The sequence below is a fragment of the Durio zibethinus genome, chromosome 1 (assembly GCF_047325235.1).
Source record: "Durio zibethinus cultivar Kanyao isolate XHJ-2024 chromosome 1, ASM4732523v1, whole genome shotgun sequence".
Lineage (NCBI taxonomy): Eukaryota > Viridiplantae > Streptophyta > Magnoliopsida > Malvales > Malvaceae > Durio > Durio zibethinus.
This window is the reverse complement of record NC_143162.1, coordinates 24,030,383-24,174,561: the sequence shown is the minus strand read 5'-3', so window position 1 is coordinate 24,174,561 and position 144,179 is coordinate 24,030,383.

Sequence of the window (144,179 nt, the reverse complement as noted above, 5' to 3'; positions counted from 1 at the left end):
ACCATTTGAAAAAAGTGTCCTCATTTCAGACACTTTAATAGCTACTGGCAGCAAACCTATAAAATCTCAAATGCTCTTGAAGGGCGTGTGAGTTCTCGAGGTTTGATGAGGGATACATGGCCGATATAAGGCCAAGTACCAGCACCCATCGTACATCATGTGCGCACACCCCCCGGCCCCCCGATCATCGGAACCCCAATGCCACCGATTAGGTTCTCCGGTGATGCCACGATGATGGTACCCCGACGAAGAAAAATGCGGCACCAGCACATGCCCGAGCCCAACATGTGCTGGCGTAACCCTTAGTCCGGTCCGATCTTCGATTGGGAATGAACTCCGTATGCTTAGACTGGGAATGAATTCTGTATGCCTAATTCAACCAACGAAACGAGCGTGCGGGTGCTCAGTTGGCCAGAGGGGTGGGATGCGCAAGCCGGGGATAGGTCGGGTCCCCCTCTGCATACTGCTGATCTTGCTACTGTAACCCTCGGTCTGGTCTGATCTTCGACTGGGAATGAACTCCATATGCCTAAGCCAACTGATGAAACGGGTGAGCAGGCGGGTGGACGGGATGCGCAAGCCGTGGATCGATAGGGTGGTAGGTGGGTTTAGGCACATCTTCATATTTTTGCATGCCAATGCCATTTTTATGGCTTTTAAATTCATACAATGGTCCCTTAAGCCTTCACGTGAAGTTTCATGGCAAGACGACTCGTTTTCTATTTTTCACTATTTTTTAAACTTTTTGCGGTTCGAGATTTTTTAAAATTTTTTCGGAAGGCGTTTTGGCCCCAAACTTGGTAGACATGATCCTTGTATTTTTGTTGGTATGCACAAAAAAATTCAGCTAAAAACTTGAAGTGTACAAGATTTTGTGACCATTTGAAAAGTGTCTACATTTCAGACACTTTAATGGCTACTGGCAGCAAACCTATAAAATCTCAAATGCTCTTTAAGGGGGTGTGAGTTCTCGAGGTTGGATGAGGGATAGGGGGCCAATATAAGGGCCAAGTACCAGCACCCATCCCAAATCATGTGAGCATACCCCCTGGCCCCCCCGATTGTCTAAACCCCAATGCCGTCGATCAGGTTCTCTGGCGATGCTCCGAAGATGGTGCCCCGACGAAGAAAAATGCGACACCAGCACATGCCCGAGCCCAGCATGTGCTGCCGCAACCCTTGATCCGGTGCAATCTTAGTCTGGGAATGAACTCCGTATGCTTAGACTGAGAATGAACTCCATATGACTAAGTCAACCCATAAAATGAGCGTGCGGGCGTTTAGCCGGCCAAAGGGGCGGGATGTGCAAGTCGGGGATCGGTCGAGTCCGCCTCTACGTGCTACTGATCCTGCTGCTGCAACACTCAGTCCAGTCCGATCTTCGACTAGGAATGAACTCTGTATTTCAAAGCCAACCGACGAAACGACCGGGCGGACGGGCGGGCGGGCACTACGTCGGCCAGAGAGACGGGATGCGCAAGCCGTGGATCGATAGGGTGGTAGGTGGGTTTGGGCACATCTTCATATTTCTGCATGTCAATGCCATTTTTATGGCTTGTAAATTCATACAATGGTCCCTTAAGCCTTCACATGAAGTTTCATGGCAAGACGACTCGTTTTCTATTTTTCAAGATTTTCAAAACTTTTTGCGGTTCAGGATTTTTTAAAATTTTTTTGGAAGTAGTTTTGGCCCCAAACTTGTTAGACATGATCCTTGTATTTTTGTTGGCATGCACAAAAAAATTCAGGTAAAAACTCGAAGGGTTCAAGATTTTTTGACCATTTGAAAAAACTGTCCCAATTTCAAACACTTTAATGGCTACTGGCAGCAAACCTGTAAAATCTTAAATGCTCTTTAAGGGGGTGTGAGTTCTCGAGGTTTGATGAGGGATAGGGGGCCAATATAAGGGCCAAGTACCAGCACCCATCACACATCATGTGCGCACACCCCCCTCAGCCCCCTTGATCGTCGGAACCCCAATGCCGTCGGTCAGGTTCTCTGGTGATGCTCTGACGATGGTGCCCTAGCGAAGAAAAATACGGCACCAGCACATACCTGAGCCCAGCATGTGCTACCGCAACCCTCGGTCTGGTCTGATCTTAGATTGGGAATGAACTCCGTATGCCTAAGCCAACCGATGAAACGAGCAGGCGGGCCCGCCGGCCAGAGAGACGGGATGCGCAAGCCGTGGATCGATAGGGTGGTAGGTGGGTTTGGGTACATCTTAATATTTCTGTGTGCCAATGCCATTTTTATGGCTTGTAAATTCATACAATGGCCCCTTAAGCCTTCACGTGAAGTTTCATGGCAAGACGACTCGTTTTCTATTTTTCATGATTTTCAAAACTTTTTATGATTCAGGATTTTTTAAAATTTTTTCGGAAGGATTTTTGCCTCCAAACTGGGTAGACGTGATCCATTTCTTTTTGTTGGCATGCACAAAAAAAATCAGCTAAAAACTCAAAGTGTACAAGATTTTGTGTCCATTTGAAAAGAGTGTCCCCATTTCAGACACTTTAATGGATACTGGCAGCAAACCTGTAAAATCTCATATACTATTTAAGGGGGTGTGAGTTCTCGAGGTTTGATGAGCGATAGGGGGCCAATATAACAGCCAAGTATCAGCACCCATCGCACATCATGTCCGCACACCCCCCCAGCCCCGCCGATCGCCAGAACCCTAATGCCATCGGTCAGGTTCTCCGGTGATGCTCCGGTGATGGTGCCTCGATGAAAAAAAATACGGTACCAGCACATGCCCGACCGTAGCATGTGCTGCTGCAACCCTCGGTCTGGTCCGATCTTAGACTGGGAATGAACTCCGTATGCCTAAGTCAACCCACGAATCGAGCGTACGTGTGCTCAACTAGCAAGAGGGGCGGGATGCGCAAGTCGGGGCTCGACCGGGTCCCCCTCTGCGTGCTACCGATCCTGCTGCCGTAACCCTCAGTCTGATTTGATCTTAGACTAGGAATGCATTCCGTATGCCTAAGCCAACCGACAAAACGAGCGGGCGAGCGGGCGGGCACTACGCCGGCCAGAGAGACGGGATGCGCGAGCCGTGGATCGATAGGATGGTACTTGGGTTTAGGCACATCGTCATATTTCTGTGTGCCAATGCCACTTTTATGGCTTGTAAATTCATACACTGGTCCCTTAAGCCTTCACGTGATGTTTCATGGCCAGACAACTCGTTTTTTATTTTTTACGATTTTTGAAACTTTTTACGGTTCGGGATTTTTGAAAATTTTTTCGGAAGGAGTTTTGGCCCCAAACTTGGTAGACATGATCCTTGTATTTTTTTTGGCATGCACAAAAATATTCAGCTAAAAACTCGAAGTGTACAAGATTTTGTGACCATTTGAAAAAAGTGTCCCCATTTCAGACACTTTAATGGCTACTGGCCGCAAACCTGAAAATCTCAAATGCTCTTTAAGGAGGTGTGAGTTCTTGAGGTTTGATGAGGGAAAGAGGGCCAATATAAGGGCCAAGTATTGGCAACCACTGCACAAACCATCGCACATCATGTGCGCACACCCCCCAGCTCCCCCGATCGTCGAAACCCTAATGCCGTCGGTCAGGTTCTCCGACGATGCTCCGGTGATGGTGGCCCGATGAAGAAAAATATGGCACCAGCACATGCCCGAGCCTAGCATGTGCTACTGTAACCCTCGATCTGGTTCGATCTTAAACTGGAAATGAACTCCGTAGGCTTAGATAGGGAATGAACTCCGTATGCCTAAGTCAACCCATGAAATGAGCGTGCGGGCGCTAAATCGGCTAGAAGGGCGGGATGCGCAAGCCAGGGATCGATCGGGTCCCCCTCTGTGTGTTGTCGATCCTGCTACCGCAGCCCTCGGTCCGGCCCGAGCTTAGACTGGGAATGAACTCCGTATGCCTAAGCCAACCAACGAAACGAGCGGGCGGACGGGCGACACTGCGCCGACCAGAGAGACGGGATGCGTAAGCCGCAGATTGATAGGGTGGTAGGTGGGTTTAGGCACATCTTCATATTTCTACAAGCCAATGCCATTATCATATGCGTGTACCCCCTCGGCCCCCTCGATCGAAGAACCCCAATGCCGTCGGTCAGGTTCTCTGACGATACTCCGGCGATGGTGCCCCGATGAAGAAAAATGTGACACCAGCACATGCCCGAGCCCAGTATGTGCTGCCACAACCCTCGGTTCGATCTGATCTTAGACTGGGAATGAACTCTGTATGCCTAAGTCAACCCACGAAACGAGCGTGCAGGCGCTCAGCTGGCCAGAGGGGTGGGATGCGTAAGTCGGGGATCTGTCGGGTCCCCCTCTGTGTGCTGTCGATCCTGTTGCCGTAACCCTCGGTCCGGTCTGATCTTAGACTGGGAATGAACTCCGTATGCCTAAGCCAACCGACGAAACGAATGGGCGGGCAGGCAGGCGAGCACTACGCCGGCCAGAGACACGGGGTGTGCAAGCCGTGGATCGATAGGGTGGTAGGTGGGTTTAGGCACATCTTCATATTATTGTGTGCCAATGCCATTTTTATGGCTTGTAAATTCATACAATGGTCCCTTAAGCCTTCACGTGAAGTTTCATGGCAAGACGACTCGTTTTCTATTTTTTACGATTTTCAAAACTTTTTGTGGTTCAAGATTTTTTAAAATTTTTTCAGAAGGAGTTTTGCCCCAAACTTGGTAGACATGATCCTTGTATTTTTCTTGGCATGCACAAAAAACTTTAGCTAAAAACTCAAAGTGTACAAGATTTTGGGAGCATTTGAAAAAGTGTCCCCATTTCAGACACTTTAATTGCTACTGGCAGCAAACCTGTAAAATCTCAAATGCTCTTTAAGGGGGTGTGAGTTCTCGAGTTTAATGAGGGATAGGGGGCCAATATAAGGGCCAAGTACTAGCACCCATCGCACATCATGTATGCACACCCCCCCAGCCCCCCGATCTCCAGAACCCCATTACCGTCGATCAGGTTCTCCTGCGATGCTCCGACGATGGTGCCCAGGCGAAGAAAAATGCTGCACCAGCACATGCCCGTGCCCAGCATGTGCTGTCGTAACCTTCGTCCGATCCGATCTTAGACTGGGAACGAACTCCGTATGCTTAGACTAGGAATGAACTCCGTATGCCTAAGTCAACCCACGAAATGAGCGTGCGGGCGCTCAGTCAGCCAAACGGGTGGGTTACGCAAGCCGGGGATCAGTCAGGTCCCCCTCTACATGCTGCCGATCCTACTGCCACAACCCTCAATTCGGTCCAATCTTACATTGGGAATGAACTTCGTATTCCTAAGCCAACCGACGAAACGACCGGGCGGGCGGGCACTACGTCGGCCAGAGAGACGGGATGCGCAAGCCGTGGGTCGATAGGGTGAAAGGTGGGTTTAGGCACATCTTCATATTTTTGCTTGCCAATGCCATTTTTATGGCTTGTAAATTCATACAATGGTCCCTTAAGCCTTCACATGAAGTTTGATGGCAAGATGACCCGTTTTCTATTTTTCAAGATTTTAAATACTTTTTGAGGTTCGGGATTTTTTAAAATTTTTTTGGAAGGAGTTTTGGCCCCAAACGTAGTAGACATGATCCTTGTTTTTTTGTTGGCATGCAAAAAAAAATTCAGCTAAAAAATTGAAGTGTACAAGATTTTGTGACTATTTGAAAAAAGTGTCCGCATTTCAGACACTTTAATGGCTACTGGCAACAAACCTGTAAAATGTCAAATGCTCTTTAAGGGGGTGTGAGTTGTCAAGGTTTGATGAGGGATAGGGGGCCAATATAAGGGCCAAGTACTAGCACCCAACGCACATCATGCGCACACAACCCCCCCGGCCCCCCGATCGCCGGAACCCCAATACCAACGGTCAGGTTCTCCGACGATGCTCCGACGATGGTACCTCGACGAAGAAAAATGTGAGACCAGCACATGCCCGAGCCCAGCATGTGCTGCCACAACCCTCGGTCTGGTTTGTTCTTAGACTGGGAATGAACTCCGTATGATTAGACTGGGAATGATCTCCGTATGCCTAAGTCAACCCAGGAAATGAGCGTGCGGGCGCTCTGTCGGCCAGAGGGGCGAGATGTGCAAGCCGAGGATCGGTCGGGTCCCCCTCTGCGTGCTGTCGATCCTGCTGCTGCAACCCTCGGTCCGATCCAATGTTATACTGGGAATCAACTCTGTACGCCTAAGCCAACCGACAAAACGAGCGGGTGGGCAGACGGGCGGGCACTACGCCGGCCAGAGAGACGGGATGAGCAAGCCGTGGATCGATAGGGTGGTAGGTGGGTTTAGGGACATCTTCATATTTTTGCATGCCAATGCCATTTTTATGACTTGTAAATTCATATAATGGTCCCTTAAGCCTTCACGTGAAGTTTCATGGCATGACGACTTATTTTCTATTATTCACGATCTTCGAAACTTTTTACGGTTCTAGATTTTTTAAAATTTTTTTGGAAGGAGTTTTGGCCCCAAACTTGGTAGATGTGATCCTTGTATTTTTTTTGGCATGCACAAAAAAATTTAGCTAAAAACTCGATGTGTACAAGATTTTGTGGCCATTTGAAAAAAGTGTCTCCATTTCAGACATTTTAATGGCTACTGGCAGCAAACCTGTAAAATCTCAAATGCTCTTTAAGGGGGTGTGAGTTCTCGAGGTTTGATGAGGGATAGGGGCCAATATGAGGGCCAAGTACTAGTACCCATCACACATCATGTCCGCACAACCCCTCGGCCCCCCCGATCATCGGAACCTCAATGCCGTCAGTTAGGTTCTCTGGCGATGCTCCGGCGATGGTGCCCCGACGAAGAAAATGCGGTACCAGCACATGCTCGAGCCCAGCATGTGCTGTTGCATCCTGCGGTTTGGTCTGATCTTAGACTGGGAATGAACTCCATATGCTTAGACTGGGAATGAACGCCGTATGCCTAAGTCAACCCACGAAATGAGCATGCGGGCACTCGACCGGCCAGAGGGGCGGAATGCGATAGCCGGGAATTGGCCAGGTCCCCCTCCGCATGCTGTCGATCCTATTGTCACAACCCTCAGTTCGATCTGATCATAGACTAGGAATGAACTCCGTAAGCCTAAGCCAACCGACGAAACAGCGGGCGGGCAGGCACTACGCCGGCCAGAGAGACGAGATGCGCAAGCCATGGATCGATAGGGTGGTAGGTGGGTTTAGGCACATCTTCATATTTCTGCATGCCAATGCCATTTTTATGGCTTGTAAATTCATATAATGGTCCCTTAAGCCTTCACGTGAAGTTTCAAGGCAAGACGACTCGTTTTCTATTTTTCACGATTTTCCAAACTTTTTACGGTTCAGGATTTTTTAAAATTTTTTTGGAAGGAGTTTTGATCCCAACCCTGGTAGACGTGATCCTTTTATTTTTTTTGGCATGCACAAAAAAATTCAGCTAAAAACTCGAAGTGTACAAGATTTTGTGACCTTTTGAAAAAAGTGTCCCCATTTTAGACACTTTAATGGCTACTGGCAGCAAACATGTAAAATCTCAAATGCTCTTTAAGGGGGTGTGAGTTCTCGAGGTTTGATGAGGGATAGGGGGCCAATATAAGGGCCAAGTATCAGCACCCATCGCACATCATGTGCACACACCCCCCCCGCAGCCCCCCCGATCGCCAGAACCCTAATGCTGTCGGTCAGGTTCTCCGACGATGCTCCGGCGATGGTGCCCCGACAAAGAAAAATCCGACACCAGCACAAGCCCGAGCCCAGCATGTGCTGTCGCAACCCTCGGTCCGGTCCGATCTTAGACTGGGAATGAACTCTGTATGCTTAGATTGGGAATGAACTCCATATGCCTAAGTTAACCCACGAAACGAGTGTGCAGGCGCTCAGTCGGCCAGAGGGGCGGGATGCGCAAGCTGGGGATCAGTCGGGTCTGCCTCTACGTGCTACCGATCCTACTACCACAACCCTCGGTCCTATCTGATCTTAGACTGGGAATGTACTTCGTATGCCTAAGCCAACCGATGAAACGAGCGGGCGGGCGGGCACTACTCCGGCCAGAGAGACGAGATGCGCAAGCCGTGGATCGATAGGGTGGTAGGTGGGTTTAGGCACATCTTCATATTTCTGTGTGCCAATGCCATTTTTATGGCTTGTAAATTCATACAATGGTCCCTTAAGCCTTCACGTGAAGTTTCTTGGTAAGACGACTCGTTTTCTATTTTCCACGATTTTTGAAAATTTTTGTGTTTCAGAATTTTTTTTAAATTTTTTCAGAAGGATTTTTGGCCCCAAACTGGTAGAGGTGATCGTTATATTTTTGTTGGCACGCACAAAAAAATTCAGCTAAAAACTCGAAGTGTACAAGATTTTGTGACCATTTGAAAAAAGTGTCCCCATTTTAGACACTTTAATGGCTATTGGCAGCAAACATGTAAAATCTCAAATGCTCTTTAAGGGGGTGTGAGTTCTCAAGGTTTGATGAGGGATAGGGGGCCAATATAAGGGCCAAGTACCAGTACCCATCGCACATCATGTGCGCACACCCCCCTCCCGGCCCCCCCGATCGCTGGAACCCCAATGCCGTCGGTCAGGTTCTCCGGCAATGCTCCGACGATGGTGCCCCGGTGAAGAAAAATGTGGCACCAGCAGATGCCCGAGCCCAGCATGTGCTGCCCTAACCCTCGGTCTGGTTTGATGTTAGACTGGGAATGAACTCTGTAGGTTTAGACTGGGAATGTACTCCGTATGCCTAAGTCAACCCACGAAACGAGCGTGCAGGCGCTCAGTCGACCAGAGGGCTGGGATGCGCAAGCCGGGGATTGGCTGGGTCCCCCTCTGCATGCTACCGATCCTGCTACTGCAACCCTCGGTCTGATCCAATCTTAGACTGGGAATGAACTCCGTATGCCTAAGCCAACTGATGAAACGAGCGTGCGGGCGGGCACTACGCCGACCAGAGAGACGGGATGCGTAAGCCATTGATCGATAGGGTGGTAGGTGGGTTTAGGTACATCTTCATATTTCTGCATGCCAATGCCATTTTTATGGCTTGTAAATTCATACAATTGTCCCTTAAGCCTTCACGTGAAGTTTCATGGCAAGATGACTCGTTTTCTATTTTTCACGATTTTCAAAACTTTTTACGGTTCGGGATTTTTTAAAATTTTTTCGAAAGGAGTTTTGGCCGCAAACTTGGTAGACGTGATACTTGTATTTTTGTTAGCATGCACAAAAAAATTCAGCTAAAAACTCGAAGTGTAAGATTTTGTGACCATTCAAAAAAAGTGCCCCGACGATGGTGCCCCGACGATGAAAAATACGGCACCAGCACATGCCCCAAACCAGCATGTGCTATCGCAACCCTTGGTCTAGTCTGATCTTAGACTGGGAATGAACTCCGTATGCTTAGACTGGGAATGAACTCCGTATGCCTAAGCGAACCCACGAAACGAGCGTGCGGGCGCTCAACCGACTAGAGGGGCGGGATGCGCAAGCCGGGGATTGATCGGGTCCCCCTCTGCGTGCTATTTTTCACAAATTTCGAAACTTTTTAAGGTTCGAGATTTTTAAAAATTTTTTTGGAAGGAGTTTTGGCCCCAAACTTTGTAGACATGATCCTTGTATTTTTGTTGGCATGTACAAAAAAATCAACTGAAAACTCGAAGTGTACAATATTTTGTGACCATTTGAAAAAAGGGTCCCCATTTCAGACACTTTAATGGCTACTGGCAGCAAACCTGTAAAATCTCAAATGCTCTTTAAAGGGGTGTCAGTTCTGGAGGTTTGATGAGAAATAGGGGGCCAATATAAGGGCCAAGTACCAGCACCCATCACACATTATGTGCGTACACCCCTCGGCCGCCCCGATCGTCGAAACCCCAATGCCGTCGGTCAGGTTCTCTGTCGACGCTCCGACGATGGTGCCCCGGTGAAGAAAAATGTGGCACCAGCACATGCCCGAGCCCAGCATGTGCTGCCGTAACCCTCGTCTGGCTTGATCTTAGACTGAGAATGAACTCCGTATGCTTAGACTGGGAATGAACTCTGTATGCCTAAGTCAACCCACGAAACGAGCGTGCGGGTGCTCAGCCGGCCAGAGAGCCAAGATGCACAAGCCGGGGATCGATCGAGTCCCCCTTTGCGTGCTGCTGATCTTGCTGTCGCAACCCTTGGTCCGATCTGATCTTAGACTGGGAATGAACTCCATATGCTTAGACTGGGAATGAACTCCGTATGCCTAAGTGAACCCACAAAACGAGCGTGCGGGCGCTCAGCCATCCAGAGGGGCGAGATACGCAAACCGGAGATTGGTCGGGTCCCCCTCTGCGTGCTACGGATCCTGCTGCCGCAACCCTTGGTCCGGTCTGATCTTAGACTGGGAATGAACTCCGTATGCCTAAGCCAATCGACGAAATGAGCGGGTGGGCAGGCAAGCGGGCACTACGCCGGCCAGAGAGACGGGATGCGCAAGCCGTGGATCGATAGGGTGGTAGGTGGGTTTAGGCACATCTTCATATTTTTGCATGCCAATGCCATTTTTATGGCTTATAAATTCATACAATGGTCCCTTAAGCCTTCACGTGAAGTTTCATGGCAAGATAATTCGTTTTCTATTTTTCACGCTTTTTGAAACTTTTTGCTGTTTGGGATTTTTTAAAATTTTTTCGAAAAGCATTTTGGCCCCAAACTTGGTGACGTGATCCTTGTATTTTTTTTTGGCATGCAAAAAAAAATTCAGCTAAAAATTCGAAGTGTACAAGATTTTGTGACCATTTGAAAAAAGTGTCCCCATTTTAGGCACTTTAATGGGTACTGGTAGCAAACCTGTAAAATCTCAAATGATCTTTGAGGGGGTGTGAGCTCTCGGGTTTGATGAGGGATAGGGGGCTAATATAAGGGCCAAGTACCAGCACCCATCGCACATCATGTGCGCACAATCCCCCCGGCACCCCCGATCGTCGGAACCCTAATGCCGTCGGTCAGGTTCTCCGGTGATGCTCCGACAATGGTGCCCCAGCAAAGAAAAATGCTGCAGCAGCACATGCCCGAGCCCAGCATGTGCTCCTGCAACCCTCGGTCTGGTCCGATCTTAGACTTGGAATGAACTCCGTATGCCTAAGTTAACCCACGAAACGACTGTGCGTGCGTTCAACCGACCAGAGGGGCGGGATGCGCAAGTCGGGGATCAGCAGGGTCCCCCTCTGCGTGCTGTCGATCCTGCTGCTGCAACCCTTAGGCCGGTCCGATCTTAGACTGGGAATGAACTCCGTATGCCTAAGCCAATCGATGAAACGAGCGGGGCGGGCGGGCGGGCACTGCGTCGGCCATAGAGACGGGATGCGCAAGCCGTGGATCGATAGGGTGGTAGGTGGGTTTAGGCACATTTTCATATTTCTGCATGCCAATGCCATTTATATGGCTTGTAAATTCATACAATGGTCCCTTAAGCCTTCACGTGAAGTTTCATGGCAAGACGACTCATTTTCTATTTTTCATGATTTTTGAAACTTTTTGCGGTTTGGGAATTTTTAAATTTTTTCGGAAGGAGTTTTGACCCCAAACTTGGTAGACATGATCCTTGTATGTTTTTTGGCATGCACAAAAAAATTCAGCTAAAAACTCGAAGTGTACAAGATTTTGTGACCATTTCAAAAAGTGTCCCCATTTCAGGCACTTTAATGGCTACTGGCAACAAACCTGTAAAATCTCAAATGATCTTTGAGGGGGTGTGAGTTCTCGAGGTTTGATGAGGGATAGGGGGCCAATATAAGGGCCAAGTACCAGCACCCATCATACATCATGTGCGCACACCCCCCGGCTCCCCCGATCGTCGAAACCCCAATGCTGTCGGTCAGGTTCTCCGATGATGCTCCGGCGATGGTGCCCCGGCAAAGAGAAATGCTGCAGCAGCACATGCCCGAGCCCAGCATGTGCTGCCGTAACCCTTGGTCCGGTCTGATCTTAGACTAGGAATGAACTCTGAATGCCTAAGCCAACCGACGAAACGAGCGGGCGGGCACTACGCCGGCCAAAAAGATGGGATGCACAAGCCGTGGATCGATAAGGTGGTAGGTGGGTTTAGGCACATCTTCATATTTCTGTGTGCCAATGCCTTTTTTTTGGCTTCTAAATTCATACAATGGTCCCTTAAGCCTTCACGTGAAGTTTCATGGCAAGACGACTCGTTTTCTATTTTTCACGATTTTTGAAACATTTTGCAGTTCAGGATTTTTTAAAATTTTTTCGAAAGGAGTTTTGGCCCCAAACATGGTAGATGTGATCCTTGTATTTTTGTTGGCATGCACAAAAAAAGTCAGCTAAAAACTCGAAGTGTACAAGATTTTGTCACCATTTGAAAAAAGTGTCCCCATTTCAGACACTTTAATGGCTACTGGCAGCAAACCTGTAAAATCTCAAATGCTCTTTAAGGGGGTGTGAGTTCTCGAGGTTTGATGAGGGATAGGGGGCCAATATAAGGGCCAAGTGGCAGCACCCATCGCACATCATGTCCGCACACCCCCCCCAGCCCCGCCGATCGCCGGAACCCTAATGCCATCGGTCAGGTTCTCCGGTGATGCTTCGGTGATGCTCCGGTCAGGTTCTTCGACGATGGTCCAACGATGGTGCCCTTATGAAGAAAAATGCAGCATCAGCACAAGCCCGAGCTCAGCATGTGCTGCTGCAACCCTCGGTCCTATCCGATCTTAGACTGGGAATGAACTCCGTATGCCTATGTCAACCCACGAAACGAACGTGCGGGCGCTCAACCGGCTAAAGGGGCGGGATGCGCAAGCCGAGGAGTGGCCGGGTCCCCCTTTGCGTGTTACCGATCCTGCTGCTGCAACCCTCGGTCCAGTCCAATCTTACACTGGGAATGAACTCCGTATGCCTAAGCCAACCCACGAAACGTGCGGGCGGGCGGGCGAGCGGGCATTACGCCGGCCAGAGAGACGGGATACGAAGCCATGGATCGACAGGGTGGTAGGTGGGTTTAGGCACATCTTCATATTTTTGTGTGCCAATGCCATTTTTATGGCTTGTAAATTCATACAATGGTCCCTTAAGCCTTCATGTGAAGTTTCATGGCAAGATGACTCGTTTTCTATTTTTCAGGATTTTCGTAACCTTTTATGGTTGGGATTTTTTAAAAGTTTTTCGGAAGGAGTTTTGGCCCAAAACTTGGTAGACGTGATCCTTGTATTTTTGTTGGCATGCAAAAAAAAATTCAGCAAAAAACTCGAAGTGTACAAGATTTTGTGACCATTTGAAAAAAGTATCTCCATTTCAGACACTTTAATGGCTACTGGCAGCAAACCTGTAAAATCTCAAATGGTCTTTAAGGGGGTGTGAGTTCTCGAGGTGTGACGATGGATAGGGGGCCAATATAAGGGCCAAGTACCAGCACCCATCGCACATCATGTGCGCACACCCCCCCCGATATTCGAAACCCCAATGCCGCCGGTCAGGTTCTCCGACAATGCTCCGACGATGGTGCCCCGACAATTAAAAATGCGGCACCAGCACATGCCCCAAACCAGCATGTGCTGCCGTAACCCTCTGTCCGGTCTGATCTTAGACTGGGAATGAACTCCGTATGCTTAGACTAGGAATGAACTCCGTATGCCTAAGTGAACCTACGAAACAAATGTGCGGGCGCTCAGCTGGCCAGAGGGGCACGATGCGAAAGCCGAGGATCGACCGGGTCCCCCTCTGTATGCTGTCGATCCTGCTGTCACAACCCTTGGTCCGGTCTGATCTTAGACTGGGAATGAACTCCGTATGCCTAAGCCAACCGACGAAACGAGCGGGCGGTTGGGCGGGCGGGCACTACGCCGGGCCAGAGAGACGGGATGCGAAAGCCGTGGATCGATAGGGTGGTAGGTGGGTTTAGGAACATTTTCATATTTCTGTGTGCCAATACCATTTTTATGGCTTGTAAATTCATACAATGGTCCCTTAAGCCTTCACGTGAAGTTTCATGGCAAGATGACTCGTTTTCTATTTTTCACGATTTTCAAAACTTTTTGCAGTTTGAGATTTTTTAAAATATTTTTGGAAGGAGTTTTGGCCACAAACTTTGTAGATGTGATCCTTGTATTTTTGTTGGCATGTACAAAAAAATTCAGCTAAAAACTCGAAGTGTACAAGATTTTGTGACCATTTGAATAAAGTGTCCCCATTTCAGACACTTTAATTGCTACTGGCAGCAAACTTGTTAAATCTCAAAGCTCTTTAAAGGGGTCTGAGTTCTCGAGGTTTGATGAGGGATAGGGCGCCAATATAAGGGCCAAGTTCCAGCACCCATCACACATCATGTGCGCACACCCCCCGCCCCCCCGATCGTCAGAACCCTAATTCCGTCGGTTAGGTTCTCTGGCAACGGTGCTCCAGCGAAGAAAAATACGGCACCAGCACATGCCCGAGCCCAGAATGTGCTGCTACAACCCTTGGTCCAGTCCGACCTTAGATTGGGAATGAACTCCGTATGCTTAGACTAGGATCGAACTCCGTATGCCTAAGTCGACCCACGAAACGAGCGTGAGGGCGCTCAATCGGCCAGAGGGGCGAGAAGCGCAAGCCAGGGATCGGTCGGGTCCCCCTCTGCGTGCTGCTGATCCTGCTATCGCAACCCTCGATCTGGTCGGATCTTAGACTGGGAATGAACTCCGTATGCCTAAGCCAACCGACGAAATGAGCGGGCGGGCGGGCAAGCGGGCACTACGCCGGCCAGAGAGACGGGATACGCAAGCCGTGGATCGATAGGGTGGTAGGTGGGTTTAGGCACATCTTTATATTTCTGCGTGCCAATGCCATTTTTATGACTTGTAAATTCATACAATGGTCCCTTAAGCCTTCACATGAAGTTTCATGGCAAGACGACTTCTTTTCTATTTTTCATGATTTTTGTAAATTTTTGCTGTTCGGGATTTCTTAAAATTTTTTTGAAAGGAGTTTTGGCCCCAAACTTGGTGATCGTGATCCTTTTATTTTTGTTGGCAGGCAAAAAAAAATTCAGCTAAAAACTCAAAGTGTACAAGATTTTGTGACCATTTGAAAAAAGTGTCCCCATTTCAGACACTTTAATTGCTACTAGCTGCAAACCTGTAAAATCTCAAATGCTCTTTAAGGGGGTGTGCGTTCTCGAGGTTTGATGAGGGATAGGGTGCCAATATAAGGGCCAAGTGCCAGCACCCATCGCACATCATGTGCGCACACCCCCCCGGCCCCCCCCGATCGTCGGAACCCCAATGCCGCCGGTCAGATTCTCCGGTGATGCTCCGACGATGGTGCTCCAACGAAAAAAAATGTGGCACCAGCACATGCCCGAGCCCAACATGTGCTGCTGCAACCCTTGGTCCGGTCTAGTATTAGATTGGGAATGGACTCTGTATGCCTAAGCCATCCGACGAAACGAGCGGGCGGGCGGGCGGGCACTACGCCGGGTAGAGAGACGGGATGCGCAAGCCGTGGATCGATAGGGTGGTAGCTGGGTTTAGGCACATCTTCATATTTCTGCATGCAAATGCCATTTTTATGGCTTCAAAATTCATACAATGGTCCCTTAAGCCTTCACGTGAATTTTCATGGCAAGACGACTTGTTTTCTATTTTTCATGATTTTCGAAACTTTTTGCGGTTCGGGATTTTTTAAAATTTTTTCGGAAGGAGTTTTGGCCACAAACTTGGTAGACGTGATACTTGTATTTTTGTTAGCATGCACAAAAAATTTCAGCTAAAAACTCGAAGTGTAAGATTTTGTGACCATTCAAAAAAAGTGCCCCGACGATGGTGCCTCGACGATGAAAAATGCGGCACCAGCACATGCCCCAAACCAGCATGTGCTATCGCAACCCTCGGTCTGGTCTGATCTTAGACTGGGAATGAACTCCGTATGCTTAGACTGGAAATGAACTCCGTATGCCTAAGCGAACCCACAAAACGAGCGTGCGGGCGCGCAACCGACCAGAGGGGCGGGATGCGCAAGCCGAGGATTGATCGAGTCCCCCTCTGCGTGCTACGGATCCTGCTACCGAAACCTATGGTCCGGTCTGATCTTAGACTGGGAATAAACTTCGTATGCCTAAGCCAATCGATGAAATGAGCAGGCGGGCGGGCAAGCGGGCACTACGCCGGCCAGAGAGATGGGACGCGCAAGCCGTGTATCGATAGGGTGGTAGGTGGGTTTAGGCACATCTTCATATTTCTGTGTGCCAATGCCATTTTCATGGCTTGTAAATTCATACAATAGTCCTTTAAGCCTTCACGTGAAGTTTCATGGCAAGACGACTCCTTTTTTATTTTTCATGATTTTCAAAACTTTTTGCAGTTCGGGATTTTTTATAATATTTTCGGAAGGAGTTTTGGCCACAAACTTTGTAGGCGTGATCCTTGTATTTTTGTTGGCATGCACAAAAAAATTCAGCTAAAAACTCGAAGTGTACAAGATTTTGTGACCATTTGAAAAAAGTGTCCCCATTTCAGACACTTTAATGGCTACTGGCAGCAAACCTGTTAAATCTCAAAGCTCTTTAAGGGGGTGTGAGTTCTTGAGGTTTGATGAGGGATAGGGGGCCAATATAAGGGCCAAGTACCAGCACCCATCGCACATCATGTGCGTACACCCCCCCGGCCCCCCGATCGTCAGAACCCCAATACCGTCGGTTAGGTTTTCCGGCGATGGTGCCCTGGTGAAGAAAAATGCGGCACCAGCACATGCTCGAGCCCAGCATGTGCTGTCGAAACCCTCGGTCCGGTTCAATCTTAGACTGGGAATGAACTCCATATGCTTAGACTGGGAATGAACTCCGTATGCCTAAGTTAACCCATGAAACGAGCGTGCGGGCGTTTAGCCGGCCAGAGGGGCAAGATGCGCAAGTCGGGGATCGGTCGGGTCCCCCTCTGTGTGCTACGGATCCTGCTGCTGCAACCCTCGGTCTGGTCTGATCTTAGACTGGGAATGAACTCCGTATGCCTAAACCAACCGATGAAATGAGCGGGCGGGCGGGCAGGCACTACGCCGGCCAAAGAGACGGAATGCGTAAGCCATGGATCGATAGGGTGGTAGGTGGGTTTAGGCATATCTTCATATTTCTGTTAGCCAATGCCATTTATATGGCTTGTAAATTCATACAATGGTCCCTTAAGCGTTCACGTGAAGTTTCATGGCAAGACGACTTGTTTTTTATTTTTCACGATTTTCAAAACTTTTTACGGTCTGAGATTTTTTAAAATTTTTTCGGAAGGAGTTTTGGCCTTAAGCTCGGTAGAGGTGATCCTTGAATTTTTGTTGGTATGCACAAAACAAATTGGCTAAAAACTGGAAGTGTACAACTTTTTGTGACCATTCGAAAATAGTGTCCCCATTTCAGACACTTTAATGGCTACTGGCAGCAAACCTGTAAAATCTCAAATGCTCTTTAAGGGGGTGTGACTTCTCGAGGTTTGATGAGGGATAGGGGGCCAATATAAGGGCCAAGTACAAGCACCCATCGCCCATCATGCGGGCACACCCCCGGCCCCTTCGATCGCCGGAACCCCAATGCCACCGGTCAGGTTCTCCGATGATGCTCCGACGATGGTGCCCCGACGAAGAAAAATGCGAAACCAGCACTGTCCCGAGCCCAGCATGTGCTGCTGCAACCCTTGGTCCGGGGTGATCTTAGACTGGGAATGAACTCCGTATGCTTAGAATGGGAATGAACTTCGTATGCCTAAGTCAATCAACAAAACGAGCGTGCGGGCTCTCAGCTGGCCAGAAAGACGGGATGCTCAAGCCGAGGATCGACCGGGTCCCCCTCTACGTGCTACCGATCCTGCTGCTACAACTCTCGGTCTGGTTTGTTCTTAGACTGGGAATGAACTCTCTATGCCTAAGTCAACCGACAAAACGAGCGGGCGTACGGGCGGGCACTACGCCGGCCAGAGAGACGGGATACGCAAGCCGTGGATCGATAGGGTGGTAGGTGGGTTTAGGAAAATCTTCATATTCTTATGCGCCAATGCCATTTTTATGGCTTGTAAATTCATTCAATGGTCCCTTAAGCCTTCACGTGAAGTTTCATGGCAAGACGACTCGTCTTCTATTTTTCACGATTTTCAAAACTTTTTGTGGTTCCAGATTTTTTAAAATTTTTTCGGAAAGAGTTTTCACCCCAAACTTGGTAGACGTGATCCTTTTATTTTTGTTGGCATTTACAAAAAAATTCAGCGAAAAAATCGAAGTGTACAAGATTTTGTGACCATTTGAAAAAAGTGTCCCCATTTCAGACATTTTAATTGCTACTGGGAGCAAACCTGGAAAATCTCAAATTCTCTTTAAGGGGGAGTGAGTTGTCGAGGTTTGATGAGGGATAGGGGGCCAATATAAGGGCCAAGTACCAGCACCCATCACACATCATGTGCGCACACCCCCCGCCCCCCGATCATTGAAACCTCAATGCTGTCGATCAGGTTCTCCGACGATGCTTCGACGATGGTGCCCCGACAAAGAAAAATGTGGCACCAGCACATGCCTGAGCCCAGCATGTGCTGCCGCAACCCTCGGTCCAGTCCGATCTTACACTAGGAATGAACTCCTTATGCTTAGACTAGGAATGAACTCTTTATGCTTAGACTAGGAATGAACTCCGTATGCCTAAGTCAACTCACGAAACGAGAGTGCGGGCAGTCAGGTTCTCTGGTGATGGTGCCCCGATGAAGAAAAGTAAGGCACCAGGACATGCCCGAGCCTAGCATGTGCTGCCACAACCCTCGGTCCGGTCTGATCTTAGACTGGGAATGAACTCCGTATGCCTAACCCAACCGATGAATCGAGAGGGCGGACGGGTGGGTGGGTACTACGTCGGCCAAAGAGACGGGATAAGCAAGCCACGGATCGATAGGGTGGTAGGTGGGTTTAAGCATATCTTCATATTTCTGCATGCCAATGCCATTTTTATGGCTTGTAAATTCATGCAATGGTCCCTTAAGCCTTCACCTGAAGTTTCATGGCAAGACGACTTGTTTTCTATTTTTCATGATTTTTGAAACTTTTTGCCATTCGGGATTTTTTAAAATTTTTCGAAAGCATTTTGGCCCCAAACTTGGTAGGCGTGATCCTTGTATTTTTTTTGTCATGCACAAAAAAATTCAGCTAAAAACTCGAAGTGTACAAGATTTTGTGACCATTTGAAAAAAATGTCCCCATTTCAGAGACTTTAATGGCTACTGGCAGCAAACCTGTAAAATCTTAAATGCTTTTTAAGGGGGTGTGAATTCTTGAGATTTGATGAGGGATAGGGGGCCAATATAAGGGCCAAGCACCAGCACCCATCGCACATCATGTGTGCATACCCCTCGGCCCCCCGATCGTCGGAACCTCAATGCCGCTGATCAGGTTCTCCGACGACGCTCCGGTGATGGTGCCCCGGCGAAAAAAAATACAGCACCAGCCCATGCCGGAGTTCAAGATTTACTGTCGTAACCCTCGGTCCAGTCCGATCTTAGACTGAGAATGAACTCCGTATGCCTAAGTCAACCCACGAAACGAGCATACAGGCGTTCAGCTGGCTAGAGGGGCAGGATGCACAAGCCAGGGATCGGTCGGGTCCCCATCTGCGTGCTGCCGATCCTACTACCGCAACCCTCGGTCTGGTCCGATCTTAGACTGAGAATGAACTCCGTATACCTAAGCCAACAGACAAAACGAGCGCGCAGGCGGGCGGGCACTACGTCGGCTAGAGAGACGGGATGCACAAGCTGTGGATCGATAGGATGGTAGGCAGGTTTAGGCACATCTTCACATTTCTACGTGCCAATGCCATTTTTATGGCTTGTAAATTCATACAATGGTCCCTTAAGCCTTCACGTGAAATTTCATGGCAAGACGACTCGTTTTCTATTTTTCATGATTTTCAAAAATTTTTACGGTTTGAGATATTTTAAAATTTTTTTGGAAGGAGTTTTGGCCCCAAACGTGGTAGACGTGATCCTTATATTTTTGTTGCCATGCACAAAAATATTCAGCTAAAAACTCGAAGTGTACAAGATTTTGTGACCATTTGAAAAAAGTGTCCCCATTTCAGACACTTTAATTGCTACTGGCAGCAAACCTGTAAAATCTCAAATGCTCTTTAAAGGGGTGTGAGTTCTCAAGGTTTGATGAGGGATAGGGGGCCAATATAAGGGCCAAGTACCAGCACCCATCACACATCATGTGCGCACACCCCCCGGCCCCCCCGATCGTTGGAACCCCAATGTCGCCGGTCAGGTTCTCCGGTGATGCTCCGACGATGGTGCCCCGGCGAAGAAAAATGCGGCACCAGCACATGCCTGAGCCTAGCATGTGTTGCCGTAACCCTCGGTCCGGTCCGATCTTACACTGGGAATGAACTCCGTATGCTTAGACTGGGAATGAACTCCGTACGCCTAAGTCAACCGACGAAACGAGCGGGCGGGGGCTCAGCCGGCCAGAGGGGTGGGATGCGCAAGTCGATGATCGATCGGGTCCCCCTCTGCGTGCTGTCGATCCTGCTACCATAACCCTTGACCCGATCCAATCTTGGACTGGGAATGAACTCTGTATGCCTAAGCCAACCGACGAAACGAGCTAGCGGACGGGCGGGCGGGCACTACGCCGGCCAGAGAGATGGGATGCGCAAGCCGTGGATCGATAGGGTGGTAGGTGGGTTTAGGCACATCTTCATATTTTTGCATCCCAATGCCATTTTTATGGCTTGTAAATTCATATAATGGTCCCTCAAGCCTTGACGTGAAGTTCATGGCAAGACGACTCGTTTTCTATTTTTCATGATTTTCGAAACTTTTTGCGGTTCGAGATTTTTTAAAATTTTTTTGGAAAGATTTTTGGTCCCAAACTTGGTAGGTGTGATCCTTGTATTTTTTTTGGCATGCACAAAAAAATTCAGCTACAAACTGAAAGTGTACAAGATTTTGTGACCATTTGAAAAAAGTGTCCCCATTTCAGACACTTTAATGGCTACAGGCAGCAAACCTGTAAAATCTCAAATGTTCTTTAAGGGGGTGTGAGTTCTTGAGGTTTGATGAGGGATAGGGGCCAATATAAGGGCCAAGTACTAGCAAGTACCAGAGGGGCGGGATGAGCAAGCCGGGGATCGATCGGGTCCCCCTCTGCGTGCTGTCGATCCTGCTACCGCAACCCTCAATCTGGTCCAATCTTAGACTGGGAATGAACTCCATATGCCTAAGCCAACCGACGAAACGAGCGGGCGGGCGGGCGGGCACTATGCCAGCCAGAGAGATAGGATGTAGGTGGGTTTAGGCACATCTTCATATTTCTACGTGCCAATGCCATTTTTATGGCTTGTAAATTCATACAATGGTCCCTTAAGCCTTCACGTGAAGTTTCATGGCAAGACGGCTCATTTTCTATTTTTCACGATTTTTAAAACTTTTTACAGTTCGAGATTTTTTAAAATGTTTTGGAAGAAGTTTTGGCCCCAAACTTCGTAGACGTGATCCTTGTATTTTTGTTGGCATGCACAAAAAAATTCTGCTAAAAACTCGAAGTGTACAAGATTTTGTGACCATTCGAAAAAAGTGTCCCTATTTCAGACACTTTAATGGCTACTGGCAGCAAACCTGCAAAATATCAAATGCTCTTTAAGGGGGTGTAAGTTCTCGAGGTTTGATGAGGGATAGGCGACCAATATAAGGGCCAAGTACCAGTACCCATCGCACATCATGTGCGCACACCCCCCCAGCCCCCCCGATCGTCGGAACCCCAATGCCGCCGGTCAGGTTCTCCGACGATGCTCCAGCGATGGTGCCTCGACGAAGAAAAATGCATCACCAGCACATGCCCGAGGCCAGCAATTGCTATCGCAACCCTCGGTCTGGTCCGATCTTAGACTGGGAATGAACTCTCTATGCCTAAGTCAACCCAAGAAATAAGCGTGCGAGCGCTCAGCCGGCCAAAGGGGCGGGATGCGTAAGCTGAGGATCGGTCGGGTCCCCCTCTACATGTTGTCGGTCCTACTGTCGTAACCCTCGGTCCGGTCCAATCTTAGACTGGGAATAAACTCCGTATGCCTAAGCCAACCGACGAAACGAGCGGGCGGGCGGGTGGGTACTATGCCGGCCAGAGACACAGGATGCGCAAGCCGTGGATCGATAGGGTGGTAGGTGGGTTCAAGCACATCTTCATATTTCTGCGTGCCAATGCCATTTTTACGGCTTGTAAATTCATGCAATGGTCCCCTAAACCTTGACGTGAAGTTTCATGGCAAGACGACTCGTTTTCAATTTTTCATGATTTTTGAAACTTTTTACGGTTCGAGATTTTTTTAAAATTTTTTCAGTAGGAGTTTTGGCCCCAAACTTGGTAGACATGATCCTTGTATTTTTGTTGGCATGCAAAAAAAAAATTCAGCTAAAAACTCGAAGTGTACAAGATTTTGTTACCATTTAAAAAAAGTGTCCCCATTTCAGACACTTTAATGGCTACTGGCAGCAAACCTGTAAAACCTCACATGCTCATTAAGGGGGTGTGAGTTCTCGAGGTTTCATAAGGGATAGGGGGCCAATATAAGGGCCAAGTACCAGCACCAATCGCACATCATGTGCGCACACCCCCCGGCCCCCTGATCGTCGGAACCCCAATAACGTCGGTCCGGTTCTCCGGCGTTGGTGCCTCGGCGAAGAAAAATGCGGCACCAGCACATGCCCGAGCCAAGCATGTGCTGCCGAAACCCTCGGTTTGATCTGATCTTAGACTGGGAATGAACTCCGTATGCTTAGATTGAGAATGAATTTCGTATGCCTAGGTCAACCCAAAAAACGCGCGTGCGGGCGCTCAGCCAACCAGAGGGGTGGGATGCGCAAGTCGGGGATCGGTCGGGTCCCCCTCTGCGTGCTGCCTATCCTGCTGCCACAACCCTCAGTCTAGTCCAATCTTAGACTGGGAATGAACTCGTATGCCTAAGCCAACCAACGAAACGAGCGGGCGGGCGGGCTGGCACTACCCAACCAGAGGGACGAGATGCGCAAGCCGTGGATCGATAGGGTGGCAGGCGGGTTTAGGCACATCTTTGTATTTCTATGTGCCAATGCCATTTTTATGGCTTGTAAATTCATACAATGGTCCCTTAAGCCTTCACGTGAAGTTTCATGGCAAGACGACTCCTTTTCTATTTTTCACGATTTTTGAAACTTTTACTGTTCGAGATTTTTTAAAACTTTTTCGGAAGGAGTTTTGACGCTGAACTTGGTAGACGTGATCCTTGTATTTTTGTTGGCATGCACAAAAATATTCAGCTAAAAACTTGAAGTGTACAAGATTTTGTGACCATTTGAAAAAAGTGTCCCCATTTCAGACACTTTAATGGCTACTGGCAACAAACCTGTAAAATCTCAAATGCTCTTTAAGGGGGTGTGAGTTCTTGAGGTTTGATGAGGGATAGGGGTCCAATATAAGGGCCAAGTACCAGCACCCATCGCACATCATGTACGCACACCCCCCGGCCCCCCCAATTGTCGGAACCCTAATGCCGCCGGTCAGGTTCTCCATCGATGGTGCCTCGGTGAAGAAAAATGTGGCACCAGCACACGCCTGAGCCTAGCACGTGCTGCCATAACCCTCGATCCGATCCGATCTTAGACTGGGAATGAACTCCCTATGCTTAGACTGGGAATGAACTCCGTATGCTTAAGTCAACCCAAGAAATGAGCGTGCGCGTGCTTAACCGGCTAGAGGGGCGGGATGCGCAAGCCGGGGATTGGTTGGGTCCCCCTCTACGTGCTGTCGATCCTGCTGCCGCAACCCTCAGTCTGGTTTGATCTTAGACTGGGAATGAACTCCATATGCCTAAGCCAACCGACGAAACGAACGGGCGGGCGGACGGGTGGGCACTACGCCGGCCAGAAAGGCGGGATGCGCAAGCCGTGGAACGATAGGGTGGTAGGTGGGTTTAGGCACATCTTCATATTGCTGCATGTCAATGCCATTTTTATGGCTTGTAAATTCATACAATGGTCCCTTAAGCCTTCACGTGAAGTTTCATGGCAAGACGACTCGTTTTTTATTTTTTATGACTTTCGAAACTTTTTGCGGTTTGAGATTTTTTAAAATTTTTTTTAAAGGAGTTTTAGCCCCAAACTTGGTAGACGTGATCCTTTTATTTTTGTTGGCATGCACAAAAAAATTCAGCTAAAAACTTGAAGTGTACAAGATTTTGTGACCATTTGAAAAAAGTCTCCCCATTTCAGACACTTTAATGGCTGCTGGCAGCAAACCCATAAAATCTCAAATGCTCTTTAAGGGGGTGTGAGTTCTCGAGGTTTGATGAGGGATTGGGGGCCAGTATAAGGGCCTAGTACTAGCACCCACCGCACATCAAGTGCGCACACCCCCCGGCCCCCCCGATCGCTGAAACCCCAATGCCGTCGGTCAGGTTCTCCAATGATCCTCCAGGGATGGTGCCCCGACGAAGAAAAATACGGCACCAGCACATGCCCAAGCCCAGCATGTGCTGTCGCAACCCTCGGTCTGGTCCGATCTTAGACTGGGAATGAACTCTGTATGCTTAGACTGGGAATGAACTCCATATGTGGGCCAAGTACTAGCACCCATCGCACATCATGTGCGTACACCCTCCCCGACCCCCCCGATCGTTGAAACCCCAATGCCGCTGATCAGGTTCTCCTGCGATGCTCCGATGATGGTGCCCCGACGAAGAAAAATATGGCACCAGCACATGCGCAAGCCCAGCATGTGCTGTCAAAACCCTCAGTCCGGGTCGATCTTAGACTGGGAATGAACTCCGTATGCTTAGACTGGCAATGAACTTCGTATGCCTAAGTCAACCCATGAAACGAGCGGACAGGTGCTCAATCGACCAGAGGGGCGGAATGCACAAGCAGGGGATCGATCGGGTTCTCCTCTGTGTGCTGTTGATCCTGCTACAGCAACCCTCAGTCCGATCCGATCTTAGACTGGAAATGAACTCCGTATGCCTAAGCCAACCGATGAAACGAGCGGGCGGGCATTCGTGCGGGCGCTACGCCGGCCAGAGAGACGGGTTGCGCAAGCCGTGGATCGATATGGTGGTAGGTGGGTTTAGGCACATCTTCATATTTTTGTGTGCCAATGCCATGCTTATGGCTTGTACATTCATACAATGGTCCCTTAAGCCTTCACGTGAAGTTTCGTGGTAAGATGACTCGTTTTCTATTTTTCATGATTTTTAAAACTTTTTACGGGTAGGGATTTTTTAAAATATTTTTAGAAGTAGTTTTAGCGCCAAACTTGGTAGACGTGATCCTTTTATTTTTGTTGGCATGCACAAAAAAATTCACCTAAAAACTCGAAGTGTACAAGATTTTGTGACCATTTGAAAAAAGTGTCCCCATTTCAGACACTTTAATGGCTACTGGCAGCAAACCTGTAAAATCTCAAATGCTCTTTAAGGGGGTGTGAGTTCTCAAGGTTTGATGAGGGATAGGGGGCCAATATAAGGGCCAAGTACTAGCACCCATCGCACATTAAGTGAGCACACCCCCCCGGCCCCCTCGATCGCCGGAACCCCAATGCCACCGGTCAGGTTCTCCTGCGATGCTACGACGATGGCACCCCGACGAAGAAAAATGCGGGACCAGCACATGCCCCTGCCTAGCATGTGCTGCCGCAACCCTCGATCTGGTCCGATCTTCGACTGGGAATGAACTCCGTATGCTTAGACTGGGAATGAACTCCGTACGCCTTAGTCAACCCACGAAATGAGCGTACGGGTGCTCAGCCAGCCAGAGGGGCGGGATGTGCAAGCTGGGGATCGATCGGGTCCCCTTCTGCGTGCTGCTGATCCTGCTACCATAACCCTCAACCTAGTCCAATCTTACATAGGGAATGAACTCTGTATGCCTAAGCCAACTTATCAAACGGGCTGGCGGGCGGGCACTACGTCGGCCAGTGAGACGAGATTCGCAAGCCGTGGATCGATAGGGTGGTAGGTGGGTTTAGGCACATCTTCATATTTCTGCGTGCCAATGCTATTTTTGTGGCTTGTAAATTCATAGAATGGTCCCTTAAGCCTTCACGTGAAGTTTCATGGCAAGACGACTCGTTTTCTATTTTTCACGATTTTTAAAACTTTTTACGGTTCAGGATTTTTTTGAAATTTTTTTGGAAGGATTTTTGGCCCCGAACTTGGTAGATGTAATCCTTGCATTTTTCTTGGCATGCACAAAAAAAATCAGCTAAAAACTCAAAGTGTACAAGATTTTGTGACCATTCGAAAAAAGTGTCCCTATTTCAGACACTTGGCTACTATAGCAAACCTGTAAAATCTCATATGCTCTTTAAGAGGGTGTGAGTTCTCGAGGTTTGATGAGGGATAGGGGGCCAATATAAGGGCCAAGTATGAGCACCCATCGCATATCATGTGCGCACACCCCCCAGCCCCCCGGATCGTCGGAACCCCAATACTGCTGCTCAGGTTCTCCGACGATGCTCCGACGATGGAGCCCCAACGAAGAAAAATGCGACGCCAACACATGCCCAAGCCCTGCATGTGCTGCCGCAACCCTTGGTTCGGTCCGATCTTAGATTGGGAATGAACTCCGTATGCTTAGACTGGGAATGAACTCCGTATGCCCAAGTCAACTCATGAAACGAGCGTGCGGACGGTCAGGTTCTCCGGCGATGGTGCCCCAGTGAGGAAAAATGCGGCACCAGCACATGCCCGAGCCAAACATGTGCTGCCACAACCCTTGGTCTGATCTAATCTTAGACTAGGAATGAACTCCGTATGCCTAAGCCAACAGACGAACTGAGCGGGTGGGCAGGTACTACACCGGCCAGAGAGACGGGATAGGCAAGCCGTGGATCGATAGGGTGGTTGGTGGGTTTAGGCACATCTTCATATTTTTGGATGCCAATGCCATTTTTAAGTCTTGTAAATTCATACAATGGTCCCTTAAGCCCTCACGTGAAGTTTCATGGCAAGACGACTCGTTTTCTATTTTTCACAATTTTCAAAACTTTTTGCTGTTCGGGATTTTTTAAAATTTCTTCGAAAGGAGTTTTGACCCTAAACTTGGTAGATATGATCCTTGTATTTTTCTTGGCATGCACAAAAAAAATCAGCTAAAAACTCGAAGTGTACAAGATTTTGTGACCATTCGAAAAAAATGCGCCCCTTTTCAGACACTTTAAGGAATACTAGTAGCAAACCTGTAAAATCTCAAATGCTTTTTAAGGGGGGGGTGAGTTCTCAAGGTTTGATGAGGGATAGGGGGCCAATATAAGGGCCAAGTACCAGCACCCATTGCACATCATGTGCGCACACACCCCGACCCCCCGATCGTCGAAACCTTAATGCCGTCGGTCAGGTTCTCCGATGATGCTCCGACGATGGTGCCCCGATGAAGAAAAATGCGGCACCAGCACATGCCCGAGCCCAGCATGTGCTATCGTAACCCTCAGTCCGGTCCGATCTTAGACTGGGAATGAACTCCGTATGCTTAGACTGGGAATGAACTTCGTACGCCTTAGTCATCCCACGAAACGAGCGTACGGGCGCTCAGCCCGCTAGAGGGGCGGGATGCGCAAGCTGGGGATCGATCGGGTCCCCCTCTGCGTGCTGCTGATCCTGTTACCACAACCCTCAGCCTAGTCCAATCTTAGACTGGGAATGAACTCCGTATCCTAAGCCAACCGACGAAACGGGCTGGCAAGCGGGCACTACGCCGGCCAGTTAGATGGGATGCGCAAGCCGTGCATCGATAGGGTGGTAGGTGGGTTTAGGCACATCTTCATATTTCTGCATGCCAATGCCATTTTTATGGCTTATTAATTCATAGAATGGTCCCTTAAGCCTTCACGTGAAGTTTCATGGCAAGACGACTCGTCTTCTATTTTTCATGATTTTTAAAACTTTTTACGGTTCGGGATTTTTTTGAAATTTTTTCGGAAGGATTTTTGGCCCTGAACTTGGTACACGTGATCCTTGTCTTTTTCTTCGCATGCACAAAAAAAAATCAGCTAAAAATTCGAAGTGTACAAGATTTTGTGACCATTCGAAAAAAGTGTCCCCATTTCAGACACTTTAATGGCTACTGGCAATAAACCTATAAAATCTCAAATGCTCTTTAAGGGGGTGTGAGTTCTTGAGGCTTGATGAGGGATAGGGGGCCAATATAAGGGCCATGTACCAGCACGCATCGCACATCATGTGCGCACACCCCCCGGTCCCCCTGATCGTCAGAACCCCAATGCCATCGGTCAGGTTCTCTGACGACGCTCCGGTGATGGTGCCCTGACGAAGAAAAATGTGACACCAGCACATGCCGGAGCCCAGCATGTGCTGTTGTAACCCTCGGTCTAGTCCAATCTTAGACTGGGAATGAACTCCGTATGCTTAGACTAGGAATGAACTCCGTATGCCTAAGTCAACCCATGAAACGAGCGTGCGGGCGTTCAACCGGCCAGAGGATCGGTCGGGTCCCCCTCTGCGTGCTGCGGATCCTACTACCACAACCCTCGGTCCAATCTGATCTTAGACTGAGAATGAACTCCGTATGCCTAAGCCAACCGATGAAACAAGCGGGCGAGCGGGCGGGCACTACGCTGGCTAGAGAGACGGGATGCGCAAGCCGTGGATCGATAGGGTGGTAGGCAGGTTTAGGCACATCTTCATATTTCTGCATGCCAATGCCATTTTTGTGGCTTGTAAATTCATACAATGGTCCCTTAAGCCTTCACGTGAAGTTTCATGGCAAGACGACTCATTTTATATTTTTCACGATTTTTGAAACTTTTTACGGTTCGGGATTTTTTAAAATTTTTTTAGAAGGAGTTTTGGCCCCAAACGTGGTAGATGTGATCCTTGTGTTTTTTTTGGCATGCACAAAAAAATTCAGCTAGGAACTCGAAGTGTACAAGATTTTGTGACAATTTGAAAAAATTGTCCCCATTTCAGAGACTTTAATTGCTACTGGCAGCAAAACTGTAAAATCTCAAATGCTCTTTAAGGGGGTGTGAGTTCTTGAGGTTTGATGAGGGATAGGGGGCCAATATAAGGGCCAAGTACCAGCACCCATCGCACATCATGTGCGCACACCCCCCGGCCCCCCCGATCGTCGGAACCCCAATGCCGCTGGTCAGGTTCTCCGGTGATGCTCCGACGATGCTGCCCCAGATAAGAAAAATACGTCACCAGCACATGCTCGAGCCCAGCATGTGCTGCCACAACCCTCGGTTTGGCCCGATCTTAGACTGGAAATGAACTCCATATGCTTAGACCGGGAATGAACTCCGTACGCCTAAGTCAACACACGAAACGACTGTGCGGGCGCTCAGCCAACCAGAGGGGCGGGATGCGCAAACTGGGGACCGGTCGGGTCCCCCTCTGCGTGCTGCCGATCCTGCTACCACAACCCTCAGCCCAGTCCAATCTTGGACTGGGAATGAACTCCGTATGCCTAAGCCAACCGACGAAACGAGCTGGCGGGCGGGCACTACGCCGGCCAGAGAGACGGGATGCGCAAGCCGTGGATCGATAGGGTTGTAGGTGGGTTTAGGCACATCTTCATATTTCTATGTGGCAATGCCATTTTTATGGCTTGTAAATTCATACAATGGTCCCTTAAGCCTTCACGTGAAGTTTTATGGCAAGACGACTCATTTTCTATTTTTCATGATTTTTGAAACTTTTTGCGGTTTGAGATTTTTTAAAATTTTTTCGGTAGGATTTTTGGCCCAAACTTGGTAGGTGTGATCCTTGTTTTTTTTTTGGCATGCACAAAAACATTCAGCTAAAAACTCGAAGTGTACAAGATTTTGGGACCATTTGAAAAAAGTGTCCCCATTTCAAACACTTTAATGGCTACTGACAGCAAACCTGTAAAATCTCAAACGCTCTTTAAGGGGGGTGTGAGTTCTCGAGGTTTGATGAGAGATAGGGGGCCAATATAAGGGCCAAGTACCAGCACCCATCGCACATCATGTACGCAAACCCCCCCAGTCCCCCCGATCGCCGGAACCCCAATGCCGTCGGTCAGGCTCTCCGAGAACGCTCCGACGATGGTGCCTCGGCGAAGAAAAAAGCGGCACCAGCACATGTCGGAGCCCAGTATGTGCTGCCGTAACCCTCGGTCCAGTCCGATCTTAGACTGGGAATGAACTCCGTATGCTTAGACTGGGAATGAACTGCGTATGCCTAAGTCAACCCACGAAACGAGTGTGCGGGCACTCAGCCGGCCAGAGAGGCAGGATGCGCAAGCCGGAGATCGGTCGGGTCCTCCTCTGCGTGTTGTCGATCTTGCTGTCACAACCCTCGGTCCGGTCCGATCTTAGACTGGGAATGAACTCCGTATGCCTAAGCCAACCAACGGAACGAGTGGACACGCGGGCGGGCGGGCACTATGCCGGCCAGAGAAACAGGATGCGCAAGCCGTGGATGGATAGGGTAGTAGGTGGATTTAGGCACATCATATTTCTGCATGCCAATGCCATTTTTATGGCTTGTAAATTCATACAATGGTCCCTTAAGCCTTCACGTGAAGTTTCATGGCAAGATGACTCGTTTTCTATTTTTCACGATTTTCAAAATTTTTATGGTTTGGGATTTTTTTAAATTTTTTCAGAAAGAGTTTTGGCCCCTAACTTAGTAGACATGATCCATGTATTTTTTCTGGCATGCACAAAAAAATTCAGCTAAAAACTCGAAGTGTACAAGATTTTGTGACCATTTGAAAAAAGTGTCCCCATTTCAGACTCTTTAATGGCTACTGGCAGCAAACCTGTAAAATCTCAAATGCTCTTTAAGGGGGTGTGAGTTCTCGAGGTTTGATGAGGGATAGGGGGCCAATATAAGGGCTAAGTACCAGCACCCATGGCACATCATGTACGCAAACCCCCCCGGTCCCCCTGATCGCCGGAACCCTAATGCCGTCGGTCAGGTTCTCCGAGGACGCTCTGGCGATGGTGCCTCGATGAAGAAAAAAGCGGCACCTGCACATGCCGGAGCCCAGTATGTGCTGCCGTAACCCTCGGTCCAGTCCGATCTTAGACTGGGAATGAACTCCATATGCTTAGACTGGGAATGAACTCCGTATGCCTAAGTCAACCCACGAAACGAGCGTGCGGGCGTTCAGTCGGCCAGAGGGGCAGGATGCGCAAGCCGGGGATCGGTCGGGACCCCCTCTACGTGCTGCCAATCCTGCTGCCACAACCCTCAGTCTGGTCCAATCTTAGACTGGGAATGAACTCCGTATGCCTATGCCAACCGACGAAACGAGCGGGCGGGCGGGCACTATGTCAGCCAGAGAGACGGGATGCGCAAGTCGTGGATCGAAAGGCTGGTAGGTGGGTTTAGGCACATCTTCACATTTTGGCATGCCAATGCCATTTTTATGGCTTGTAAATTCATACAATGGTCCCTTAAGCCTTCACATGAAGTTTCATGGCAAGACGACACGTTTTCTATTTTCCATGATTTTTGAAACTTTTTATGGTTCAGGATTTTTTTTAAATTTTTTCAGAAGGAGTTTTGGCCCCAAACTTGGTAGAAGTGATCCTTGCATTTTTGTTGGCATGCACAAAAAAATTCAGCTAGAAACTCAAAGTGTACAAGATTTTGTGACCATTTGAAAAAAGTGTCCCCATTTCAGACACTTTAATGGCTACTGGCAGCAAACCTATAAAATCTCAAAAGCTCTTTAAGGGGGTGTCAGTTCTCGAGGTTTGATGAGGGATAGGGGGCTAATATAAGGGCCAAGTTCCAGCACCCATCGCACACCATGTGCGCACACCCCCCGGCCCCCACGATCGTCAGAACCCCAATGCCGCCGATCAGGTTCTCCGACGATGCTCTAATGATGGTACCCTGGCGAAGAAAAATGTGGCACCACCACATGCCCAAGCCCAGCATGTGCTCCCGTAACCCTCGATCCGGTCTGATCTTAGATTGGGAATGAACTCGATATGCTTAGACTGGGAATGAACTCCGTATGCCTAAGTCAACCCACGAAACGAGCGTACGGGCGCTCAGCCGGCCAAAAGGGCGTGATGCGCAAGCCGGGGATCGGTCGCGTCCCCCTCTATGTGCTGCTGATCCAGCTACCGCAACCCTTGGTCTGGTCTAATCTTAGACTGGGAATGAACTTCGTATGCCTAAGCCAACCGATGAAACGAGCGGGCGGGCGGGCACTATGTCGGCCAGAGAGATGGGATGTGCAAGCCGTGGATCGATAGGGTGGTAGGTGGGTTTGGGCACATCTTCACATTTTTGCATGCCAATGCCATTTTTATGGCTTGTAAATTCATACAATGGTCCCTTAAGCCTTCACGTGAAGTTTCATGGCAAGACGACTCGTTTTCTATTTTCCATGATTTTTGAAACTTTTTACGGTTCGGGATTTTTTAAAATTTTTTCAGAAGGAGTTTTGGCCCCAAACTTGGTAGACGTGATCCTTGCATTTTTTTTGGCATGCACAAAAACATTCAGCTAAAAACTCGAAGTGTACAAGATTTTGTGACCACTTGAAAAAAGTGTCCCCATTTCAGACACTTTAATGGCTACTGGCAGCAAACCTATAAAATCTCAAATGCTCTTTAAGGGGGTGTGAGTTCTCGAGGTTTGATGAGGGATAGGGGGCCAATATAAGGGCCAAGTACCAGCACCCATTGCACATCATGTGTGCACACCCCCCGGCCCCCCCGATCGTCGGAACCCCAATACCGTCGATTAGGTTCTCCGATGATGGTGCCCCGGTGAAAAAAAATGCGGCACCAGCACATGCCCGAGCCCAGCATGTGCTGCCACAACCCTCGGTCCAATCTGATCTTAGACTGGGAATGAACTTCGTATGCTTAGACTAGAAATGAACTCCGTATACCTAAGTCAACCCACGAAATGAGCATGGGGGCGCTCAACCAGCCAGAGGGGCGGGATGCACAAGTCGGGGATCGATCGGGTCACCCTCTACATGCTGCTGATCTTGCTACCGTAAACCTTGGTCCGATCTGATCCAAGACTGGGAATGAACTCCGTATGCCTAAGCCAACCAACGAAACGAGTGGACGCGCGGGCGTGCGGGCACTACGCCGGCCAGAGAAACGGGATGCTCAAGCCATGGATCGATGGGGTGGTAGGTGGGTTTAGGCACATCTTCATATTTCTGTGTGCCAATGCCATTTTTATGGCTTGTAAATTCATACAATGGTCCCTTAAGCCTTCACGTGAAGTTTCATGGCAACACGACTCGTTTTCTATTTTTCACGATTTTTGAAACTTTTTACGGTTTGGGATTTTTTAAAATTTTTTCGAAAGGAGTTTTGGCCCGAAACTTGGTAGGCATGATCCATGTGTTTTTTTTTGGCATGCGTAAAAAAATTCAGCTAAACACTCGAAGTGTACAAGATTTTGTGACCATTCGAAAAAAGTGTCTCCATTTCAGACACTTTAATGGCTACTGGCAGCAAACCTGTAAAATCTCAAATGCACTTTAAAGGGGTGTGACTTCTTGAGGTTTGATAAGGGATAGGGGGCCAATATAAGGGCCAAGTACGAGCACCCATCGCACATCATGTGCGCAAGCCCCCTGGCCCCCCCAATCGCCGGAACCCCAATGCCGCCGGTAAGGTTCTCTGGTAATGCTCCGGTGATGGTACCCTGGCGAAGAAAAATGTGGCACCAGCACATGCCCAAGCCCAGCATGTGCTCCCGCAACCCTCGATCCGGTCTGATCTTAGATTGGGAATGAACTCCATATGCTTAGACTGGGAATGAACTCCGTATGCCTAAGTCAACCCACGAAACGAGCATACGGGCGCTCAGCCGGCCAGAGGGGCGAGATGCGCAAGTTGGGCATCGGTCGCATCCCCCTCTACGTGCTATCGATCCAGCTGCCGCAACCCTTGGTCTGGTCTAATCTTAGACTGGGAATGAACTCCGTATGGCTAAGCCAACCGACGAAACGAGCGGGCGGGCGGGCACTACGTCGGCTAGAGAGACGGGATGCGCAAGCCGTGGATCGATAGGGTGGTAGGTGGGTTTAGGCACATCTTCACATTTTTACGTGCCAATGCCATTTTTATGGCTTATAAATTCATACAATGGTCCTTTAAGCCTTCACGAGAAGTTTCATGGCAAGACGACTCGTTTTCTATTTTTCATGATTTTCAAAACTTTTTACGGTTCGGGATTTTTTAAAATTTTTTTGAAAGGTGTTTTGGCCCTAAACTTGGTAGACGTGATCCTTGTATTTTTGTTGGCATGCACAAAAATATTCAGCTAAAAACTCAAAGTGTACAAGATGTTGTGACCATTTGAAAAAAGTGTCCCCATTTCAGACACTTTAATGGCTACTGGCAGCAAACCTATAAAATCTCAAACTCTCTTTAAGGGGGTGTGAGTTGACAAGGTTTGATGAGGGATAGGGGGCCAATATAAGGGCCAAGTACAAGCACCCATCGCACATCATGTGTGCACACCCCCTGGCCCCCCCGATCGTTGGAACCACAATGCTGTCGGTCAGGTTCTTCGATGATGCTCCAGCGATGGTGCCCCGACGAAGAAAAATGCAGCACCAGCACATGCTCAAGCCCAGCATGTGCTGCCGCAACCCTCGGTCTGGTCCGATCTTAGACTAGGAATGAACTCTGTATGCTTAGACTGGGAATGAACTCCGTATGCCTAAGTTAACCCACGAAACGAGCGTACGGGCGCTCAGTCGACCACAGGGGCGAGATGAGCAAGCCGGGGATTGGTCGGGTCCCCCTCTCCGTGCTACCGATCCTGCTGCACAACCCTCAATTTGGTCCGATCTTAGATTGCGAATGAACTTCATATGCCTAATCCAACCGATGAAACGAGCGGACCGGTGAGCGGGTGGTCACTACGTCGGCCAGAGAGACGGGATGCGCAAGCCGTGGATCGATAGGATGGCAGGTGGGTTTAGGTACATCTTCATATTTCTGCATGCCAATGCCATTTTTATGGCTTGTAAAGTCATACATTGGTCCCTTAAGCCTTCACGTGAAGTTTCATGGCAAGACGACTCGTTTTTTATTTTTCACGATTTTTGAAACTTTTTACGGTTCGGGATTTTTTAAAATTTTTTCGGAAGGAGTTTTGGCCCCAAACTTGGTAGACACGATCCTTGTATTTTTTTGGCATGCACAAAAACATTCAGCTAAAAACTCGAAGTGTACAAGGTTTTGTGACCATTTGAAAAAAGTGTCCCCATTTTAGACACTTTAATGGCTACTGGCAGCAAACCTGTAAAATCTCAAATGCTCTTTAAGGGGGTGTGAGTTCTCAAGGTTTGATGAGGGATAGGGGGCCAATATAAGGGCCAAGTACCAGCACCCATCGCACACCATGTGCGCACACCCCCCCGGCCCCCACGATCGCCAGAACCCCAATGCCGCCGGTCAGGTTCTCCGGCGATGCTCCAATGATGGTACCCCGGTGAAGAAAAATGCGGCACGAGCACATGCCTGAGCCCAGCATGTTCTATCACAACCTTCGGTCCGATCCGATCTTAGACTGGGAATGAACTCCGTATGCCTAGACTGGGAATGAACTCCGTATGCCTAAGTCAACCCACAGAACGAGCATACGGGCGCTTAGTCGGCCAGAGGGGAGGGATGCGCAAGCCGGAGATTGGTCGGGTCCCCCTCTGCGTGCTACCGATCCTACTACTATAACCCTCAGTCTGGTCTGATCTTAGACTGGGAATGAACTCCGTATGCCTAAGCCAACCGATGAAACGACCGGACGGGTGGGCACTACGCCGACCAGAGAGAAGGGATGCGCAAGTCGTGGATCGATAGGGTGGTAGGTGGGTTTAGGTACATCTTCATAATTCTGCTTGCCAATGCCAGTTTTATGACTTGTAAATTCATACAATGGCCCTTTAAGCCTTCAAGTGAAGTTTCATGGCAAGACGACTCGTTTTCTATTTTTCACTATTTTCAAAACTTTTTACGGTTCAGGATTTTTTAAACTTTTTTCGGAAGGAGTTTTGGCCCCAAACTTGGTAGACGTGATCCTTGTATTTTTGTTGGCATGCACAAAAAAATTCAGCTAAAAACTCGAAGTGTACAAGATTTTGTGACCATTTGAAAAAAGTGTCCCTATTTCAGACACTTTAATGGCTACTGGCAGCAAACCTGTAAAATCTCAAATGCTCTTTAAGGGGGTGTGAGTTCTCGAGGTTTGATGAGGGATAGGGGGCCAATATAAGGGCCAAGTACCAGCACCCATCGCACATCATGTGCGCACACCCCCCGGCCCACCCAATCGCCAGATCGCCAATGCCGCTGGTCAGGTTCTCCGGCGATGGTGCCCTAACGAAGAAAAATGCGGCACCAGCACATGCCCAAGCCCAGCATGTGTTGCCGCAACCCTTGGTCTGGTTCGATCTTAGACTGCGAATGAACTCCATATGCTTAGACTGGGAATGAACTCTTGATGCCTAAGTCAACCCACGAAACGAGTGTGCGGGTGCTCAGCCAGCCAGAAGGGTGGGATACGCAAGCCGGGGATCAGCTGGGTTCCCTTCTGCATGCTGCTGATTTTGCTACCACAACCCTCGGTCCGATCCAATCTTAGATTGGGAATGAACTCCGTATGCCTAAGCCAACCGACGAAACGAGCGGGCGGGTGGGCGGGCACTACTCCGGCTAGAGAGACTCGTTTTCTATTTTTCAAGATTTTTGAAACTTTTTGCGGTTCGAGATTTTTTACAATTTTTTCAGAAGGCATTTCGGCCCCAAACGTCGTAGACGTGATCCTTGTATTTTTGTTGGTATGCACAAAAAAATTAAGCTAAGAACTTGAGGTGTACAAGATTTTGAGACCATTTGAAAAAAGTGTCCCCATTTCAGACACTTTAATGGCTACTGAGAGCAAACCTATAAAATCTCAAATGCTCTTTAAGGGGGTGTGAGTTCTTGAGGTTTGATGAGGGATAGGGGCCAATATAAGGGCCAAGTACCAGCACCCATTGCACATCATGTTCGCACACACCCCCGGCCCCCTGATCGTCGGAACCCCAACGCCACCGGTCAGGTTCTCCGGCGATGCTCCAGCAATGGTGCCCCGACGAAGAAAAATACGGCACCAGCCCATGCCCGAGGCCAACACGTGCTGCCGTAACACTTGGTCTGATCCGATCTTAGACTGGGAATGAACTCCGTATGCTTAGACTGAGAATGAACTCCGTATGCCTAACTCAACCCACAAAACGAGCATGCGGGCGGTCAGGTGGCCAGAGGGGCAGGATGCGCAAGCCAGGGATCGATCGTGCCCCCATCTATGTGCTACCGATGCTGCTGCTACAACCCTCAGTCCGATCCAATCTTAGACTGGGAAGGAACTCCGTATGCCTAAGCCAACCGACGAAACAGTGGGTGGACGGGCAGGCGGGCACTACACCGGCTAGAGAGAAGGGATGCGTAAGCCGTGGATCGATAGGGTGGTAGGTGAGTTTAGGCACATCTTTATATTTCTACATGCCAATGCCATTTTTATCACTTGTAAATTCATACAATGGTCCCTTAAGATTTCACATGAAGTTTCATGGCAAGACGACTCGTTTTCTATTTTTCATGATTTTTAAAACATTTTGCGGTTCGGGATTTTTTAAAATTTTTTTCGAAGGATTTTTGGCCCCAAACTTGGTAGATGCGATCCTTGTATTTTTTTTGGCATGCACAAAAAAATTCAGCTAAAAACTCGAAGTGTACAGGATTTTGTGACCATTTGAAAAAATGTCCCCATTTCAGACACTTTAATGGCTACTGGCAGCAAACCTATAAAATCTCAAATGCTCTTTAAGGGGGTGTGAGTTCTCGAGGCTTGAAGAGAGATAGGGGGCCAATATAAGGGCCAAGTACCAGCACCCATCGCACATCATGTGCGCACACCCCCCGACCCCTCCGATCGCCCGAACCCCAATGCCATCGGCCAGGTTCTCCAGCGATGCTTTGGGGATCTTAGACTGGGAATGAACTCTGTATGCCTAAGCCAATCGATGAAATGAGTGGGTGGGTGGGCGGGCGGGCACTGTGTCAACCAGAGAGACGGGATGCGCAAGCCATGGATCGATAGGCTGGTAGGTGGGTTTAGGCACATCTTCATATTTCTACGTGTCAATGCCATTTTTATGGCTTGTAAATTCATACAATGGTCCCTTAAGCCTTCATGTAAAGTTTCATGGCAGGACAATTCGTTTTCTATTTTTCATAATTTTTGAAACTTTTTACGGTTCGAGATTTTTTAAAATTTTTTCGGAAGGAGTTTTGGACCCAAACTTGGTAGACGCGATCCTTGTATTTTTGTTGGCATCCAAAAAAAAATTCAGCAAAAAACTCGAAGTGTACAAGATTTTGTGACCACTTGAAAAAAGCGTCCCCATTTCAGACACTTTAAGGGCTACTGGCAGCAAACCTGTAAAATCTCAAATGCTCTTTAAGGGGGTGTGAGTTCTCGAGGTTTGATGAGGGATAGGGGGCCAATATAAGGGCCAAGTACCAACACCCATCACACATCATGTGCGCACACCCCCCGGCCCCAAACTTGGTAGAGGTGATCCTTTTATTTTTGTTGGCATGCACAAAAAAATTCAGCTAAAACTTTGAAGTGTACAAGATTTTGTGACCATTTGAAAAAAGTGTCCCCATTTCAGACACTTTAATGGCTACTGGTAGCAAACCTGTAAAATCTCAAATGCTCTTTAAGGGGGTGTGAGTTCTTGAGGTTTGATGAGGGATAGGGGGCCAATATAAGGGCCAAGTACCAGCACCCACCGCGCACCATGTGCGCACACCCCCCGGCCCCACCGATCGCCGGAACCCCTATGCCGCTAGTCAGGTTCTACGGTGATGCTCCGGCAATGGTGCCCCGACGAAGAAAAATGCGGCACCAGCACATGGCCGAGCCCAGCATGTGCTACCGTAACCCTCGATCTGATCTGATCTTAGGCTGGGAATGAACTCCTTATGCTTAGACTGGGAATGAACTCCGTATGCCTAAGTCAACCCATGAAATGAGCGTGTGGGTGCTCTACCGGCCAGATGGGTGGGATGCGCAAGCCGGGGATCGGCCGGGTCCCTCTCTACATGCTGTCGATCCTGTTACCACAACCCTCAGTCTGGTCTGATCTTAGGCTGGGAATGAACTCTGTATGCCTAAGCCAATCGATGAAACGAGCGGACGGGCGGGCAGGCGGGCACTACGCTGGCCAGAGAGACGGGATGCGCAAGTCATGGATCGGTCGGGTGGTAGGTGGGTAAAAAAAAATTCAGCTAAAAACTCGAAGTGTACAAGATTTTGTGACCACTTGAAAAAAACGTCCCCATTTCAGACACTTTAAGGGCTACTGGCAGCAAACCTGTAAAATCTCAAATGCTCTTTAAGGGGGTGTGAGTTCTCGAGGTTTGATGAGGGATAGGGGGCCAATATAAGGGCCAAGTACCAACACCCATCACACATTATGTGCGCACACCCCCCGGCCCCCCTGATCGTCGGAACCCCAATGCCTCTGTCAGGTTCTCCGATGAAGCGCTGGCGATGGTGCCCCGACGAAGAAAAATGTGGCACCAGCACATGCTCAAGCCCATCATGTGCTGCCGGAACCCTCGGTTCGGTCCAATCTTAGACTGGGAATGAACTCCGTATGCTTAGATTGGGAATGAACTCAATATGTCTAAGTCAACCCACGAAATAAGTGCGTGGGCGCTCATCCGGCCTGAGGGGCGGGATGCGCAAGCCGGGGATCGATCGGGTCCCCCTCTGCATGCTGTCGATCCTACTTTTGCAACCCTCTATCCGGTCCAAACTTAGATTGGGAATGAACTCCGTATGCCTAAGCCAACCGACGAAACGAGCGGGCGGGTGGGCACTACGTCGGCCAGAGAGATGGGATGCGCAAGCCGTGGATCGATAGGGTGGTAGGTGAGTTTAGGTACATCCTCATATTTCTGCTTGTTAATGCCATTTTTCTATCTTGTAAATTCATAGAATGGTCCCTTAAGCCTTCACGTGAAGTTTCATGGCAAGACAACTCATTTTCTATTTTTCATGATTTTCAAAACTTTTTACGGTTCAAAAATTTTTTAAATTTTTTCAGAAGGAGTTTGGGTCCCAAACTTGGTAGACGTGATCCTTGTATTTTTGTTGGCATGCACAAAAAAATTCAGCAAAAAACTTGAAGTGTACAAGAGTTTGTGACCATTTGAAAAAATTGTCCCCATTTGACACAATTTAATGGCTACTGGTAGCAAACCTGTAAAATCTCAAATGCTCTTTAAGGGGGTGTGAGTTCTCAAGGTTTGATGAGGGATAGGGGGCCAATATAAGGGCCAAGTACCATCACCCATCGGACATCATGTGCGCACACCCCCCCGGCCCCCCCGATCGCCAGAAACCCAATGCCGCCGATCAGGTTCTCTGGCGATGCTCTGGCGACGATGCCTCGATGAAGAAAAACACAGCACCAGCACATGCCCGAGCCCACCATGTGCTGCCGCAACCCTCGGTCTGGTTCGATCTTAGACTGGGACTGAACTCCGTATGCCTAAGCCAACCGACGAAACAAGCGGGCGGGCGGGCGGGCACTATGCTGACCAGAGAGACGGGATGCGCAAGCCGTGGATCGATAGGGTGGTAGGTGGGTTTAGCACATCTTCATATTTCTTTGTTCCAATGCCATTTTTATGGCTTGTAAATTCATACAATGGTCCCTTAAGCCTTCACATGAAGTTTCATGGCAAGACAACTCGTTTTCTATTTTTCACGATTTTCAAAACTTTTTGCGGTTTGGGATTTTTTAAAATTTTTTCGGAAGGATTTTTCCCCCCAAACTTGGTAGACGTGATCCTTTTATTTTTTTTTGGCATGCATAAAAAAAATCAGCTAAAAACTCGAAGTGTACAAGATTTTGTGACCATTTGAAAAAAGCATCCCCATTTTAGACACTTTAAGGGCTACTGGCAGCAAACCTGTAAAATCTCAAATGCTCTTTAAGGGGGTGTGAGTTCTCGAGGTTTGATGAGGGATAGGGGCCAATATAAGGGCCAAGTACCAGCACCCATCGCATATCATGTGCACACACCCCACCGGCCCTCCCGATCGTTGGAACTCCAATGCCGCTGTCAGGTTCTCCGGTGAAGCTCTAGCGATGGTGCCCCGACGAAGAAAAATGCGGCACCATCACATGCTCAAGCCCAGCATGTGCTGCTGTAACCCCCGGTACGGTCCAATCTTAGACTGGGAATGAACTCCGTATGCTTAGACTGGGAATCAACTTAGTATGTCTAAGTCAACCCATGAAATGAGTGCGTGGGCGCTCATCCGTCCTGAGGGGCGAGATGCGCAAGCCGGGGATCGACTGGGTCCCCTCTGCATGCTGCCAATCCTACTTCTGTAACCCTCTATCTGGTCCAAACATATTGGGAATGAACTCCGTATGCCTAAGCCAACCGACGAAACGAGCGGGCGGGCTGGCGGGCACTACGTCGGCCAGAGAGACGGGATGTGCAAGCCGTGGATCGATAGGGTGGTAGGTGAGTTTAGGCACATCTTTATATTTCTGCATGCCAATGCCATTTTTCTGTCTTGTAAATTCATACAATGGTCCCTTAAGCCTTCACGTGAAGTTTCATGGCAAGACAACTCGTTTTCTATTCTTCACGATTTTCAAAATTTTTCACGGTTTAAGAATTTTTAAATTTTTTTCAGAAGGAGTTTTGGTCCCAAACTTGGTAGACGTGATCCTTGTATTTTTGTCGGCATGCACAAAAAAATTCAGCAAAAAACTTGAAGTGTACAAGAGTTTGTGACCATTTGAAAAAACTGTCCGCATTTGGCACACGTTAATGGCTACTGGTTCTCTGGCGATGCTCTGGCGACAGTGCCCCGGTGAAGAAAAACACAGCACCAGCACATGCCCGAGCCCAGCATGTGCTGCCACAACCATCGGTCTGGTTCGATCTTAGACTGGGACTGAACTCCGTATGCCTAAGCCAACCGACGAAACGAGCGGGCGGGCGGGCGGGCACTATGCCGGCCAGAGAGACGGGATGCGCAAGCCGTGGATCGATAGGGTGGTAGGTGGGTTTAGGCACATCTTCATATTTCTGCATTCCAATGCCATTTGTATGGCTTGTAAATTCATACAATGGTCCTAAGCCTTCACATGAAGTTTCATGGCAAGACGACTCGTTTTCTATTTTTCATGATTTTCGAAACATTTTACGGATTGGGATTTTTTAAAATTTTTTCGGAAGGAGTTTTCCCCCCAAACTTGGCAGACGTGATCCTTGTATTTTTGTTGGCATGCACAAAAAAATTCAGCTAAAAACTCGAAGTGTACAAGATTTTGTGACCATTTGTAAAAAGTGTCCCCATTTCAGACACTTTAATGGCTACTGGCAGCAAACCTGAAAAATCTCAAATGCTCTTTAAGGGGGTGTGAGTTCTCGAGGTTTGATGAGGGATAGGGGGCCAATATAAGGGCCAAGTACCAGCACCCATCGCACATCATATGCGCACACCCCACTGGCCCCCCCGATCGCCAGAACCCCAATGCCGTCGGTCAGGTTCTCCGGCGATGCTCTGGCGATGGTGCCCCGACGAAGAATAATGCGGCACCAGAACATGCCCTAGCCCAGCATGTGCTGCCGCAACCCTCGGTCCAGTCTGATCTTAGACTGGGAATGAAATCCGTATGCTTAGACTAGGAATGAACTCCGTATGCCTAAGCCAACCCACGAAATGAGCGTGCGGGCGCTCAGTCGGCCAAAGGGGCGGGATGCGCAAGCCGGGGATCAGCCGGGTCCCCCTCTGCGTGCTGCCAATCTTGCTGCCGCAACCCTTGGTCTTGTCCAATCTTAGACTAGGAATGAACTCCATATGCCTAAGCCAACTGATGAAACGAGCGGGCGGCCGGGCGGGAGGGCACTACGTCCGTCAGAGAGACGGGACGCGCAAGCCGTGGATCGATAGGGTGGTAGGTGGGTTTAGGCACATCTTCATATTTCTGCATGCCAATGCCATTTTTATGGCTTGTAAATTCATACAATGGTCCTTTAAGCCTTCACGTGAAGTTTCATGGCAAGATGACTCGTTTTCTATTTTTCACAAATTTTGAAACTTTTTACGGTTCGGTATTTTTTAAAATTTTTTCGAAAGAATTTTTGGCCCCAAACTTGGTAGACGTGATCCTTGTATCTTTGTTGGCATGCACAAAAAAGTTCAGCTAAAAACCCGCAAGTGTACAAGATTTTGTGACCATTTGAAAAAAGTGTCCCCATTTCAGACATTTTAATGGCTATTGGCAGCAAACCTGTAAAATCTCAAATGCTCTTTAAGGGGGTGTGAGTTCTCGAGGTTTGATGAGAGATAGGGGGCCAATATAAGGGCCAGGTACCAACACCCATCGCACATCATGTTCGCACACCCCCCCGATTGCTAGACCCCAATGCCGTCGGTCAGGTTCTCCGACGATGCTCCGGCGATGGTGCCCCGACGAAGAAAAATGTGGCACCAGCACATGCCCGAGCCCAGCATGTGCTGTCGCAACCCTCGGTCTGGTCCAATTTTAGACTGGGAAGGAACTCCGTATGCTTAGACTGGGAATGAACTCCGTATGCCTAAGTCAACCCACGAAATGAGCGTGCGGGTGGTCAGCACGCCAGAGGGGTGGGATGCGCAACCTGGGGATCAGCCGGGTCCCCCTCTACATGCTGCCGATCCTGCTGCTGCAACCCTCGGTCTGGTCTGATCTTAGACTGGGAATGAACTCCGTATGCCTAAGCCTACCGACAAAACAAGCGGCCGGGCGGGCGAGCGGGCACTACATCCGCTAGAGAGACGGGACGCGCAAGCCGGGGATCGATAGGGTGGTAGGTGGGTTTAGGCATATCTTCATATTTCTGCATGCCAATGCCATTTTTATGGCTTGTAAATTCATACAATGGTCCCTTAAGCCTTCACGTGAAGTTTCATGGCTAGATGAATCGTTTTCTATTTTTCACAAATTTTGAAACTTTTTACGGTTCGGTATTTTTTAAAATTTCTTCTTAAGGAGTTTTGGCCCCAAACTTGGTAGACGTGATCCTTGTATCTTTGTTGGTATGCATAAAAAAATTCAGCTAAAAACCCTAAGTGTACAAGATTTTGTGACCATTTGAAAAAAGTGTCCCCATTTCAGACATTTTAATGGCTACTGGCAGCAAACCTGTAAAATCTCAAATGCTCTTTAAGGGGGTGTGAGTTCTAGAGGTTTGATGAGAGATAGGGGGCCAATATAAGGGCCAAGTACCAGCACCCATCGCACATCATGTGCGCACACCCCCCCGATTGCCAAAACCCCAATGCCGTCAGTCAGGTTCTCCGACGATGCTCCGACGATGCTCCGACGATGGTGCCCCGACGAAGAAAAATGTGGCACCAGCACATGCCTGAGCCCAGCATGTGCTGTCGCAACCCTCGGTCTGGTCCGATCTTAGACTGGGAAGGAACTCCGTATGCTTAGACTGGGAATGAACTCCGTATGCCTAAGTCAACCCACGAAACGAGCGTGCGGGCGGTCAGAACGCCAGAGGGGTGGGATGCGCAACCTGGGGATCAGCTGGGTCCCCCTCTGCATGCTGCCGATCCTACTGCTGCAACCCTTGGTCTGGTCTGATCTTAGACTGGGAATGAACTCCGTATGCCTAAGCCTACCGACAAAACGAGCGGCCGGGCGGGCGGGTGGGCATTACGTCCGCCAGAGAGACGGGACGCGCAAGCCATGGATCGATAGGGTGGTAGGTGGGTTTAGGCACATCTTCATATTTCTGCATGCCAATGCCATTTTTATGGCTTGTAAATTCAAACAATGGTCCCTTAAGCCTTCACGTGAAGTTTCATGGCAAGATGACTCGTTTTCTATTTTTCATAATTTTTGAAACTTTTTACGGTTCGGTATTTTTTAAATTTTTTCAAAAGGAGTTTTGGCCCCAAACTTGGTAGACATGATCCTTGTATCTTTGTTGGCAAGAACGAAAAAATTCAGCTAAAAACTCGAAGTGTACAAGATTTTGTGATCATTTGAAAAAAGTGTCCCCATTTTAGACACTTTAGTGGCTACTGGCAGCAAGCTTGTAAAATGTCAAATGCTCTTTATGGGGGTGTGAGTTCTCGAGGTTTGATGAGGGATAGGGGGCCAATATAAGGGCCAAGTACCAGCACCCATCGCACATCATGTGTGCACACCCCCCCGATCGCCGAAACCCCAATACCATCGGTTAGGTTCTCCGACGATGCTCCAGCGATGGTGCCCCGGGGAAGAAAAATGCGGCACCAACACATGCCCGAGCCCAGCATGTGCTGCCACATCCCTCGGTCTGGTCTGACCTTAGACTGGGAATGAACTCCGTATGCTTAGACTGGGAATGAATCATTATCCCTAAGTCAACCCATGAAACGAGCGTGTGAGCGCTCAGTCGACCAGAGGTTTGGGATGCACAAGCAGAGGATCGGCCGGGTCCCCCTCTACTTACTGCCGATCTTGCTGCCGCAACCCTCGGTCTGGTCTGATCTTAGACTAGGAATGAACTCCATTTGCCTAAGCCAACCGACGAAACGAGCGGGCGGGTGGGCGAGCGGGCACTACGCCCGCCGGAGAGACGGGATGCGCAAGCCGTGCATCGATAGTGTGGTAGGTGGGTTGAGGCACATCTTCATATTTCTACGTTCCAATGCCATTTTTATGGCTTGTAAATTCATACAATGGTCCCTTAAGCCTTCACCTGAAGTTTCATGGCAAGACGACTCGTTTTTTATTTTTCAGGATTTTTGAAACTTTTTGCGGTTTGAGATTTTTTTAAATTTTTTCGAAAGGAGTTTTGCCCCCAAACTTGGTTGACGTGATCCTTGTATTTTTTTTTGGCATGCATAAAAAAATTCAGCTAAAAACTCGAAGTGTACAAGATTTTGTGACCATTTGAAAAAAGTGTCCCCATTTCAAACACTTTAATGGCTACTGGTAGCAAACCTGTAAAATCTCAAATGCTCTTTAAGGGGGTGTGAGTTCTCAAGGTTTGATGAGGGATAGCGGGCCAATGTAAGGGCCAAGTACCAGCACCCATCGCACATAATGTGCGGACACCCCCCGACCCCCCCGATAGCCGGATCCCCAATGTCGCCGGTCAGGTTCTCCGGCGATGCTTTGGCGATGGTGACTCGGTGAAGAAAAATGTGGCACCAGAACATGCCCTAGCCCAGCATGTGATGCCACAACCCTCGGTCCAGTCCGATCTTAGACTGGGAATGAACTCTGTATGCCTAAGCCAACCGACGAAACGAGCGAGCGGGCGGGCGGGCGGGCATTACGCCAGTCAGAGAGACGGGATGCACAAGCCGTGGATCGATATGGTGGTAGGTGGGTTTAGGCACATCTTCTTATTTCTGCATGCCAATGCCATTTTTATGGCTTGTAAATTCATACAGTGGTCCCCTAAGCCTTCATGTGAAGTTTCATGGCAAGACGACCCGTTTTCTATTTTTCATGATTTTTGAAACTTTTTACGGTTCAAGATTTTTTAAAATTTTTTCGGATGGACTTTTTGCCCCAAACTTGGTAGACGTGATCCTTGTATTTTTGTTGGCATGCACAAAAAAATTCAGCTAAAAAATCAAAGTGTACAAGATTTTGTGACCATTTGAAAAAAGTGTCCCCATTTTAGACACTTTAATGGCTACTGGCAGCAAACCTGTAAAATCTCAAATGCTCTTTAAGGGGGCGAGAGTTCTCGAGGTTTGTGAGGGATAGGGGGCCAATATAAGGGCCAAGTCCTAGCACCCATCGCACATCATGTGCCCACAGCCCCCCCGATTGCCGGAACCCCAATGCCGTCGGTCAGGTTCTTTCGATGATGCTCCGACGATGGTGCCCCGACGAAGAAAAATGCGGCACCAGCACATGCTCGAGCCCAGCATGTGCTGTCGCAACCCTCGGTCCGGTCCAATCTTATACTGGGAATGAACTCCGTATGTTTAGACTGGGAATGAACTCCGTATGCCTAAGTCAACCCATGAAACGAGCGTGCGGGCGCTCAGCACACCAGAGGGGTGGGATGCGCAACCTGCAGATTGGCCGGGTCCCCCTCTGCGTGTTGTCGATCCTGCTGCCACAACCCTGGTCCGATTTGATCTTAGACTAGGAATGGACTCCATATGCTTAGACTGGGATGAACTCCATATGCATAAGTCAACCCACGAAACAAGCGTTCGGGTGCTCAACCGACTAGAGGGGCGGGATGCGCAAGCTGGGGATCGACCGAGTCCCCCTCTGCGTGCTGTCGATCCTGCTGCTGCAACCCTTGGTCTGGTCTGATCTTAGACTAGGAATGAACTCCGTATGGCTAAGCCAACCGACGAAACGAGTGGGCAGGCGGGCGGGCGGGCGAGCACTACGTCGGCCAGAGAGACGGGATGCACAAGCCGTGGATCGATAGGGTGGTAGGTGGGTTTAGGCACGTCTTCATATTTCTGCATGCCAATGCCATTTTTATGGCTTGTAAATTCATACGATGGTCCCTTAAGCCTTCACGTGAAGTTTCATGGCAAGATGACTCGTTTTCTATTTTTCACGATTTTTGAAACTTTTTACGGTTCGGTATTTTTTTAAAATTTTTTCGAAAGGAGTTTTGGCCCCAAACTTGGTAGATGTGATCCTTGTATTTTTGTTGGCGTGCATAAAAAAATTCAGCTAAAAACCCGAAGTGTACAAGATTTTGTGACCATTTGAAAAAAGTGTCCCCATTTCAGACATTTTAATGGCTACTGGCAGCAAACCTGTAAAATCTCAAATGCTCTTTAAGGGGGTGTGAGTTCTCGAGGTTTGATGAGAGATAGGGGGCCAATATAAGGGCCAAGTACCAGCACCCATCGCACATCATGTGCGCACACCCCCTGGCCCCCCCATTCACCGGTACCCCAATGCCACCGGTCAGGTTCTCCGATGATGCTCCGACGAAGAAAAATGTGGCACCAGCACAAGCTCGAGCCCAACATGTGGTGCCGTAACCCTCGTTCCTATCTGATCTTAGACTGGGAATGAACTCTGCATGCTTAGACTGGAAATGAACTCTGTATGCTTAGACTGGGAATGAACTCCTTATACCTAAGTCAACCCACGAAACGAGCGTGTGGGTGCTCAACCGGCCAGAGGGGCGAGATGCACAAGCCGAGGATGGTCGGGTCCCCCTTTACGTGCTGCCAATCCTGCTGCCACAACCTTCGATCTGGTCTGATCTTAGACTGGGAATGAACTCCGTATGCCTAAGCCAACTGACGAAATGAGCGGGCGGACGGGCATTACGTCGGCAAGAGAGACGGGATGCGCAAGCCGTGGATCGATAGGGTGATAGGCGGGTTTAGGTAAATCTTCATATTTCTACGTGCCAATGCCATTTTTATGGCTTGTAAATTCATACAATGGTCCCTTAAGGCTTCACGTGAAGTTTCACGGCAAGACGACTGGTTTTTTATTTTTCACGATTTTTGAAACTTTTTACGGTTCGAGATTTTTTAAAACTTTTTCGGAAGGAGTTTTGGCCCCAAACTTGGTAGATGTGATCCTTGTATTTTTGTTGGCTTTAGCTAAAAACTCGAAGTGTACAAGATTTTGTGACCATTTGAAAAAAGTGTCCCCATTTGAGACACTTTAATGGCTACTGGCAGCAAACTTGTAAAATCTCAAATGCTCTTTAAGGGGGTGTGAGTTCTCGAGGTTTGATGAGGGATAGGGGGCCAATATAAGGGCCAAGTACCAGCACCCATCGCACATCATGTGCGTACACCCCCCGGCCCCTCCGATCGTCGGAACCCCAATACCGCCGGTCAGGTTCTCCTGCGATGCTCCGACAATGGTGCCCCGGTGAAGAAAAATACGACACCAGCACATGCCCGAGCCCAGCATGTGCTGCCGCAACCCCTCGGTCTGGTCTGATCTTAGACTTGGAATGAAGTCCGTATGCTTAGACTGGGAATGAACTCCGCATGCTTAAGTTAACCCGCGAAACGAGCGTGCGGGCGCTCAGCCGACCAGAGGGGCGGGATGCGTAAGCCGGGGATCGGCCGGGTGCCCCCTACGTGCTGCCAATCCTACTGCCACAACTCTCTTTTCGGTCCGATCTTAGAGTGGGAATGAACTCCGTATGCCTAACCCAACCGACGAAACGAGCGGGCGGGCACTACGTTGGCCAGAGAGACGGAATGCGAAAGCCGTGGATCGATAGTGTGGTAGATGGGTTTAGGCTCATCTTCATATTTCTGCATGCCAATGCCATTTTTATGGCTTTTAAATTCATACAATGGTCCATTAAGCCTTCACGTGAAGTTTCATGGCATGACGACTCGTTTTCTATTTTTCATGATTTTTGAAACTTTTTGCGATTTGGGATTTTTTAAAATTTTTTTGGAAGGAGTTTTGGTTCAAACTTGGTAGACGGGATCCTTGTATTTTTGTTGGCATGCACAAAAAAATTCAGCTAAAAACTCAAACTGTACAAGATTTTGTGACCATTTGAAAAAAGTGTCCAATTTCAGACACTTTAATGGCTACTGGCAGCAAACCTGTAAAATCTCAAATGCTCTTTAAGGGGGTGTGAGTTCTCGAGGTTTGATGAGGGATAGGGGGCCAACATAAGGGCCAAGTACCAGCACCCACGCACATCATGTGCGCACACCCCCCGGCCCCCCCGATCGCCGGAACCCCAATGCCGTCGATCAGATTATCCGGCGATGGTGCCCCAGCAAAGAAAAATGCGGCACCAGCACATTCTCGAGCCCAGCATGTGCTACCGTAACCCTCGTTCCAGTCTGATCTTAGACTTGGAATGATCTCTGTATGCTTAGATTGGGAATGAACTCCGTATGCTTAAGTCGACCCTCGAAATTAGCGTGCGGGTGCTCAATCGGCCAGAAGGGCGGGATGCGTAATCTGGGGATCGACCGGGTCCCCCTCTACGTGCTACCGATCCTGCTACCGTAACCCTCGGTCTGGTCCAATCTTAGACTGGGAATGAACTCCGTATGCCTAAGCCAACTGACGAAATGAGCGGGCGGACGGGCATTACGTCGGCGAGAGAGACGGGATGCGCAAGCCGTGGATCGATCGGGTGATAGGCGGGTTTAGGTAAATCTTCATATTTCTGCGTGCCAATGCCATTTTTATGGCTTGTAAATTCATATAATGGTCCCTTAAGGCTTCACGTAAAGTTTCACGGCAAGACGACTGGTTTTTTATTTTTCACGATTTTTGAAACTTTTTACGGTTCGGGATTTTTTAAAACTTTTTTAGAAGGAGTTTTGGCCCCAAACTTGGTAGATGTGATCCTTGTATTTTTGGTGGCTTCAGCTAAACACTCAAAGTGTACAAGATTTTGTGACCATTTGAAAAAAGTGTCCCCATTTGAGACACTTTAATGGCTACTGGCAGCAAACTTGTAAAATCTCAAATGCTCTTTAAGGGGGTGTGAGTTCTCGAGGTTTGATGAGGGATAGGGGGCCAATATAAGGGCCAAGTACCAGCACCCATCGCAAATCATGTGCGTACACCCCCCGGCCCCCCCGATCGTCGGAACCCCAATACCGCCGGTCAGGTTCTCCTACGATGCTCCGACAATGGTGCCCCGATGAAGAAAAATACGACATCAGTACATGCCCGAGCCCAGCATGTGCTGCCGTAACCCTTGGTCTGGTCTGATCTTAGACTTGGAATGAACTCCGTATGCGTAGACTGGGAATGAACTCCGTATGCTTAGACTGGGAATGAACTCTGCATGCTTAAGTTAACCTGCGAAACGAGCGTGCGGGCGCTCAGCCGGCCAGAGGGGCGGGATGCACAAGCCGGGGATCGGCCGGGTGCCCCCTACGTGCTGCCAATCCTGCTGCCACAACTCTCTTTTTGGTCCGATCTTAGATTGGGAATGAACTCCGTATGCCTAACCCAACCGACGAAACGAGCGGCGGGCACTACGTCGGCCAGAGAGACGGGATGCGAAAGCCGTGGATCGATAGTGTGGTAGATGGGTTTAGGCTCATCTTCATATTTTTGCACGCCAATGCCATTTTTATGGCTTTCAAATTCATACAATGGTCCATTAAGCCTTCACGTGAAGTTTCATGGCATGACGACTCGTTTTCTATTTTTCACGATTTTTGAAACTTTTTGCGGTTTGGGATTTTTTAAAATTTTTTCGGAAGGAGTTTTAGTTCAAACTTGGTAGACGGGATCCTTGTATTTTTGTTGGCATGCACAAAAAAATTCAGCTAAAAACTCAAACTGTACAAGATTTTGTGACCATTTGAAAAAAGTGTCCAATTTCAGACACTTTAATGGCTACTGGCAGCAAACCTGTAAAATCTCGAATGCTCTTTAAGGGGGTATGAGTTCTTGAGGTTTGATGAGGGATAGGGGGCCAACATAAGGGCCAAGTACCAGCACCCACGCACATCATGTGCGCACACCCCCCGGCCCCCCCGATCGCCGGAACCCCAATGCCGTCAATCAGATTATTCGGCGATGGTGCCCCAGCGAAGAAAAATGCGGCACCAGCACATTCTCGAGCCCAGCATGTGCTACCGCAACCCTCGTTCCAGTCCGATCTTAGACTTGGAATGATCTCTGTATGCTTAGACTGGGAATGAACTCCGTATGCTTAAGTCGACCCACGAAATTAGCATGCGGGTGCTCAGCCGGCCAGAAGGGCGGGATGCGTAATCTGGGGATCGACCGGGTCCCCCTCTACGTGCTACCGATCCTGCTACCGTAACCCTCAGTCTGGTCCAATCTTAGACTGGGAATGAACTCCGTATGCCTAAGCCAACCGACGAAACGAACGGGTGGACGGGCGGGCGGGGACTACGTCGGCCACAGAGACGGGATGCGCAAGCCGTGGATCGAATGGGTGGTAGGTAGGTTTAGGCACATCTTCATATTTCTACGTGCCAATGCCATTTTTATGGCTTGTAAATTCATACAATGGTCCCTGACGCCTTCACGTGAAGTTTCATGGCAAGATGACTCATTTTTTATTTTTCATGATTTTTGAAACTTTTTACGGTTTGGGATTTTTTAAAATTTTTTCGAAAGGAGTTTTGGCCCCAAACTTGGTAGACATGATCCTTGTATTTTTGTTGGCTTCAGCTAAAAACTCGAAGTGTATAAGATTTTGTGACCATTTGACAAAAGTGTCCCCATTTTAGACACTTTAATGGCTACTAGCAGCAAACTTGTAAAATCTTAAATGCTCTTTAAAAGGGTGTGAGTTCTCGAAGTTTGATGAGGGATAGGGGGCCAATATAAGGGCCAAGTACCAAAACCCATCGCACATCATGTGCGCACACCCCCTGGCCCCTCTGCTCATTGGAACCCCAATACCGTCGGTTAGGTTCTCCTGTGATGCTCCAACGATGGTGCCGCAGTGAAGAAAAAATCGACACCAGCACATGCCCGAGCCTAACCTGTGTTGCCACAACCTTCGGTCCGATCTGATCTTAGACTGGGAATGAACTCCGTATGCTTAGACTGGGAATGAACTCTGCATACTTAAGTCAACCCACAAAACAAGCGTGCGGGCGTTCAGCCACCAGAGGGGTGAGATGCACAAGCCGGGGATCGACCGGGTTGCCCTCTGCGTGTTGTCAATCCTGCTATTGCAACCCTCAGTCCGATCCAATCTTAGACTGGAATGAACTCCTTATACCCAAGACAACCGACGAAACGAGCGGGCGGGCGAGCGGGCGAGCACTATGCCGGCCAGAGAGACGGGATGCGCACGCCGTGGATCGATAAGGTGGTAGGTAGGTTTAGGTACCTCTTCATATTTCTACGTGCCAATGCCATTTTATGGCTTGTAAATTCATACAATGGTCCCTTAAGCCTTCAAGTGAAGTTTCATGGTAAGACGACTCGTTTTCTATTTTTCACGATTTTCAAAAATTTTTACGGTTGAAGATTTTTTAAAATTTTTTGGAAAGGAGTTTTGGCCCCAAACTTGGTAGACATGATCCTTGTATTTTTTTTGGCATGCACAAAAAAATTCAGCTAAAAACTTGAACTGTACAAGATTTTGTGACCATTTGAAAAAAGTGTCCCCATTTCAGAAACTTTAATTGCTACTGGAGCAAACCTATAAAATCTCAAATGCTCTTTAAGGGGGTGTGAGTTCTCGAGGGTTGATGAGGGATAGGGGGCCAATATAAGGGCCAAGTACTAGCAGCCATCGCACATCATGTGCGCACACCCCCCGGCCCCCCCGATCACCGGAACCCTAATGCCGTCGGTCAGGATCTCCGGCAATGCTCCGGTGATGGTGCCCCGACGAAGAAAAATGCAGCACCAGCACATGCACGAGCCCAGCATGTGCTGTCGCAACCCTCGGTCCAGTCTGATCTTAGACTGGGAATGAACTCTGTATGCTTAGACTGGGAATGAACTCCATATGCTTAAGTCAACCCACGAAACGAGTGTGCAGGCGCTCAGCCGGCCAGAGGGGTGGGATGCGCAAGCCGGGTGTCACAGACTAAGCTTTCTCTCAACAAGCACTAGCCCGTGTGGCACTTGAATGGACGCTTTCACCCAAGTCAGCCTTCAATAGATCAATATCTGAACAAATAACCCTAAACCATGGTTACTCTCAAGCATTCACAGTAAGGCACAATATATCAAGGTCAATCTCAAATATACACAAACAACAAGGCACATTCACATCGAGAAAGAAAGAAACGCATTGAGGCAACAATCGAGCATTCAATCGAGGTGCATTTTATTATAAACGGGAATCATACATCAGGACCTCCCACCATCACCAGGGCCAGGGGGCAGCCCTTGGTGGGTGGCCTAAGCTCGCATAGCACCCGGTGAGACATCCCAACACTACGCTGTTGGCTCACCCCTCTAAAGAGCCTTAGAACTTTTAGAGCTATGCTACCAGTAACCGTTACAATGTTTGAAATGGGGACACTTTTCCTAGCACAAGGGATCTACCCGGTCATGGCCTTATACTTGGGTGGCTCATGGCAACCTAAGTCCCGATCATGGCCCTATACAAGGGTGGCTCATGACATCCTCCCCTACCTATTCTATCGATGTCCTCATCGACTTGCTAGCTTAAAATTCTTCAATCTTCCTTTGAAATCTCTGGAGGTCGTGTTCTCTCTCCCAGCTGGTTTCTTCTAGTCCTAAGCCCTCCCACTTCACTAAGTATTCCCGAACTAGTCTTCGAGATATCTTGGTTTCCCTGTCGGCTAAGATCTCTTCGACTCAACGCTCTGAGGGTGGCTTCATGGTGATGGTGGCTCTGGTTGGCTCCCTTCGGCTAATATCTGTAGGATCGCATGGAAAGGCTTCAGGTTGCTTACATGAAATACTGGGTGCACCTTCATCCACTTCGGTGGGTCGATTTTGTAAGAAGCATTCCCCACCTTGGAAATGACCCTTACTGGACCTTTATATTTGTGCACCAGTCTACGATCTCTCTTTCTTAAGAACCTGGTTTGTTCTGGAACTAGTCGGACCAGAACCAAATCACCAACTTGGAATTACTGAGCTCTGCAATTCTTGTCTACCCATTTCTTCACCCGCTTTGATGCCTTCTCCAAGTAAGCTTGTGCAATCTCTGTGTTTTGTTTCCACTCCTTGCTGAAGTTGAAAGCTCTCAGATTCTCTCCTCCATATTATTCCAAAGAAGTGTGGGGTAGCCTTGGTAGTTGTCTGGTGACCACCTCAAATGGGCTCTTGTTAGTGGAAGAGCTCTTGTTGGAATTAAAGCAGAGTTGAGCAACGTCTAACAATGAAGGCCAGTCCTTTTGGTTGGCTTGGACAAAGTGCCTCAAATATTCCTCCAACAATCCATTGAAACGTTTCGTTTGGCCATCTGTCTGAGGATGGTAGCTCGAAGAGATGTTGAGTTGGGACCCCAAAATCTTGAAAAGTTCCCTCCGAAAGGACCCCGTAAATCTCGAATCTCTATCACTGACGATATTTTGAGGGAGGCCCCAATATTTGACCACATGTTTGAACAATAGTCGAGCTGTGTCTTCTGCTGTACAATACTTGTGAGCGGGGATGAATGTGGCATACTTGGAGAACCGGTCAATTACCACCAAGATAGTTCCAAGATCCCCAACCTTGGGTAGGCTCGAAATGAAATTGAGGTAGATGCTTTCCCACAGTTTGGTGGGTACCGGTAATGGTTCCAGCATGCCCGCAGGTTTCCTCTTTTCAACTTTGTCTTGTTGGTAAATGAGGCAAGTCTTCGTGTAGTCCATCACATCTTGTCGCATGTGGGGCCAATAGTATCCTTGTTTCAGTAACGCTAAAGTGCGTTGCCAGCTTGGGTGTCCTACCCATGAGGTGTCATGGCATTCCCTCATCAGCATCTGTCTCAGCCCTCCTGCTCTCGGCACAAACACTTGAGGCCCCTTGGTCCACAAGACACCATTTTCTTGCCAGAAGTATTTGGACTTCCCTTCTTCCACTAGCTTTAAGATGGCATAGGCTTGTGGGTCCTTCCCTAGATGATCTCCAATCAACTTATGAATGTCCGTAGTGGCTCTACTAGTTGCCACTGAGGGCCGCCAACTTTGGTTGCCTGCTCAATGCATCTACCACTTGATTGGTTTTCCCAGCGGTATGCTCAAGGTGAAAGTCGAACTCCGCTAAAAATTCCTGCCACCTAGCTTGTTTCGTCGTAAGCCTTGGTTGGGTGAGAAAGTGGCTAACGACTGCATTGTCCGTTTTTACGACAAAATGTGAACCCAACAAGTAATGTTGCCAAGCCCTCAAGCAATGAACCACCGTCAGGAGCTCTTTTTCCTGGGCTGTATATTTCCTCTCCGCTTCGCTTAGCTTCCTACTTTCAAATGCTATCGGGTGATGTTGTTGTAAAAGCACACCTCCAATAGCAAAATCTGATGCATCCGTCTAAACTTCAAAAGGCTTTTCAATATCGGGGAAAGCTAAGATGGGATCTTTCATAATAGCATCTTTCAATCTCTCAAAGGCCTCTTGGCACTCGTTGGTCTCATAATAGCATCTTTCAATCTCTCAAAGGCCTCTTGGCACTCGTTGGTCTAACACCATTTATGCTCCTTCTTCAATAACTCCGTGAGGGCCGTGGTCTTGTGAGAGTACCCCTTTACAAACCTTCTATAATAGTTGGCTAGTCCCAAAAATGAGTGGAGTTCACTAACATTCTTTGGTGTTGTCCACTCCTTGATGGCCCTAACCTTTTTCATGTCCATTCGAATGTGGCCACGTTCGACAATGTGACCGAAGAAATGGATTTGGGTCTGAGCAAACGCGCATTTCTCCCTTTTTACATATAACCGGTGGTCCTGCAACCTTTTAAATACCTGTCGTAGGTGTTCTTGATGATCTTCCAAGATGGAGCTGTACACCACTATATCGTCTAAATAAATGACTACAAATTTGTCAAGTAGTCATGGAACTCCTGATTCATCAATGTACAGAATGTGGCAGGAGCATTGGTTAGTCCAAAGGGCATAACAAGAAATTCAAATACGCCATACCGTGTTACACAAGTGGTCTTTGGCTCATCTCCCTCAACGATTTTGACCTGATGGTATCCAGATCTCAGGTCTAGTTTGGAGAAGTACTTGGGCTGGCTCAATTGATCAAATAAGTCTGCTATAAGTGGGATAGGATATTTGTTTCTTATGGTGACTTTGTTCAGGGCCCTGTAGTCAACACATAAGCGCAAACTCCCATCATGCTTCTTCTGGAATAGCACTGGCACTCCGAAAGGAGCCTTTGATGGTCGGATGAACCCGGCTTGTAGAAGCTCATCTAACTGTTTTCTCAGCTCAGCCAACTCTGGCGGGGCCATGCGATAAGGAGCTCTAGCAAGGGGTTTTGTTCCTGGGAGGAGCTCAATTTCGTGGTCCACTGTTCGTCGAGGGGGTAGAACCTTGGGCAACATCTCTGGCATCACCTCTCCAAATTTTTCCAACACTCTTTTCACGCCATCGGGTATTGGTTCTACTTTCGACCCTTCTTTGTAGATCGGCATGGCCACAAAAGAGGGTTCCCCTCTCTTTACCCCTTTCTTGAATTACAAAGCCGAAATCATTTTCTTCCCACTCTTTGGCAAGATATTGGCTGGCACCACACATGGGTGTTCCCCTAAAAACAACAAGCAGCTAGCAACGGGGATAGGGATCACCTGAGCCAACGTCATGAAGTCTAATCCGAGAATGACATCAAAGTCATCCATAAGGGAGACTGTGAAGTCTACCTTCCCTTCCCATGGCCCCAATCAAGTTGTCACACTTTTGGAGCTTCCACTGATCACAAAGACTGGCGAATTGACCGCCTTCATTCGTCCGCAGTCTTTACTAATATGAAGACCACACCTTTTTGCTTCTTTCGGTGTGATGAAAGTATCGGTTGCACCCGTATCCACCATGGCCTTGGTGGCTTTCCCATTGATCGTCAAGTTCACATACATCAAGCCTCTACTTTGCTCTTTCTTTATAGTGTTCAATTGGGTGCGGAGGGCACTGAGGAACCTTATTGAGCCCATCCTGGCTGGCTCCTCTTCAGCTTCTTCAATGCTCTCTGGCACTTTTGTGGACTCTTGAGATGAGGTCCTTAAGGCATTAAGGGCTCTTCGGTGCGGGCATTCAGCCACTTAATGCGGCCCCTTGCAAAGAAAGTAAGCTAGCGATTGTCTAGGCTTGAAAATCCCTGCGTTGTTTGTCTTGGGCTGGGTGCTATCTCGACCCAAGGACCTCCTGTTTGATCCCTCACCGAAGGGTAGGTCCAACCTAGTCATCTTTCCCCCACTCCCAAAGTTAAAGCTACTGCCCGTTGATGGAGGATTTTTCCGTTTTAAGGAGCCATCATTGTAATCATGAAGATGTTCCGCTGCAGCCATGGTCGTGGCCACATCTTGCACTTTCTGCCTTTGTAGTTCTGTCCTCGCCCAAGGCTTGAGGCCCTCAAGAAAATAGAACATCTTGTCCTTTTCGGACATATCCTGAATATCCAGCATCAGGGTAGAAAAGTTCCTTATAAACTCTCGCACCGTTCCGGTTTGCACTAACTCTCGAAGTCTCCTTCGAGCCATATACTCCACATTCTCCGAAAAAAAATTGGTTTTTCAATTCTCGCTTCAGATCCGTCCAAGTCTTAATCAGGCACTCGTCATCGACAAACTTAGAGCGCCACCACAGCTTGGCATCACCTATGAGGTACATCAACGCCATTGTCACCTTGTCTTCCTCTGAACTTGTGTGTACAGCTCGGAAGTATTGTTCCATGTCAAATAAGAAATTTTCAAGTTCCTTAGCATCCCTTGCCCTCTCATAGCATCCCTTGCCCTCTCATAGCATCGAGGCTTTGGCACCTTGGGCCTTTGTCCCCTATCCATCGAGCTCAAACCCGATCTGGCCACAGCCATTTGTAGGATGCTCACCTAGGCCCTGAACTCGTCAAACTCCTTTTGGAGAATGTTCAAGGCATCTCTAGCCTCTTCGCTCACATTGTGGAGAGTATCGGACAACTCCCGCTGGGTTGTCTCGATCTCCCTCACTCGGTCTTTCATCACCATATGAGTTTTCATTGCGGCCACCGTGGCCTCAAGTTCTTCAATTCTCTATTGATGATCCGGTCCACCACTTGTGGCCATCTCATCCATTTTTCTAGCACTTCTCAACCGTGCTCTGATACCACGTGTCACAAACTAAACTTTCTCTCAACAAGCACTAGCCTGTGTGGCACTTGAATGGATGCTTTCGCCCAAGTAAGCCTTCAATAGATCGATATTTGAACAAATAACCATAAACCATGGTTAGTCTCAAGCATTCACAATAAGGCACAATATATCGAGGTCAATATCAAGCATACACAAACAGCAAGGCACATTCACATCGAGAAAGAAAGAAACGCATCGAGGCAACAATCGGGCATTCAATTGGGGTGAATTTTATTAGAAATGGGAATCATACATCGCGACCTCCCACCATCACCAGGGCCAGGGGGCAGCCCTTGGTGGGTGGCCTAAGCTCGCATAGCACCCAGTGAGACAACCCAACACTACGCTGCCGGCTCACCCCCCTAAAGAGCCTTAGAACTTTCAGAGCTATGCTACCAGTAACCATTACAATGTTTGTAATGGGGACACTTTTCCTAGCATAAGGGATCTACCCGGCCATGGCCTTATACATGGGTGGCTCATGGCAACCTAAGTCCCGGTCATGGCCCTATACAAGGGTGGCTCATGACACCGGGGATCGACCGGGTCCCCCACTGCATGTAGCCGATACTACTATCGGAACCCTTAGTCTGATTCGATCTTAAACTGAGAATGAACTCCGTATGCCTAAGCCAACCGACCAAACAAGCGGGCGGACGGGCAAGCGGGCACTACGTCGGCCAGAGAGACGGGATACGCAAGCCGTGGATCAATAGGGTGGTAGGTGCGTTTAGGCACATCATCATATTTCTACATGCCAATGCCATTTTTATGGCTTCTAAATTCATACAATGGTCTCTTAAGCCTTCACGTGAAGTTTCATGGCAAGACGACTCGTTTTCTATTTTCCACGATTTTTGAAACTTTTTACAGTTTGAGATTTTTTAAAATTTTTTCGGAAGGAGTTTTGGCCCCAAACTTGGTTGACATGATCCTTGTATTTTTATTGGCATGCAAAAAAAAATTCAGTTAAAAACAAACGGTGTACAAGATTTTGCGACCATTTGAAAAAAATGTCCCCATTTCAGACACTTTACTTGCTACTGGCAGTAAACCTGTAAAATCTGAAATGCTCTCTAAGGGGGTGTGAGTTCTCGAGGTTTGATGACAGATAGGGGGCTAATATAAGGGCCAAGTACCAGCACCCATCACACATCATGTGCGCACACCCCCCCGGCACCCCCGATCGTCGGAACCCTGGTGCCGCCAGTCAGGTTCTCCAGTGATGGTGCCCCGACGAAGAAAAATACGGCACCAGCACATGCCCGAGCCCAGCATGTGCTGCCGCAACCCTCAATCCGGTCCGATCTTAGACTGGGAATGAACTCCATATGCTTAGACTAGGAATGAACTCCGTGTGCCTAAGTCAACCCACAAAACGAGCGTGCGGGCGCTCAGCCGGCCAGAGGGGCGAGATGCGTAAGCCGGGGATCGGCCGGCTCCCCCTCTACGTGCTGCCGATCCTACTACTGCAACCCTTGGTCTGGTGTGATCTTATACTGGGAATGAACTCCGTATGCTGAAGCCAACCGACGAAATGAGCGGGCGGGCAAACAGGTGGGCACTACGTCGGCCAGAGAGATGGGATGCGCAAGCTATGGATCGATAGGCTGGTAGGTGGGTTTTGGCACATCTTCATAATTCTACATGCAATGCCATTTTTATGGCTTGTAAATTCAAACAATGGTCCCTTAAGCCTTCACGTGAAGTTTCATGGCAAGACGACTCGTTTTCTATTTTCACGATTTTCAAAACTTTTTACGGTTTGGGATTTTTTCAAAATTTTTCGAAAGGAGTTTTGGCCCCAAACTTGGTAGATGGGATCCTTGTATTTTTGTTGGCATGCACAAAAAAATTTCAGCTAAAAACTCAAAGTGTACAAGATTTTGTGACCATTTGAAAAAAGTGTCCCCATTTCAGACACTTTAGTGGCTACTAGCAGCAAACCTGTAAAATCTCAAATGCTCTTTAAGGGGATGTGAGTTCTCAAGGTTTGATGAGGGATAGGGGGCCAATATAAGGGCCAAGTACCAGCACCCATCGCACATCATGTGTGCACACCCCCCGATCACCGAAACGCCAATGCCACCGGTCAGGTTCTACGGCGATGCTCCGGCGATGGTGCCTCGACAAAGAAAAATGCGGCACCAGCACATGCCCAAGCCCAGCATGTGCTGCTGCAACCCTCGATCCGGTCTGATCTTAAATTGGGAATGAACTCCATATGCTTAGACTGGGAATGAACTCCATATGCCTAAGTCAAGCCATGAAACAAGCGTGCGGGTGCGTAGTCGGCCAGAGCGGCAGGATGCGCAAGCCGGGGATCGACCGGGTCCCCCTCTGCGTGCTGCCGATCCTGCTGCCACAACCCTCAGTCCAGCTTGATCTAACACTGGGAATGAACTCCGTATGCCTAAGCCAACCGACGAAATGAGCGGGCGGGCGGACGGACACTATGTCGGCCAGAGAGACGGGATGCGCAAGCCGTGGATCGATAGGGTGGTAGGTGGGTTTAGGCACATCTTCATATTTCTACGTGCCAATGCCATTTTTACAGCTTGTAAATTCATACAATTGTCCCTTAAGCCTTCACATGATGTTTCATGGCAAGATGACTCATTTTCTATTTTTCATGATTTTTGAAACTTTTTGCGGTTCAAGATTTTTTAAAACTTTATTGGAAGTAGTTTTGGCCCCAAACTTGGTAGACATGATCCTTGTATTTTTGTTGGCATGGACAAAAAAATGCAGCTAAAAACTCGAAGTGTACAAGATTTTGTGGCCACTTGAAAAAAGTGTCCCCATTTCAGAAACTTTAATGGCTACTGGAAGCAAACCTGTAAAATCTCAAATGCTCTTTAAGGGGGTGTGAGTTCTCGAGGTTTGATGAGGGATAGGGGGCCAATATAAGGGCCAAGTACCAGCACCCATCGCACATCATGTGCATACACCCCCTGCCCCCCCAATCATCGGAACCCCTATGCCGTCGGTCAGGTTCTCCGGTGATGCTCCGACGATGGTGCCCCGACGAAGAGAAATGCGTCACCAGCACATGCCCGAGCCCAGCATGTGCTACCGCAACCCTCGGTCCGGTTTGACCTTAGAATGAGAATGAACTCCGTATGCTTAGACTGAGAATGAACTCCGTATGCCTAAGTCAACACACAAAACGAACGTGTGGGCACTCAACCGGCCAAAGGGGCAGGATGCGCAAGCCGGGGATCAACTGGGTTCCCTTCTGTGTGCTGCCGATCCTGCTGCCACAACCCTCAATTTGGTCTGATCTTAGAATGGGAATGAACTCTGTATGCCCAAGCCAACCGACGAAACGAAGGGGCGGACGGGCGGGCGGGCACTTTGTCGGCCAGAGAGACGGGATGCGCAAGCCGTGGATCGATAGGGTGGTAGGTGGGTTTAGGCACATCATCATATTTCTATGTTCCAATGCCATTTTTATGGCTTCTAAATTCATACAATGGTTCCTTAAGCCTTCACGTGAAGTTTCATGGCAAGACGACTCGTTTTCTATTTTCCATGATTTTTGAAACTTTTTACAGTTCGAGATTTTTTAAAATTTTTTCTGAAGGATTTTTGGCCCCAAACTTGGCTGACGTGATCCTTTTATTTTTGTTGGCATGCACAAAAAAATTCAGCTAAAAACTCGCAGTGTACAAGATTTTGTGACCATTTGAAAAAAGTGTCCCCATTTCAGACACTTTAATGGCTACTGGCAGCAAACATGTAAAATCTGAAATGCTCTTTAAGGGGGTGTGAGTTCTCGAGGTTTGATGAGGGATAGGGGGCCAATATAAGGGCCAAGTACCAGTACCCATCGCACATCATGTGCGCACACCCCCCGGCACCCCCGATCGCCGGAACCCGAGTGCCGCGGGTCAGGTTCTCTGACGATGGTGCCCCGACGAAGAAAAATGCGACACCAGCACTTGCCTGAGCCCAGCATGTGTTGCCGCAACCCTCGGTCCGGTCCGATCTTAGACTGGGAATGAACTCCATATGCTTACACTCGGAATGAACTCCGTATGCCTAAGTCAACCCACAAAATGAGCGTGCGGGCGCTCAGCCGGCCAAAGGAGCGGGATGCGTAAGCTGGGGATCAGTCCGGTCCCCCTCTACGTGCTGTCGATCTTGCTACCACAACCCTTGGTCCGGTGCGATCTTAGACTAGGACTGAACTCCGTATGCCTAAGCCAACCGACGAAACGAGCGGGCGGGCGAACGGACGGGCACTACGCTGGCCAGAGAGACGGGATGCGCAAGCCGTGGATCGATAGGGTGGTAGGTGGGTTTAGGCACATCTTCATATTTCTGCATGCCAATGCCATTTTTATGGCTTGTAAATTCAAACAATGGTCCCTTAAGCCTTCACGTGATGTTTCATGGTAAGATGACTCGTTTTCTATTTTTCACGATTTTTAAAACCTTTTGCGGTTCAAGATTTTTTAAAATTTTTTTGAAAGGATTTTCGGTCCCAAACTTGGTAGATTGGATCCTTGTATTTTTTTTGGCATGCAAAAAAAAATTCAGCTAAAAACTCAAAGTGTACAAGTTTTTGTGACCATTTGAAAAAGGTGTCCCCATTTCAAACACTTTAATGGCTACTGGTAGTAAACCTGTAAAATCTCAAATGCTCTTTAAAGGGGTGTGAGTTCTCAAGGTTTGATGAGGGATATGGGGCCAATATATGGGCCAAGTACCAGCACCCAGCACACATCATGTGCGCACACCCCCTGATCACCGGAACGCCAATGCCACCGGTCAGGTTCTCCGGTGATGGTGCCGACGAAGAAAAATGCTGCACCAGCACATGCCTGAGCCCAGTATGTGCTGTCGTAACCCTCGATCCGGTCCGATCTTATACTGGGAATGAACTCCATATGCTTAGACTGGGAATGAACTCCGTATGCCTATGTCAACAAATGAAACAAGCTTACGTGCGCTCAGTCGGCCAGAGGGGAGGGATGCGCAAGCCGGGGATCGATCGGGTCCCCCTCTACGTGCTGTCGATCCTGCTACCGCAACCCTCAGTACGGTCCGATCTTAGACTAGGAATGAACTCCGTATGCCTAAGCCAACCGACGAAACGAGCGGGCGGGCGATTGGGCACTGCGTCGGCCAGAGAGACGGGATGCACAAGCCGTGGATTGATAGGGTGGTAGGTGGGTTTAGGCACATCTTCATATTTCTAAGTGCCAATGCCATTTTTATGCCTTGTAAATTCATACAATGGTCCCTTAAGCCTTCACGTGATGTTTCATGGCAAGACGACTCGTTTTCTATTTTTCATGATTTTCGAAACTTTTTGCGGTTTAAGATTTTTTAAAATTTTTTCGAAAGTATTTTTGGCCCCAAACTTGGTAGACGTGATCCTTGTATTTTTTTTGGCATGGACAAAAAAATTCAGCTAAAAACTCAGAGTGTACAAGATTTTGTGACCATTTGAAAAAAGTGTCCCCATTTCAAAAACTTTAATGGCTACTGGAAGCAAACCTGTAAAATCTCAAATGCTCTTTAAGGGGGTGTGAGTTCTCGATTTTTGATGAGGGATAGGGGACCAATATAATGGCCAAGTACCAGTACCCATCGCACATCATGTGCGCACACCCCCCTCAGTCCCCCCGATCGCCGGAACCCCAATGTCGCCGGTCAGGATCTCCGGCGATGCTCCGTATGCCTAAGCCAATCGACGAAACGAGCGGGTGGGCGATTGGGCACTGCGTCAGCTAGAGAGATGGGATGCGCAAGCTGTGGATCGATAGAGTGGCAGGTGGGTTTAGGCACATCTTCATATTTCTACGTGCCAATGCCATTTTTATGGCTTGTAAATTTATACAATCGTCCCTTAAGCCTTCACGTGAAGTTTAATGGCGAGACAACTCATTTTCTATTTTTCACGATTTTTGAAACTTTTTGCAGTTCAGGATTTGTGAAAATTATTTTGGATGGAGTTTTGGCCCCAAACTTGGTAGACATGATCCTTGTATTTTTGTTGGCATGCGCAAAAAAATTCAGCTACAACTCGAAGTGTACAAGATTTTGTGACGATTTGAAAAAAGTGTGCCCATTTTAGACACTTTAATGGCTACTGGCAGCAAACCTGTAAAATCTCAAATGCTCTTTAAGGGGGTGTGAGTTCTCGAGGTTTGATGAGGGATAGGGGGCCAATATAAGGGCCAAGTACCAGCACCCATCGTAAATCATGTGCGGACACCCCTCCCGACCCCCTCGATCGTCGGAACCTCAATGCCGTCGGTCAGGTTCTCCGGTGATGCTTCGACGATGGTGCCTTGGCGAAGAAAAATGTGGCACCACCACATGCCTGAGCCCAGCATGTGCTACCGCAACCCTCAGTTCGATCCGATCTTAGACTGGGAATGAACTCCATATGCCTAAGTCAACTCACGAAATGAGCGTGCGGGTGCTCAGCCGGCCAGAGGGGCGGGATGCGCAAGTCGGGGATCGACCGGGTCCCCTTCTTCGTGCTGTCGATCCTACTACCACACCCTCAGTCCGGTCCGATCTTAGACTAGGAATGAACACCGTATGCCTAAGGCAACCGAAAAAATGAGTGGGCGGGCGGGCGGGTGGGCACTACGCCTGCCAGAGAGATGGGATGCGCAAGTCGTGGATAGATAGGGTGGTAGGTTGGTTTAGGCACATCTTCATATTTCTGTGTGCCAATGGCATTTTTATGGCTTGAAAATTCATACAATGGTCCCTTAAGCCTTCACGTGAAGTTTAATGGCAAGACGACTCGTTTTCTATTTTTCATGATTTTTGAAACTTTTTGCGGTCCGAGATTTTTTAAAATTTTTTCAGAAGGAGTTTTGGCCCTAAACTTGGTAGATGTGATCCTTGTATTTTTTTTGGCATGCACAAAAAAATTCAGCTAAAAACTCTAAGTGTACAAGATTTTGTTACCATTTGAAAAAAGTGTCCACATATTAGACACTTTAATGGCTACTGGTAGCAAACCTGTAAAATCTCAAATGCTCTTTAAGGGGGTGTGACTTCTCGAGGTTCCATGAGGGATAGGGGGCCAATATAAGGGCCAAGTACCAGCACCTATCGCACATCATGTGCGCACACCGCCCCCGGCCCCCCATCAACGAAACCCCAATGCCACCGGTCAGGTTCTCCGGTGATGCTCCGGTGATCGTGCCCCGACGAAGAAAAATGCGGCACCAGCACATGCCTGAGCGTAGTATGTGCTGCCGCAACCCTTGGTCCGATCCAATCTTAGATTGGGAATGAACTCCGTATGCTTAGATTAGGAATGAACTCGTATGCCTAAGTCAACCCATGAAACGAGTGTGCGGGCGCTCGGTCGGCCAGAGGGGTGGGATGCGCAAGCCAGGGATCGATCGGATCCCCCTCTGCTTCCTGTCGATCCTGCTGCTACAACCCTCGGTTTGGTCTGATCTTAGACTAGGAATGAACTCCGTATGCCTAAGCCAACCGACGAAATGAGCGGGCGGGCGGGCGGACGGGCACTACGCCGGCCAGAGAGACGGGATGCGCAAGTCGTGGATCGATAGGGTGGTAGGTAGGTTTAGGCCCATCTTCATATTTCTGTGTGCCAATGCCATTTTTATGGCTTGTAAATTCATACAATGGTCCCTTAAGCCTTCACCTGAAGTTTCATGGCAAGACGACTCGTTTTCTATTTTTCATGATTTTTGAAACTTTTTGCGGTTTGAGATTTTTTAAAATTTTTTTGGAAGGATTTTAGGGCCCCAAACTTGGTAGAAGTGATCCTTGTATTTTTGTTGGCATGCACAAAAAAATTCAGCTAAAAACTCGAAGTGTACAAGATTTTGTGACCATTTGAAAAAAGTGCCCCCATTTCAGACACTTTAATTGCTACTAGCAGCAAACTTGTAAAATCTCAAATGCTCTTTAAGGGGGTGTGAGTTCTCATGATTTGAGGAGAGATAGCGGGCCAATATAAAGGCCACGTACCAGCACCCATCGCACATCATGTGCGCACACCCCCCCCGGCCCCCCAATCGTCAGAACCCCAATGCCGCCGGTCAGGTTCTCCGGTGATGCTCTGGCGATGGTGCCCCGACGAAGAAAAATGCGGCTCCAGCACATGCCCTAGCCTAGCATGTGCTGCCACAACCCTCGGTCCGATCTGATCTTAGACTGGGAATGAACTCCGTATGCTTAGACTAGGAATGAACTCCGTATGCCTAAGTCAACCCATGAAACGAGCGTGCGGCCGCTCAGCCTGCCAGAGGGGCGGGAAGCGCAAGCCAGGGATCAATTGGGACCCCCTATACATGCTGTCAATCCTACTGCCACAACCCTCGGTCCTGTCTGATCTTAGACTGGGAATGAACTCCGTATGCCTAAGCCAACCGACGGAATGAGCGAGTGGGCAGGCGGGCACTACGCCTGTCAGATAGACGGGATGCACAAGCCATGGATCGATAGGGTGGTAGGTGGGTTTAAGTACATCTTCATATTCCTACATGCCAATGCCATTTTTATGGCTTGTAAATTCATACAATGGTCCCTTAAGCCTTCACGTGAAGTTTCATTGCAAGACGACTCGTTTTCTATTTTTCACAATTTTTGAAATTTTTACGGTTCGGGATTTTTTAAAATTTTTTCGGATGGAGTTTTGGCCCCAAACTTGGTAGACGTGATCCCTGTATTTTTTTGGCTTGCAAAAAAAAATTCAGCTAAAAACTCGAAGTGTACAAGATTTTGTGACCATTTGAAAAAAGTGTCCCCATTTCAGACACTTTAATGGCTACTGGCAGCAAACCTGTAAAATCTCAAATGCTCTTTAAGGGGGTGTGAGTTCTCGTGGTTTGATGAGGGATAGGGGGACAATATAAGGGCCAAGTAGCAGCACCCATCGCACATCATGTGTGCACACCCCCTAGCCCCCCCGATCGTCGGAACCCCAATGCCGCCGGTCCGGTTCTCCGGCGATGGTGCCCCGGTGAAGAAAAATGCAGCACCAGCACATGCCCGAGCCCAGCATGTGCTGTCGTAATCCTCAAACCGGTCTGATCTTAGACTGGGAATGAACTCCGCATGCTTAGACTGGGAATGAACTCCGTATGCCTAAGCCAACTCACGAAATGACCATGCGGGCGCTCAGCAGGCCAGAGGGGTGAAATGCGCAAGTCGGGGATCGGTCGGGTCCCCCTCTGCGTGCTGCCAATCCTGCTACCGTAACCCTAAGTCTAGTCTGATCTTAGACTGGGAATGAACTCCGTATGCCTAAGCCAACTGACGAAACGAGCAAGCGGGCAGGCGGGCGGGCACTACGTCGACCAGAGAGACGGGATGCGCAAGCCGTGGATCGATAGGGTGGTAGGTGGGTTTAGGCACATCTTCATATTTCTGCATACCAATGCCATTTTTATGGCTTGTAAATTCATACAATGGTCCCTTAAGCCTTCACGTGAAGTTTCATGGCAAGACGACTCGTTTTCTATTTTTCACGATTTTCAAAACTTTTTGCGCTTTGGGATTTTTTCAAATTCTTTCGGAAGGAGTTTTAGCCCTAAACTTGGTAGACGTGATCCTTGTATTTTTGTTGGCATGCACAAAAAGATTCAGCTAAAAACTCGAAGTGTACAAGATTTTGTGACCATTTGAAAAACGTGTCCCCATTTAAGACACTTTAATGGCTACAGGTAGCAAACCTATAAAATCTCAAACGCTCTTTAAGAGGGTGTGAGTTCTTGAGGTTTGATAAGGGATAGGGGGCCAATATAAGGGCCAAGTACCAGACCCATCGCACATCATGTGCGCACACCCCCCCCGGCCCCCCATCGCTAGAACCCCAATGCCGTCGGTCAGGTTCTCCGACGATACTCCGGTGATGGTGCCCCGGCGAACAAAAATACGGCACCAGCACATGCCCGAGCCCAGCATGTGCTGCCGCAACCCTCGGTCCGGTTCCACCTTAGATTGGGAATGAACTCTGTATGCTTAGCCTGGGGATGAACTCCGTATGCCTAAGTCAACCCACGAAACAAGCGTGCGGGCGCTCAGCCGGCAAGAGGGAGGGGATGCGCAAGCCGGGGATCGGTCGAGTCCCCCTCTGCGTGATGCCGATCCTGCTCACGTAACCCTCAGTTCGGTCTGATCTTAGAGTGGGAATGAACTCCGTATGCCTAAGCCAATCGAAAAATCGAGCGGGCGGGCTGGCAGGCACTACGCCAGCCAGAGAGACGGGATGCGCAAGCCATGGATCGATAGGGTGGTTGGTGGCTTTAGGCACATCATCATATTTCTGCATGCCAATGTCATTTTTATGGCTTGTAAATTCATACAATGGTCCCTTAAGCCTTCACGTGAAGTTTCATGGCAAGACGACTTGTTTTATATTTTTCACGATTTTCGAAACTTTTTGCGGTTCGAGAATTTTTACAATTTTTTCGGAAGGAGTTTTGGCCCCAAACTTGGTAGACATGATCTTGAAGTTTTGTTGGCATGCACAAAAAAATTCAGCTAAAAACTCGAAGTGTACAAGATTTTGTGACCATTTGAAAAAAGTGTCCCCATTTCAGACACTTTAATGGCTACTGGCAACAAACCTGTAAAATCTCAAATGCTCTTTAAGGGGGTGCGAGTTCTCAAGGTTTGCTGAGGAATAGGGGACCAATATAAGGGCCAAGTACCAGCACCCATCGCACATCATGTGTGCACATCCCCCGGCCCCCCCGATCACCGGAACCCCAATACCGTCGGTCAGGTTCTCCGGTGATGCTCCAAAGATGGTGCCTCGACGATGAAAAATACGGCACCAGGACATGCCAGAACCCAGCATGTGCTGCCATAACCCCTGATCCGGTCCACTCTTAGACTGGGAATGAACTTCGTATGCTTAGACTGGGAATGAACTCCGTATGCCTAAGCCAACCGATGAAATGAGCGAGCGGGCGGGCGGGCGGGCACTACGCCGACCAGAGAGACGGGATGCGCAAGCCGTGGATCGATAGGGTGGTAGGTGGGTTTAGGCACATCTTCATATTTCTGCGTGCCAATGCCAATTTTATGGCTTGTAAATTCATACAATTGTCCCTTAAGCCTTCACGTGAAGTTTCATGGCAAGACGACTCATTTTCTATTTTTCACGATTTTCTAACCTTTTTACGGTTCGGGATTTTTTAAACATTTTTCGGAAGGATTTTTGGCCCCAAACTTGGTAGATGTGATCCTTTTATTTTTGTTGGCATGCACAAAAATATTCAGCTAAAAGCTCGAAGTGTACAAGATTTTGTGACCATTTGAAAAAAGTGTCCCCATTTAGACACGTTAATGGCTACTGGCAGCAAACCTGTAAAATCTCAAATGCACTTTAAGGGGGTTTGAGTTCTCGAGGTTTAATGAGGTATAGGGGGCCAATATAATGGCCAAGTACCAGCACCCATCGCACATCATGTGCGCACACCCCCCCGACCCCCCGTTCATCGGAACCCCAATGCCGTCGGTCAGGTTCTCCGACGATGCTCTGACGATGGTGCCTCGGCGAAGAAAAATGCAACACCAGCACATGCCCGAGCCCAGCATGTCCTGCTGCAACCCTTGGTCTGGTCTGATCTTAGATTAGGAATGAACTCCGTATGCCTAAGCCAACGAATGAAACGAGCGGGCGGGCGAGTGGGCGGGCACTATGCCGGCCAGAGAGATGAGATGCGCAAGCCTTGGATCGATTGGGTGGTAGGTGGGTTTAGGCACATCTTCATATTTCTGCATGCCAATGCCATTTTCATGGCATGTAAATTCATACAATGGTCCCTTAAACCTTCATGTGAAGTTTCATGGCAAGACAACCCGTTTTCTATTTTTCCTGATTTTTGAAACTTTTTGTGGTTCGGGATTTTTTAAAATTTTTTCAGAAGGATTTTGGCCCTAAACTTGGTAGGCATAATCCTTGTATTTTTGTTGGCATGCACAAAAAAATTCAGCTAAAAACTCGAAGTGTACAAGATTTTGTTACCATTTGAAAAAAGTGTCCCTATTTCAGCACTTTAATGGCTACTGGCAGCAAACCTGTAAAATCTCAAATGCTTTTTAAGGGGGTGTGAGATCTTGAGGTTTGATGAGGGATAGGGGGCCAATATAAGGGCCAAGTACCAGCACCCATCGCACATCATGTGTGCACACCCCCTGCCCCCCCGATCGTCGGAACCCCAATGCCGTCGGTCAGGTTCTCCAGCGAAGCTCCGACGATGGTGCCCTGGCAAAGAAAAATGTGGCACCAGCACATGCTCGAGCCCAGCATGTGCTGCCGCAACCCTCGGTCTGGTCTAATCTTAGACTGGGAATGAACTCCGTATGCTTAGACTAGGAATGAACTCCGTATGCCTAAGTCAACCCACGAAACGAGCGTGCGGGCGCTCAGCCGGCCAGAGGGGCGGGATGCACAAGCCGGGGATCGGTCGGGTCCCCCTCTGTATTCTGTCGATCCTGCTACCGCAACCCTAGGTCTTATTTGATCTTAGACTGGGAATGAACTCCGTATGCCTAAGCCAACCGACGAAACGAGCGGGCGAGCGGGCGGGCACTACGTCGGCCAAATGGACGGGATGCGCAAGCCGTGGATCGATAGAGTGGTAGGTGGGTTTAGGTACATCTTCATATTTCTGCATGCCAATGCCATTTTTATGGCTTGTAAATTCATACAATGGTCTCAAGCCTTCACGTGAAGTTTCATGGCAAGACGACTCGTTTTTTATTTTTCACGATTTTCAAAACTTTCTGCGGTTCGAGATTTTTTAAAACTTTTTTGGAAGCCCCAAACTTGGTAGACATGATCCTTGTATTTTTGTTGGCATGCACAAAAAAATTCAGCTAAAAACGCGAAGTGCACAAGATTTTGTGACCATTTGAAAAAAGTGTCCCAATTTCAAACACTTTAATGGCTACTGGCAGCGAACCTATAAAATCTAAAATGCTCTTTAAGGGGGTGTGAGTTCTCGAGGTTTGATGAGGGATAGGGGGCCAATATAAGGGCCAAGTACCAGCACCCATCGCACATCATGTGCGCACACCCCCCTCGGCCCCCTGATCATCGGAACCCCAATGCCGTCGGTCAAGTTCTCCAGCGTTGCTCTAGTGATGGTGCCCCAACGAAGAAAAATGCAACCCCAGCACATGCCCGAGCCCAGCATGTACTGTCGTAACCCTCGGTTCGGTCCGATCTTAGATTGGGAATGAACTCCGTATGCTTAGACTGGGAATGAACTCCGTATGCTTAAGCTAACCCACGAAACGAGCGTGCGGGTGCTCAGCCGGCCAAAGGGGCAGGATGCGCAAGCCATGGATCGATTGGGTCCCCCTCTGCGTGCTACCGATCCTACTACCGCAACCCTCAGTCGGGTCCAATCTTAGACTGGGAATGAACTTCGTATGCCTAAACCAACCGACGAAACAAGTGGACGGACGGGTGGGCGGGCACTACGCCAATCGAAGAGACGGGATGCGCAAGCCGTGGATCGATAGGGTGGTAGGTGGGTTTAGGCACATCTACATATTTCTACGTGCCAATGCCATTTTTATGGCTTGTAAATTCATACAATGGTCCCTTAAGCCTTCACATGAAGTTTCATGGCAAGATGACTCATTTTCTATTTTTCATGATTTTTGAAACTTTTTGCGGTTTGGGATTTTTGAAAATTTTTTCAGAAGGAGTTTCAGCCCCAAAGTCGGTAGACATGATCCTTGTATTTTTTTTGGCTTGCACAAAAAAATTCAGCTAAAAACTCGAAGTCTACAAGATTTTGTGTCCATTTGAAAAAAGTGTCCCCATTTCAGACACTTTAATGGCTACTGGCAGCAAACCTGTAAAATCTCAAATGCTCTTTAAGGGGGTGTGAGTTCTCGAGGTTTGATGAGGGATAGGGGGCCAACATAAGGGCCAAGTACCAGAACCCATCACACATCATGTGCGCACACCCCCCCCCCGACCCCCCTGATCACCGGAACCTCAATGCCGTCGGTCAGGTTCTCTGATGATGCCCTGGCGATGGTGCCCTGGCGAAGAAAAATGCATCACCAGCACATGCCCGAGCCCAGCATGTGATGTCGCAACCCTCGGTCCGGGCTGATCTTAGACTGGGAATGAACTTCGTATGCTTAGACTGGGAATGAACTCTGTATGCCTAAGTCAACCCATGAAACGAGCGTGCAGGCACTCAGTCGGCCAGAGGGGTAGGATGCACAAGCTGGGGATCGGTCGGGTCCCCCTCTGCGTGCTGTTGATGCACTCGTTTCAGATACTTTAACGGCTACTGGCAGCAAACCTGTAAAATCTCAAATGCGCTTTAAGGGGGTGTGAGTTCTCGAGGTTTGATGAGGGATAGGGGGCCAATATAAGGGCCAAGTACCAGCACCCATCGCACATCATGTGCGTACACCCCCCGGCCCCCTGACCGTCGGAACCCCAATCCCGTCGGTAAGGTTCTCTGGCGATGTTCTGGCGATGGTGCCTTGACGAAGAAAAATACGGCACCAGCAAATGCCCGAGCCCAGCATGTGCTGCCACAACCCTCAGTCCGGCCCAATCCTAGATTGGGAATGAACTTCGTATGCCTAAGTCAACCCACGAAATGAGCGTGCGGGCGCTCAGCCGTCCAGAGGGGCGGGATACGCAAGCCGGGGATCAATCGGGTCCCCCTCTGTGTGCTGTCGATCCTGGTGCCGCAACCCTCGGTCCGGTCTGATCCTAGACTGGGAATGAACTCCGTATACCTAAGCCAACCGAGGAAATGAACGGACGGGTGGGCGGCCGGGCATTACGCCGGCCAGAGAGACGGGATGCGCAAGCCGTGGATCGATAGGGTGGTAGGTGGGTTTAGGCACATCATATTTCTACGTGTCAATGCCATTTTTATGGCTTGTAAATTCATACAATGGTCCCTTAAGCCTTCACGAGAAGTTTCATGGCAAGATGACTCGTTTTCTATTTTTCATGATTTTTGAGACTTTTTGTGGTTCGGGATTTTTTAAAATTTTTTTGGAAGGAGTTTTGGCCCCAAACTTGGTAGACATGATCCATTTATTTTTGTTGGGATGCACAAAAAAATTCAGCTAAAAACATGAAGTGTACAAGATTTTGTGACCATTTGAAAAAAATGTCCCCATTTCAGACACTACTTTAATGGCTACTGGCAGCAAACCTGTAAAATCTCAAATGCTCTTTAAGGGGGTGTGAGTTTTCGAGGTTTGATGAGGGATAGGGTACCAATATAAGGGCCAACTAGCAGCACCCATCGCACATCAAGTGTGCACACCCTCCCCGGCCCCCCTGATTGCCGAAACCGCAATCCCGTCGGTTAGGTTCTCCGGCGATGCTCCGGTGATGATGGCCCGACGAAGAAAAATAAGGCACCAGCACATGCCCGAGCCCAGCATGTGTTGCCATAACCCTCGATTCGGTCTGATCTTAGACTGGGAATGAACTCCGTATGCTTAGACTGGGAATGAACTCTGTATGCCTAAGTCAACCCACAAAACGAGCGTGCGGGCGCTCAGCCGGCCAGAGGGGCGGGATGCGCAAGTCGGGGATGGTTGGGTCCCCCTCTGCGTGCTATCGATCCTACTGTCACAACCCTCGGTCTGGTCCGATCTTAGACTGGGAATGAACCTCGTATGCCTAAGCCAACCGACGGAACGAGCAGGTCGGCAAGTACTACGCCGGCCAGAGAGACGGGATGCGCAAGCCGTGGATCGATAGGGTGGTAGGTGGGTTTAGGCACATCTTCATATTTCTCCGTGCCAATGCCAATTTTTTGGCTTGTAAATTCATACAATGGTCCTTTAAGCCTTCATGTGAAGTTTCATGGCAAGACGACTCGTTTTCTGTTTTTCATGAGTTTTGAAACTTTGTACGGTTCGGGATTTTTTAATATTTTTTTGAAAGGATTTTTGGCCATAAACTTGGTAGACGTGATCCTTGTATTTTTGTTGGCTTGCACAAAAAAATTCAGCTAAAAACTCGAAGTGTACAAGATTTTGTGACCATTTGAAAAAAGTGTCCCCATTTTAGACACTTTAATGGCTACTGGCAGCAAACGTGTAAAATCTCAAATGCTCTTTAAGGGGGTGTGATTTCTCCAGGTTTGATGAGGGATAGGGGGCCAACATAAGGGCAAAGTACCAGCACCCATCGCACATCATGTACGCACACCCCTCCGGCCCCCCCGATCACCAGAACCCCAATGCCGCCAGTCAGGTTCTCCGGTGATGCTTCGGCCTAGCATGTGCTGTCGCAACCTTCGGTCCGGTCCGATCTTAGACTGGGAATGAACTCCATATGCTTAGACTGGGAAGGAATTTCGTATGCCTAAGTCAACCCACGGAACGAGCGTGCGGGCGCTCAACCGACCAGAGGGGCGGGATGCGCAAGTCGAGGATCGGTCGGGTCATGCCCTACGTGCTGCTGTTCCTGCTGCTACAACACTTGGTCCGATCCAATCTTAGACTGGGAATGAATTCCATATGCCTAAGCCAACCGATGAAACAAGCGAGCAGGCAGGCGGGCGGGCACTACGTCGACTAGAAAGACGGGATGCGCAAGTCGTGGATCGATAGGGTGGTAGGTGGGTTTAGGCGCATCTTAATATTTCTGCATGCCAATGCCATTTTTATGGCTTGTAAATTCATACAATGGTCCCTTAAGCGTTCACGTGAAGTTTCATGGCAAGACGACTCGTTTTCTATTTTTCATGATTTTTGAAACATTTTATGGCTCGGGATTTTTTACAATATTTTTGGAAGGATTTTTGGCCCCAAAGTTGGTAGCCGTGATCCTGGAATTTTTGTTGGCATGCACAAAAAAATTCAGCTAAAAACTAGAAGTGTACAAGATTTTGTGACCATTTGAAAAAAGTGTCCCCATTTCAGACACTTTAATGGCTGCTGGCAGCAAAACTCTAAAATCTCAAATGCTCTTTAAGGGGGTGTGAGCTCTCGAGGTTTGATGAGAGATGGGGGGCCAATATAAGGGCCAAGTACCAGCACCCATCACACATCATGTGCGCACACCCCCCCGGCCCCCCGATTGTCGGAACCCCAATGCCGTCGGTCAGGTTCTCCGGTGATGCTCCGGCGATGGTGCCCCGATGAAGAAAAATGTAGCACCAGCACATGCCCCAGCCCAGCATGTGCTGTCGCAACCCTTGATCCGGTCCGATCTTAGACTGGGAATGAACTCCATATGCTTAGACTGGGAATGAACTCCGTATGCCTAAGTCAACCCATGAAATAAGCGTACGACCGCTCAGCCGCCCAGAGGGGCGGAATGCGCAAGCCAGGTATTGACCGGGTCCCCCTCTGCGTGTTGTCGATCCTGCTGCTACAACCCTCAGTCCGGTCTGATCTTAGACTGGGAATGAACTCCGTATGCCTAAGCCAACTGATGAAACAAACGGGCGGGCGGGCGGGCACTACGTCGGCCAGAGAGACGGGATACGGAAGTCGTGGATCGATAGGGTGGTAGGTTGGTTTAGGCACATCTTCATGTTTCTGCTTGCCAATGCCATTTTTATGGCTTGTAAATTCATACAATGGTCCCTTAAGCCTTCACGTGAAGTTTCATGGCAAGACGACTCGTTTTCTATTTTTTACGATTTTTGAAACTTTTTACGGTTTGGGATTTTTTAAAATTTTTTCGGAAGGAGTTTTGGCCCCAAACTTGGTAGACACGATCCTTGTACTTTTTTTGGCATGCACAAAAAATTTCAGCTAAAAACTCGAAGTGTACAAGATTTTGTGACCATTTGAAAAAAGTGTCCCCATTTCAGACACTTTAATCGCTACTGGCAGCAAACCTGTAAAATCTCAAATGCTCTTTAAGGGGGTGTGAGTTCTCGAGGTTTGATGAGGGATAGGGGGCCAATATAAGAGCCATGTAACAGCACCCATCTCACATCATGTGCGCACACCCCCCGGCCCCCCGATCGTCGGAACCCCAATGCCGTCGATCAGGTTTTCCGGCGATGGTGCCCCGATGAAGAAAAATACGGCACCAGCACATGCCCGAGCCCTTCGTGTGCTGCCGCAACCCTCGGTCTGGTCCTATCTTTGACTGGGAATGAACTCCGTATGCTTAGACTGGGAATCAACTCCGTATGCCTAAGTCAACCCATGAAACGATCGTGCGGGCGCTCAGCCGGCGAGAGGGGTGGGATGCGCAAGCTGGGGATCGGTCGAGTCCCCCTATGCATGCTGTCGATCTTAGACTGGGAATGAACTCTGTACGCTTAATCCAACCGACAAAACGAGTGGGCGGGCGGGCGGGCGGGCACTACTCCGGCCAAAGAGACGGGATGGGCAAGCCGTGGATCGAAAGGGTGGTAGGTGAGTTTAGGCACATCTTCATATTTCTGCGTGCCAATGCCATTTTTATGGCTTGTAAATTCATACAATGGTCCCTTAAGCCTTCACGTGAAGTTTCATGGCAAGAGGACTCGTTTTCTATTTTTCATGATTTTTGAAACTTTTTACGGTTCGGAGTTTTTTAAAATTTTTTCAAAAGGAGTTTTAGCCCCAAACTTGGTAGACGTGATCCTTGAATTTTTGATATTGTGCATAAAAAATTCAGCTAAAAACTCAAAGTGTACAAGATTTTGTGACCATTTGAAAAAAGTGTCCCTATTTCAGACACTTTAATGGCTACTAGCAGCAAACCTGTAAAATCTCAAATGCTCTTTAAGGGGGTGTGAGCTCTCGAGGGTTGATGAGGGATAGGGGTTCAATATAAAGGCCAAGTTCCAGAACCCATCGCACATCATGTGTGCACACCCCACCCGGCCCCCCCGATCTCCGAAATCCCAATGCCGTCGGTCAGGTTCTCCAGCGATGGTGCCCCGATGAAGAAAAATGCAGCACAAGCACAAGCTCGAGCCTAGCATGTGCTATCGCAACCCTCGGTCTAGTTCGATCTTAGGCTGGGAATGAACTCCGTATGCTTAGACTGGGAATGAACTCCGTATGCCTAAGTCAACCCACGAAACGAGCGTGCGGCCAGGCACTACACCGACCAAAGAGATGGGATGCGCAAGCCGTTGATCGATATGGTGGCAGGTGGGTTTAGGCACATCGTCATATTTCTGCATGCCAATGCCATTTTTATGGCTTGTAAATTCATACAATGGTCCCTTAAGCCTTCACGTGAAGTTTCATGGCGTGACGACCCGTTTTCTATTTTTCACGATTTTTGAAACTTTTACGGTTCGAGATTTTTTAAAATTTTTTCGGATGGAGTTTTGGCCCCAAACTTGGCAGACGTGATCCTTGTACTTTTGTTGGCATGCACAAAAAAATTCAGCTAAACTCGAAGTGTACAAGATTTTGTGACCATTTGAAAAAAATGTCTCCATTTCAGACACTTTAATCGCTACTGGCAACAAACCTGTAAAATCTCAAATGCTCTTTAAGGGGGTGTGAGTTCCCGAGGTTTGTTGAGGGATAGGGGTTCAATATAAAGGCCAAGTACCAGAACCCATCGCACATCGTGCGGGCGCTCAACCGGCCAGAGAGGTGGGATGCACAAGCCGGGGATCGACCGAGTCCCGCTCTGGATGCTGTCGATCTTAGACTGGGAATGAACTCTGTACACCTAATCCAACAGACGAAACGAGCGGGCGGGCGGGCGGGCGGGCGGGCACTACTCTGGCCAGAGAGACGGGATGCGCAAGCCGTGGATCGATAGGGTGGTAGGTGGGTTTAGGCACATCTTTATATTTCTACGTGCCAATGCCATTTTTATGGCTTGTAAATTCATACAATGGTCACTTAAGCCTTCACGTGAAGTTTCATGGCAAGATGACTCGTTTTCTATTTTTCGTGATTTTTGAAACTTTTTGCGGTTAAAGATTTTTTAAAATTTCTTCGGAAGGAGTTTTGGCCCCAAACTTGCTAGACGTGATCCTTGTATTTTTGTTGGCATGCATAAAAAAATTCAGCTAAAAACTCGAAGTGTACAAGATTTTGTGACCATTTGAAAAAAGTGTCCCCATTTTAGACACTTTAATGGCTACAGGCAGCAAACCTGTAAAATCTTAAATGCTTTTTAAGGGGGTGTGAGTTCTCGAGGTTTGATGAGGGATAGGGGGCCAATATAAGGGCCAAGTACCAGCACCCATCGCACATCATGTGCGCACACCCCCTCGGCCCCCCCGATCGTCAGAACTCCAATTCTGCCGGTCAGGTTTTCCATCGATGCTCCAAATATAGTGCCTCGACGAAGAAAAATGCAACACCAGCACATGCCCAAGCCCAGCATGTGCTACCGTAACCCTCGGTCCGGTCTGATTTCAGATCGAGAATGAACTCTGTATGCTTAGACTGGGAATGAACTCCGTATACCTAAGTCAACCCACGAAACAAGCGTGTGGGCGCTCAGCCAGCCAGAGGGGCTGGATGCGCCAACCGGGGAGCGATCGGGTCCCGCTCTACGTGCTGTTGATCCTGTTGCCACAATCTTCAGTTCGGTCTGATCTTAGACTGGGAATGAACTTCGTATGCCTAAGCCAACCGACGAAACGAGCATGCAGGTGGGTGGGCGGGCACTACGCCGGCCAGAGAGACGGGATGCGCAAGCCATGGATCGATAGGGTGCTAGGTGGGTTTAGGCACATCTTCATATTTCTATGTGGCAATGCCATTGTTATGGCTTGTAAATTCATACAATGGTCCCTTAAGCCTTCACGTGAAGTTTCATGGCAAGATGACTCGTTTTCTATTTTTCATGATTTTTGAGACTTTTTGCGGTTCAAGATTTTTTAAAATTTCTTCGGAAGGAGTTTTGGCCCCAAACTTGCTAGACGAGATCCTTGTATTTTTCTTGGCATGCACAAAACATTTCAGCTAAAAACTCAAAGTGTACAAGATTTTGTGACCATTTGAAAACAGTGTCCCCATTTCAGACACTTTAATTGCTACTGGCAGCAAACCTGTAAAATCTCAAATGCTTTTTAAGGGGGTGTGAGTTCTTGAGGTTTGATGAGGTATAGGGGGCCCGTCGAAGAAAAATGCGGCACCAGCACGCCCCCGAGCCCAGCATGTGCTGCCGTAACCCTCGGTCTGGTTTGATGTTAGACTGGGAATAAACTCCATATGCTTAGACTCGGAATAAATTCTGTATGCCTAAGCCAACCGACGAAACGAGCGGGCGGGCGGGCACTACGCCGGCCAGAGAGACGGGATGCGCAAGCCTTGGATCGATAGGGTGGTATGTGGGTTTAGGCAAATCTTCATATTTCTATGTGCCAATGCCATTTTTATGGCTCATAAATTCATACAATGGTCCCTTAAGCTTTCACGTGAAATTTCGTGGCAAGATGACTCGTTTTCTTTTTTTCACGATTTTCAAAAATTTTTGCGGTTCGAGATTTTTTTTAATTTTTTTTGGAAGGATTTTTCACCCTAATTTTGGTGGACGTGATCCTTGTATTTTTGTTGGCATGCACAAAAAAATTCAGCTAAAAACTCAAAGTGTACAAGATTTTGTGACCATTTGAAAAAAGTGTCCCCATTTTAGACACTTTAATGGCTACTGGTAGCAAACCTGTAAAATCTCAAATGCTCTTTAAAGGGGTGTGAGTTCTCAAGGTTTGATGAGGGATAGGGGGCCAATATAAGGGCCAAGTACCAGCACCCATCGGACATCATGTGCGCACACCCCCCCCGGCCCCCTCGACCACCGGAACCCCAATGCCACGGGTCAGGTTCTCCGACGATGCTTCGATTATGGTGACCCGGTAGAGAAAAATGTGACACCAGCAAATGCCCGAGCCCAGCATTTGCTTTCGTAACCCTCGGTCTGATCCAGTACTAGACCGGGAATGAACTCCGTATGCTTAGACTGGGAATGAACTCCGTATGCCTAAGTCAACCCATTAAACGAGTGTACGCGCGCTCAGTCGGCTAGTGGTGCGGGATGCGCAAGCCAGGAATCGATCAGGTCCCCCTCTGCCTGCTGCTGATCCTGCTACCGTAACCCTCGATCCGGTCCAATCTTAGACTGGGAATGAACTCCGTATGCCTAAGCCAACTGACAAAACAAACGGGCGGGCACTGCTCCGGCCAGAGAGATGGGATGCGCAAGCCGTGTATCGATAGGGTGGTATGTGGGTTTAGGCAAATCTTTATATTTCTGTCCGCCAATGCCATTTTTATGGCTCGTAAATTCACACAATGGTCCCTTAAGCCTTCACGTGAAGTTTCATGGCTAGATGACTCGTTTTCTATTTTTCATGATTTTCAAAACTTTTTACGGTTCGAGCTTTTTTAAAATTTTTTCGGAAGGAGTTTTGGCCCCAAACTTGGTAGACGTGATCCTTGTATTTTTATTGGCATGCATAAAAAAAGTCAGCTAAAAACTCGAAGTGTACAAGATTTTCTGAGCATTTGAAAGAAGTATCCCCATTTCAGACACTTTAATGGCTACTGGCAGCAAACCTGTAAAATCTCAAATGCTCTTTAAGGGGGTGTGAGTTCTTGAGGTTTGATGAGGTATAGGGGGCCAATATAAGGGCCAAGTACCAGCAGCCATCGCACATCATGTGCGCACACCCCCCCGATCACCGGAGCCCCAATGCCGCCAGTCAGGTTCTCCGGCGATGCTCCGGTGAAGAAAAATGCGGCACCAGCACATGCTCGAGCCCAGCATGTGCTGCCGCAACCCTCGGTCCGGTCCGATCTTAGACTGGGAATGAACTCCTTATTCTTAGACTACGAATGAACTTCGTATGCCTAAGTCAACCCATGAAACGAGTGTGCGGGCGCTCAACCGGCCAGAAGGGCGAGATGCGCAAGCCAGGGATCGATCGGGTCACCCTCTGTGTGCTGCCACAACCCTCGGTCCAGTCCGATCTTAGATTGGGAATGAACTCCGTATGCCTAAGCCAACTGACGAAACGAACGAGTGGGCGGGTGGGCGGGCACTACGCCGACCAGAGAGATGGGATGCGCAAGCCGTGGATCGATAGGGTGGTAGGAGGGTTTTGGCACATCTTCATATTTCTATGTGCCAATGCCATTTTTACGGCTTGTAAATTTATACATTGGTCCCTTAAGCCTTCACGTGAAGTTTCATGGCAAGACGACTCATTTTCTATTTTTCACGATTTTTAAAACTTTTTGCGGTTCGAGATTATTTAAAGTTTTTTCGGAAAGAGTTTTCACCCCAAACTTGGTAGACGTGATCCTTGTATTTTTGTTGGCAAGCACAAAAAAATTCAGCTAAAAACTCGAAGTGTACAAGATTTTGTGACCATTTGAAAAAAGTGTCCCCATTTCAGACACTTTAATGGCTACTGGCAGCAAACCTGTAAAATCTCAAATACTCTTTAAGGGGGTGTGAGTTCTCGAGGTTTGATGAGGGATAGCGGGCTAATATAAGGGCCAAGTACCAGTACCCATCGCACATCATGTGTGCACAACCCCCCCGACCCCCTTGATCGCTGGAACCCCAATGCCGTCGGTCATGTTCTGCGACGATGCTCTGGCGATGGTGCCCCGACGAAGAAAAATACGGCAGCAGTACATGCCCTAGCCCAGCATGTGCTGTCACAACCCTCAGTCTAGTCCAATCTTAGACTGGGAATGAACTCCATATGCTTAGACTGGGAATGAACTCCGTATGCCTAAGTCAACCCACGAAACGAGCGTGCGAGCGCTCAGCCGACCAAAGGGGCAGGATGCGCAAGCCGGGGATCAGTCGGGTCCCACCTACGTGCTGTCGATCCTGCTGCTACAACCCTCAATCCTATCTGGTATTAGACTGGGAATGAACTCCGTATGCCTAAGCCAATCGACGAAACGAGCGGGCGGGCGGGCAGGCGGGCACTACGTCAGTCAAAGAAACGGGATGCGCAAGCCGTGGATCGATAGGGTGGTAGGTGGGTTTAGGCACATCTTCATATTTCTGCATGCCAATGCCATTTTTATGGCTTGTAAATTCATACAATGGTCTCTTAAGCCTTCACGTTAAGTTTCATGGCAAGACGACTCGTTTTCTATTTTTCACGATTTTTGAAACTTTTTACGGTTCAGGATTTTTTAAAACTTTTTCGGAAGGAGTTTTGGCCCCAAACTTGCTAAACGTGATCCTTGTATTTTTGTTGGCATGCACAAAAAAATTCAGCAAAAAACTCGAAGTGTACAAGATTTTGTGACCATTTGAAAAAATTGTCCCCATTTCAGACACTTTAATGGCTACTGGCAGCAAACTTGTAAAATCTCAAATGCTCTTTAAGGGGGTGAGAGTTCTCGAGGTTTGTGAGGGATAGGGGGCCAATATAAGGGCCAAGTACCAGCACCCATCACACATCATGTGCACACACACCCCGGCCCCCCTTATCGTCGGAACCTCAATGACATCGGTCAGGTTCTCTGGCGATGCTCCGGCGATGGTGCCCCGGCGAAGAAAAATACGGGACCAGCACATGCTCGAGCCCAGCATGTGCTGCCACAACCCTCGGTCTGATCTGATCTTAGACTAGGAATGAACTGCATACGCTTAGACTGGGAATGAACTCCGTATGCCTAAGTCAACCCACGAAACTAGCGTTCAGGCGCTCAGCCGGCCAGAGGGGTGAGATGCGCAAGCCGGGGATCGGTCAGGTCCCCCTCTGCATGCTGTCAATCCTGCTGCCGAAACCCTTGGTCTGGTCTGATCTTAGACAGGGGATGAACTTCATATGCCTAAGCCAACCGTCGAAACGAGCGGGCAGGCGGGCGGGCGGGCGAGCACTACGCAGGCCTGAGAGACGGGATGCACAAGCCGTGGATCTATTGGGTGGTAGTTGGGTTTAGGCACATCTTCATATTTCTACGTGCCAATGCCAATTTTATGGCTTGTAAATTCATACAATGGTCCCTTAAGCCTGTACGTGATGTTTCATGGCCACACGACTCGTTTTCTATTTTTCATGATTTTTGAAACTTTTTATGGTTCTGGATTTTCTAAAATTTTTTCGAAAGGAGTTTTGGCCCCAAACTTGGTAGACGTGATCCTTGTATTTTTGTTGGCATGCAAAAAAAACTTCAGCAAAAAACTCCAAGTGTACAAGATTTTGTGACCATTTGAAAAAAGTGTCCCCATTTCAGACACTTTAGTGGCTACTGGCAGCAAACCTGTAAAATCTCAAATGCTCTTTAAGGGGGTGAGAGTTCTCAAGGTTTGTGAAGGATAGGGGGCCAATATAGGGGCCAAGTACCAGCACCCATCGCACAACATGGGCGTACACCCCCCGGCCCCCCCGATCGTCGGAACCGCAATGTCGTCGGTCAGGTTCTCCGACGATGCTCGGCGATGCTTCGGTGATGGTGCCCCGGGGAAGAAAAATGTGGCACCAGCACATGCCCGAGCCTAGCATGTGCTATCACAACCCTCGGTCAGATTCGATCTTAGACTGGGAATGAACTTCATACGCTTAAACTGGGAATGAACTTCGTATGCCTAAGTCAACCCACGAAACGAGTGTGCGGGTGCTCAGTCTGCCAGAGGGGCGGGATGCGCAAGCTGGGGATCGGCCGGGTCCCACTCTACGTGTTGCTGATCTGGCTGTCGCAGCCCTCGGTCCGGTCCGATCTTAGACTAGGAATGAACTTCGTATGCCTAATCGAACCGATGAAACAAGCGGGCGGGCACTACGCCGACCAGAGAGACGGGATGCGCAAGCCATGGATCGATAGGGTGGTGGGTGGGTTTAGGCACATCTTCATATTTTTGCATGCCAATGCCATTTTTATGGCTTGTAAATTCATACAATGGTCCCTTAAGCCTTCTCGTGAAGTTTCATGGAAAGACGACTTGTTTTCTATTTTTCATGATTTTTGAAACTTTTTGCGGTTCGGGATTTTTTAAAATTTTTTCGGAAGGAGTTTTGGCCCCAAACTTGGTTGACCTTGTATTTTTATTGGCGTGCACAAAAAAATTCAGCTAAGAACTGGAAGTGTACAAGATTTTGTAACCATTTGAAAAAAGTGTCCCCATTTCAGACACTTTAATGGCTACTGGCAGCAAAACTGTAGAATCTCAAATGCTCTTTAAGGGGGTGTGAGTTCTCGAGGTTTGATGAGGGATAGGGGGCCAATATAAGGGCCAAGTACCAGCACCCATCACACATCATGTGCGCACACCCCCTGCCCCCCGATCGCTGGAACCCCAATGCCACCGGTCAGGTTCTCCGGTGATGCTTCGACGATGGTGCCCCAGTGAAGAAAAATGTGCCACCAGCACATGCCTGAGCCCAGCATGTGCTGTCGTAACCCTCGATCTGGTCTGATCTTAGACTGGGAATGAACACCATATGCTTAGACTGGGAATGAACTCCGTATGCCTAAGTCAACCCACGAAACGAGCGTGCGGGTGCTCAACCGGCCAGAGGTGCGAGATGCGCAAGCAGGGGATCGGCCGGGTCCCCCTCTACGTGCTGTCAATCCTATTGCCACAACCCTCAGTCTGGTCTATCTTAGACTAGGAATGAACTCCGTATGCCTAAGCCAACCGACGAAATGAGCGAGCGTGCAGGCGGGCGGGCACTGCGCCGGCCAGAGAGACGGGATGCGCAAGTCGTGTATCGATAGGGTGGTAGGTGGGTTTAGGCACATCTCCATATTTATACGTGCCAATGCCATGTTTATGGCTTGTAAATTCATACAATGGTCCCTTAAGCCTTCATGTGAAGTTTCAGGGCAAGACTACTCGTTTTCTATTTTTCACGATTTTTGAAACTTTTTACGGTTCAAGATTTTTTAAAATTTTTTTGAAAGGAGTTTTGGTCCCAAACTTGGTAGACTTGATCCTTGTATTTTTTTTGGCATGCACGAAAAACATCAGCTAAAAACTCAAAGTGTACAAGATTTTGTGACCATTTGAAAAATGTGTCCCTATTTTAGGCACTTTAATGGCTACTGGAGGCAAACCTGTAAAATCTCAAATGCTCTTTAAGGGGGTGAGAGTTCTTGAGGTTTGTGAGGGATAGGGGGCCAATTTAAGGGCCAAGTACCAGCACCCATCGCATATCATATCCGTACACCCCCCTGGCCCCCCTGATCGCCAGAACCCCAATGCCGCCGGTCAGGTTCTTCGACGATGCTCCGGTGATGGTGTCCCGCCGAAGAAAAATGCGGCACCAGCACATGCCCGAGCCCAGCATGTGCTACCACAACCCTCGGTCTGATTTGATCTTAGACTGGGAATGAACTTTGTATGCTTAGACTTGGAATGAACTCCGTATGCCTAAGTCAACCCACGAAATGAGCGTGCGAGCGCTCAGTCGGCCAGAGGGGTAGGATGGCAAGCCGGGGATCAGCCGAGTCCCCCTTTGTGTGTTGTCGGTCTTACTACTGCAACCCTAGGTTCGATCTGATATTAGACTAGGAATGAACTTCGTATGCCTAAACGAACCGATGAAACGAGGGGGCGGGCGGGCGGGCGGGCTCTACGCCAGCCAGAGAGACGGGATGCACAAGCCGTGGATCGATAGGGTGGTAGGTGGGTTTAGGCACATCTTCATATTTCTACATGCCAATGGCATTTTTATGGCATGTAAATTCATACACTGGTCCCTTAAGCGTTCACGTGAAATTTCATAGCAAGACGACTCGTTTTCTATTTTTCATGATTTTTGAAACTTTTTACGGTTCGAGATTTTTTAAAATTTTTTCGAAAGGAGTTTTGCCCCCAAAGTTGGTAGACGTGATCCTTGTATTTTTGTTGGCATGCACAAAAAGATTCAGCTAAAAACTCGAAGTGTACAAGATTTTGTGACCATTTGAAAAAAATGTCCCCATTTTAGACACTTTAATGGCAATTGGCGGCAAACCTGTAAAATCTCAAATGCTCTTTAAGGGGGTGTGAGTTCTCGAGGTTTGATGAGGGAAAGGGGGCCAATATAAGCGCCAAGTACCAGCACCCATTGCACATCATGTGCGTACACCCCCCGGCCCCCTCGATTGTCGAAACCCCAATGCCGCCAGTCAGGTTCTCCAGCGATGCTCCGGCGATGGTGCCCCGACAATGAAAAATGCGGCACCAGCACATGCCTGAACCACGCATGTGCTGCCGCAACCCTCAGTTCGGTCCGATTTTAGACTGGGAATGAACTCCGTTTGCTCAAACTGGGAATGAACTTCGTATGCCTAAGCCAACCGACGAAATGAGGGGGCGAGCGGGTGGGCGGGCACTACGCCGACTAGAGAGACGGGATGCGCAAGCCGTGGATCGATAGGGTGGTAGGTGGGTTTAGGCACATCTTCATATTTCTGCATGCCAATGCCATTTTTATGGCATGTAAATTCATACAATGGTCCCTTAAGCATTCACGTGAAGTTTCATGGCAAGACGACTCGTTTTCTATTTTTAACGATTTTCAAAACTTTTTACAGTTCGGGATTTTTTAAAATTTTTTCGAAAGGAGTTTTGGTCCCAAACTTGGTAGACGTGATCCTTGTATTTTTTTTGGCGTGCACAAAAAACATCAGCTAAAAACTTGAAGTGTACAAGATTTTGTGACCATTTGAAAAAAGTGTCCCCATTTCAGACACTTTAATGGCTACTAGCAGCAAACCTGTAAAATCTCAAATGCTCTTTAAAGGGGTTTGAGTTCTCGAGGTTTGATAGGGGATAGGGGGCCAATATAAGGGCCAAGTACCAGCACCCATCGCACATCATGTGTGCACACCCCCACTACCCTCCAATCGCCGGAACCCCAATGCCGCCGGTTAGGTTCTCCAGCGATGCTCCGGTGATGGTGCCCTAGGGAAGAAAAATGCGGCACCAGCACATGCCCGAGCCCAGCATGTGCTGTCACAACCCTCGGTCTGGTCTGATCTTAGACTGGGAATGAACTCCGTATGCCTAAGTCAACCCACGAAATGAGCGTGTAGGCGCTCAGCCGGCCAGAGGGGCGGGATGCACAAGCCGAGGATCGACTGGTCCCCCTCTACGTGCTGCCGATCTTGCTGCCGCAACCCTTGGTCCTGTCCGGTCTTAGATTGGAATGAACTTCGTATGCCTAAGCCAACTGAAAAACGAGTGGGCAGACGGGCAGGCGGGCACTACGCCGGCCAGAGAGACGGGATGCACAAGCCGTGGATCGATAGGGTGGCAGGTGGGTTTCAGTACATCTTTATATTTCTGCATGCCAATGCCATTTTTATGGCTTGTAAATTCATACAATGGTCCTTTAAGCCTTCACGTGAAGTTTCATGGCACGGTGACTCGTTTTATATTTTTCACGATTTTCAAAACTTTTTGTGGTTCGGGATTTTTTAAAATTTTTCGAAAAGAGTTTTGGCCCCAAACTTGGTAGACGTCATCCTTGTATTTTTGTTGGAATGCACAAAAAAACATCAGCTAAAAACTCATAGTGTACAAGATTTTGTGACCATTTGAAAAAAATGTCCCCATTTCAGACTTTTAATTGGCTACTTGCAGCAAACCTGTAAAATCTCAAATGCTCTTTAAGGGGGTGTGAGGGATAGGCGGCCAATATAAGGGCCAAGTACCAGCACCCATCGCACATCATGTGCGCAAACCCCCCCCGACCCCCCTATCGTCAGAACCCCAATGCCATCGGTTAGGTTCTCCGACAATGCTCCGACAATGGTGCCCCAGTGAAGAAAAATACGGCACCAGCACATGCTCGAGCCCAGCGTGTGCTGTCGCAACCCTCGGTCTGGTGCGATCTTAGACTGGGAATGAACTCCGTACGCTTAGACTGGGAATGAACTCAGTATGCCTATGTCAACCCACAAAACCAGCTTGCGGGCGCTCAACCAGCCAGAGGGTCAGGATGCGTAAGCCGAGGATCGACCGGGTCCCCCTCTGTGTGCTGTCGATCCTGTTGCCACAACCCTCGATCTGGTCCGATCTTAGATTGGGAATGAACTCCGTATGCCTAAGCCAACTGACGAAATGAGCGGGTGGGCGGGTGGGCGGGCACTACGTCAGCCAAAGAGACGGGATGCACAAGCCGTTGATCAATAGGGTGGTAGGTGGGTTTAGGCACATCTTCATATTGCAGTGTGCCAATTCCATTTTTATGGCTTGTAAATTTGTACAATGGTCCCTTAAGCCTTCAAGTGAAGTTTCATGGCAAGACCACTCGTTTTCTATTTTTCACGATTTTCAAAACTTTTTACGGTTCAAGATTTTTTAAAATTTTTTCAGAAGGATTTTTGGCCCTAAACATTGTGGACATGATCCTTGTATTTTTTTTTGGCATGCACAAAAAAATTCAGCTAAAAACTTGAAGTGTACAAGATTTTGTGACAATTTGAAAAAAGTGTCCCCATTTAAGACACTTTAATGGCTACTGGCAGCAAACCTGTAAAATCTCAAATGCTCTTTAAGGGGGTGTGAGTTCTCGAGGTTTGATGAAGGATAGGGGGCCAATATAAGGGCCAAGTACCAGCACCCATCGCACATCATGTGCGCAGCACACCCCCTCGGCCCCCCTGATCGTCGGAACCCCTATGCCGTCGGTCAAGTTCTCCGGTGACGGCACCCCGATGAAGAAAAATGCAGCTCCAGCACATGCTCAAGTCCAGCATGTGCTGTCGCAACCCTCGGTCTGGTCCGATCTTAGACTGGCAATGAACTCCGTATGCTTAGACTGGGAATGAACTCCGTATGCCTAAGTCAACCCACGAAACGAGCATTCAGAGGGGCGGGATGCGCAAGTTGGGGATCGACTGGGTCCCCCTCTGCGTGCTGCCGATCCTGCTACTGTAACCCTCGATCCAGTGTCATCTTAGACTGGGAATGAACTTCGTATGCCTAAGTAAACTGACGAAACGAGCGAGCGGGCGGGCACAACGTCGACCAAAGAAACGGGATGTGCAAGCTGTGGATCGATAGGGTGGCAGGTGGGTTTAGGCACATCTTCATATTGCTGTGTGCCACTGCCATTTTTATGTCTTGTAAATTCATACAATGGTCCCTTAAGCCTTCACGTGAAGTTTCATGGCAAGACGACTCGTTTTCTATTTTTCACAATTTTTGAAACTTTTTGCGGTTCGGGATTTTTTAAAAAATTTTTTGGAAGGAGTTTCGACCCCAAACTTGGTAGACATGATCCTTGTATTTTTGTTGGCATGCACAAAACAATTCAGCTAAAAAATCGAAGTGTACAAGATTTTGTGACCATTTGAAAAAAATGTCCCCATTTCAGGCACTTTAATGGCTATTGGCAGCAAACCTGTAAAATCTCAAATGCTCTTTAAGGGGGTGTGTGTTCTCAAGGTTTGATGAGGGATAGGGGGCCAATATAAGGGCCAAGTACTAGCACCCATCACACATCATGTGCGCACCCCCCCGGCCCCCCCGATCGCTGGAACCCCAATGCCGCCGGTCAGGTTCTCTGACGATGCTCCGACGATGGTGCCCCAGTGAAGAAAAATGTGACAACAGCACATGTCCGAGCCTAGCATGTGCTACCGCAACCCTCGGTCTGATCTGATCTTAGACTGGGAATGAACTCCGTACGCTTAGAAAACACGAAGTGTACGAGATTTTGTGACCATTTGAAAAAAGTGTCCCCATTTCAGACACTTTAATGACTACTGGCAGCAAACCTGTAAAATGTCAAATGCTCTTTAAGGGGGTGTGAGTTCTTGAGGTTTGATGAGGGATAGGGGGCCAATATAAGGGCCAAGTACCAGCACCCATCGCTCATCATGTGCGCACACACCCTGGCCCCCCCGATCGCTGGAACCCCAATGCCGTCGATCAGGTTCTTTAGTGTTGGTGCCCCGACGAAAAAAAATATGACACCAGTACAAGCCCGAGCCAAGGCATGTGCTGTCGCAACTCTCAGTCCGATCCGATCTTAGACTAGGAATGAACTCTGTATGCTTAGATTGGGAATGAACTCTGTATGCCTAAGTCAACCCACAAAATGAGCGTACGGGCACTCAGCCGGCCAGATGGGCGAGATGCGCAAGCCGGGGATCGGCCAGGTCCCCCTCTGCGTGCTGCCGATCCTGCTGCCGCAACCCTTGGTCCGGTCTGATCTTAGACAGGGAATGAACTTCGTATGCCTAAGCCAACCGACGAAACGAGCGGGCGGGCGGACGGGTGGGCACTACGCTGACAAGAGAGACGGGATGCGCAAGCCGGGGATCGGCCAGGTCCCCCTCTGCGTGCTGCCGATCCTGCTGCCATAACCCTTGGTCCGGTCTGATCTTAGATAGGGAATGAACTTCGTATGCCTAAGCCAACCGACGAAACGAGCGGGCGGGCGGACGGGTGGGCACTACGCTGACAAGAGAGACGGGATGCGCAAGCCGTGGATTGATAGGGTGGTAGGTGGGTTTAGGCACATCTTTATATTTATGTGTGCCAATGCCATTTTTATTGCTTGTAAATTCATACAATTGTCCCTTAAGCCATCACGTGAAGTTTCATGGCAAGACGACCTCTTTTCTATTTTTCACGATTTTTGAAACTTTTTACGGTTCAGGATTTTTTAAAATTCTTTCAAAAGGAGTTTTGGCCCCAAACTTGGTAGACGTGATCCTTGTATTTTTGTTGGCATGCACAAAAAAATTCAGCAAAAAACACGAAATGTATGAGATTTTGTGACCATTTGAAAAAAGTGTCCCCATTTCAAACACTTTAATGGCTACTGGCAGCAAACTTGTAAAATGTCAAATGCTCTTTAAGGGGGTGTGAGTTCTAGAGGTTTGATGAAGGATAGGGGACCAATATAAGGGCCAAGTACCAGCACCCATCGCTCATCATGTGCGCACACCACCCCGACCCCCCCAATCGCTGGAACCCCAATACCTTCGGTCAGGTTCTCCGGTGATGGTGCCCCAGCGAAGAAAAATACAACACCAGCACATGCCCAAGCCAAGGCATGTGCTGTTACAACCCTCAGTCTGATCCGATCTTAGACTAGGAATGAACTCCGTATGCTTAGACAGGGAATGAACTCTGTATGCCTAAGTCAACCCACGAAATGAGCGTACGGGCACTGAGCCGGCCAGAGGGGCAGGATGCGCAAGTTGGGGATCGGCTGGGTTCCCCTCTGCGTGCTGTCGATCCTGCTGCGGCAACCATCAGTCTGGTCTGATCTTAGATTAGGAATGAACTCTGTATGCCTAAGCCAACCAATGAAACGAATGGCCTATTTATATAGGGTGGTAGGTGGGTTTAGGCACATCTTCATATTTTTGTGTGCCAATGCCATTTTTATTGCTTGTAAATTCATACAATGGTCCCTTAAGCCTTCACGTGAAGTTTCATGGCAAGACGACTCGTTTTCTATTTTTCACAATTTTTGAAAAATTTTGGCGATTCAGGATTTTTTAAAATTTTTTTGAAAGGAGTTTTGGCCCCAGGCTTGGTAGACGTGATCCTTGTATTTTTGTTTGCATGCAAAAAAAATTCAACTAAAAACTCGAAGTGTACAAGATTTTGTGACCATTTGAAAAAAGTGTCCCCATTTCAGACACTTTAATGGCTACTGGCAGCAAACCTGTAAAATCTCAAATGCTCTTTAAGCGGGTGTGAGTTCTCGAGGTTTGATGAGGGATAGGGGGCCAATATAATGGCCAAGTACCAGCACCCATCGCACATCATGTGCGCACCCCCCGGGCCCTCTCGATCGCTGGAACCCCAATGCCAACGGTTAGGTTCTCCTGCGATGCTCCAGTGATGGTGCCCCGATGAAGAAAAATACGGCACCAGCACATGTCCGAGCCCAACATCTGCTGTCGCAACCCTCGGTCCGGTCTGATCTTAGATTGGGAATGAACTCCGTATGCTTAGATTGGGAATGAACTCCGTATGCCCATGTCAACCCACGAAACGAGCGTGCGGGTGCTCAACCGGCCAGATAGGCGAGAGGCACAAGCCGGGGATCGACCGGATCCCCGTCTGGGTGCTGTCGATCCTGCTACCACAAACCTCAGTCTGATCCAATCTTAGACTGGGAATGAACTCCGTATGCCTAAGCCAACCGACGAAACGAGCGGGCGGACGGGCGGGAGGGCACTACGTCGGCCACAGAGACGAGATGCGCAAGCCGTGGATCGATAGGGTGGTAGGTGGGTTTAGGCACATCTTCATATTTCGGCGTGCCAACGCCATTTTTCTGGCTTCTAAATTCATACATTGGTCCCTTAAGCCTTCATGTGAAGTTTCATGGCAAGACGACTCGTTTTCTATTTTTCATGATTTTCAAAACTTTTTGTGGTTCGAGATTTTTTAAAATTTTTTCGAAAGGAGTTTTGGCCCCAAAATTTGTAGACGTGATCCTTGTATTTTTTTTGGCATACACAAAAAAATTCAGCAAAAAACTCGAAGTGTACAAGATTTTGTGACATTTGAAAAAAGTGTCCCCATTTCAGACACTTTAATGGCTACTGGCAACAAACCTGTAAAATCTCAAATGCTCTTTAAATGGGGTGTGAGTTCTCGAGGTTTGATGAGGGATAAGGGGCTAATATAAGTTCCAAATACCAGCACCCATCGCACATCATGTGTGCACACCCCCCGGCCCCCCGATCGCCGGAACCCCAATGCCGCCAATCAGGTTCTCCGGCAATGCTCCGGCGATGGTGCCCTGACTAAGAAAAATGCGGCACCAACACATGCCTGAGCCCAGCATGTGCCGCCGCAACCCTCGGTCTGATCCGATCTTAGACTGGGAATGAACTCCGTATGCTCAAACTGGGAATGAACTCTGTATGCATAAGTCAACCCATGAAACGAGCGAGCGGGCGCTCAGCCGACCAGAGGGGTGGGATGCGTAAGCCGAGGATCAGTCGGGTCCCACTCTACGTGCTGCCAATCCTACTGCCATAACTCTTGGTCTGGTCTGATCTTAGACTGGGAATGAACTCCGTATGCCTCAGCCAACCGACAAAACGAGCGGGCGGGTGGGCTGGCACTACGCCGATGAGAGAGACGGGATGCGCAAGCTGTGGATCTATAGGGTGGTAGGTGGGTTTAGGCACATTTTCATATTTTTGCATGCCAATGCCATTTTTATGGCTTGTAAATTCATACGATGGTCCCTTATGCCTTCACGTGAAGATTCATGGCAAGACGACTCGTTTTCTATTTTTCATGAATTTCGAAACTTATTACGGTTCGGGATTTTTAAAAATTTTTTCGAAAGGAGTTTTGGCCAAAAACTTGGTAGACGTGATCCTTGTACTTTTTTTGGCGTGCACAAAAAAATTCAGCTAAAAACTCGAAGTGTACAAGATTTTGTGACCATTTGAAAAAAGTGTCCCCATTTCAGACACTTTAATGGCTACTGGCAACAAACCTGTAAAATCTCAAATGCTCATTAAGGGGTGTGAGTTCTTGAGGTTTGATGAGGGATAGGGGGCCAATATAAGGGCCAAGTACCCGCACCCATAGCACGTCATGTGCGCACACCCCCCGGCCCCCCCGATCACCGGAACCCCAATGTCGTCGGTCAGGTTCTCCGACGATGCTCCGGCGATGGTGCCCCGACGAAGAAAAATGCGGCATCAAGCACATGCCCGAGCCCAGTATGTGCTATCGCAACCCTCGATCCAGTCTGATCTTAGACTGGGAATGAACTCCGTATGCTTAGACTCGAAATGAACTCCGTATGCCTAAGTCAACCAACGAAACAAGCGTGCGGGCACTCAACCGGCCAGAGGGGTGGGATGCGCAAGTCGGGGATTGATCGGGTCCCTCTCTGAGTGCCACCGATCCTGCTGCCGAAACCCTCGGTCCAGTCCAATCTTAGACTAGGAATGAACTCCGTATGCCTAAGCCAACTGACGAAACGAGCGGGCGGGCAGGCAGGCGGGCACCACGTCGGCCAGAGAGACAGGATGCGCAAGCCGTGGATCGATAGGTGGTAGGTGGGTTTAGGCAGATCTTCATATTTCTATGTGCCAATGCCATTTTTATGGCTTGTAAATTCATACAATGGTCCCTTAAGCCTTCACGTGAAGTTTGATGGCAAGACGACTCGTTTTCTATTTGTCATGATTTTTGAAACTTTTTACGGTTTGGGATTTTTTAAAATTTTTTCGGAAGGCATTTTGGCCCCAAACTTGGTAGACGTGATCCTTGTACTTTTTTTGGTGTGCACAAAAAATTTCAGCTAAAAACTCGAAGTGTACAAGTTTTTGTGACCATTTGAAAAAAATATCCCCATTTAAGACACTTTAACGGCTACTGGCGGCAAACCTGTAAAATCTCAAATGCTCTTTAAGGGGGTGTGAGTTCTTGAGGTTTGATGAGGGATAGGGGGCCAATATAATGGCCAAGTACCAGCACCCATCACACATCATGTGCACACACCCCCCCGGCCCCCCCGATCGCCGGAACCCCAATCCCGCCTGTCAAGTTCTCCGGCGATGCTCCGACGATGGTCCCCCGGTGAAGAAAAATGTGGTGCCAGCACATGCTTGAGCCCAGTATGTGCTACCGCAACCCTCAGTCTGGTCCGATCTTAGAATGGGAATGAACTCCATATGCCTAAGTCAACCCACGAAATGAGCGTGCGGGCGCTCAACCGGGCAGAGGGGCGGAATGCGCAAGTCGGGGATCGGTCGGGTCCCACTCTGCATGCTGCCGATCTTGCTGCCATAACCCTTGGTTCAGTTCAATCTTAGACTGGGAATGAACTCCGTATGCCTAAGCCAATCGACGAAACAAGCGGGCGGGCGGGTGGGCACTACGTCGGCCAGATAGACGAGATGCGCAAGCCGTGGATCGATAGGGTGGTAGGTGGGTTTAGGCAGATCTTCATATTTCTGTGTGCCAATGCCATTTTTATGGCTTGTAAATTCATACAATGGTCCCTTAAGCCTTCACGTGAAGTTTCATCGCAAGACGACTCGGGATTTCTATTTTTCATGATTTTTTAAACTTTTTACGGTTCGGGATTTTTAAAAATTTTTTCGGAAGGAGTTTTGGCCCCAAACTGGGTAGACGTGATCCTTGTATTTTTTTTGGCATGCACAAAACAATTCACCTAAAAACTCGAAGTGTACAAGATTTTGTGACCATTTGAAAAAATTGTCCCCATTTCAGACACTTTAACGGCTACTGGCGGCAAACCTGTAAAATCTCAAATGCTCTTTAAGGGGGTGTGAGTTCTTGAGGTTTGATGAGGAATAGGGGGCCAATATAAGGGCCAAGTACCAGCACCCATCGTGCATCATGTGCGCACACCCCCCGGCCCCCCCGATCGCCGGAACCCCAATCCTGCTGGTCAAGTTCTCCGGTGATGCTCCGACGATGGTGCCCCGACGAAGAAAAATGTGGTGCCAGCACATGCCCGAGCCCAGAATGTGCTGCCGCAACCCTCGGTCTAGTCCGATCTTAGACTGGGAATGAGCTCCGTATGCTTAGACTGGGAATGAACTCCGTATGCCTAAGTCAACCCACAAAACGAGCATGCGGGTGCTCAGCTGGCCAGAGGGGCGGGATGCACAAGCCGGGGATCGATCGGGTCCCACTCTACATGCTGCCGATCTTGCTGCCATAACCCTCGGTCTGGTTCAATCTTAGACTGGGAATGAACTCCGTATGCCTAAGCCAACCGACGAAACGAACGGGCGGGCGGGCAGGCAGGCACTACGCCTGCCAGAGGGACGGGATGCGCAAGTCGTGGATCGATAGGGTGGTAGGTGGGTTTAGGCACATCTTCATATTTCTGTGTGCCAATGCCATTTTTATGGCTTGTAAATTCATACAATGGTCCCTTAAGCCTTCACGTGAAGTTTCATCGCAAGACGACTCGGGATTTCTATTTTTCATGATTTTTGAAACTTTTTACGGTTCAGGATTTTTAAAAATTTTTTCGGAAGGAGATTTGGCACCAAACTTGGTAGACGTGATCCTTGTATTTTTATTGGCATGCACAAAACAATTCAGCTAAAAACTCGAAGTGTACAAGATTTTGTAACCATTTGAAAAAAGTGTCCCCATTTCAGACACTTTAATGGCTACTGGCAGCAAACCTGTAAAATCGCATATGCTCTTTAAGGGGTTGTGAGTTCTCGAGGTTTGATTAGGGATAGGGGGCCACTATCAGGGCCAAGTAGTAGTACCCATCACACATCATGTGCGCACACCCCCCCACCCGCCCAATCGCCGGAACCCCAATATCGCCGATCAGGTTCTCCGACGATGGTGCCCCGGCGAAGAAAAATACGGCACCAGCACATGCCTGAGCCCAGCATGTGCTGCCGCAACCCTCGGTCCAGTCCGATCTTAGACTGGGAATGAACTCCGTATGCTTAGACTGGGAATGAACTCCATATGCCTAAGTCAACCCACAAAACGAGCGTGCGGGCGGTCAATCGGCCAGAGGGGCGGGATGCGCAAGCCAGGGATCGACCGGGTCCGTCTCTACATGCTGTCGATCTTGTTGCCGTAACCCTCAGCCCAGTCTGATCCTCGACTGGGAATGAACTCCATATGCCTAAGCCAACCGACGAAACGAGCGGGCGGGCGGGCGGGCACTACATCGGCCAGAGAGACGGGATGCGCAAGCCGTGTATCGATAGGGTGGTAGGTGGGTTTAGGCACATCTTCATATTTCTGCATTTCAATGCCATTTTTATGGCTTGTAAATTCATACAATGGTCCCTTAAGCCTTCACGTGAAGTTTCATGGCAAGACAACTCGTTTTCTATTTTTCACGATTTTCAAAACTTTTTGTGGTTCGGGATTTTTTAAAATTTCTTCAGAAGGTGTTTTGGCCCCAAACTTGCTAGACGTGATCCTTGTATTTTTTTTGGCATGCACAAAAAAATTCAGCTAAAAACTCGAAGTGTACAGGATTTTGTGACCATTTGAAAAAAGTGTCCCCATTTTAAACACTTTAATGGCTACTGGCAGGAAACCTGTAAAATCTCAAATGCTTTTTAAGGGGGTGTGTGCTTAAACTGTGTGCTGCCGATCCTGCTGCTACAACCCTCGATCCAGTCTGTTCTTAGACTGGGAATGAACTGCGTATGCCTAGGCCAACCAACGAAACGAGCGGGCGGGCAAGCGGGCGGGTACTGCGCCGGCCAGAGAGACGGGATGCGCAAGTCGTGGATTTATAGAGTGGTAGGTGGGTTTAAGCACATCTTTATATTTCTGCATGCCAATGCCATTTTTATGGCTTGTAAATTCATGTAATGGTCCCTTAAGCCTTCACGTGAAGTTTCATGGCAAGATGACTTGTTTTTTATTTTTCACGATTTTCAAAACTTTTTACGGTTCGATCTTAGACTGGGAATGATCTCCGTATGCTTAGACTGGAAATGAACTCTGTATGCCTAAGTCAACCCATGAAACGAACATGTGGGCACTCAGCCGGCCAGAGGGGCGGGATGCGTAAGTCGAGGATCGGTTGGGTCCCCCTCTGTGTGCTGTCGATCCTACTGCCACCACCCTCGATCCATCCGATCTTAGTCCGAGAATGAACTCCGTAAGCCTAAGCCAACCAACGAAATGAGCAAGCGGGCGGGCGGGTGGGCACCACGCTGGCCAGAGAGAGGGATGCGCAAGCCGTGGATCAATAGGGTTGTAGGTGGGTTTAGGCACATCTTCATATTTTTGCATGCCAAAGCCATTTTTATGGCTTGTAAATTCATGCAATGGTCCCTTAAGCCTTCACGTTAAGTTTGATGGCAAGACGACTCGTTTTCTATTTTTCACGATTTTTAAAAATTTTTACGGTTCAAGATTTTTTAAAATTTTTTCGGAAAGAGTTTTGGCAAAAAACTTAGTAGACGTGATCCCTATATTTTTATTGGCATGCATAAAAAAATTCAGCTAAAAACACTAAGTGTAAAAGATTTTGTGACCATTTGAAAAAAGTGTCCCCATTTCAGACACTTTAATGGCTATTGGCAGCAAACCTGTAAAATCTCAAATGCTCTTTAAGGGGGTGTGAGTTCTTGAGGTTTGATGAGGGATAGTGGGCCAATATAAGGGCCAAGTACCAGCACCCATCGCACATCATGTGCGCACACCCCCCCGGCCCCCTCGATCGCCAGAACCCCAATGCCACCGGTCAAGTTCTCCGATGATGCTCCGGCGATGGTGCCCCGACGAAGAAAAATGTGGCACCAGCACATTCTCGAGCCCAACATGTACAGCCACAACCCTCGGTCCGGTCTGATCTTAGACTGGGAATGAACTCTGTACGCCTAAGCCAACCGATGAAACGAGCAGGCGGGCAGACAGGCACTACACTGGCCAGAGAGATGGGATTTTTTAAAATTTTTTCACCTGGGAATGAACTCCGTATGCTTAGACTGGGAATGAACTCCATATGCCTAAGTCAACCCATGAAACGAGCGTGCGGGCGCTCAGCCGGCCAGAAGGGCGGGATGAGCAAGCCAGGGATCGACCGAGTCCCCCTCTGTGTGCTACCGATTCTGCTGTCGCAACCCTCGTTCCAGTCCGATCTTAGACTGGGAATGAACTTCGTATGCCTAAGCCAACCGTCAAAATGAGCGGGCGGGCGGGGGGGCACTACGTCGGCCAGAGAGACGGGATACGCAAGCCGTGGATCGATAGGGCGGTAAGTGGGTTTAAGCACATCTTCATATTTTTGCATGCCAATGCCATTTTTATGGCTTGTAAATTCATACAATGGTCCCCTAAGCCTTCACGTGAAGTTTCATGGCAAGACGACTCATTTTCTATTTTTCACGATTTTCAAAAATTTTTTCCGGTTTGGGATTTTTCAAAATTTTTTCGGAAGGAATTTTGAAGCCAAACTTGGTAGACGTGATCCTTGTATTTTTTTTGTCATGCACAAAAAAATTCAGCTAAAAACTCGAAGTGTACAAGATTTTGTGACCATTTGAAAAAAGTGTCCCCATTTCAGACACTTTAATGGCTACTGGCAGCAAACCTGTAAAATCTCAAATGCTCTTTAGGGGGGTGTGAGTTCTCGAGGTTTGACGAGGGATAGGGGGCCAATATAAGGGCCAAGTACCGGCACCCATCGCACATCATGTGCGCACACCCCCCGGCCCCCCCGATCGCCGGAACCCCAATGCCGCTGTTCAAGTTCTCCGACGATGCTCCGACGATGGAGCTCTGAGGAAGAAAAATATGGCACCAGCACATGCCCGAGCCCAGCATGTGCTGCCGCAACCCTCGGTCCAGTCTGATCTTAGACTGGGAATGAACTCCATATGCTTAGATTGGGATTGAACTCCGTATGCCTAAGTCAACCCACGAAACGAGCGTGCGGGCGCTCAGTCGGCCAGAGGGGCGGGATGCACAAGTCAGGGATCAACCGAGTCCCCCTCTATGTGCTGTCAATGCTGCTGCCACAACCTTCAGTTCGGTCTGATCTTAGACTATGAATGAACTCCATATGGCTAAGCCAACCGATGAAATGAACGGGCGGGCGGGAACTACACCGGCCAGAGAGACTGGATGCGTAAGCCGTGGATCGATCGGGTGGTAGGTGGGTTTAGGCACATCTTCATATTTCTGCATGCCAATGCCATTTTTATGGCTTGTAAATGCATACAATGGTCGTTTAAGCCTTCACGTGAAGTTCCATGGCAAGACGACTCGTTTCTATTTTTTACGGTTTTCAAAACTTTTTGTAGTTCAGGATTTTTCAAAATTTTTTCAGAAGGAGTTTTAGCCCCAAACTTGGTAGACGTGAGGGCGGGAACTACGTCGGCCAGACAGACGGGATGCGCAAGCCCTGGATCGATAGGGTGGTAGGTGGGTTTAGGCACATCTTCATATCTTTGCATGCCAATGCCATTTTTATGGCTTGTAAATTCATACAATGGTCCCCTAAGCCTTCACGTGAAGTTTCATGGCAAGACGACTCATTTTTTATTTTTCACGATTTTCAAAACTTTTTGCGGTTTGGGATTTTTCAAAATTTTTTCGAAAGGAGTTTTAGAGCCAAACTTGGTAGACGTGATCCTTGTATTTTTGTTGTCATGCACAAAAAAATTCAGCTAAAAATTCAAAGTGTACAACATTTTGTGACCATTTGAAAAAAGTGTCCCCATTTCAGACACTTTAATGGCTACTAGCAGCAAACCTGTAAAATCTTAAATGCTCTTTAAGGGGGTGTGAGTTCTTGAGGTTTGACGAGGGATAGGGGGCCAATATAAGGGCCAAGTACCAGCACCCATCGCACATCATGTGCGCACACCCCCTGATCGCCGGAACCCCAATGCCGCTGTTCAAGTTCTCCGGTGATGCTCCGACGATGGAGCCCCAAGGAAGAAAAATGTGGCACCAGCACATGCCCAAGCCCAGCATGTGCTGCCGTAACCCTTGGTCCAGTTCGATCTTATACTGGGAATGAACTCCGTATGCTTAGATTGGGAATGAACTCCGTATGCCTAAGTAAACCCACGAGACGAACGTACGGGTGCTCAGCCAGCCAGAGGGGTGGGATGCACAAGTCGGGGATCAGTCGAGTCCCCTCTACGTGCTGCCGATCTTGCTACCGCAACCTTCAGTCTGGTCTAATCTTAGACTAGGAATGAACTCCGTATGCCTGAGTGAACCGAAGAAATGAGCGAACGGGCGGGCAGGAACTACGCCGGCCAGAGAGACGGGATGCGCAAGCCGTGGATCGATCGGGTGGTAGGTGGGTTTAGGCACATCTTCATATTTCTGCATGCCAATGCGATTTTTATGGCTTGTAAATGCATACAATGGTCCCTTAAGCCTTCACGTGAAGTTTCATGGCAAGACGACTCGTTTCTATTTTTCACGATTTTCAAAACTTTTTGCGGTTCGGGATTTTTCAAAATTTTTTCGGAAGGAGTTTTAGCCCTAAACTTGGTAGACGTGATCCTTGTATTTTTGTTGGCATGCACAAAAAAATTCAGCAAAAAACTCGAAGTGTACAAGATTTTGTGACCATTCGAAAAAAGTGTCCCCATTTCAAACACTTTAATGGCTACTGGCACAAACCTGTAAAATCTCAATTGCTCTTTAAGGGGGTATGAGTTCTCGAGATTTGATGAGGGATAGGGGGCCAATATAAGGGCCAAGTACCAGCACCCATCACACATCATGTGCGCACACCCCCCGGCCCCCCCGATCGACGGAACCCCAATGTCGCTAGTCAAGTTCTCCGACGATGCTCCGATGATGGTTTCTCAGGGAAGAAAAATGCGGCACCAGCACATGCCTGAGCCCAGCATGTGCTGCCGCAACCCTCGGTCTAGTTCGATCTTAGACTGGGAATGAACTCCGTATGCTTAGATTGGGAATGAACTCTGTAAGCCTAAGTCAACCCATGAAACAAGCGTGCGGGTGCTCAGCCGGCCAGAGGGGCGGGATGCACTAGCCGGGGGTCGGTCGGGTCCCCCTCTGCGTGCTACCGATCCTAATGCTGCAACCCTCAGTTCGGTCTGATCTTAGATTGGGAATGAACTCCGTATGCCTAAGCCAACCGACGAAATTAGCGGGTGGGCGGGCGGGCGGGAACTACCCCGGCCAGAGAGACGGGATACGCAAGCTGTGGATCGATCGGGTGGTAGGTGGGTTTAGGGACATCTTCATATTTCTGCATGCCAATGCCATTTTTATGGTTTGTAAATGCATACAATGGTCCCTTAAGCCTTCACGTGAAGTTTCATGGCAGCACGACTCGTTTTCTATTTTTCATGATTTTCGAAACTTTTTACAGTTCGGGATTTTTTAAAATTTTTTCGGAAGGAGTTTTGGCCCCAAACTTGGTAGACGTGATCCTGGTATTTTTGTTGGCATGCGCAAAAAATTCAGCTAAAAACTCAAAGTGTACAAGATTTTGTGACCATTTGAAAAAAGTGTCCCCATTTCAGACACTTTAATGGCTACTGGCAGCAAACCTGTAAAATCTCAAATGCTTTTTAAGGGGGTGTGAGTTCTAGAGGTTTGATGAGGGATAGGGGGCCAATATAAGGGCAAGTACCAGCACCCATCGCACATCATGTGCGCACACCCCCCCGGCCCCCTCGATCGTCGGAACCCCAATGCCGCCGGTCAGGTTTTTAGACGATGCTCTGACGATGGCGCCCCGATGAAGAAAAATGTGGCACCAGCACATGCCCGAGCCCAGCATGTGGTGTCACAACCCTCGGTCCAATCCGATCTTAGACTGGGAATGAACTCTGTATGCCTATGTCAACCCACGAAACGAGCATGCGGGCGCTCAGCCGGCCAGAGGGGCGGGATGCACAAACTGAGGATTGGTCGGGTCCCCCTCTACGTGCTGTCGATCGTACTACCGCAACCCTTGGTCCGGTCCAATCTTAGACTGGGAATGAACTTCGTATGCCTAAGCCAACTGACGAAACGAGCGGGCGGGCGGGCGGGTAGTACGCCGGCTAGAGAAATGGGATGCACAAGCCGTGGATCGATCGGGTGGTAGGTGGGTTTAGGCACATCTTCATATTTCTGCATGACAATGCCATTTTTATGGCTTGTAAATGCATAAAATGGTCCCTTAAGCCTTCACGTGAAGTTTCATGGCAAGATGACTCATTTTTTATTTTTCATGATTTTCGAAACTTTTTACGGTTCGGGATTTTTTCAAATTTTTTCGGAAGGAGTTTTGGCCCCAAACTTGGTAGACATGATCATTGTATTTTTTTTGGCATGCACAAAAAATTCAGCTAAAAACTCGAAGTGTACAAGATTTTGTGACCATTTGAAAAATGTGTCCCCATTTCAGACAGTTTAATGGCTACCGGTAGCAAACCTGTAAAATCTCAAATGCTCTTTAAGGGGTGTGAGTTCTCCAGGTTTGATGAAGGATAGGGGGCCAATATAAGGGCCAAGTACTAGCACCCATCGCACATCATGCGCGCATACCCCCCGACCCCCCCGATCATTGGAACCCCAATGCCGCCGGGCAGGTTCTACGGCGATGGTGCCCCGACGAAGAAAAATGCGACACCAGCACATGCTCGAGCCCAGCATGTGCTGTAGCAACCCTCAGTCCAGTCCAATCTTAGACTGGGAATGAACTCCGTATGCCTAAGCCAACCGACAAAATGAACGGGCGGGCCGACGGGCACTACGCCGGCCAGAGAGACGGGTTGCGCAAGCTGTGGATCAATAGGGTGGTAGGTGGGTTTAGGCACATCTCCATATTTCTGCATGCCAATGCCATTTTTACGGCTTGTAAATTCATACAATGGTCCCTTAAGCCTTCACGTGAAGTTTCATGGCAAGACGACTCGTTTTCTATTTTTCACAATTTTTGAAACTTTATGCGGTTCGGGATTTTTGAAAAATTTTTTGGAAGGAGTTTTGGTCCCAAACCTGGTAGTCATGATCCTTGTATTTGTTTTGGCATGCACAAAACAATTCAGCTACAAACTCGAAGCTTACAAGATTTTATGACCATTTGAAAAAAGAGTCGCCATTTCAGACACTTTAATGGCTACTGGCAGCAAACCTGTAAAATCTTAAATGCTCTTTAAGGGGGTGTGAGTTCTCGAGGTTTGATGAGGGATAGGGGGCCAATATAAGGGCCAAGTACCTGCACCCATCGCACATCATGTGTGCACACCCCCCGGCCCCCCAATTACCGGAACCCCAATGCTGCCAGTCAGGTTCTCCGGTGATGCTCCGACGATGGTGCCCCGACGAAGAAAAATGCGGCACCAGTACATGCCTGAGCCCAGCATGTGCTGCCGCAACCCTCGGTCTGATCCAATCTTAGACTGGAATGAACTCCGTATGACTAAGTCAACCCATGAAACGAGTGTGCAGGCGCTTAGCCAACCGGAGGGGCGGGATGTGCAAGCCGGGGATCGGTCGGGTCCCCCTTTGTGTGCTATCGATCCTGCTGCCACAACCCTTTGTTCGGGCTGATCTTAGATTAGGAAAGAACTCTGTATGCCTAAGCTAACCGACGAAATGAGTGAGCTTGCGGACGGGCGGGCACTACGTCGGCCAGAGAGACGGGATGCGCAAGCCATGGATTGATAGGGTGGTAGGTGGGTTTAGGCACATCTTCATATTTTTGCATGCCAATGCCATTTTTATGGCTTGTAAATTCATACAATGGTCCTTTAAGCCTTCACGTGAAGTTTCATGGCAAGACGACTCATTTTTTATTTTTCATGATTTTCGAAACTTTTTTCGATTCGAGATTTTTTAAAATTTCCTCAAAAGAAGTTTTGGCCCAAACTTGGCAGACGTGATCCTTGTATTTTTGTTGGCATGCACAAAAAAATTCAGCTAAAAACTCGAAGTGTACAAGATTTTGTGACCATTTGAAAAAAGTGTCCCCATTTTAGACACTTTAATGGCTACAGGCAGCAAACCTGTAAAATCTCAAATGCTCTTTAAGGGAGTGTGAGTTTTAGAGGTTTGATGAGGCATAGGGGGCCAATATAAGGGCCAAGTAGCAGCGCCCATCGCACATCATGTGCGCACACCCCCGCCGGCCCCCCCGATCGTCGGAACCCCAATGCCGTCGGTCAGGTTCTCCGGCGATGCTCCGACGATGATGCCCCGATGAAGAAAAATGCGGCACCAGCACATGCTCGAGCCCAGCATGTGCTGCCGCAACCCTCGATCTGGACTGATCTTAGACTGGATTGAACTTCGTATGCTTAGACTGGGAATGAACTCCGTATGCCTAAGTCAACCCACGAAATGAGTGTGCGGGCGCTTAGTCGGCCAGAAGGGCGGGATGCGTAGGCCGGGGATCGATCGGGTCCCCCTCTGCGTGCTACCGATCCTACTGCCATAACCCTCGATCCAGTCTGATCTTAGACTGGGAATGAACTCCGTATGCCTAAGCCAACCGACGAAACGAGTGGACGGGCGGAAGGGCACTACGTCGGCCAGAGAGACGGTATGCGCAAGTCGTGGATCGATAGGGTGGTAGGTGGGCTTAGGCAGATCTACATATTTCTACATGCCAATGCCCTTTTTATGGCTTGTAAATTCATACAATGGTCCCTTAAGCCTTCACGTGAAGTTTCTTGGCAAGAGGACTCATTTTCTATTTTTCACGATTTTTGAAACTTTTTGCGATTCGAGATTTTTTTAAATTTTTTCGGATGGATTTTTGGCCCCAAATATGGTAGACGTGATCCTTGTATTTTTGTTGGCATGCACAAAAAAATTCAGCTAAAAACTCGAAGTGTACAAGATTTTGTGAGCATTTGAAAAAAGTGTCCGCATTTCAGACACTTTAATGGCTACTGGCAGCAAACCTGTAAAATCTCAAATGAGCTTTAAGGGGGTGTGAGTTCTTGAGGTTTGATGAGAGATAAGGGGCCAATATAAGGGCCACGTACCAACACCCATCGCACATCAATTGCGTACACCCCCCTGACCGCCCCGATCGCTGGAACCCCAACGTCACCGGTCAAGTTCTCTGACGATGGTCCGGTGATGGTGCCCCGATGAAGAAAAATATGGCACCAGCACATGCCCGAGCCTAGCATGTGATGTCGTAACCCTTGGTTCGGTTTGATCTTAGACTGGGAATGAACTCCGTATGCTTAGACTGGGAATGAACTCTGTATGCCTAAGTCAACCCACGAAACGAGCGTGCGGGCGCTCAACCGGTCAGAGGGGCGGGATGCGCAAGCTGGGGATCGGCAGGGTTCCCCTCTGCATGCTACCGATCCTGCTACCGTAACCCTCGATCCGATCTGATCTTAGACTGGGAATGAACTCTGTATGCCTAAGCCAACCGACAAAACGAGAGGGCGGGTGGGCGGGCGGGCACTACGCCGGCCAGAGAGATGGGATGCGCAAGCCTTGGATCGATAGGGTGCTAGGTTGGTTTAGGCACATCTTCATATTTCTGCATGCCAATGCTATTTTTATGGCTTGTAAATTCATACAATGGTCCCTTAAGCCTTCACGTGGAGTTTCATGGCAAGACGACTCGTTTTCTATTTTTCACGATTTTCAAAACTTCTTATGGTTAGGGATTTTTTAAAATTTTTTCGGAAGTAGTTTTGGCCCCAAACTTGGTAAAGGTGATCCTTGAATTTTTTTTGGCATGCACAAAAAACATTGAGCTAAAAACTCGAAGTGTACAAGATTTTGTGACCATTTGAAGAAGGTGTCCCCATTTCAGACACTTTAATGGCTACTGGCAGCAAACTTGTAAAATCTCAAATGCTTTTTAAAGGGGCGTGAGTTCTCAAGTTTTGATGAGGGATAAGGGGCCAATATAAGGGGCCAATATAAGGGCCAAGTACCAGCACTCATCGCACATCATGTGTGCTCACCCCCCCGGCCCCCCCGATCGTCGGAACCCCAATGCCGTCGGTCAGGTTCTCCGACGATGCTCCGGCGATGGTGCCCCGACGTAGAGAAATACGGCACTAGCACATGCCTGAACCTAGCATGTGCTATCGCAACCCTCAGTCTAGTCTGATCTTAGACTGGGAATGAACTCCGTGTGCCTAAGTCAACCCACGAAACGAGCGTACGGGCGCTCAGCCGGGTAGAGGGGCGGGATACGCAAGCAGGGGATCGACCGGGTTCCCCTCTGCGTGCTGCCGATCCTACTACCCCAACCCTCGATCCAGTCTGATCCTAGACTGGGAATGAACTCCGTATGCCTAGGCCAACCGACGAAACGAGCGAGCAGGCAGGCGGGCAGAACTACGCTGGCCAGAGAGACGGGATGCGCAAGCCGTGGATCGATAGGGTGGTAGGTGGGTTTAGGCACATCTTCATATTTCTACGTGCCAATGCCATTTTTATGGCTTGTAAATTCATACAATGGTCCCTTAAGCCTTCACGTGAAGTTTCATGGCAAGACGACTCGTTTTCTATTTTTTCGCCATTTTTGAAACTTTTTGCAGTTCAGGATTTTTTAAAATTTTTTTGGAAGGAGTTTTGGCCCCAAACTTGGTAGATGTGATCCTTGTGTTTTTGTTGGCATTCATAAAAAAGTCACCTACAAACTTGAAGTGTACAAGATTTTGTGACCATTTGAAAAAAGTGTCCCCATTTCAGACACTTTAATGGCTACTGGCAGCAAACCTATAAAATCTCAAATGTTCTTTAAGAGGGTGTGAGTTCTCGAGGTTTGATGAGGGATAGGCGGCCAATAAAAGGGCTAAGTACCAACACCCATCGCACATCATGTGTGCCGGTCCCCCCGATCACCGGAACCCCAATGCCGTCGGTCAGGTTTTTCGACGATGCTTCGATGATGGTGCCCCGACGAAGAAAAATATGGCACCAGCACATGCCCAAGCCCAGCATGTGCTGTCGCAACCCTCGGTTCGGTCCGATCTTAGACTAGGAATGAACTCCGTATGCCTAAGTCAAACCACGAAACGAGCGTGCGGGCACTCAGTAAGCCAGAGGGGCGGGATGCGCAAGCCGGGGATCGGCTGCGTCCCCCTCTGCGTGCTACCGATCCTGCTACCGCAACCCCCATTCCGGTCTAATCTTGGACTGGGAATGAACTTCGTATGGCTAAGCCAACTGATGAAACAAGCGGGCGGGCGGGCACTACGCCGGCCAGAGAGACGAGATGCGCATGCCGTGGATCGATAGGGTGGTAGGTGGGTTTTGGCACATCTTCATATTTCTGCATGCCAAAGCCATTTTTATGGCTTTCAAATTCATAAAATGGTCCCTTAAGCCTTCACGTGAAGTTTCATGGCAATACGACTCGTTTTCTTTTTTTCACGATTTTTGAAACTTTTTGTAGTTCGAGATTTTTTAAAATTTTTTCGGAAGGAGTTTTGGCCCAAATTTGGTAGACGTGATCCTTGTATTTTTGTTGGCATGCATAAAAAAATTCACCTAAAAACTCGAAGTGTACAAGATTTTGTGACCATTTGAAAAAAGTGTCCCTATTTCAGATACTTTAATGGCTATTAGCAGCAAACCGGTAAAATCTCAAATGCTCTTTAAGGGGGTGTGAGTTCTCAAGGTTTGATGAGGGATAGGGGGCCAATATAAGGGCCATGTACCACCACCCATCGTACATCATGTGTGCACACCCCCCGGCCCCCCCGATCGTCGGAACCCCAATGCCGCTGGTCAGGTTCTCCGGCGTTGCTCCGGTGATGGTGCCCCGGCGAAGAAAAATGTGACACCAGCACATGCCCAAGCCCAGCATGTGCTGCCGCAACCCTTGGTCCGGTCCGATCTTAGACTGGGAATGAACTCCATATGCTTAGACTGGGAATGAACTCCGCATTCCTAAGTCAACCCATGAGACGAGCGTGCGGGTGCTCAACCGGCCTTAGGGGCGGGATGCGCAAGCTGGGGATCGACCAGGTCCCCCTCTGCGTGCTGCCAAACCTGCTGTTGCAACCCTTGGTCCGGTTTGACCGTAGACTGGGAATGAACTCCGTATGCCAAAGCCAACCGACGAAATGAGCATGTGGGCTGGCGGGCGGGCACTATGTCGGCCAGAGAGACGGGATGCGCAGGCCGTGGATCGATAGGGTGGTAGGTGGGTTTAGGCACATCTTCATATTTCTGTGTGCCAATGCCATTTTTATGGCTTGTAAATTCAAACAATGGTCCCTCAAGCCTTCACGTGAAGTTTCATGGCAAGATGACTCGTTTTCTATTTTTCATGATTTTCAAAATTTTTAGCGGTTCGGGTTTTTAAAAATTTTTTCGAAAAGAGTTTTGGCCCCAAACTTGGTAGACGTGATCCTTGTATTTTTGTTGGTATGCACAAAAACATTCAGCTAAAAACTCGAAGTGTACAAGATTTTGTGACCATTTGAAAAAAGTGACCCCATTTTAGATACTTTAATGGCTACTGGCAGCAAACCTGTAAAATCGTAAATGCTCTTTAAGGGGGTGTGAGTTCTCGAGGTTTGATGTGGGATAGGGGGCCAATATGTGGGCCAAGTACCAGCACCAATTGCACATCATGTGTGCACACCCCCCGGCCCCCCGATCGCCGAAACCCCAATGCTGCCAGTCAGGTTCTCCGACGATGCTCCGACAATGGTGCCCCCACGAAGGCAAATACAGCACCAGCACATGCCAGAGCCCAGCTTATGCTGCCACAACCCTCGGTCCAGTCTGATCTTATTTTGGGAATGAACTCCGTATGCTTAGACTAGGAATGAACTCCGTATGCCTAAGTTAACCCACGAAATGAGCGTACGGGCGCTCAGTCGACCAGACAGGCAAGGTGCGTAAACCGAGGATCGGTCGAGTCCCCCACTGTGTGCTACCGATCCTGCTGTCGTAACCCTCAGTCCAGTCTGATCTTAGACTGGGAATGAACTTTGATGCTTAAGCCAACCGACAAAACGAGCGGGCGGGCGGGCAGGTGGGCACTACGCCGATCAGAGAGACGGGATGCGCAAGCCGTGGATCAAAAGGGTGGTAGGTGGGTTTAGGCACATCTTCATATTTCTATGTGCCAATGCCATTTTTATGGCTTGTAAATTCATACAATGGTCCCTTAAACCTTCACGTGAAGTTTCATGGCAAGACGACTTGTTTTATATTTTTCATGATTTTTGAAACTTTTCACGGTTCGAGATTTTTTAAAATTTTTTCGGAAGGATTTTTGGCCCTGAACTTGGTAGACATGATCCTTGTATTTTTTTTGGCATGCACAAAAAAATTCAGCTAAAAACTCGAAGTGTTCAAGATTTTGTGACCATTTGAAAAAAGTGTCCCCATTTCAGACACTTTAATGGCTACTGGCAGCAAACCTATAAAATCTAAAATGCTCTTTAAGGGGGGTTTGAGTTCTTGAGGTTTGATGAGGGATAGGGGGCCACTATAAGAGCCAAGTACCAGCACCCATCGCACATCATGTGCGCACACCCCCCGGCCCCCCGTTCACCGGAACCCCAACGCCGCCAGTCAGGTTCTCCGACGATGCTTCGGCGATGGTGTCCCGATGAAGAAAAATGCGGCACCAGCACATGCTCGTGCCCAGCATGTGCTGTCGCAACCCTCGGTCTGGTCCGATCTTAGACTGGGAATGAACTCCGTATGCTTAGACTGGGAATGAACTCCGTATGCCTAAGTCGACCCACGAAACAAATGTGCGGGTGCTTAGCCAGCCAGAGGGGCGGGATGCGCAAGCCGGGGATCAGTCGGGTCCCCCAATACGTGCTACCGATCCTGCTGTCGCAACCCTTGATCCGATCTGATCTTAGATTGGGAATGAACTCCGTATGCCTAAGCCAACCGACGAAATGAGCAGGCGCGGGGGCGGGCGCGCGGGCAGGCACTACCTCTGACAGAGAGACAGGATGTGCAAGCCGTGGATCGATAGGGTGGTAGGTGGGTTTAGGTGCATCTTCATATTTCTATGTACCAATGCCATTTTTTTGGCTTGTAAATTCATACAGTGGTCCCTTAAGCCTTCACGTGAAGTTTCATGGCAAGATGACTCGTTTTCTATTTTTCACGATTTTTAAAACTTTTTGCTGTTCGGGATTTTTTAAAATTTTTTCGGTAGAAGTTTTAGCCCCAAACTTGCTAGACATGATCCTTGTATTTTTGTTGGCAAGCACAAAAAATTCTGCTAAAACCTCAAAGTGTACAAGATTTTGTGACCATTTGAAAAAGTGTCCCCCTTTTAGACACTTTAATGGCTACTGGCAGCAAACCTGTAAAATCTCAAATGCTCTTTAAGGGGGTGTGAGTTCTTGAGGTTTGACGAGGGATAGGGGGCCAATATAAGGGCCAAGTACCAGCACCCATCACACATCATGTGCGCACATCCCCCCCGGCCCCCCCAATCGTCGGAACCCGAACGCCGTCGGTCAGGTTCTCCGACGATGCTCCGATGATGGCGCCCCGATGAAGAAAAATACAGCACCAGCACATGCTCGAGCCCAACATGTGCTACCATAACCGTCGGTCTGATCCGATCTTAGACTGGAAATGAACTCCGTATGCTTAGACTGGGAATGAACTCCGTATGCCTAAGTCAACCCACAAAACGAGCGTGCGAGCGCTCAGCCGACCAGAGGGGCAAGATGTGCAAGCCGAGGATCGGTCGGGTCCCCCTTTGCGTGCTGCCGATCCTGCTACTGCAACCCTCGATCCGGTCAAATCTTAGACTGGGAATGAACTCCGTATGCCTAAGCCAATCGATGAAACGAGCGGACGGGCAGGCACTACGTCGGCCAGAGAGACGGGATGCGCAAGCCGCGGATCGATAGGGTGGTACGTGGGCTTAGACACATCTTCATATTTCTGCATGCCAATGCCATTTTTATGGCTTGTATATTCATACAATGGTCCCTTAAGCCTTCACGTGAAGTTTCACGACAAGACGACTGGTTTTCTATTTTTCACGATTTTTAAAACTTTTTGCGGTTCGGGATTTTTTAAAATTTTTTTGGAAGGAGTTTTGGCCCCAAACCTGGTAGACGTGATCCTTGTATTTTTGTTGGCATGCACAAAAAAATTCAGCTAAAAACTCGAAGTGTACAAGATTTTGTGACCATTTGAAAAAAGTGTCCCCATTTCAGACACTTTAATGGCTACTGGCAACAAACCTGTAAAATCTCAAATGCTCTTTAAGGGGGCGTGAGTTCTCGAGGTTTGATGGGGGTTAGGGGGCCAATATAAAGGCCAAGTAGCAGTACCCATCACACATCATGTGCGCGCACCCCCTCCCACCCCGAAAGTCGGAAGCCCAATACCGCCAGTCAGGTTCTCCGACGATGCCCCGGCGATGGTGCCTTGACGAAGAAAAAAGCGGCAACAGCACATGCCCGAGCCCAGCATGTGCTGCCACAACCCTCGGTCCGGTCTGATCTTATACTGGGAATGAACTCCGTATGCTTAGACTGGGAATGAACTCCATATGCCTAAGTCAACCCATGAAACGAACGTGCGGGCGCTCAGCCGGCCAGAGGGGCGGGATGCGCAAGTCGGGGATTGGCCAGGTCCCCCTCTACGTGCTACCATTCTTGCTGCCACAACCCTCGGTCTGGTCCAATCTTAGACTGACAATGAACTCCGTATGTCTAAGCCAACCGACGAAACGAGCGAACGGGCCCGCCCGTCAGAGAAACTGGATGCGCAAGCCGCGGATCGATAGGGTGGTAGGTGAGTTTAGGCACATCTTCATATTTCTGCATGCCATGCCATTTTTATGGCTTGTAAATTCATACAATGGTCCCGTAAGACTTTACGTGAAGTTTCATGGCAAGACAACTCATTTTCTATTTTTCACGATTTTTGAAACTTTTTGCGGTTCGAGATTTTTTAGAATTTTTTTGGAAGGATTTTTGGTCCCAAACTTGGCAGACATGATCCTTGTATTTTTTTCGGCATGCACAAAAAAATTCAGCTAAAAACTCAGAGTGTACATGATTTTGTGACCATTTGAAAAAAGTGTCCCCATTTCAGACACTTTAATGGCCACTGACAGCAAACCTGTAAAATCTCAAATGCTCTTTAAGGGGGTGTGTGTTCTCGAGGTTTGATGAGGGATAGGGGGCCACTATCAGGGCCAAGTACTATTACCCATCGCACATCATGTGCGCACACCCCCCCAAACCCCCGGATCATCGGAACCCCAATGCCGCCGGTCAGGTTCTCCGATGATGGTGCCCCGACGAAGAAAAATATGGCACCAGCACATGCCTGAGCCCAGCATGTGCTGCCGTAACCCTCGCTCTGGTCCAATCTTAGACTGGGAATGAACTCCCTATGCTTAAATTGGGAATGAACTCCATATGCCAAAGTCAACCCAAAAAATGAGCGTGCGGGCGGTCAGCCGGCCAGAGGGGCAGGAGGCGCATGTCGAGGATCGGCCGGGTCCCCCTCTGTGTGCTGTTGATCATGCTACCGCAACCCTCGGTCTGATTTGATCTTAGATTGGGAATGAACTCCATATGCCTAAGCCAACCGACGAAATGAACGGGCGAGTGGGCGGGCGGGCACTACGCCGGCCAGAGAGATAGGATGCGCAAACCGTGGATCGATAGGGTGGTCGGTGGGTTTAGGCACATCTTCATATTTCTACGTGCCAATACCATTTTTATGGCTTGTAAATTTGTACAATGGTCCCTTTAGCCTTCACGTGAAGTTTCATGGCAAGACGACTTGTTTTCTATTTTTCCCGATTTTTAAAACTTTTTACGGTTCAGGATTTTTTAAAATTTTTTCGTAAGGCGTTTTGGCCCCAAACTTGGTAGACGTCATCCTTGTATTTTTTTTGGCATGCACAAAAAAATTCAGCTAAAAACTCGAAGTGTACAAGATTTTGTGACCATTTGAAAAAAGTGTCCCATTTCAGACACTTTAATGGCTACTGGCAGCAAACCTGTAAAATCTCAAATGCTCTTGAAGGGGGTGTGAGTTCTTGGGGTTTGATGAGGGAGATGGGGCCAATATAAGGGCCAAGTACCAGCACCCATCGCACATCATGTGTGCACACCCCTCCGACCACCCCGATCGTCGGTGCCCTGACGAAGAAAAATACGACAACAGCACATGCCTGAGCCCAGCATGTGCTACCGCAACCCTCGATCCAGTCCGATCTTAGACTGGGAATGAACTCCGTATGCTTAGACTGGGAATGAACTCCGTATGCCTAAGTCAACCCGTGAAACGAGCGTGCGGGCGCTTAGCCGGCCAGAGGGGTGGGGTGTGCAAGACGGGGATCGTCTGGGTCTCCCCCTACATGCTGCCAATCCTACTACCGTAACCCCCGGTCCAATCCAATCTTAGACTGGGAATGAACTCCGTATGCCTAAGCGAACCGACGAAACGAGCGGGCAGGGAGGCGGGCACTACGCCGGCCAAAGAGACGGGATACGCAAGCCGTGGATCGATAGGGTGGTAGGTGGGTTAAGGCATATCTTCATATTTCTGCATTTCAATGCCATTTTTATGGGTTGTAAATTCATACAATGGTCCTTTAAGCCTTCACGTGAAGTTTCATGGCAAGATGACTCGTTTTCTATTTTTCACGATTTTCAAAACTTTTTGTGGTTCGGGATTTTTAAAAATTTTTTTCGGAAGGAGTTTTGGCCCCAAACTTGGTAGACGTGATCCTTTTATTTTTGTTGGCATGCATAAAAAAATTCAGCTTAAAACTCGAAGTGTACAAGATTTTGTGACCATTTGAAAAAAGTGTCCCCATTTCAGAGACCTTAATGGCTACTGGTAGCAAACCTGTAAAATCTCAAATGCTCTTTAAGGGGGTGTGAGTTCTCAAGGTTTCATGAGGGATAGGGGGCCAATATAAGGGCCAAGCACCAGCACCCACCACACATCATGTGTGCACACCCCCCCGGCCCCCCGATCACCGGAACCCCAATGCTGCCGGTCAGGTTCTTCGGCGATGGTCCGACGATGGTGCCCCGACGAAGAAAAATACGGCACCAGCACATGCCCGAGCCTAGCATGTGCAGCCGTAACCCTCGGTCTGGTCCGATCTTATACTGGGAATCAACTCCGTATGCTTAGACTGGGAATGAACTCCGTATGCCGAAGTCAACCCAGAAAATGAGCATGCAAGCGCTCACCTGGCCAGAGGGACGGGATGCGCAAATCGAGGATCGATCGGGTCCCCCTCTACGTGCTGCCGATCCTACTGCCGCAACCCTCGGTCTGATCCAATCTTAGACTGGGAATGAACTCCATATGCCAAAGCCAACCGATGAAATGAACGGGCGGGCGGATGGGCGGGCACTACGTCAGCCAGAGAAACGGGATGCACAAGCCGTGGATCGATAGGGTGGTAGGTGGGTTTAGTCACATCTTCATATTTTTGCATGCCAATGCCATTTTTATGGCTTGTTAACTCATACAATGGTCCCTTAAGACTTCTCGTGAAGTTTCATGGCAAGACGACTCGTTTTCTATTTTTCATAATTTTCAAAACTTTTTGCGGTTCGGGATTTTTTAGAATTTTTTTGGATGGAGTTTTGGTCCCAAACTTGGTAGACATGATCCTTGTATTTTTGTTGGCATGCACAAAAAAATTCAGCTAAAAACTCGAAGTGTACATGATTTTGTGACCATTTGAAAAAAGTGTCCCCATTTCAGACACTTTAATGGCTACTGGCAGCAAACCTGTAAATCTCAAATGCTCTTTAAGGGGGTGTGAGCTCTTGAGGTTTGATGAGGGATAGGGGGCCAATATAAGGGCCAAGTACCAGCACCCATCAGACATCATATGCACACACCCCCCGACCCCCCGATCGCTAGAACCCCAATGCCGTCGGTCAGGTTCTCCGACGATGGTGCCCCGACGAAGAAAAATGCGACACCAGCATATGCCCGAGCCCAGCATGTGCTGCCACAACCCTCGATCCGGTCCGATCTTAGACTGGGAATGAACTTCGTCTGCTTAGATTGGCAATGAACTCCGTATGACTAAGTCAACCCTTGAAACGAGCGTACGGGCGTTCAACCGACCTAAGGGGCGGGATGCACAAGTCAGGGATCGGCCGGGTCCCCTCCGTGTGCTACCGATCCTGCTACCGCAACCCTCAGTCTAGTCTGATCTTAGACTGGGAATGAACTCTGTATGCCTAAGCCCATCGACGAAACAAGCGGGCAGGCACTACGTCGGCCAGAGAGACGGGATGCGCAAGCCGTGGATCGATAAGGTGGTAGGTGGGTTTAGGCACATCTTCATATTTCTGTGTGCCAATGCCATTTTTATGGCTTGTAAATTCATACAATGGTCCCTTAAGCCTTCACGTGAAGTTTAATGGCAAGACGACTCGTTTTCTATTTTTCATGATTTTTAAAACTTTTTACGGTTCAGGATTTTTTTAAATTTTTTCGGAAGGAGTTTTAGCCCCAAACTTGGTAGACGTGATCCTTGTATTTTTGTTGGCATACAAAAAAAAAATTCAGATAAAAACTTGAAGTGTACAAGATTTTGTGACCATTTGAAAAAAGTGTCCTCATTTCAAACAATTTAATAGCTACTGGCAGCAAACCTGTAAAATCTCAAATGCTCTTTAAGGGGGTGTGAGTTCTCGAGGTTTGATGAGGGATAGAGGGCCAATATAAGGGCCAAGTACCGGCACCCATCGCACATCATGTGCGCACACCCCCCCGGCCCCCTCGATCACTGGAACCCCAATGCCGCCGGTCAGGTTCTCCGACGATGCTCTGGCGATGGTGCCCCAGCGAAGAAAAATGCAGCACCAGCACATGCCCGAGGCCAGCATGTGCTGCTGCAACCCTCAGTCCAGTCGGATCTTAGACTGGGAATGAACTCCATATGCTTAGACTAGGAATGAACTTCGTATACCTAAGTCAACCCACGAAACGAGTGTGCGGGCGCTCAACCGGCCAGAGGGGCGAGATGCATAACTCGGGGATCGACCGGGTCCCCCACTGCGCACTGTCGAACCTGCTGCCGTAACCCTCAGTCCAGTTCGATCTTAGATTGGGAATCAACTCCGTATGCCTAAGCCAACCGACGAAACTAGCGAGCGGGTGGACGGGCACTATGCCGGCCAGAGAGATGGGATGCGCAAGCCGTGGATCGATAGGGTGGTAGGTGGGTTTAGGTACATCTTCATTTTCCTGCAAGCCAATGCCATTTTTATGGCATGTAAATTCATACAGTGGTCCCTTAGGCCTTTGCGTGAAGTTTCATGGCAAGACGACTCGTTTTTTATTTTTCACGATTTTCAAAACTTTTCGCGATTCGGGATATTTTTAAATTTTTTCGGAAGGATTTTTGGCACCAAACTTGGTAGACGTGACCCTTGTATTTTTGTTGGCATGCACAAAAACATTCAACTAAAAACTCGAAGTGCACAAGATTTTGTGACCATTTGAAAAAAGTGTCCCCATTTCAGACACTTTAATGGCTACTGGTAGCAAACCTATAAAATCTCAATTGCTCTTTAAGGGGATATGAGTTCTCGAGGTTTGATGAGGGATAGGGGGCCAATATAATGGCCAAGTACCAGCACCCATCGCACACCATGTGCGCACCCCCCGGGCCCCCCCGATCGTCGGAACCCCAATGCCACCGGTCAGGTTCTCCGGTGATGCTCCGATGATGGTGCCCCGATGAAGAAAAATACGGCACCAGCACATGCCCGAGCCCGACATGTGCTACCGTAACCCTTGATTCGGTCTGATCTTAGATTGGGAATGAACTCCGTATGCTTAGACTGGGAATGAACTCCGTATGCCCATGTCAACCCACGAAACGAGCGTGCGGGCACTCAGCCGGCCAGATGGGCGAGAGGCACAAGCCGGGGATCGACCGGGTCCCCGTCTGGGTGCTGTCGATCCTGCTACCGTAAACCTCGGTCTGATCCAATCTTAGATTGGGAATGAACTCCGTATGCCTAAGCCAACCGACAAAACGAGCGAGCGGGCGAGCGGGAGGGCACTACGCCGACCAGAAAGACGGGATGCGCAAGCCGTGGATCGATAGGGTGGTAGGTGGGTTTAGGCACATCTTCATATTTCAGCATGCCAATGCCATTTTCTTGGCTTGTAAATTCATACAATGGTCCCTTAAGCCTTCATGTGAAGTTTCATGGCAAGACGACTCGTTTTCTATTTTTTACGATTTTGGAAACTTTTTACGGTTCGAGATTTTTTAAAATTTTTTCGCAAAGAGTTTTGGCCCCAAATTGGTAGACGTGATCCTTGTATCTGTGTTGGCATGCACAAAAACATTCAGCTGAAAACTCGAAGTGTACAAGATTTTGTGACCATTTGAAAAAAGTGTCCCCATTTCAGACACTTTAATGACTACTGGCAGCAAACCTGTAAAATCTCAAATGCTCTTTAAGGGGGTGTGAGTTCTCGAGGTTTCATGAGGGACAGGGGCCAATATGAGGGCCAAGTGCCAGCACCCATCGCACATCATGTGCACACACCCCCCGGCCCCCCCGATCATCGGAACCCCAATGCCGTCGATTAGGTTCTCCGGTGATGCTCCGACGATGGAGCCCCGGTGAAGAAAAATGCGACACCAGCACATACCCGAGCCCAGCATGTGCTGTCGCAACCTTTGGTCCAGTCCGATCTTAGACTGGCAATGAATTCCGTATGCTTAGACTAGGAATGAACTCCGTATGCGTAAGTAAACCCATGAATCGAGTGTGCGGGTGCTCAGCCGGCCAGAGGGGCAGGATGCGCAAGCCGAGGATTGGTCAGGTCCCCCTCTGCGTGCTATCGATCCTACTGTTGCAACCCTCGGTCTGGTCTAATCTTAGATTGAGAATGAACTCCGTATGCCTAAGCCAACTAACGAAATGAGCGGGCGAGCGGGTAGGCGGGCACTACGCCGGCCAAAGAGACGGGATGCGCAAGCCATGGATCGATAGGGTGGTAGGTGGGTTTAGGTACATCTTCATATTTCTGCATGCCAATGACATTTTTATGGCTTGTAAATTCATACAATGGTCCCTTAAGCCTTCACGTGAAGTTTCATTGCAAGACGACTCGTTTTCTATTTTTCATGATTTTTAAAACTTTTTGCGGTTCGGGATTGTTTAAAATTTTTTTGGAAGGAGTTATGGCCCCAAGCTTGGTAGATGTGACCCTTGTATTTTTGTTGGCATGCGTAAAAAAATTCAGCTAAAAACTCAAAGTGTACAAGATTTTGTGACCATTTGAAAAAAGTGTCCCCATTTCAGACACTTTAAAGGCTACTGGCAGCAAACTTGTAAAATCTCAAATGCTCTTTAACGGGGTGTGTGTTCTCGAGGTTTGATGAGGGATACGGGGCCTATATAAGGGCCAAGCACAGGCACCCATTGCACATCATGTGTGCACACCCCCCCTCGGCCCTCCCGATCGTCGGAACCCCAATGCCGCCGGTCAGGTTCTCCGGCGATGCTCCAGTGATGGTGCCTCGACGAAGAAAAATATGGTACCAGCGCATGCCCAAGCCCAGCATGTGCATCCGTAACCCTCGGTTCGGTCTTATCTTAGATTGGGAATGAACTCTGTATGCTTAGACTGTGAATGAACTCCGTATGCCTAAGTCAACCCACGAAACAAGCGTGCACTCGCTCAGCCAGCCAGAGGGGCGGGATGCGTAAGCCGGGGATCGATCGAGTCCCCTTCTATGTGTTGCCAATCCTACTATCACAACCCTTGGTCCGATCTGATCCTAGACTGGGAATGAACTCCATATGCCTAATCCAACCGACAAAACGAGCGGGTGGGCAGGCATTACGCCGGCCAGAGAGACAGGATGCGCAAGCCGTGGATCGATAGGGTGGTAGGTGGGTTTAGGCACATCTTCACATTTCTGAATGGCAATGCCATTTTTATGGTTTGTAAATTCATACAATGGTCCCTTAAGCCTTCATGTGAAGTTTCATGGCAAGACGACTCGTTTTCTATTTTTCATGATTTTTGAAACCTTTTGTGGTTCAGGATTTTTTCAAATTTTTTAGAAAGGAGCTTTGCCCCCAAACTTGGTAGACATGATCCCTATATTTTTTTTCGCATGCATAAAAAAATTCAGCTAAAAACTCGAAGTGTACACGATTTTGTGACCATTTGAAAAAAGTGTCCCTATTTAAGACACTTTAATGGCTACTGGCAGCAAACCTGTAAAATCTCAAATGCTCATTAAGGGAATGTGAGTTCTCGAGGTTTGATGAGGAATAGGAGGCCAATATAAGGGCCAAGTACCAGCACCCATCGCACATCATGTGCGCACACCCCCCCCGATCACCGGAACCCTAATGTCGTCGGTCAGGTTCTCCGACGATGCTCTGACGATGGTGCCCCAACGAAGAAAAATGCGACGCCAGCACATGCCCGAGCCCAGCATATGCTGTCGTAACCCTCGGTCTAGTCTGATCTTAGACAGGGAATGAACTTCGCATGCCTAACTCAACCCGCGAAACGAGCGTGCGGGTGCTCAGCCGATCGGAAGGGCAGGATGCGCAAGTCGGGGATCGACCGGGTCCCCCTCTGCATGCTGTCGTTCCTGCTGCCGCAACCTTCAGTCCAGTCTGATCTTAGACTGGGAATGAACTCCATATGCCTAAGCCAACCGATGAAACGAGCGGGTGGACGGGCGGTCGGGCACTACGCCGGCCAGAGAGACGGGATGCGCAAGCCTTGGATCGATAGGCTGGTAGGTGGGTTTAGGCACATCTTCATATTTCTGTGTGCCAATGCCATTTTTATGGCTTGTAAATTCGTACAATGGTCCATTAAGCCTTCACGTGAAGTTTCATGGCAAGACGACTTGTTTTCTATTTTTCACGATTTTTGAAACTTTTTACGGTTCGAGATTTTTTAAAATTTTTTGGGATGGATTTTTGGGCCCAAACTTGGTAGACGTGATCCTTTTATTTTTTTTGATATACACAAAAAAATTCAGCTAAAAACTCGAAGTGTACAAGATTTTGTGACCATTTGAAAAAAGTGTCCCCATTTAAGACACTTTAATTGCTATTGGCAGCAAACCTGTAAAATATCAAATGCCCTTTAAGGGGGTGTGAGTTCTCAAGATTTGATGAGGGATAGGGGGCCAATATAAGGGCCAGGTACCAGCACCCATCGCACATCATGTGCGCACACCCCCTCGGCCCCCCGATCGTCGGAACCTCAATGCCGCCAATCAGGTTCTCCGACGATGCTCTGGTGATGCTCCGACAATGGTGCCCCGGTGAAGAAAAATCTGGCACTAGCACATGCCCGAGCCCAGCATGTGCTGTCGCAACCCTCGATTCGGTCCGATCTTAGACTGGGAATGAACTCCGCATGCTTAGACTGGGAATGAACTCCGTATGCCTAATTCAACCCACGAAACGAGCGTGCGGGCGCTCAGCCGGCCAGAGGGGCGGGATGCGCAAGCCGGGGATCGACCGGGTCCCCCTCTACGTGCTGCCCATCCTGCTGCCACAACCTTTGGTCTGGTGATGGTGCCCCGGTGAAGAAAAATATGTCACCAGCATATGCCCGAGCCTAGCATGTGCTGCTGCAACCCTCGGTCCGATCTGATCTGAGACTGGGAATGAACTCTGTATGCTTAGACTGGGAATGAACTCCGTATGCGTAAGTCAACCCACAAAACGAGCGTGCGGGCGCTCAGCCGGCCAGAGGGGCAGGCTGTGCAAGCCGAGGATCGACCGGGTCCCCTTTCACATTTTGTCGATCCTGCTACCGCAACCCTTGGTCCGGTCTGATCTTAGACTGGGAATGAACTCCATATGCCTAAGCCAACTGACGAAACGAGCGGGCGGCCGGGCGGGCACTACGCCGGCCAGAGAGAAGGGATGCGCAAGCCATGGATCGATAGGGTGGTAGGTGGGTTTAGGCACATCTTCATATTTCTATGTGCCAATGCCATTTTTATTTCTTTTAAATTCATACAATGGTCCCTTAAGCCTTCACGCGAAGTTTCATGGCAAGACAACTCGTTTTCTATTTTTCATGATTTTTGAAACTTTTTTCGGTTCAGGATTTTTTAAAATTTTTTCGGAAGGAGTTTTGGGCCCAAACTTGGTAGACCTGATCCTTGTATTTTTTTTGGTATCCACAAAACCATTTAGCCTTGCTACCACAACCCTCGATCTAGTCTGATCTTAGACTGGGAATGAACTCTGTATGCCTAAGCCCACCGACGAAACGAGCGTGCGGGCACTACGTCAGCCAAAGAGACGGGATGCGCAAGCCGTGGATCGATAGAGTGGAAGGTGGGTTTAGGCACATCTTCATATTTCTACGTGCCAATGCTATTTTTATGGCTTGTAAATTCATACAATGGTCCATGAAGCCTTCACGTGAAGTTTCATGGCAAGACGACTCGTTTTATATTTTTCACGATTTTTGAAACTTTTTGCGGTTCGGGATTTTTCAAAATTTTTTCGGAAGGAGTTTCGGCCCCAAAATTTGGTAGACGTGATCCTTGTGCTTTTGTTGGTGTGCACAAAAAAATTCAGCTAAAAACTCTAAGTGTTCAAGATTTTGTGACCATTTGAGAAAAGTATCCCCATTTCAGACACTTTAATGGCTACTGGCAGCAAACCTGTAAAATTTCAAATGCTCATTAAGGGGTTGTGAGTTCTCGAGGTTTGATGAGGGGTAGGGGGCCAATATAAGGGCCAAGTACCAGCACCCATCACACATCATGTGCACACACCCCTCCCCCCGGCCCCCCCGATCGTCGGAACCCAAATGCCGCCGGTCAGGTTCTCCGACGATGCTCCGACGATGGTGCCCCGACGAAGAAAAATGCGGCACCAGCACATGCCCGAGCCCGGCATGTGCTGCTGTAACCCTCGGTCTGGTTCGATCTTAGACTGGGAATGAACTCCGTATGCTTAGACTGGGAATGAACTCTGCATGTCTAAGCCAACCAACGAAATGAGCGTCCGGGTGCTCAGCCGGCTAGAGGGGCGAGATGCGCAAGCTGGGGATCGGTTGGGTCCCCCTCTGCGTGCTACGGATCCTGCTGCCCCAACCCTCGGTCCGATCTAATCTTAGACTATGAATGAACTCCGTATGCCTAAGCCAACCGACGAAATGAGTGGGTGGGCGGGCGGGCACTACGTCGGCCAGAGAGATGGGATGCGCAAGCCGTGGATCGATAGGGTGGTAGGTGGGTTTAGGCACATCTTTATATTTCTACATGCCAATGCCATTTTTATGGCTTGTAAATTCATACAATGGTCCCTTAAGCCTTCACGTGAAGTTTCATGGCAATACGACTCGTTTTCTATTTTTCACGATTTTGGAAACTTTTTACGGTTCGAGATTGTTTAAAATTTTTTCAAAAGGATTTTCGACCCCAAACTTGGTAGACGTGATCCTTGTGTTTTTGTTGGCATGCACAAAAAAATTCAGCTAAAAACTCGAATTGTTCAAGATTTTTTGACCATTTGAAAAAAATGCCCCCATTTTAGACACTTTAATGGCTACTGGCAGCAAACCTATAAAATCTCAAATGCTCTTTAAGGGGGTGTGAGTTCTCGAGGTTTGATGAGGGATAGGGGGCCAATATAAAGGCCAAGTACCAGCACCCATCGCACATCATGTGTGCATACCACCCCCGGCCCCCCCGATCATCGGAACCCTAATGCCGTCGGTCAGGTTCTCCAACGATGGTGCCCCGACGAAGAAAAATATGGCACCAGCACATGCTCGAGGCCAGCATGTGCTGCCGCAACCCTCGGTCCGATCCGATCTTAGACTGGGAATGAACTCCGCATGCTTAGATTGGGAATGAAATCTGTATGCCTAAGTCAACCCACGGAACAAGCGTGCAGGCACTCAGCCGGCCAGAGAGGCGGGATGCACAAGCCGAGGATCATCCTGCTGTGTGCTGTCGATCCTGCTGCCGTAACCCTCGGTCCGGTCCGATCTTAGACTGGAAATGAATTCCGCATGCGTAAGCCAACCGATGAAACGAGTAGGCTGGCACTACGCTGGCCAGAGAGACGGGATGCGCAAGCCGTGGATTGATAGGGTAGTAGGTGGGTTTAGGCACATCTTCATATTTCTACGTGCCAATGCCCTTTTTATGGCTTGTAAATTCATACAATGGTCCCTTAAGCCTTAATGTGAAGTTTGATGGCAAGACGACTCGTTTTCTACTTTTCACGATTTTTGAAACTTTTTACGGTTCGGGATTTTTTAAAATTTCTTCGAAAGGAGTTTTGGCCCCAAGCTTGGTAGACGTGATCCTTGTATTTTTTTTGGCATGCATAAAAAAATTTAGCTAAAAACTCGAAGTGTACAAGATGTTGTGACCATTTGAAAAAAGTGTCCCCATTTTAGACACTTTAATGGCTACTAGCAGCAAACCTGTGAAATCTCAAATGCTCTTTAAAGGGCTGTGAGTTTTCATGGTTTGATGAGGGATAGGGGGCCAATATGAGGGCCAAGTACCAGCACCCATCGCACATTATGTGCGCACACCCCCTGGCCCCCCGATCCTCAGAACCCCAATGCCGTCGGTCAAGTTCTCCGGTGATGGTACCCCGACGAGGAAAAATGCGACACCAGCACATGCCCGAGCCCAGCATGTGCTACCGCAACCCTCGGTCCAGTCTGATCTTAGACTGGGAATGAACTCCATATGCTTAGACTGGGAATGAACTTCATATGCCTAAGTCAACCCATGAAACGAGCGTGCGGGCTCTCAGCCGACCAGAGGGGTGGGATGCGCAAGTCGGGGATCGATCGGGTCCCCCTCTGCGTGCTGTTGATCTTACTGCCGCAACCCTCAGTCTGATCTGATCTTAGACTGGGAATGAACTCTGTATGCCTAAGCCAATCGACGAAACGAGCAGGTGGGTGGGCGGACGGGCACTACGCCGACCAGAGAGACGAGATGCGCAAGCCGTGGATCGATAGGGTGGTAGGTGGGTTTTGGCACATCTTCATATTTCTACGTGCCAATGCCATTTTTTTGGCTTGTAAATTCATACGATGGTCCCTTAAGCCTTCACATGAAGTTTCATGGCAAGACGACTCGTTTTCTATTTTTCACGATTTTTGAAACTTTTTACAGTTCGAGATCTTTTAAAATTTTTTCGGAAAGATTTTTGGCCCCAAACTTGGTAGACATGATCCTTGTATTTTTGCTGGCATGCAAAAAAACATTCAACTAAAAACTCAAACTGTACAAGATTTTGTGACCATTTGAAAAAAGTGTCCCCATTTCAGACACTTTAATGGCTACTGGCAGCAAACTTATAAAATCTCAAATGCTCTTTAAGGGGGTGTGAGTTCTTGAGGTTTGATGAGGGATAGGGGGCCAATATAAGGGCCAAGTACCAGCACCCATCGCACATCATGTGCGTACACCCCCCGACCCCCCCGATCGTCGAAACCCCAATACCGTCAGTCAGGTTCTCCGGCGATGGTGCCCTGGCAAAGAAAAATGCGGCACCAGCACATGCTCGAGCCCAGCATGTGCTACCGCAACCCTCGGTCCAGTCCGATCTTAGACTACGAATGGACTCCATATGCTTAGACTAGGAATGAACTCCGTATGCCTAAATCGACACACAAAATGAGCATACGGGCGCTCAGCCGACAAGAGGGGTGGGATGCGCAGGCCGGGGATCGACCGGGTCCCCCTCTGCGTGCTACCGATCCTACTACCGCAACCCTCGATTCGGTCTGATCTTAGACTGGGAATGAACTCTGTATGCCTAAGCCAACTGACGAAACGAGCAAGAGGGAGGGCGGGCACTACACTGGCTAGAGAGACGGGATGCGCAAGCCGTGGATCGACAGGGTGGTAGGTGGGTTTAGGCACATCTTCATATTTCTGCTTGCCAATGCCATTTTTATGGCTTGTAAATTCATAGAATGGTCCCTTAAGCCTTCACGTGAAGTTTCATGGCAAGACGACTTGTTTTCTATTTTCACGATTTTTGAAACTTTTTGCGGTTCAGGATTTGTTAAAATTTTTTCGACAGGATTTTTGCTCCAAACATTGTAGATGTAATACTTGTATTTTTTTTGGCATGCACAAAAAAATTCAGCTAAAAACTCGAAGTGTACAAGATTTTGGGACCATTTGAAAAAAGTGTCCCCATTTCAGACACTTTAATGGCTACTGGCAGCAAACTTGTAAAATCTCAAATGCTCTTTAAGGGGGTGTGAGTTCTCAAGGTTTGATGAGGAATAGGGGACCAATATAAGGGCCATGTTCCAGCACTCATTATACATCATGTGCGCACACCCCCCCGGCCCCCCCGATCGCTGGAACCCCAAGGCTGTCGGTCAGGTTCTCCGGCAATGCTCCGACGATGGTGCCCCGAGGAAGAAAAATACGACACCAGCACTTGCCAGAGCCCAGCCTGTGCTGCCGCAATGCTCAGTTTGGTCCGATCTTAGACTGGGAATGAACTCCGTATGCTTAGACTGGGAATGAACTCCGTATGCCTAAGTCAACCCACAAAACAAGCATGCGGGAGCTCAGCCAGCCAGAGGGGCAGGATGCGCAAGCTGAGGATCGATAGGGTGGTAAGTGGGTTTAGGCACATCTTCATATTTCTGCGTGCCAATGTGATTTTTATGGCTTGCAAATTCATACAATGGTCCCTTAAGCCTTCACGTGAAGTTTCATGGCAAGACTACTCGTTTTTTATTTTTCACAATTTTTGAAACTTTTTGCGGTTCGAGATTTTTTAAAATTTTTCAGAAGGAGTTCTGGCCCCAAACTTGGTAAACGTGATCCTTGTATTTTTGTTGGCATGCAAAAAAAAATTCAGCTAAAAACTTGAAGTGTACAAGATTTTGTGACCATTTGAAAAAAGTGTCCGCATTGCAGGCACTTTAATGGCTACTGGCAGCAAACCTGTAAAATCTCAAATACTCTTTAAGGGGGTGTGAGTTCTTGAGGTTTGCTGAGGGATAGGGGGCCAATATAAGGGCCAAGTGCCAGCACCCATCGCACATCATGTGTGCACACCCCCCAGCAATGAACTCCGTATGCTTAGACTGGGAATGAACTCCGTATGCTTAAGTCAACCCACAAAACGAGCGTGCAGGCGCTCAGCCGGCTAGAAGGGCGGGATGCGTAAGCCAGCGATTGGTCGAGTCCCCCTCTGTGTGCTGCTGATCTTGCTATCGTAACCCTCAGTCTGGTCTAATCTTAGACTAGGAATGAACTCCGTACGCCTAAGCCAACCGACAAAACGAGCAGGTGGGCAGATCGGAGGGCACTACGCTGACCAGAGAGACGGGATACGCAAGCCATGGATCGATAGGGTGGTAGGTGAGTTTAAGCACATCTACATATTTCTACGTGCCAATTCCTTTTTTATGGCTTGTAAATTCATACAATGGTCCCTTAAGCCTTCACGTGAAGTTTCATGGCAAGATGACTCGTTTTCTATTTTTCATGATTTTCAAAACTTTTTGCGGTTCAAGATTTTTTAAAATTTTTTTGGAAGGGTTTTGGCCCCAAACTTGGTAGACGTGATCCTTGTATTTTTGTTGGCATGCATAAAAAAATTCAGCTAAAAACATGAAGTGTACAAGATTTTGTGAGCATTTGAAAAAAGTGTCCCCATTTCAGACACTTTAATGGCGACTGGCAGCAAACCTGTAAAATCTCAAATGCTCTTTAAGAGGGTATGAGTTCTTGAGGTTTGCTGAGGGATAGGGGGCCAATATAAGGGCCAAGTGCCAGCACCCATCGCACATCATGTGTGCACACCCCCCGGCAATGAACTCCGTATGCTTAGACTGGGAATGAACTCCGTATGCCTAAGTCAACCCACGAAACGAGCGTGCAGGCGCTCAATTGGCTAGAAGGGCGGGATGCCAAGCTAGGGATTGGCCGAGTCCCCCTCTGTGTGCTGCCGATCTTGCTATCGTAACCCTCAGTCTGGTCTAATCTTAGACTAGGAATGAACTCCGTACGCCTAAGCCAACCGACAAAACGAGCAAGTGGGCGGATCGGAGGGCACTACGTCGATCAGAGAGATGGGATGCGCAAGCCATGGATCGATAGGGTGGTAGGTGAGTTTAGGCACATCTACATATTTTTGCGTGCCAATTCCTTTTTTATGGCTTGTAAATTCATACAATGGTCCCTTAAGCCTTCACGTGAAGTTTCATGGCAAGACGACTCGTTTTCTATTTTTCATAATTTTTGAAACTTTTTACGGTTCGGGATTTTTTAAAATTTTTTCGAAAGGGTTTTGGCCCCAAACTTGGTAGACGTGATCCTTGTACTTTTTTTGGCATGCATAAAAAAATTCAGCTAAAAACACAAAGTGTACAAGATTTTGTGACCATTTGAAAAAAGTGTCCCCATTTTAGACACTTTAATGGCTACCGGCAGCAAACCTGTAAAATCTGAAAAGCTCTTTAAGGGGGTGTGAGTTCTCGAGGTTTGATGAGGGATAGGGGGCCAATTTAAGGGCCAAGTACCAGCACCCATCTCACATCATGTGCGCACACCCCCCGGGCCCCCCCGATCGTCAGAACCCCAATGCCGCCGGTCAGGTTCTCCGGTGATGCTCTGACGATGGTGCCCCGACGAAGAAAAATGCGGCACCAGCACATGCCCGAGCCCAGCATGTGCTGTCACAATCCTTGGTCTGATCTGATCTTAGACTGCGAACGAACTTCGTGTGCTTAGACTGGGAATGAACTTCATATGCCTAAGTCAACCCATGAAACGAGCGTGCGGGAGCTCAGCCGGCCAGAGGGGCGGGATGCACAAGCTGGGGATCCGTCGGGTCCCCCTCTATGTGCTGTCGATCCTACTACCGCAGCCCTCAGTTCAGCCCGATCTTAGATTGGGAATGACCTCTGTATGCGTAAGTCAACCGACGAAATGAACGGGGGGGCGGGCACTACGCCGGCCAGAGAGACGAGATGCGCAAGCCGTGGATCGATAGGGCGGTTCGTGGGTTTAGCCACATCTTCATATTTCTATGTGCCAATACGATTTTTATGGCTTGCAAATTCATACAATGGTCCCTTAGGCCTTCACGTGAAGTTTCATGCCAAGACGACTCATTTTCTATTTTTCACAAATTTTGAAACTTTTTAAGGTTCGGGATTTTTTAAAATTTTTCAGAAGGAGTTTTGGCCCCAAACTTGGTAGACATGATCCTTGTATTTTTGTTGGCATGCAAAAAAAAAATTAGCTAAAAACTCGAAGTGTACAAGATTTTGTGACCATTTGAAAAAAGTGTCCCCATTTCAGACACTTTAATGGCTACTGGCAGCAAACCTCTAAAATCTCAAATGCTCTTTAAAGGGGTGTGAGTTCTTAAGGTTTGATGACGGATAGGGGGCCAATATAAGGCCCAAGTGCCAGCACCCATTGCACATCGTGTGCACACACCCCCCGATCATCGAAACCCCAATGTCGCCGGTCAGGTTCTCCGATGATGCTCCGACGATGATGCCCCGGCAAGGAAAAATGGGCACCAGCACATGCCCGAGCCCAGCATGTGCTGTCGCAACCCTCGGTCGATCGAATCTTAGACTGGCAATGAACTCTGTATGCTTAGACTGGGAATGAACTCCGTATGCCTAAGTCAACCCACGAAACGAACGTGCAGGCGCTCAGCCGGCCAGAAGGGCGGGATGCGCAAGCCAGGGATTGGTCGATCCTGCTACCGTAACCCTCGGTCTGGTCTAATCTTAGACTGGGAATGAACTCCGTACGCCTATGCCAACCGACAAAATGAGCGGGTGGGCGGGCAGGCAGGCGCTATGCCGACCAGAGAGACGGGATGCACAAGCCGTGGATCGATAGGGTGGTAGGTGGGTTTAGGGACATCTTCATATTTCTGCATCCCAATTCCTTTTTTATGGCTTGTAAATTCATACAATGGTCCTTTAAGCCTTCACGTGAAGTTTCATGGCAAGACGACTCGTTTTTTATTTTTCAAGATTTTTGAAACTTTTTACGGTTTGGGATTTTTTAAAAATTTTTTGAAAGGGTTTTCACCCCAAACTTGGTAGACGTGATCCTTGTGCTTTTGTTGGCATGCATAAAAAAATTCAGCTAAAAACATGAAGTGTACAAGATTTTGTGACCATTTGAAAAAAGTGTCCCCATTTCAGACACTTTAATTGCTACTGGCAGCAAACCTGTAAAATCTCAAATGCTCTTTAAGGGGGTGTGAGTTCTCGAGGTTTGATGAGGGATAGGGGGCCAATATAAGGGCCAAGTGCCAGCACCCACCACACATCATGTGCGCACACCCCCCTGAGCCCCCGATCGTTGAAACCCCAATGCCGTCGGTCAGGTTCTCTGGCGATGCTCCGATGATGGTGCCCCGGCAAAGAAAAATACGGCACCAGCACATCCTCGAGCCCAGCATGTGCTGTCGCAACCCTCGATCCGGTCCGATCTTAGACTGGGAATGAACTCCGTATGCTTAGATTGGGAATGAACTCCATATGCCTAAGTCAACCTATGAAACGAGCGTGCGGGCGCTCAGCCGGCCAAAGGGGCGGGTGCGCAAGCTGGAGATCGGTCGGGTCCCCCTCTGCATGCTCTCGATCCTGCTGCTACAACCCTCGGTTTGGTCTGATTTTAAACTAGGAATAAACTCCGTATGCCTAAGCCAACTGACGAAATGAGCGGGTGGGCGGGCATTACGCCGGCCAGAGAGACGGGATGCGTAAGTCGTGGATCGATAGGATGGTAGGTGGGTTTAGGCACATCTTCATATTTTTGCATGCCAATGCCATTTTTATGGCTTGTAAATTCATACAATGGTCCCTTAAGCCTTCACGTGAAGTTTCATGGCAAGACGACTTATTTTCTATTTTTTTCGATTTTTGAAACTTTTTACGGTTCAGGATTTTTTAAAATTTTTTTGGATGGAGTTTCTCCCCCAAACTTGGTAGACATGATCCTTTTATTTTTTTTCGGTTGCACAAAAAAATTCAGCTAAAAACTGGAAGTGTAAAAGATTTTGTGACCATTTGAAAAAAGTGTCCCCATTCCAAACACTTTAATGGCTACTGGCAGCAAACCTGTAAAATCTCAAGTGCTCTTTAAGGGGGTGTGAGTTCTCGAGGTTTAATGAGGGATAGGGGGCCAATATAAGGGCCAAGTACCAGCACCCATCGCACATCATTTGCACACACCCCCCGCCCCCCCGATCACAGAAACCCCAATGCCTTCAGTCAGGTTCTCTGACGATGCTCCGACGATGGTGCTCCGGTGAAGAAAAATGCAGCACCAGTACATGCCCGAACCCAGCATGTGCTGTCACAACTCTCGGTGCAGTCCAATCTTAGACTGGCAATGAACTCCGTATGCTTAGACTGGGAATGAACTCCGTAGGCCTAAGTCAACCCATGAAACGAGTGTGCAGGCGCTTAGCCAGCCAGAAGAGCAAGATACGTAAGCCAGGGATCGATCGGGTGCCCTTCTGGGTGCTGCCGATCCTGCTATCGTAACCCTCAGTCCGGTCTGATCTTAGACTGGATATGAACTCCGTACGCCTAAGCCATCCAACGAAATGAGCGAGCGGGCGGGCGGGCATTACTCTGGCCAGAGAGACAGGATGCGCAAGCCGTGGATCGATAGGGTGGTATCTGGGTTTAGGCACATTTTCATATTTCTGCGTGCCAATTCCTTTTTTATGGCTTGTAAATTCATACAATGGTCCCTTAAGCCTTCACGTGAAGTTTCATGGCAAGACGACTTGTTTTCTATTTTTCATGATTTTCAAAACTTTTTGCGGTTCGAGATTTTTTAAAATTTTTTCGAAAGGGTTTTGGCCCCAAACTTGGTAGACATGATCCTTTTACTTTTGTTGGCATGCATAAAAAAATTCAGCTAAAAACACGAAGTGTACAAGATTTTGTGAGCATTTCAAAAAAGTGTCCCCATTTCAGACACTTTAATGGCTACTGGCAGCAAACCTGTAAAATCTCAAATGCTCTTTAAGGGAGTGTGAGTTCTCGAGGTTTGATGAGGGATAGGGGGCCAATATAAGGGCCAAGTACCAGCACCCATCGCACATCATGTGCGCACACCCCCCCGGGCCCCCGATCATCGGAACCTCAATGCCGTCGGTCAGGTTCTCCGGTGATGCTCCGACGATGGTGCCCCGATGAAGAAAAATGTGGCGCAACCCTCGGTCCGGTCCGATCTTAGACTGGGAATGAACTTCGTATGGTTAGACTGAGAATGAACTCCGTAGGCCTAAGTCAACCCATGAAACGAGCGTACGGGCGCTCAGTCGGCCAGAAGGGCGGGATGCGTAAGCCAGGGATCAATCGGGTGCCCCTCTGGGTGCTGCCGATCCTGCTACCGTAACCCTCAATCCAGTCTGATCTTAGACTGGGAATGAACTCCGTACGCCTAAGCCATCCGACGAAACGAGCGGGCGGACGGGCGAGCGGGCACTACTCTGGCCAGAGAGACGGGATGCACAAGCCGTGGATTGATAGGGTGGTAGGTGGGTTTGGGCACATCTTCATATTTCTGCGTGCCAATGCCATTTTTATGGCTTGTAAATTCATACAATGGTCCCTTAAGCCTTCACGTGAAGTTTCATGGCAAGACGACTCGTTTTCTATTTTTCATGATTTTTGAAACCTTTTGCGATTCGGGATTTTTTAAAATTTTTTGGAAAGGAGTTTTGGCTCCAAACTTGGTAGACATGATCCTTGTGTTTTTGTTGGCTTGCATAAAAAAATTCAGCTAAAAACTCGAAGTGTACAAGATTTTGTGACCATTTGAAAAAAGTGTGTCATAACATCTAAATCTGGGGATCTATCGCTAGACATTGACTTTTAGGGAGTCGCCACCAATGTTTTTTTATCTAGGTGCGATTGGCCACCTAAGAAATCTATTCTTTCAGGGAACACCTAAGTTTAAGGGTCCCTAAAAGAATAGGTTCAGGTCTACAAACCAGAATAGGGTTCGAAAGTTCGGTTACGTGTGAGGAAGGTTATAGCACCCTCACAACGCCCATCAAAAGATGGTACCAGCTTAAATTTGTGTTTTCCAATTAGCCTTAAAATTTTACCAAGTAATTAATTATTGGAAAATTTTCTCAATTGACTCTAATACTTTTAGCAAAAAATTGAGAAAATTCCCTCACCTCAAGAGTATGCAAGAAAAAACTACTATTTCACTTGCAGAGGCTCCGTCGTCGGATTGGTTAAAGAAAAATCAAAATCAAAATCAAAATAGAAAAGAAGGAGAGAATGATTGTTCTTGTGTAGGAAAATTGATACTTTCAACTTTTTCTCAAAAATATTTTTTTGAAATTTTGATTTTCAAGGAAAATTGATACTTTCAACTTTTCCTCAAAAACCCTTTTTTTTTAAAATTTATTTTTAAGGAAAATTGATATTTTCAACTTTTCCCTAAAAATATTTTTTTTGAAAATTTATTTTTAAGGAAAATTGATACTTTCAACTTTTCCCTAAAAATATTTTTTTGGAAATTATGATTTTCAAGGAAAATTGATACTTTCAACTTTTCCTTAAAAACCCTTTTTGAAATTTATTTTTAAGGAAAATTGATACTTTCAACTTTTCCCTAAAAATATTTTTTTGGAAAATTTGATTTTTATTTAAAGAAAATAGAATAAAATAAAAGTGAAAATAAATAAAGATAAAAAATAAAGAAAAGTAAAAAAAAAATAAAAATAAGATAAATAAATATTAAATAAATCTAATCTAATAAATAAATAAATAAATAAAACAAATAAATAAAAAATTCTGAAAAAAAAAAAACTGGAGCGGCTCGGCTATCGGCTCGGCTCGACTCGGCTCAAGGAAGAGAAACGGCTCAAGGGGGCGGCTCGGAGCTCAGCTCGGCTCGGCTCGGCTTGGAAGGGGTAGACACACGCGCGGGTCAGGAAGTGGGTTGACGCTTGGGTCGGGTCAGATCTCGGTAAAACGCACGGTTCCTCTGGGTTACTTAAGGCCAAAACGACGTCGTTTTTAAAGGGTATAAAAGGCACTTCCCTCTATTTTTCGGCAGAACGCTCCTCCCCTCTCTCTCTCTCCTTCCTTTTTCCTCTCCCTTCTCTCTAAAAGCTGAAGAACTCCGGTTGAATATTCGTCGGATTTTGGAAAATGTGGTCGGAATCTGGAAAATTTTGTCGGAAGTTCACCGGAAGTTGGCCGAAAGATCATCGATTTCTGGGATTCTTCGCCGAAATCTGGGCAGGTCACAGGAAACTTCAAGTTTGGCCAAAATTTTTGACTGAAAAATTCAAACTTCACCGGAAAATTCACCGGAATCTGAAATTTCCAGAAAAAAATCACCAAAAAAACTTCAAAAAAATTCTTCTCACTCCCAGAACACTCCTAAACCCTTTCTTAGCTCTCTATACGCCCCTATTCTCTCAATCAATAGCTTTTGCTTACTGTTTTCTCTGTGTGTTCTTCATTCTGTTCCAGAGGTGCCTTTTATAGGGATTGATCAAGAGTTCCTGATCAATCCCAATTCCTTCTTGGACGGGAATTCAATCTTTGAATCCAACTGGACTCTTCTGATTGAATTCCCATTCACAGTGGGATTCTTCAACTTTTAATCTAGCCCTCAAAAAAAGAAAAAAAAATAATAATCGGATAAATAAAAAAAATCAGATAAATGAATAAAATAAAATTAATAGATAATTAAAAAATAAAATAAAATAAATCCAAAAATATTACCAAAAAAAATAAATTATAATATAATAATAAATATATAACTATATAAATAAATTACATATAAATATTAACAGAAAAAAAATAAAGATATACATAATAATAATAATAAATAATAAAATACATAAAATACAAAAGAAGGAAAAAGAAAAAAGAAAAAAAAATACAAGGTAAAAAATTGAATTGGGCTATACCCATTTGGGCCAGGCCTAATTGATCTGGGCCTGGACCCAATTGGGTGTCTACAGCTGCCCCTCTTTGCACATTTTCTGTGAAACAGAAATTGCGCAAAGACGTAGACACCCAATCAAGACTCAACTCAACATTGTCATTTTTTGTTTTGTTTTTTTTGTGTTTTTTTTTTGTTGTTTTTTTTTTTTGTTTTTTTTTTTTTTGTTTTTGACCAAAGCTCCTCTAAACAGAGGCTCAACGACTTTGGAAAATAAATTGCTCCTCTAAACAGAGGTACCACGACTTTTGAAAGTAAATTGCCCCTCTAAACAAAGGCACCACGACTTTGGAAAGTAAATTGCTCCTCTAAACAGAGGCACCACGACTTTGAAAAATAAATTGCTCCTCTAAACAGAGGCACCACGACTTTGGAAAATAAATTGCTCCTCTAAACAGAGGCACCACGACTTTGGAAAATAAATTGCTCCTCTAAACAGAGGCACCACGACTTTGAGAAAGTAAATTGCTCCTCTAAATAGAGGCACCACGACTTTGGAAAAGTAAATTGTTCTTTTAAATAGAGGCACCATGACTTTTGAAAGTAAATTGCTCCTCTAAACAGAGGCACCACAACTTTGGAAAAGTAAATTAGAGGCAACGAAACTTTGGAAAGTAAATTGCTCCTTGACAATCATGTCCAAAGTAAATTGCTCCTTGACAATCATGTCCAAAGGAGTTGAAAGTTGTGTTTGAAGGAATTTCAGGGGATTATGCCCAAAGGTCTTATAAATCAACCCTGATACCAAAAGCCATCCTATTTCAAGGATTAGGAACTTACCTGCAAAATATCTTCATATCTGTCTTCTCCATGTGGGATGTTGGAACACCCTTGCTTCTTGAAATTTCTGAAAGTAGTGTATGCTATGCAAACGCATATGAATTTCAATGCATGCTATGCAAATGTTGGTCAATTAATTCCTGTTCAATGTGTGGTACTCAAATTTCTCAAGCTTTTTTCTTAGGCATCAAGCCCTTTGATTCTTTAGAGATCCAATTGTACTGCTCTGCTAGATCGAACCAGTGTAGCTCTTGATTGTCTTTTCCACTCACATTCTTCCTTGTTCAGTTTCAATACTTTGGAATAAGCTTCATCAATCGATCATCACTTGACCATCATTCAATGAATTTCTCAGCACTAACAAATTTCAAAACAAGTTTCATCCACCATCACTGGGTCATTACTCATAGGTGTTTCAGCATTAACCATTCCAAAACAAACTTTGTCCACTGATTGTTCTCATCATTCAATCATAACTTGCAAATCATATCAACCAATTCATTATTGTACTCATCACTTAGTTGTACCACTTTTCAAAATTTGCCCCATCATATTCTCTATTTGGTCACATCATATATTCTTCCAAATAATCTCTTTTAGGTTTCTGCCATTTCTTCATTTTGTCACCACCATCATCTTAGATTTCTTTTCAAATGAATACAAGACTCTTTTAAGCACATATTCATTCATTCATTATCATTTCAAATCTTGACAAATACAATGCAATCAAGCATTTTCTCAATTCATTTTAGGGGTGAAATAATAAGAGAACACAAGGTGAATTATCAATGAAGATCTATTTTGGTATAAAACAAATGGGAAAGGAAATAAATTGGATATATGTCATTGGGATGGATGGTATGTCCAAATGATGAATATTCAGACAATTCTCAACATTAATCTAGGATTCTTTTTCAAAAACTCATTCCATTTACTGTTGAAGTCATCTTGAGCTTGGCAAACTTTGCCCCAGTCTTTGAGGGATCTTTAGATGTCTTTGATCTTCCATTCATGTGAGCCATTTGACCTGGATCTTTTTCTACCAAAATCACATTTTCAGGTTTTCAATTTGAATCTCTTTTTTCATTTTTTCTTCTTTCTTTCTTTTTTTTTCTTTTTTTTTCATCATCTTTTTTTTTTCTCATTTTTCATCTATTGTTGATATCCTTCATACATCAAACTTTAGAGTAATGTAGCATGATTCCATTGCTTCATCATGAGCATGCCTTCGCTCAACATATGATCATTCAAGTTGAGTATTCATACTTGATCCAAATGGACTTTTCAAGGTTGTAATGTAGGCCAAGGTGAAGGGTCATAAAAAAAATGGATATAATAGGCTCAAAACATGTATTAAAAAGGTTCAAAACCAAAGGATCATTTGATACAACTTGGCATTTTGCCCCCACATTGTTTCACTATTTTCTTTCTTCACACAAAAGATTCTCATTACTTTGCCCCAAGTCATGTGTGGCATTTATTTTTTCTTTTTCTTTTCTTTTTTTTTCCATTTTTGAGACCTTTTGTGAAATTTTTTCAAAAATTTCCCCCCAATGTAGAGGGTGATCCTTGGTTAGGGTTCTTCAAAAAAAGAAATCATAATAGGCTCAAAGGGGTAGCAATAAATGGTTTTTTGAATGGTAAAAGAAAGATGGCCATTTTTCATCTCAATTGTGAATACCTTTCTTGAACATCATCTATTGAACAAAGCTCATGAATCTGTATAAAAGATTGCACATCTTTAAGACATATCTATTTCACCTCCGGTAACAGCTTACTTTTTGCTCAAATCATCTTCTCATATTAATGTGGATGAGTTCTCAAAAATTAAATCCCAGAATTACTATTATAACTGTCCAAATATTCATCATCCAAAATTTGAGAATGGGAATGTGAAGTTATGAAAGGTAATAGGGCATGGAATAATGGTTGAGTGAAAGAGAGAATGTAATGAAATGCATTAACTTGCCCTTATTAAGATGATAACAAGTGAAGTCATTTTGTAAAAAAGAAATCTAACATTACTTGAAAAGAAATCTTAAAATGACAAAAAAAAAAACCTTCAACCAGCCTTATCTTCATTAAAAATTAGCCCCCTATATGATCAGGTGAAGAAATCCCTATTGACATCTTGCCCCTCAATTCATTGTGACTCTCCGAATCCTTTCTGTTCTTGACTTTCACTCAGTACGCTAACATTAGGTGTTGTTGCTTTTCCCTGATCAAAACTTACCATTCCATCATTGATCAACCATTGCACCTTATACTTTAAAGCAGTGTAATTTTTAGTAGAATGGCCAGTAATTCCATAATGGTAGTAACAGTGGGCTGTAGGATCATACCACTTTGGATAGGGTGGTTTAAACGGTTCCACATGGCTAGGGGCAATCAAATGGCTATTATAGAGTTCTCGATATAACTCTGTATAAGTCATAGGAATTGGATCAAATATAGGTTTTTCTCGAGTAGTCTGTTGTTCTTGTGAGCCACTTGTTGGGTTAGTAGGGTGAATTTGGGTTCTTACAGGAGCTTGAATGTTAAGGCTATATGTAAGATCTTGAGGGCTAAAAATTGATCGATAAGTGGATGAATAAGGTGGTTGTGGAGTTAGCTGGTATGGGTGGGATGAGGCATTATTCACAGCAGGATAGTATGGAGAGTAACCTTGGGATGGATAGGGTTGATAACCCCTGAATTGTTGTCTATCAAAGCTCACAACTTGAGTTTCAGCTTCTTTCTTTTCTGATGTCTTCTTGGTTTCTCCTCCTTTCAACTTACCATTTTTTATGGCACTTTCAATAATTTCTCCAGAGATCACCATGTCGGCAAAATTCTTTGTTGCATTCCCTATCATCTTTTCATAATAGGGAGGTTTTAAAGTGCTAACAAACAGCACTGTGGTTTCTTTTTTTGTCAGTGGAGGTTGTACTTGTGAAGCTATATCTCTCCATCTCTGGGCGTATTCTTTAAAAGACTCATTTGCCTTTTTCTCTAGATTCTGTAAAGACAAACGATCAGGGGCCAAATCCATGATATGTCGATACTGATCGATGAAGTCATGTGCCATATCACTCCAAGAGTGAATGTGGGTCCTATCCAACTGAACATACCACCTGGCCGCAGAGCCAGTAAGGCTATCCTGGAAGTCATGCATCAAGAGTTTTTCATCATGTGCATGAGCTACCATTTTTCGACAATACATTGTGATGTGAGTTTTGGGGCACTTTGTACCGTCATATTTTTCAAATTTTGGTACTTTAAACTTATGGGGGATAACCACATCAGGAACTAAGCAGAGCCCAGCAGCATCAACTGACCCATAAAAGCTAAATCCTTCTACAGCCCGTAGCCTTTGCTCTAGCATGCTAATCTTGGAACTTTCCTGTACTTCCACTCTCATCTTTTCTTTCTCCTTCTCTTTTAAATCATCTAGATCAAGAATTGGTTCTACTGCCTTTTCAGTGAATACAAGATTTATATAGCTATTATACTACCTTGGGTTGAAAGCTGATGGCATTCTAAGATATGCGAAATGTTGTGGCAGGACCTCTTGAGCAGACTGGGCTTGAGGTAGGCCAAAACCTGGAGGATACAAAGGGTCAGCCACATCTTGTTGGCTTGTATTTCCTTCAACTCTTTTTCCTTTATTCATGTTATTAAAAGCCTCCAGAATCTTGCTTAGTTCACTTTCAATCTTCTCCTGAGCTTTTTCTAGCTTTTCAAATCTATGAGAACTTTTCTCCTCCATTTGCCTTGCTCTGGATCTTGTGTTGTATGGATGAGCAGGGTTTTCACTAGATGGAGCTATCCTCGGACCTTGAGTACCATACTTATGATTAGAAATGTTATGCTGTGCCTTATGTATGATGCTTTGATACACAAATGAAATGTACATTTTTTTGAATGAAATCTAGTATGAAATAAATGTAAATGATTGTGTTAAAACATGATCATGAAAATAATGCAGATGCATAAAATTAAACAAACAACATAGTTAGTTCTATGGATGAAATGAAAGTGATGCTGATGTATAATGTTACATATGATACTGAAAATGATACACAAAGTTAAACAATCAAAATGGTTAGATAAACACCCTTTTTGTGTCTTAATTTCAGGGTATATCTATCATTAGGTAGAAAGGGCTCTATCCTAGGTTTAGGCATTCTTAAGGTTCACTATATGCAGTTTTAAAGTCAAAGTCTAAAGGTCCTCAAATTGTTCCTTACATCTTTGTCCATCACATACTAGTAAGGCACCCTAATCCTCGCCCATTACAGGCTACAAGCGGAAAAGGTTCAATTTGAGTGGGAGTATTTCGCTAGCCACTACGGAGGCATTAGACCTCACGAAAGCAATAGGTACTTTACTCCCTCCTAGAGGGACGGAGCTCGGGTGTAGAGCTCATGTTATGCACATGCACATGAATGACATAATTAACAAAGCAAATAAACATAAATGAATAACAACACATATATACAGAAGGGTTCAATTTTATTAGGCTTTTGGATAACACAAATTATTTGCTAGCCAGACTCTCAAGGTCCCCAGTGGAGTCGCCAACCTGTCATAATGTCTCGATTCGAGGATCTATCGCTAGACATTGACTTAAGGGAGTCGCCACCAATCTTTTTTTATCTAGGTGCGATTGGCCACCTAAAGAATTTGTCCTTTTAGGGAACGCATAAGTTTAAGGGCCCTAAAAGAATAGGTTCAGGTCTACAAACCAGAACAGAGTTTGGGAGTTCGATTACGTGTGAGAAAGGTTTTAGCACCCTCACAACACCCATCAAAAGATGGTACCGGCATAATTTTGTGTTATCCAAAGAGCCTTAAAATTTTACCAAGTAATTAATTATTAGAAATTTTTCTCACTCTAATACTTTTAGTAGAAAATTGAAAAAATTCCCTCACCTCAAGAGTATGCAAGAAAAACTACTGTTTCACTTGCAGAGGCTCCGTCGTCGGATTAGTTAAAGAAAAATTAAAATCAAAATCAAAATCAAAATAGAAAGTAAGGAAAGGATGGTTATTCTTGTGTAGGGAAAATTGATACTTTCAGCTTTTCCCCAAAAATGTTTTTTTTTTGGAAACTTTGATTTTCAAGGAAAATTGATACTTTCAACTTTTTCCTAAAAATATTTTTTTGGAAATTTATTTCTAAGGGAAATTGATACTTTCAACTTTTCCTCAAAAATACCTTTTTTTGAAACTTATTTTTAAGGAAAATTGATACTTTCAACTTTTTCCTAAAAGTATTTTTTTTGGAAATTTATTTTTAAGGAAAATTGATACTTTCAACTTTTCCCCAAAAGTATTTTTTGGAAATTTATTTTTAAGGAAAATTGATACTTTCAACTTTTCCTCAAAAGTATTGTTTTTGAAATTTTGATTTTTAAGGAAAATTGATACTTTCAACTTTTCCCTAAAAATATTTTTTTTTGCAAATTTTTGATTTTTATTTAAAGAAAATAGAATAATAAAAAAAATAAATAAAAATAAAAAATAAAGAAAAGTAAAACAAAAATAAAAATAAAATAAAGATAAAAAGAATATTAAATAAACCTAATCTAATAAATAAAAAAAATAAAAAAAACAAATAAACAAAGAAATGAAAATAAAAAAAATTCAAAAAAAAAAAAGAAAAAAAACCTGGAGCGGCTCGGCTTGGCTCGGCTCAAGGAAGAGAAACGGCTCAAGGGGGCGGCTTGGAGCTCGGTTCGGCTCGACTCGGCTTGGAGGGGGCAGGCATGCACGGGTCAAGAAGCGGGTCGACGCTCGGGTCGGGTCGGGTCCCGACAAAACGCGCGGATCCTCTAGGTCACTTAAGGCCAAAACGACGTCGTTTTGAGAGGGTATAAAAGGCACTTCCCTCTATTTTTTGGCAGAACGCTCCTCCCCTTTCTCTCTCTTCTTCCTTTTTCCTCTCCCTTCTCTCTAAAAGGTCGAAGAACTCCAGTTGAAGATTCACCGGATTCTGGGTTTTGTCACCAGAATCTGGGTTTTTTCACCGGAAGTTGATCGGAAGATCATCGGTTTCTGGGATTCTTTGCCGAAAACTGGGTAGGTCGCTGGAAACTTCAAGGTTGGCCGAAATTTTCATCGAAAAATTCAAACTTTGTCGAAAAATTCACCGGAATCTGGGATTTTCCAGAAATTCCCAAAAAAAAAATCACCAAAAATTCTCAAAAAATTTCTTCTCACTCTCAGAACACTCCTAAACCTTTTCTTAGCTCTCTATACGTCCCTATTCTCTCAATCAGTAGCTTTTGCTTACTATTTTCTGTGTGTTTGCAATCTGTTCTAGGAGGTCCCTTTTATAGGGATTGATCAGGAGTTCCTGATCAATCCCAATTCCTTCTTGGACGGGGATTCAATCTTTGAATCCAATCTGGACTCTCTTGATTGAATTCCCCTTCACAGTGGGATTCTTCAACTTTCAATCCCAGCCCTCCAAAATCAAATAAAAAAATAATAGATAATTAGAAAAGATAGGATAAATAAAAAAAATAATAATAATATTAGATATACAAAAAATCAGATAAATGGAACAAGAGAGAAGAAAAAAAATTTATTAACAGATAATACAATAAGATAAATAAAAAAAATATTACAAGAAAAATAATAATAATAAATAAATAATAAATAAATTATAATATATAATAAATATAGAACTATAAAAATAAAATACATATAAATATTAACAGAAAAAATAAATAAATAAAAATATACATATTAATAATAATAATAATAAATAATAAAATACATAAAATACAAAAGAAGGAAAAAGAAAAAGGAAAAAAAATACAAGGTAAAAAATTGAATTGGGCTATACCCATTTGGGCCAGGCCCAATTTATCTGGGCCTGGACCCAATTGGGTGTCTACAAAGTGTCCCCATTTCAGACACTTTAACGGTTACTGGCGGTAAACCTGTAAAATCTCAAATGCTCTTTAAGGGGGTGTGGGTTTTCGAGGTTTGATGAGGGATAAGGGGCAAATATAAGGGCCAAGTACCAACACCCATCGCACATCATGTCCGCACACCCCCCCCGGCCCCCTCGATCGCTGGAACCCCAATGCCGCCAGTCAGGTTCTCCGGTGATGGTGCTCCGACGAAGAAAAATGCGGCACCAGCACATGCCCGAGCCCAGCAGGTGCTGCGCAACCCTCGGTCCAGTCCGATCTTAGACTGGGAATGAACTCCGTATGCTTAGACTGGGAATGAACTCCGTATGCTTAGACTGGGAATGAACTCCGTATGCCTAAATCAACCCATGAAACGAGCGTGCGGGCGCTCAGCCGACCAAAAGGGCGGGATGCGTAAGCCGGGGATCGGTCAGGTCCCCCTCTGCATGCTGTCGATCCTGCTGCCTGCAACCCTTGGTCCGGTCCGATCTTAGACTGGGAATAAACTCCGTATGCCTCAACCATCTGACGAAACGAGCGCGCAGGCGGGCATTACGCCGACCAGAGAGACGGGATGCGCAAGCAGTGGATCGATAGGGTTGTAGGTGGGTTTAGGCACATCTTCATATATCTACGTGGCAATGCCATTTTTATAGCTTGTAAATTCATACAATGGTCCCTTAAGCGTTCACGTAAAGTTTCAGGGCAAGACGACTCGTTTTCTATTTTTCATGATTTTTGAAACTTTTTACAGTTCAGGATTTTTTTAAATTTTTTGGAAGGAGTTTTGGCCCCAAACTTGAAAGACGTGATCCTTGTACTTTTGTTGGCATGCACAAAAAAATTCAGCTAAAAACTCGAAGTGTACAAGATTTTGTGACCATTTGAAAAAAGTGTCCCCATTTCAAACACTTTAACGGCTACTGGCAGCAAACCTGTAAAATCTCAAATGCTCTTTAAGGGGGTGTGAGTTCTCGAGGTTTGATGAGGGATAGGGGGCCAATATAAGGGCCAAGTACCAGCAGCCATCGCACATCATGTGCGCACACCCCCCCGGCCAACCCAATCGCCGGAACCCCATTGCCGTCGGTCAGGTTCTTCGGCGATGCTCCGGCGATAGTGCCCCGACGAAGAAAAATACGGCACCAGCACATGCCCGAGCCCAGTATGTACTGCCGTAACCCTCAGTCCAGTCCAATCTTAGACTGGGAATGAAAGCCGTATGCCAAAGTCAACCCATGAAACGAGCGTGTGGGCGCTTAGCTGGCCAGAGGGGTGGGATGCGCAAGCCGGGGATCAGTCGGGTCCCCCTTTGCATGCTGTCGATCCTGCTGCCACAACCCTTGGTCTGGTTTGATCTTAGGCTGGGAATGAACTCCGTACGCCTAAGGGAACCGACAAAACGAGTGGGCGGGCGGGCGAGCACTATGCCGTCCTGTGAGACGGGATGCGCAAGCTGTGGATCGATAGGGTGGTAGGTGGGTTTAGGCACATCTTCATATTTTTGCATGCCAATGCCATTTTTATGACTTGTAAATTCCTACAATGCTCCCTTAAGCCTTCACGTGAAGTTTCATGGCA